Genomic DNA, 121,396 nt, shown 5'->3' on the forward strand with positions numbered 1-121,396 from the left:
GTTCTTTAAGAATTGTAATCCATTTACTGCTTTTCTACAAAGAAAACTCCTTCATGTTCTTTAAGAATTTTAATCCATTTACTGCTTTTCTACAAAGGAACATCATTTGTAAATGCTAGTCTTTTATGTTGAATGTTCTTGGTTGATTTAAACTTGATTATAAGTAACATGCTTATGCCAATTTCAGCTATTTAAAGCTATGTTAAAATTTGTGTAATTATTCCATATTCAGTGTTTTTCATCTGTACAGTCTTCACCATTAATAATGTTATATAAGCACTTAATTAGCTTCTCTTTTCTGAAACAAGAATGTAATTAACTATACAGTTTTGTTTTGTTTTTTGGATTTCTTTCACATGTAGAACTTGTTTTCATTTGGTGATGAAGATGGAAAAGGAATTGAAGCCAAGTTACAGCATCCTTTGGGTGTATCTTGGTGCTCTTTTAAGCAAGTGTTGTATGTTGCTGATAGTTACAACCATAAAGTGAGTTCTTAATTAGATTTTGTTGTGCTACCTTAGAACACATTGCATATAAATATATTTCTTAATTAAACTTTCAAGATGTTACTTACTTGGCCATTGTTTAAGTATTTTTAAAAGTTTTAAATTACGCAAGAACATTTGTGAAACCGTATTTAAAAAATCAGTCTAAAAATTTGTTAGCTAGAGGAATTTTACACAAGAAGAAAACTAAGAAGTTTGGTGTTTCACACCAAATTCTGTCTGTCTAGAGTATGGTCAATACAGTAGTAGATGTACATCAATATTCTGGTAAAAATGTTACTTTTTAAAACATAGTGCTTCATGCTACTAGCCTGCATGCCCAGTGTTGCCCAAAGTCAGGGCACTGCTCCAGTTCAGACATCACCAAAAATTCTGGAATCCAATTCCTCCACTCTTTTATTTTTAGTATGAATGGAAATGTTTTCAGAAAAATAAATTGGAAGCATTTTATTTCAAGGTTGAAGTAATCATATACCAAAATTTAACTATTTTAGCTAAATTTTATCAAGTTATGTTTGTGATATGAGCATTAGTAAAAATGCCTTAAATTTTTAAGTGGAAAAGATATTCATTCAACATAATGAATACATGTTAATATATATTACAAAATATTCACCATAGAAGCAAAAACACTATGTAAGAGTTACCAAATTTTGGTATATGATTACTTCAAACTTGAAATAAAATGCTTCCAGTTTATTTTTCTGAAAACATTTTCATTCATACTAAAAATAAAAGAGTGGAGGAATTGGATTCCAGAATTTTTGGTGATGTCTAAACTGGAGCAGTGCCCTGACTTTGGGCAATACTGGGCATGCAGGCTAGTAGCATGAAGCACTATGTTTTAAAATGTAACATTTTTACCAGAATATTGATGTACATCTGCTACTGTATTGAGCATACTCTAGACAGACAGACAATTTGGTCTAGACCTGAAAGAAAAAAAAATATTTGTTATGTAGTTGTTCAATTAAAAAAATTTAAACAAATGCCAAGTTGTAGTCTAAGATGTTTTAAACATGAAGGAAAGGCAATTCCTGTCTGAAACATAAGTTTTTAAAGTTTGGTGAATAAATTAAATAATGTCTTATCTTTGGTGCATAAAATATAGAATCTGAAAAAATATAGCTTTAACAGAGACATTTATGGCATATAGTAGTTGTAATAAAAGGTTAAGAACCTGAAGCACACAACTTTATGAGAATGGTTATACTTAAATTTTAACAATGTTCTGAAATAGCAGTAGTATAAACTTACCAAAATATCAGCACATGTATCTACTTTAGTAATAGTATGAATTCTGTTGAACTGGCAAATTAATATTTAAACAGTTAGTACATATACCAAACATTGGTATACAAGCATTGTTGATAGTGCATCTGATGTCTATAACCAGTTGGCTATGTAACATTCAGATCTAATTATCTACACAACTTTCTTGTTCCACTACTAGTGTAACACTGCAAAGTACTCATTTACTAATGCTTTAAACTCATTTAATTACTAATATAAGTGACACATTCACTTCTAGGCTAACTAAGATGTCCATTCCCAAATTCAGGTGATACGTACATTCATTGATATAGTATATACATCACTGAAAAACTGTAAATATCCATGTATAGTGTGCACGTTTTTACAAAATTGTTGGGCTAAGTGTGAAGTATTCATTGTATGAGAACAATACTTTTCAGGTGAAATTTTCAGTCCAAATGCTGTCTCAGTATATTTTATATTCTGATGAAATCATCATTTGTCACTGTTTGGTCACTGGAAGTCAAAAAAAGAACAACAATGAGGAAGAATAAACAAAAATCTCCTGACATCTGTTTTATAGACTTCAAGTCATATAAGTATAATAAGTTTTTTTGTAAACCATAAAAACTGCATGGTTTATATGCAGTATTTATTTACAATTAATAATCAGTTAAAGTTTAATTTCACAAGATATTTTGATTTTTTGGAGCTTTTTTTGCACTGGGTTATAAGATGATGTTACTATTTTATGCTACACTACATTCACAATAACAGTATTTGATGTTTTATGCACAGGGCATTGTTTAAAAACATATTTTCACAAATTATTGTAAATTTAGCCTTTACTTGTTCATTATGTAAATTGTTAAATTAGTTGGAAGTGGTATTCAGTTACATGTGCACTTAACATTACTAATCAACACAACAGTATACCACTTGCTACAAAATCCAATCAGCTGTTAAATTTGCTCTGCACATGGTTCATGAGAATATTTATTTTTCCTAATACATGAGACAAGAAAATATTCTAGTCATTATATATGAGGTTACACCCTACATGGATATTTATTATAATAAGTGTTTTTAACAAAGCTGTAAGTATAGTATATATTTAGTAGTATGATGGAGGTACTCATTTTATTTGTTTTTTGCTTCCAGGTGAAAGTCATTACCCCATCAGCTAAAACATGTACTACACTTGTTGGAACAGGCAAAGCAGGCTATAATTCTAAATCTAGGTTTAATGAGGCAGAGCTCAATGAGCCTGGGGGCCTTTGTGTTACAGATAAAGGAGAAACACTTCTAGTGGCTGATACAAACAATCATGTCATAAAGGCCATAAATTTAGTTGATGAAACTGTTTCTGAGGTAAGATATATGTCAGCCAACTTTTGTAACATTTTTTTACCCCCATACCATTGTAAGATTTCTACATGTTTTAATATTCCAATTTTAAGCAAGGAAGTTTATATTTGAAAAATAGTAATCCTTTGCAGTGTAATTAACAAACTTGTTGTTTGTTTTACACTTTTAATTATAGAAAAATTTCATAGTTGATCTTAAAGATTAAAACTGGAGATTTTTCATGGCTAATTTAGCATATGCATTAGTTTTACTTACCATTTAGGCCTTTCACTGCTTAGAAATTATACATTTTACACCAAAATATGTGACAGAATAAAATTTAAACTATTCAGTTGTATTTCATTGGTTAATATAACTTTAAGGGATATAATGAAAAACCTATTTTAGACTTTTGTAGCATTTGAAACTGATTGCATGTCTCTTGTTAATGTTTAAATGTTTTACTTGTTTTACAGTACATAAATACATGTCTATAAATTTTAGATACAAGTATTTTTTTCATATTCCAGAATGAAGGGTTAAAGTTGATAATGTTGATGTCAATATTTTTTTTACAAATTACAAGTGAATTCTGTCCAGAACTTTTTAATCTGTTGGCATTGGAATTTCTATGTGTAATACTAGACATGAAAGCACACTTGTCAAAAGCTTTTGAATTAGATGATGGAAAACATAAAACTCACTGCAGCTTTTAGTTGATAATTTTATTCCATGTTATGAGTTTAAAAATTATTTAAATTTATATTTTGATTTTTTCAAAGGATTGTACCAATCTCATTCATGTGATATTTGTTGTGTTATCTGTGAGATAGTTAGTGTAATGATAGTAGTGTTAATTAATTCCCATGCTTTCAGGACACATTTCAAACTCATTGGCTAAAGAAGCAGTCAAATAATGCAGTATCTGCTTTATCATTCTGATACACCTTTTTTATTAGCAGAAGATGCTGGTGTTAAATGTAATTTTGTTTGTTTTATTGCAAAAACCTTATTGAAGTTTGGGTTCTTTCATAGTTACTGAATCAAGTGTTCTCTTAATGATACAGTTAAATGTTTTAAACATTAGGCTATTTCTTTCAACTAACTTTAGATTTTCTCTAATTATGTCTAATTGATAATACTCCAGGGCTAGTTATATGACAAAACAACTTTAGGTATACCTTTTGTATGTGATTTTAACATTAAAATGATTGAATTAATATTTACAAACATTGTATTTTCTATTTCAGCATCCAGTTTTGGTTGTTTTTGATGAAACAGATAGTTTTAAGCATCTGAAGTTAAAAGATAACTTCACTTGTACTAGTTCTTGTTTGGGAGACACTGCATATATTATACATATTCCAACTGTAGAGATGAGACAAGGTGGTGTTATGATACTCATGTTGGATGTTAATCTAGCTCCTGGAGTTTCTATTAATGATGAAGCTCCAAACAAGTGGCAACTTAATATTTCAGGTATGTTAATTGGCACATCATGTAAGACCATGTAAAATAGTTTTAACCCATATCTCTTGTGATCTTACATAACTTTTCAAAGGTTAACCAATATTATTTTACAGATGAAACTAAGTTATTTCATGGTATCACTTTAAGTATAAAGGTGATAAAAATACTTGCAAATTAAGAATGAATTAAAATAATCTTGTCAGTTTGGTACATAAAATACATACAGTGGACTAGCAATACTAAAATGTAACTTCTAAGGCTAACTTGTTAGTCCATAGTCAGCTGAGTTTTCACTCTAAATGGATGGAAATTATTAATTATACTGGGTTTTTCAAATAATATTTAATAGTATTTTTATTTTAATAAAATACATACAGTGGACTAGCAATACTAAAATGTAACTTCTAAGGTTAACTTGTTAATCCATAGTCAGCTGAGTTTTCACTCTAAATGGATGGAAATTATTAATTATACTGGGTTTTTTAAATAATATTTTGTAAAATTTTTATTTTACATGTAACTTAATTCACCGCATACTTATGTTATAAAGATTGCTCAATGTGCAAAGTTGCCTATCTACTTTTAAACTTTTAATCAGTAATATAATTACAATTAGTATAAATTTTACATCAAGAAGTAATGTAGAGATTATTTAAAACATATAATAATAATTGATTTTATGGATAAAAGTTTCATCATGTACATACACTTTAATTTCTGTGGTGTGTGTAGATTTTTGAACTAAATATTGTGCATTTTCTTGCTTTTTTCTTTTACTGATAGTTATTATAACTTATATTGGTGTCTCACTAAGTTTTGACTAGCAATACAAAAACAAATTTCATATATCTAAAACTTGTGTGTGTGATATAAATTTGTGATTTTACTGTTTAAGCTTGTGTATATATATCTGTACTTTCCTTAGAGGTTCTTGACAAATAGTAATCAAATGTATATCAGCTTTGAAAACAGATAAGCCTTCTAACTGATACTATTGTAAAGGGAAAGATGCTCCTTTTTCATTCTGCATCATTGAACTTCAGGTAATGATGAGTTTGTCTCTCCTTCTGCCTTGTCTGGAAGTAAAATTTCCAGTGCTGCCTGGTTTTGTCCAACCACTTATGATATGATGAGTCCTCACAATACTATATGTAACACATATAGCACTTTCTAAGCCTGTTACAGGGTTTTACCTTGTTTGTATTTTATGCCCATTCCTTACAACACTTTCTTTCTGGGTGAAGAGTGTACCCTGATATAGCCAAAGTGCAGTCTCCTGTGAATGTGCCCCTATACTGTTCCCAGATATAGAGTGGTACACTCCATTGATTCACTTTCAACACTTCCTAAAAGGAGCTCATCTGGGTAAAATTTTGCACCATATTTACCAGTTATTGTTAATAAATTATTTCTGTACGTTTAAGTTAAAAGTGTCATATTACAACTGAATATCAGATACTAGGTAACCTGACATTTGTATTTAACAGAGTATTTTGTAACCTAAAATGTAAAGGTTCAATTGATTCTATAATGCTTAATTAATTTCCTGAATATGTGTTTTATAACTTCATTCCATAAAATACTATGGTGTGTTTCATAAATATGATCTTCAAGAGGGAAGTTTAAGTCATATTTTTACAAACATATCTACAAACATATCTTTTACACATTTTGACATATTTGCATAAAATTTCACATAAATCTTTATAAAAATATCTAGTTTATTGTTTGTAGTTGGGAATGTCATTTTAAATGACTTATTTTCAAGGCAAAGTAAAATTTTGTTTACTGAAAATGTCAGCAACTTTGTTCATTACATCTAAAGTTTTTGTTTTGTTCTAACCCTTCTAAATTTTGTACCATGCATACTGTTATTGCAATTTGAGTTATATTTTTCTCTTGTAATGCATTCATTGGTGTCAAAACCTGTATCATTAGCAGTGTTTCTATATTATGTAATTCCATTATTAAGCCTGTTTAATTAAAGCATATTTTAAATGTTACATCTATGAAAGTGTTATAAAAAATATTTTTCTGAATGCTGTATGACAATAGTAAGTATTAAAAATTAAAATGGTTAGTTGACTGTAGTTGATCTTTGTGTCAGATAATGTGTCAACATTTGTTTTATTAGATATGGTATGATTTACACACAGAACATTTCATCTCATTAATGAAGTTTTTATTTCACATTACTCATCAGCATTTGTAAAAGATCTCAATTTCTTTATGTTTCTCATTTTAGATATTTGTGGTGGAGTAGTTGTTCACTTATCTGTAATGTAGATTTTAAGATGAAATGGTTGTTACTTTTTAAATACTCGAAGGGAACAACTGTGAAAATAATTTCTTATTGTGTCATGCAGATAATGAAATCAAGAGTTCATATACTGCTTACTTTGCTTCTGTGTCTCACTTGATGTTTTTTGTTTTTTGTTAGGCATTTTATGTTAAACTTTTTATTATAGAATAGACTAATTAATTTATTAGTTCTTATAACATCTTATTATTTGTAGTATATTAAATTTCTTCATGGTGAAAAGCTAAAAAATAACGTGATTTAGAATCTGTTTAACCCTTTCGAGATGGGCTTGGTATAATATACAAGTTTGTCTACACATTTGTGCACATTAAATATTTGCACTTTTGATACAACATATGTATCTTCACAAAATTTGGTATACTTTAAGTAAAGATTACAAGTATTTTGTATATAAAAAATCATGCTTTTTAATGAAATATTTTTTCTAAAGATTTGTTTTTGAAAATAGTCTGTGCAAAGTGATTTCATGTTATGATTGACAAACCTATTCTTCCTCCCAAAAATCTCATATAGTATTTGTGTAATCTCTAAAACCTCTAAAATACTTTTCAAACATTTATTTTCAATAATACTTTATATTTTATGTTACACTCTATGTCTGTCATTTGACCAACTTTATAACCATCATAAAAAAAATTAGGAAATACGTTTTTTATGCTAGAATGACTACATATTGTAACATGAAAATACAAGTGTTTAATCTAAGTAGCTTAAGTCTCATAACGCTATATTTATTTTTTATTATAGTGGTCTTCCAATCCTGCCTAGCTAACATTATGTAACTTGCATTGATGTTGTGCACATGCACTCATGTTATGTGTCCAGTAATATAAAATTAACCTTTAGTTTTCTGAGTCTAGGCTGTTTTAGTGGATTAGTATTTTGTTTTATACAGTCATAATTCAATTATATATATATCAGTATACATTGTTACTATTTAGAAATAAATTATTAAACTTATTTTTCTTAAAATATGGAATGATAAATCTAGAAGTAAAGCAAATATCTCTTCTTGCTATGACCTATGATCTCAATTGCTGCTGGACATAGGTTGCTAGGCCTTTTAAAATTTAACACTTGCAGGATATCAAACAAAACAATTTTTTAGGGTTTATATATATATATATATATGTATGTATACAGTTAAATAACCAAAAATAACACAAATAATTATACTAATACCATAAAATTCCACTATAATTTATTATGCTTAGTAACTAAATTGTATTGAGATTTTAAAAACATGGAACTTTGAGCAGACTAAAAACAACTTACCTTCATGCAATTTTAGATTAAAAGAATGTTGTAGCCTTTTCATAGAAATGGCTGAGTAAACCATTTAGAGGACATTCTAAACTGTTTATTGGTTATTCACATGTCATATATTGTAGTTTGAGCATATAAGGGAATGTTTCAAAAAATAGAAAGAGTTGAATGGGCCACCATGTTTGATTCAGTATATAAATCATACCTCAGCAAAATAAAAAGATATGAAGTTCTTATTTTATATTCTAGCTTTTCAATATTAGTAATTTGAGTTCCTAATTTGTACGAAATTATAAACTTACTAATTTGACATCACAGACGTCTAATTTTAAACAGTGCTTCATTCAACATACCACATGACTCTCTAAAATATATATTTAGGTGTGTTCTTTTAATATTTATTTTTAAATTAAGAAATTAACTCACATATAACATAAAGTTTGAATTATAATCTACAACTTGATTTCAAACTTGACATAAATTAATAAAGTAATAGTTCAATAAAATTTTGAATGCAAGTCAACAAATGTGATGTCACAACTTTTGTCCTGTGATCTGTCGTGAAAGGGTTAACTGTGCTGGACACTCAAAACCTGGCAGAGGAACATGACATAACTGTTCCCAAATTTCAGTTGATTCTGTTTGGGCTTACTTTATTTTGAATTAAGTTGATATTTTCTCTCACTTTTTAGTTTCATGTTAAAGTATTGTCCCATTCAGCTTCCATAAAGAGGAAAAGTGATATTTAAAATATACGTTAAAGTAAATACTTCATCTATGGAAATTTAATTTTGCTCAGTGGAATAATTACTATGTTTTCATTGTTACAACCCACAAATTATATGTTAATGCTTATATGAAATATTTTTAGACAAAAGAAACTACAGATATATGTAATAGTTTAAAACTATGTATATCTATTATATGGTGTGACTAGTTTGATATTTTTTAAACAGATTCATCAAAATTGACAGCACTACAAATGAATGCTGACATTAACACTCCTATCCAGTTATCAGTGCCTGCAGAGTCTAGAACTACATATCCTGTTAAAGTTGATGTGGAAGTTCATTTGTTTCTGTGTAAAAAGGAACTTGGTGTATGTTATATGAAAACTATTCTGTTCAAAGTGGTCGTTGTCATCTGTAAAACAGGTCAACTTGAAGCGAGTCTCAATTTGAAGTGTTTCATAGAATGAACTGTTGAATATGGGTAAGAAAATAATTATCACATTTAATTTTAGCTCTAGAGGCAGCCAAATCAAGGTTTGTAAGATCGTAATATCTTTGAAAAAAAAAATCTTGTTATACATGTATTATGAATTCTCAGATTTTGTGTCTAACTCTTAATTTGAAAAGTAAATATTACTTAGTAGACTTCATTTAATCAACTTACAACCAAAAACACATGATAGAACAGTAGTGAGGGTATGGTTGGTATATAATAATAAAGCAATCTGTAATGAAGCATCAGTATGACAGATCTCATTGTTGGTACAATATGATTGTGTATCCAGACATTGTACATAAGTACAAATAGATGCAATTGTTGGTAAAACATAATCATAGAACCAGATACCACGCATCAACATGACAGATGTTATTGGCAATGGATTCATGGTGGGTAAAATGAAGTTTAATAATAAAGATGAAGGCAGTTATTAAACATTTTATTTACAAGGTTTGAATGTCTTAGAATACATTTATTCCATTTTCAGTGAAATCTGAAAATAATGTTACAAGAATATTAACTATAACTATACTATTTTTATCACTAGTTTATTTATTTGTTATGTAAAGCAATAAATAGAAGAATAAACATGATTACAGATGTTACTGCAAACCAGTTGACTTTTAAGTGGGAAAATTTAAAATAATTGTAGAACTAAAGAGGTTTGTAAGTTAAGAGTAGGATTGTCTTTATCCATTAGTAAACCTTCTTCAAGCTATGAAAATTCTGTTGTAATAACAGAGAAACTGTATATTGTGACTGGTGGCTTTCAACATCTAAAAAAATTGATGAATAACTACATTTAAGTACTGAGCATCAGTTTTTTTGGATACTCTTAAAGGTTCACAGACTAGTTTGCAAACACCATTTTGTTTCATCATGTAACAATCATTACATGTATACTTATGCACAAGCAATGAACAGAGTTTTTAGAAGTTTAGGTACTTTATCTTGAAATAAGTGTTTAATATGAAGGTTATATATTTATATTAGCTAAAGTTGAGGACAGACTGGAAGTTATTTTTAATGTTGTAAGGACAGTGAACCTATAAAAGGAAGAGAGATAATGATAGGAAATTTGGAGACTGTGTGTGCACATTGACTGGTGGTTAGAATTTGTTGTTGAGGGATTTACATGTAATGTTTGTTAGATTAGAAAATCTATTGGATAAACATTATTTAACAGGTATTTGTGCATAAGTTTACTTTGTCATAAAATAATTTGAACAAAAATTAAAATTTTTGTTTAACAGTGACATGACTAGATTACATTTTAGGAAGTTGGGGTGAAACTACTAAAATTGGTATAAAGGTCTGTAAAAATAGTTTTATGTTTACCTTTTTTGGTAATACTGGCATTTAAGAATGGGAAAAAATCATTTTCTCTGCATGGATAGCAGCAGAGCAAAGCCACTTTGAAACTAAACAGCTTTTGAAATGTAGTCAGAGCCTGTTGCCCAGGGAACTGTGTTAAAAATCTCATGCATCAATGAAGTTATTCATGAATCAAAATCTAAGGCTTCCAGTATTCTTTATTCTAAATCCAGATTATAAAAAAATTGACAAAATTATTGTAATAATTTTATATTGTCATTCTGTAAGTCATATCAAATCACTTTTATATTTGTGCGTATATTCAGCTGTGAAAAAAGTTGATATTTGACAGGTAAAAATGAGGTGACTGTGGAAACATCATGTAGGCCTCAATTTCACTTTTGCAAAATTTTTCCAGTGTAATTCTAAATATTTTGCAAAAGACTCAAATGCTAATAGGTGCTATTAATATAATGGAGTTATGATTTATATCAAGATACTATTAGATCTAGTCTAGGACTTTTAGGTTATGCCAGCTTATCCCAAACTTTATATCTCAGAACAGCTGGTATGGGTATTAATACTTTTACTGATAAGGAGAGAAAACGTTTCAACCTTCCTAGGTCATCTTCAGGTTAAGAAGGTTGAAACTTTGTTCTCTCCTTATCAGTAAAAGTGTGTTAATACCCATACCAGCCTTTCTGAGATATATTTTTATTTCAAGTGGGTTTCTCATCATCAAGAATTACTTATCCCAAACTTTCTTGGTTCACAGTGCCCTTAGTGTTTCAGCACTGCACCCCTAGGCAAAAGGAAAACCTAACAGTTCCATTTATTAAATAGTTAGGTCGAAACAACATAATAAGTATTTATGTCCTAACAACTTAGTAGCCATTTGAAAGAATAATACATATAAATTGAAAATAAAAACAATATTTTTATTTAATTTTTAAATAACTACAATAACTAATGGGATATGTGCACTTGTTGAGCACTGCACACCTTCTCAAATTTTGGAATCATATTGGACACCCCCACCCTCGTTTCCTTTTCCACATTCATTTTCACACAGTACTTACTTTTTATCACAACAACTGTTGAAAACCCATCTTCACAGAGATATGATTTTGCCAATGGAGTTGGGATTCACTGAGTTTTAGCACTTAGCAGCGTATATTCATTTTTCACTGATATCCAAAACTCAATTAGTTTCATGCTGCCAAATTTTGTTTTTAAAGTCTTGTCACAAGACAGCTCAATAAGATCTGCAGAGGTAAATTCAGATGGGGCCTTAGCCCTGAATGGGTCTTGGATCCATGCAGACTACTCCATATCTTCTGGAAAGTAATTTTTAAACCAGTCACTGAGCTGTGTTAGGTAGGTGCTCCTTAAAAGCAGATTTTAGTTTGTGGGTCAAATCAACTTCATTGGATGTAAAAAAAACTGCTGTAACAGGAATAAACAGTCTTTGCCATCATTTTTATTCATTTTTTCTCTCCATAGTAGTAACTTTTTCTCAAGGCTGAAACATTTTCTGCAAGTTTCACAATATGTGTGTTACTTTCCTGCACAGAGAGATTCAGTGCATTCACATTTTTGAAGAGATCACACAGGTATTCTAATTTTGACAAAAAATCAGTATCCACAAATTTTTTTACCACATTCATGTTCTTTTTCTTCAAGATAAGAGTTCCTGTCATAATTCGAATACACAGGATGCTAAATTCCTATGGGAGAATTATTGCGAGCTACAGCAGTACAACAAAGATGTGTGCTCAGATCCCATATCCTCACACAGTTTTTAAAAGACCTTGCCTTCTGTGGCAGAGTTTTCATAAAGTTCACCACTTTCAACACACTTTCTAGGACTTTGTTTTTTTTGATGCAATGGCTTCCCTGTGGATTATGCATTGGGTTCACAGTGCATCAAGAGCTTTGCTTTGTATGAGTGCTTGCAATCCTCCATAACAGTTGGACATAGAGCAACCAGCATCAGTACAAATGCCAATGCACTTAGTCCAGTCTAAGTTGTTTTCACACACAAAAGTGTCAAGGATCTCAAGTCTTGAGCTTTATACCTACTTCTGCAGTGGTACTTTTACAGAAGAGAAGGTCTTCCACAATTTTGTCACCATCCACGAATCGTGTAGCAAATCAAATGAGTATGCTTGTTACTATTCAACGCCTCATTTAACTAACCAAAATTCCTTCCCTTTCATTTGTTTTAGTTAGCTGATTGTTGAGGTCTTCAGCCATGTGTTGAATTTTACAACTGATAGTATTGGTGGATAAAGGCACCTTTAAAAGCAGTCTTCACACAGATTCACCAACCATAATGCTCACCATATCCACTGCAGCTGGTATAATCAGTTTTTCTGCAATGGTGTGAGGATTTTTTACATTTCTCAACTCTTATGCCACCTTGTAGGATACTAGCAAAACATTGCTTGGTATTGATGCTTGTTCCAAAAATGTACCTTTTTGTTCTTTCAATTCTTTGAACTTTCTGGTAAAGTAATCAGGGGATTTACTAGCCATGTTAGGAAGATTGGTCTCTAAGTGGCATTTTAGTTTAGTTGGTAGCTTGCACTCTGGAGCCAAAACTTTTAGACATAATACACACTTCAGACTCTCTTCATGATTGACATCTACCAAAGTAAAATCGAAATCAAGATAACTATCATCATATTTCCATTTATTCACAACTTCATCACTGGTCTGTGGTTTGCCATCCTTTTCGTCACTCCCATGCTTGTTAATGTTAAAACAATTTCCATTTTTATGCACAAAGGCTAAAAATCTGCAAAATAAGTCACTGAATTTTGCTAGAGCTTGCAGACCTTTGATAACAACACCCTTCAGTAATTTCTATTACTAATGGACCAGGACAGTTGAAAGGTATTTATATACAAAATATAAGAAACAAGAAAGTTTGAGAAGTTACTGACATGGCCAAAAGTACAAATTAATAAAAACATATCTCAAACATTCAAGAACATTTTTGAAAGGGATGTAACGCTATCTAATGTTAAAACTGTGAACCACCTTAAACCAATAGTTTGTGTAGTGTCCAACAGATGTTAATATCATTATGGTTTTCTCAAAATTTTGAAATATTTTGGTGAGCTCCTGTGAGTTTGCCTCACAGCCCTGGAACTCCTCGGAACACAGTTTGGGAAACACTGGGTTAGGCTGCATTACTGGCATTAAGACCTTACAGGCTTACTAAGCATGCAGCTAAGTAAGCCTCTTTAGTACCCAACTTTACCATGCTTATGATTACATTGTTTTTAATGTAAACTTTAAATTGTTTAGTTTTACAACTTACAAATAAGTTACTTGTTATAGGCTAAGTCACTCACAAGTTTAGGCCTTGAAGTGATTATATGTCTAGATTGAGTTTGATTACTTTTGTGATTGTGTTTGAGAATTATTTTTGAATAGATCATCACTAAAGGGGCTCATAAGTTGTGCATAAAACATGAAAATCTTGCCTGTTCAACAACAACACACATGCACCATAGTGTGATGCATACTTTGTTTCAGAAAACCACCAATAAACTATATTATTAATATATGCATTCTAGTTTACAATATTTCCAAGTTTTCCCAGTGTTGCATGTTGGTAAATATTTGTCTGAATGTTTCAAAATAAACGGATTTCTAGTAGCCATTTGTCCAATACTTTTGGGAAATGAAGTTAAGAAGTTAGATTATTTGTTTTACCAATTTAACTTTTTCAACTCTGCCTATGGATTAAGATGTGAACTTGATATTTGAGTGTTAGGAATTAAGGTAAGAATAGAACTTAGAAACATGATTGTCAAAACAGCATTCATTTTAGCATAAAAGCCTATTGGTTAATGTTTGGTGCAGCTGATATTCTATGACAATTTTATCTATCTGGTCATAAATGACATTATTAAAGAGAAAATGTTTTAACTTCATGGAAAGGGCATGAAGTTCCAAGAATTATTTATTGGCTTAAATAAAATACTGCTCAGTATCAGAAGGAAAGAGGGAATATGTGATTCAATCAAAAATTTCATTAAGGGAATATTAATATAGAAAGTTTCAATATTGAAGCTGGTCATAGAATACTGATCAGCAGGGGCAACTGTAGAGATTTCAGAAGCACAGGTAAAAGAATTTGTAATAGTAACTTTATTTAAAGTGAGGAGTTTAAAAATAGGAACAGTAAATTTGGAGAGGAACCTACATCTGAGAGGATAAGACAGAGGCTATCCATATTTGTCACCTTTTGGTAGGCCGTAAAGAATACCATGTTTAGGGCCACATAAAGCAATTGCTTGAAAAGTCATTTCAGAGATCATATTTTGACTTTTAAGGATCTTGAGAAAATGTGAGATCTCATTCCTAAAAGTTTTGGATAAGAAATTGCAGTGTTAAGTATCCCTCATATAATGTCAATTTAATGTCTACTGACTTACTGAAAGAGAACAATTACTGTTTAGTGATGCAAGTGATTAAAATGTGACCCTCTCCTGGCAACTATTGACAGAAATCAGTTTTTTCTTAGTGACAAAGCTTAATGACAGTTTTAAGAGCTTGTGAGCAATGTTTTTAGTTTAGATTTTACAAGATTGTGCATTGTATTGTTGTTTAACTTAGTGAACAAAGGAAAGGAAGGGTTCTGTAAGATTTTTTTTCAAAATTATAAGCTTAATTAGTATAGTTGAGTTTGAAAGGTGGAATGCTAAATGTAAAGCCTTTTATTAGAGTTCATTTATAAACGTTATAAAGTTGAAGATTACTCAAATATTACATTATTAGGATTAAATCCTGGAGAAGAATGTGAATAGTCACAAGTCACAATTTTTGAAGTTTTCTGTCTTGGACTTTGTCCTGTTTGGTTATAAGATTGTATGGGTTTAAGCACATCAAATACACAAAACATACTTTTGGTTATCTTTATTTTGACATTGTAGGTTAGGTGTTGATATATAGGGCTTATGTTTCAGTTTAAGTTCTTGTTGTAGTAGTTGTTTTTTGCAGGTGGCGAATGCATCCGAGTTCTGGAGTTTACATTTACTACTTTGAAATGGAAAAAGATACTGTCAGTTTATTTGATCAACATTCTATATGAAACTTGTATCAAGGGTTGCTTTTTTAGTCTTTAAATCAATCTCTTCATGCCATCTGAAAAGTTATTGGGTGTTTGTCCTCTACCATCTGGTTTAAAACACTGACAGTAGATTCATGATTAGGAAAACAAAGTCTAATAATAATGAAGGTGGTTGGCAAAACACAAAAAAATTTATTTACAAGTTTCTGATGTTTCAAAATACAGTGGAGCGCCATTAAGCCGCGGACCAGTAAACTGCGAAATTGCTTAAGCCGCTGTAGCAAGTCTTGTGAGCGAGGATTATCGCGGCTCACCGCTAATTTAAGAACGTGTAAAAACTAGGCCGGTCAACGAATGTCAGAACGGCACTCGAATATTCGTGGGCGAAAATTCGTGAATATCCGAATATTCGTGCATATACTTGTTAGATAGTTTTAGAATTATTAATTAATAATTAACTTACCTTAAATTGCAATATTTATGCCAGTAAAGAGTAGAAATAACTTGTTTTTCATCATTTACTGAAGTTTACATTCTTTTCTTGAACTTCCTGTCACAGTGCACCATGGGTAATGTATTACTGTAAACCATATTGTTGCTGCTCTGTTCAATGTGAGCCCTCTGTACAAAAGCTGACTTCTGGCACCTGTGACCTGTTTTTTCTTATTTTGATGCTGTAAAATTGTTGTCCATTATTATTTTATTTATGTAATTATATTACTATACTGTGTTGAATAAAATACTTGTCGAAATAATTATTGTTGTTTGTTTTCTTTTATTCTACACACTGGGGAAACAACATTATTAATAAACATGAACTTTATTAATGAACATAAAAAACATCAGAAAACAATTAACACTAATCAAGTTAAAATAGACATAAAATACTGAGTTTATGCTGCAGCCACATAGACCTGTTCCACATCCTGGTCAATTATTAATGCTCTGTCCATTGTTACTTGGAAAATATTAAAAGTTAAACACTAACAATAAAACATTTGTAAAAAAACCTCATAAAACAACTTTCACTGAAAATACTGAGTGTATGCACATTCCTGTTCATGGTGTTTCCTCCTTACATTTGAGGATGGAAGCCCAGGAAGTTGGGGATAAACTGGATTAGAGACCTGTGAGCTAGTACTGGCAGCACTCGAAGGGGTACAGGTAACTGTAACTGCAGGGAGAGCATCAGATGCAGGGAGAAAATCAGAAGGGACTGTCATGTTGGCTTTGACTGCTGACTTCAAGTTCTTGTTCAGGAACACCAATTGATCCACATGTTCAGGGTTAAGGGAAGCCCTTAGCTTGCTGGACGGTCAAACCTGCTGTGCTGAATGTGCGTTCGCTTGGTACTGATGTACCAGGTATAGACAGGTATTTCCTAGCAACTGAAGCAATTGATGGAAACCTTGACCTGTACACAGACCACCACTGAAGAGGGTTTGGTGGCCTTAGAGGCTCTCTGACAAAATCAGCCAACTCTTCCTCAACTGAAGAAACATCACTGCCTTCTGTCAAGTCTACTGTATCACCCATTACATAACTCAAAACTTTTGACATAATGGGTTTTTTTACAGGTGGTTCTGTTACCTCATCTGCCTCAGGTTCCTTCTTGACTTCTGCAGTGTTGCTTGATCTCCTGATTTCTTCTGCTATGTTGGCATGAAGTTCCTTTCTCTGACTTTCGGTCAAAATTTTAGACTTTATATCTAGGATCAAGTGCTGAAGCTTTCAGCAGGGAACTATTCAGACCTTCATTAATGATTCCTCCATCTTCTGACAAGAATTTAAATCTTTTCACCAATCCCATACTGATTGTTTTTTTTCAACTGCTTAGCTAGTGCTTTGTCTTCCTCTGTGGTCTTAAGGTCCTCCATCATATCTGTCAGCAGAGGGTAAATTGAGGACCCTGTGGGAAGATCTTCCTTCCCAAGAATTTCAGTGGCTTCTGCAAAAGGATGAAGTATTGGGATTATTGTATGCATCGTGTCCCAAAAGACATCATCAATGTCAAATCTTTCTCCACTTTTTACAATGGTAGCATCTACCAACACTGCATATATGGGCACTCTGAGCTCTACCAGTCGCTGCACCATCTCCAGCAGAGTTCCATCTTGTAGGGCAATCCTGTATAAGGTTCTTTGCAATGATGGGACCCTTCTTTACTTGTTCCTTCTGGGCTTCAGTAGCCATCTGAACTTGCTTTTGTTTTAGGGCACTTGTGGCCAGAACAGAATGGTTGAAGAATGTAACCAACCTTCTCTCTGCCCCAAGGGCTTTTGCAATGGGTGCAAGCTTAAGCCCATCTTGCAGAGCTAACTGAAGGCTGTGGGCAAAACAGCCAGAGTGAGAAATGCCTAACTTTTCTGCTGCCACAAGCATATTTGCAGCATTATCAGTAGTTAAGTGGACAATATTGTTGGTGTTTAGAAATTCAGAACACAGATTGTGAATTTCAGAAGCAATATTTTGACCTGTGTGTCTATCAGAAAAGAGTCTGGTGCCAAGAACATTTGAGTGCATTTTCCATTGCAAGTCAATGTGTTGTTCTGTGATAGTAATGTAACCTTGCATTGCATTACTAGTCCACAAATCAGTGGTCAGTGAAACATGCTGGTCTCTCAGTTCTCCAATCATCTCTGTCTTGGCATCATTGTACAGTTTTGTAAGGTAGTTACCAACAGTATTTCTACAAGGAACTTTGTATGATGGGTTTAACTGGTTTGCAAAATATCTAAATCCTACACCCTCAACAAAACTGAGTGGTCTAAGATCTACAGCACACATAAGAGCCAGGCTCCTGTTTATTCTCTCAGTGCTGTGTACATTCATTTTGGTAGCACAGGGATTCAGCTACAGGAGTGTTGTTTGTCTCAGTGTAGGTGCAGCAGTAACATTTTTAGAGTCCTGCAAATGCAGGTGAATAATTAATTATATATTTGCTAGCTATACATAAAATAAATATAAAACATATATTTAAAAAAATGGGATAATATAATTTTAAACACAGAATATTCCTGCAGGTTCAGAAATGTCAAACAGCCATGTGCTCACTGCTCACCTGTTTGTTGGAAGTTAAAGAAATTCCACTATGCCTGTTACTCATATGATTTCTTAGGTTTGTTGTACCTCCACAAAATGACAGGTTTGCTTTGCAGAGCTGACACTCTGCCTTCTTTCCATCTAGTTTAAAATACTTCCAAACAGCAGACTTTCTGCCTTGATCCTCCATATTTAAAGTCTTTTGGCGCGCCAAAGTAGCAACTTTAAGAAGGTTTACTGTAATCTTGTACCCACAATGCAATGTTCACAAAAGTTGGATTTCTTTTTCCTCTTTAGCAGACAACTACCAAAAAAAGTTAAATAAAGTGTTATTTATTCAGATTTGACTTCATTTTTCTACAATGGTAAGTTAATATTTATTAATATTAATTAGGCGAATTTCCGAATATTATTGCATTCGAATATTTGCGGAAAAAGATCCATATACGAAGCTTCGATTACTCTTGCCGGCTGTAGTAAAAACGCGGCTTACGAATTTAATCCTGGCTTTATAACATCAAGGGGATATTTAAAAAGGATTTGCTTTAATTTGGGAAATAAATAAAATATATTACAATAGAAATCGACCGTTAATCTACCTTATCCGCCCTCTATGTCAGCTTTATGGAGGCCGCCATTGTTACCGAATCACACCTCTCCATACATTAAAGTTAATCCGCGGTAAATCCGTGAAAAAAGTGATCAATAATTAAAGTATTATTTTTTAATTCGATAATCCAATATTTTTATGGAATTGTATAAATATTGGTCACAAACCCAATAGAAATCACTTTAGTTTCTGAATTAATAAGGAGTATATCATATTGACAAATTCCTACCCCATGAGGATCATGTGTTGTATATTTTATGTATTAAAAAGGGGAAAAGCGAACCATCACAATGCATTGGTCGTTTGTGTTAAAACGGCACTTGTCAATTGTATCTGAACAGTCTATACATTAATATTATAATGATCACGCAATGGCCCAGATGAGGCTCCTCGGCGGAGCTGTTGGCGACTTCAGCTTTTCAGTCACAAAGGTTTAAGCTGCGGTTAACCAGGTTGACCCCCCAAATGCCACGGCTTAACGGTGCTTCACTGTAATTTATTCCATCTTCAGTGAAATCTGAGATATTTTTAGTTTTATTTTTCCATTTACACTTAATAGCTAAGTAAACTATTGATTAATGATACTATAGTTGTAGTTATTAAATATACTTGTAACAATATTTTTAGATTCATAGGAAATATAAGTGCATTTCAAAACATTCATGCCTTGTAAACAAAATGTTTTCTTTAATTGATGTAATTTTTTAGTACACAACAGAACCAGGTGTCACATTTTAACATGAAAGATGCCATGAGTAGTAAAGCATGGTTATAAAACCAGTTATCATACAGAACTATGTGATTAGTGTAATTTTTTGATTGATTAATTTTTGGACTAAATAAAGATTTTATGTAAAACTAGCATATTTTCCTAAGATGGTTGAAAAAAAAATCAACTTTTGCCATGAGGGTTTTCAAAGAAAATTTGAACATCTATTGTTTGGTGAATCCCTGTTGTTGAGAAAAACCATGCAGCTGTAGTGTTTGTTTGTTTTTTAATTATGCAGTAATACTCCCTTTGACTTGTGTAAATCAAATAAATTGTTAATTATATAATAAAAAACATCTTTTACGTCTGCTGTTTGGTGAATCACTGATATTTAGAAAACCATGCAACTGTAGTCTCTTTGTTCTTTTTAATATGCAGTAGCATCTCCCTTGATTTGTGTAAATCAAATAAACTGATTATCTTCTAATGAAAACATATTTTCCTATCAATGATAATGGTACTAATGTTTTTGTTTAAAACATTTTATGATTACTATTGGAAAATGTTTAAGTAGCCAGTTAACAAATCTATGTACATTGTTTGACTATCATAAGCTTGAAAGTAATATTCAATAAATAAGATCTAACTCATCTGAATATTCTGTTGTAATCACAGTGTGATCAACAGGATTATAAACTTTTTCTTTCAAAGCCATAAACTAATGCCCAAAACACTTTTCTATGATGTGAAAAGCCTAATTCTTGTTCTATCCAACTGGATGTAAATTATCTTTATAGCTGTTTTCAAAACTGTTTTATTTATAAATTAACAAAGGACTTATATGACATCATAAAATGATGGCAGCCATAACCTGTAAAAAAACAAGCAAAAAAGAAAACAGTGAAAATGTTCTTAATTAAAATTTATTATATAGAAAAGGAAAAAAATTTGACACTTGATGTCTGTTGGCAACATGCTGGAGAATTTTGCATAAATGAAAATTTTAACATTTAATTTTTGTGTGAATTCCACTAAAGAAATATTAGAATATTACAGAAACTGATTTGAAATATGTTTTAGTTGAAAGTGGTGGAATGGAGTTAATGTATAAATTTGACTTAACTTTGAGACATAGGGATGTGAAAAGCCACAGAAAACCATGTCTTTCAGTACAATAATATAGAATTAAGTTACTGATAATCATAAATTTTTATACATAAAATATACATACAAAATAGGAAAAAACATATAACAAACAGAAAAATGATTAATAGCATTCTGTTGATTTCTTAATTATTTGAATTTTTGATTATGAAAATAAACATATTGCTATGTGATATTTTCAAACAACCTATGAAAAAGATAAATTTTGACCTAAAAAAGGAAACAACAAGAAGATTAAAAAAATGAATAGTTTTAACCACAGATCTATGTCACATGTCAATTATTTGAATACAGAATTGGTTTTCAAAACTATTTTATGAGAACATGAGAATTTTACCAACAGTGCTAATGTGTATATAAAATGAATAATTATCAGAGATTGCAAGATGAAATATTTACTTTAAACATTTTTGAAATGCTAAAGAAAGAACAAAAACATACATTAACCATTTATATTGATTTTACTGATAATGTTTTGACACTTCCATGTTGTCTTGAATGTGTATTGAAAAAATTTATGTTCAACTAACTGCCACCTAATGTGAATCTATGGTCAAAACTATTTGTTATTTAAAATAATGTTTTTAGATTATATGAAGTTAATAAAGTTTAAAAATATATTTCTTGGAAGAGCACTGTGTTGCTTAAATAATGTTGGACTTTGTGGTATTCATTATAAATAAAAATAAATAAATATAAAAGCACCTGATGAGATTACTAGTAGGAAGGGGTTAATAGTTTTTAAAATTGAATTTGTGATTTTATATAGCCTGATTATTAGGGCAATTTTCTTACAATCTTTGAATGTAGGATCAAACATGCTGTTTCAGGTGCTTGTTTGTTTTTATTGTGGCAGTTGTTTTGATTTGAGATATGGATAAAACCTTGGGAGACCACTGGGGATGCTCGAGAAAACACATTTCTCTTTTTCCCTAGTTGTGATAGGAGTGATAAGCTGTACATGGAATGATAAGTTTTGGTCATAGGTGGAATACTTTATTGCTTTGTTTCTAACCAACAACTGTTATCAAACTTATTGTCTATCATGGAGATAGAGATCTAAATATCCTATGTTTAGATACTTTACTATAGAAGAAACTGAAGTACCCCAGGGAACCCTTTTAATTGATCAGGTACAGAAATTCTACCTGACTATCCCAATTAAACCTGAATGATACTGAGGTAACTTGAGAAAGGAAGGAGTGATATTTATTGTGGGTGGGATTTCATTTGGTTGACGAGCATTGCAAGGATTTTTTCTTGACTGAAAGATGACTGAAGGCAGTTGGTTGGAGAAATCTATCCTGGGGCAAATCTTCATCCTCATTTGTGCAAAAGTGATGAAAGAAAGAAGAATTGGCATGGGACTTGTATATATAATTTCTTGGTTTTGCAGCAGAGAATCAATGGTGGTGTTGGTCTTCAGGGAGGTTTATGAGTTGTATGGAAGGTGAAAAAATAGATGGTTCAGAAAGGAAAGGCAGTGAAGTACTTGAGTCACTGCAGAGTATTTTCTGGAAGAATGTTATTGTTGGACTCGAGAAGCAGCTGGGTTTGGATGGTTTTTCTTTTGTTGAGCTTAGTTTTAGTAGTGTGGTTGGTTGATGTGGTAATGTGTGTCATGATTGACACATCTTGGTTTTTTTTGTTTTTGAATTGCTGTTTGGGTGGCTTCATCCATGGTTGAGATCTCTGAGTTTGAACCATCTACATCGTAGGTGAAAGGGCAGTGTAGGGGCTGAAGTGGTTATTTTTGGGTACTGGTGATTTATTCTACACTGCTATGTAACAGTTTTTGAATCTGTAAAAAATTCATAAAGATTTTTGCCAGTACATGTTTTTTTGGCTAGCTTAACTTATTTTTTGTGAGGTCATTTAATAAAAGTTTAATAGTGCTTCAGAATTGTGACATAGCACTGATAACTGTAATGTGCTATACACAATAATCTAATAGCTAATACTGCTGAATCTAAGAGTAAAATTATTGTTATATCACATTTTTTTAAATGATGTGCCCATAGTTATTCTCAACTTCTGAACAAGAAGTTAAAGGTTCAAAACCAGATGTACATGAAGGGCAAAATGGTAATTTATTTACTAAAAACAACTAAATTGAATATTCAAATATTTTTTAATAAACCAAAAACATAAACAATCGTATACAATTTACATATTGATTTCTAGAGTTATGTTATCAGATTAAGAGTCATCACTGCCTGTGTATGTATTTTTATAGTTATCTGGATCACTTCTGCAAAACACATCATTTTCCTTATGTGAATGGTGCTCACTGCACTGGTTCTTCATGCACCCACATCATACCAACTTTAGAACAGAATCAAGAACAAGAGGTACTTTGGTAAGTACTGGCATGAGTTCTTTTGAAATTTCTTGTGACCACCCAAGATCTGATGACAAGATTGTTTCTTGACATGGAGCAAGTGTCTTCAAATGCTACACTGAAAGTGGGTCTTATATGCCTTTGTATGGAAAGCTTCTTGGGTTGGAGACAATTTTTCTGTGCCTTGCTGTGTGTCAAATGTTTGGAAGTAATGCCACTAGAGTGTAGAGACTTAGTGTAGTTTTCAGGCTCAGTAAATTGCAGGCACGCTTTTCAAGACCATTTAAGAAAAGGTTTTTTTACCACACTCAAGTCTGCAAAGGTGGTTGAATACCATTTTCAATGCATTTCAGAAAGGCATTCCATTAAGGAGCTTTGTTTCTTTTTATATGTATCCTTTTGTGTCACAAACACTTATTGCATGAAAATTGACAATAGCCTATGCATATTCTTATCAAGTGCATGATGTAAGAGTTGTAAAGAAACAGGCTAATGATTTACACCAGTTACCATCATGACAATTGTTTAATCAACTAGTGCTGATGGTGCAAGGACCAACACATCTGAGTCTGAGAATAAATGTGAACATTAGAGTTCTTGTGTACTTTCTACACTGATTACGTTGGTTTGTGACTGATTTATCAGCATACCCATGCAAGTAATGGTTGTGGCTGCATATTTTCTCAGTTACCTGTTGGGCAAAGTAACGTATTAATAGGTCTTGTTTTTTAAGTACTGCTCAAAAATTTGTTAAAATACCTGATATGTGTGTTGTGAATTTTATATTCTTGCATATGTGATGTGTGGATGTTCCTATGATACAATGTTGTCTTGTGTGTCCTTTAAATAATTTCATGTTGTAGTTATCAAACATTACACATAAATTTCTGTACTGTTGACTTCTGCTTTGTATGTGATATAATCAAAATGAGAAGCCAGAAAAATTTAATTTATTTATATTGTCATTGAACACAGTCATTTCATGAAGGACAGCTGTTGCATCAAAGGGTATTGGTACATCAACAGTAACTACAATTATTTGATCAGTGGAAACAGTATTGTCTATTTACTGTTCTGATTCTCTCTGTTCTTTCAGTAGAGGAACAAATTGTGTTTTGTCATTATACAGACGTAATCATCAGTCCATTGACATTAACATATTGTTAATGGGGTTAAATTCCTGTTCTTCAACCACTTCTTTTACATTGATGTCTCTGGGTGATCAAATTCTTACAAGTAAATGCACCATTAATGAGTATGATGTGTTGATCACAATTTTTTCTGCTCTAACTTTGGTTTATATGACTTTCAACTTTGTTATTTTGTTTCACATTTTAGGTAAGCTAAAATGTCAAAGCCTCTGTTCTACAAAATTGTTAAAAGCAGATTCATCCTTGTTTGCAGTGTTAAATATATTCCTAATATTTTGTGTATGATAACTTTCCTTGTTAAATGTGCTAACGTCATATATGTGCCATTTTTTACCTATTTGAATGGATTGGATTTGGACAGGATGTCTTTTAGGTTTTGTACTTGTTCCTATTGTATAAAGTTTTCACCGGACTGATCCCAGTACTTATATTTAGGTGAGTGCTCAGTTGCCAAGAATATGTTCTGTCTTGGTTGATAATCGTATTAACTCTAGAGTACTAAGACAATATTTCAGTAAGGCCTCTGGATTTGTAGTTAAACGACAAAAGCTTCCATCGCCATTATGAGCTTCATTATGCTCTTGAGCCTGATTAACATTGATAGCTCTGAATGCTGTGGTATTTGTTTGAACTGTAAACCTTCCACTTTAGAATTAGTAATTCTGAGAAACTTGTACCGGATCTTTTCCAGGCTATTATTACCTTTTCTTCTACGAAAGTCAACGATCTGCATTGGTGGCTGAACAAAACTCATAATTTTGTGGTGTCCTCCTTCCTCATCTCATGGATTTTACATATTTTCTCATGGGGGCATGGGTCGATCAACAGGAGGCCTCATGGTGTAGTTTGTGGCTGAAAAAGTGTTATCCACACACTGAAGCTTATTGCTATTTGTTAAGTCTCAGATCATTTCTCCTATTTGGCCACGTCGTCTGACAATTTCACAGTGGTTGCTTATCTAAATCACCAGGGTGGCATCCATTCTTGATTCCTATGCTTTCACACGTATTATTTTTTTCTGGGTCCATATGTAGGTTATCTGCGTCATTGCTTGTCATGTTTTACATGCTTCCAATCTTGTCATAGATCGTCTTTTCCATCCAAAAAAGAATGTCCGACAGAGTGGTCTTTTGATTCTGTGATTTTCTAATGGCTTCACCTTCTCACACTGATGCATTTGCTATATCCCTTAACCACAAACTCCCTTTGTTTTTGTTTCTTTCCCTGAATATCGATACTTTTAGTCAGGATTAGAACAACAAATACTTGTATATTTATATTCCCATTCGGCATTTTACCAAGTGATTTCAATCGTTGATACCAATCTGTTTCAGGTCTTTCGTGTTGCTCTCCTTACTGGCCAGCTCAGTCACGTTTTCCTTGAATTATCTGGATCCATTCTTTGGTAATTTTCGTCATCAGTGCTTCATCCCGCTCTTCCTGTCTTCTGTCTTCACGCTTGGTTTTTATCTGGACCTTTGTGAGGAAGTTAGGATTATCACAAGGTGTAGCTTCGTTTCTGCCCTTCCTCCATGGAAGTTTACCAACATAAATGAAACGTTTTCTGCTGTTGATACAGTTTTGTAATGGAAACATTAAACTTATATGGAGTTTATTTTCAATACTAGATAATAATGTAATAGATAGCGACAGTTGACTTTAATAAAAGGTTTTGTGCATAATCAAACGAAAATATATTTGATAGATTGTAGACGAAAGTCAGAAGACTTTCGAAACGTTGTCCTCTACACTAGTGTCTCCCCAACAGGCAGTTGTCGTCCATTCTACAAAGTTTCATCATGAAAATATGATCTGTTTTAATTAACACTAAAGGTCAAAAATATTTTTAAACTTGTTGTTATAACCCGTGTATTTTCTAAAACCGAGCTATTCAGTGGCCATGAATATCAAACACGTCAGACTGTGACCAAACTGAACTATTAAATTCTATTAGCACCTTTCTTATTAGTTAACGATTGATTGAAATGTGGACAGTAATACCGGCAGCATTTCTATGGTGGTGAGTACATCTAGTCATTAATGCGGCGTTAAGACAATGAGCTCATCATCATCCATTTATAGAATCACTGTGTGTGTGTGACCTTTGTAATCCCTAACAAAGTGATGTTTGTCTCCAGGTTGTATACCTGTAGTTTTCTAATAGTCTCACAGTTTTATGACATTTTAACCTTCAAGGGAATATTGATATTGCAAATAATAGCTAAATTAAACAGAAAGTCGTTGATTTATCATATTTAGTTGTAGCAAGATACGGGACGATAAATTATCGGTTATAATAAGTATCCCATTCAAATAATACGTATGTTTTAGTTGTGAAACTGAAAAGTAGGTATCCCAACATTTTCTGAGAAAAGTTATGAATAATTTAAAATAATATTCCATACTTTCACAAGATTTCTGTATTTGAAGTTTGGAGGTGTGTGTTGTTGGTGATCAGCGTTAGACAGTTTCAAAGTTTTCTACAATTTTAATCTTTAAGGCGATGCTCAGTAGACATTGTATGGATAAACAGGAAGTAATTCATTTATTATTTTTATTTGTAGCTAGATGAATTAATACAAAGGTTAAAATATGCAAAATAATGGTTTTAACATAATTAAATCTAGACATTGTTGACGTTATCATGTGTAAGTATAGTGCCCGCTTTTGTAAAAAATTGTTAAATAAAATTATAAAAGTGTCGCGTAAAATGAAATATTTTGTTTTATACCCCGAAAATCTTTAATCACTTGATTTATAATTAGAGAGCCAAACAGTACATTTTAATTATTCAATGATATTGTCATCTATGTCAGCTTTATGGAGGCCGCCATTGTTACCGAATCACACCTCTCCATACATTAAAGTAAATCCGTGAAAAAAGTGATCAATAATTAAAGTATTATTTTTAATTCGATATTTTTATGGAATTGTATAAATATTGGCCACAAACCCAATAGAAATCACTTCAGTTTCTGAATTAATAGTGAGTATATCATATTGACAAATGAGTACCAAACGTACTTATTTTTATTGTAATATTTATATTATTAATAAATCTTAATCAAGATTGTGTTGTATATTTTATTTATTAAAAGGGGAAAAGCGAACCATCGCAATGCATTGGTCGTTTGTATTAAAACGGCACTTGTCAATTGTATCTGAATAGTCTATACATTAATATTATAATGATCACGCAATGGCCCGGATGAGGCTCCTCGGCGGAGCTGTTGACGACTTCAGCTTTTCAGTCACAAAGATTTAAGCCGCGGTTAAGCAGGTTGACCCCCCAAATACCGCGGCTTAACGGCGCTCCACTGTATCTTACATTCTGTTTGGTATATCTATATTGGCATTAATACTTGTTATTGTTGCCTTACGTGTTCTTGGAGCCCTAGGGGTATTTATACGCCATTATTCTCTAACATGATTGTTTGAACAGCTCTTGCAATTTGACCAACTCGTTCAAATGTGTGTGTGTGTGTGTGTATTGATAGAACACTCCAACTCTAGCATGGGACATTACGTTAACAATTTCCTTACTTCTCATTGAATGACAACAGTATAGTGACACATCTAAGGTGAAAAGCATTTTTGTCGTACACTGAAATGCACTAGCAAGTGATTTACATTTTGTGTGATTTGCTTCTCTAACTTTTGGGCTGATATTATGATTTGTGCTAGGTTTCTGTATGTACGACGGATATCTATTTCTGACGTCTGTAAAAACAGCAGTATCTTGCTGGCAATGGCAGCACCAGTTTATTTGATATTCCATCGTCTTGGTTTGTCAAAGAACCTTTAAAATTCCGTGTAAATGATTGTTCAATTGATCATCATATGATCTTTACACATTGGAAATGACTGACACCTCTTTTTGACCACTAAATTGCACTGACGCAGAAATTGCAGCTTCACGTGCAGTAGAAAAGTGAATAAGACTAGGTTTTGGTTTTGATCAATAATAACTTTAGAAAATGTTATGGAAAGTTCACCCCAATAAGTGTGGCATAGGATTGCATCTCTGTTGTAATGAAGTTCATACCCTTATAACTTTTTGGTTCATCATCTGTGAGACCTTTTGATGTTCTACTTCTCCAGTTCGTGTTTGTCATTCTGTTGTTATACGTTACCAATTATACAAAATATTTTTACAAGGCATTTTTCTCGTCAAGTAATTCACTGAAGTTTACTTTTCCTACTTCGTTTTCACTCATCTTTATAATGTCTGCAATCTCTTCACTAATATTGAAATTTCTATACGTGAAGCTCTTCAGAGCTGTACTTCTGAGAAAGAGAACATAGTTCCTTCTTACATTTAGGAGGCTGAGACTGTTATATTGCATGCTGATGCATTAACGTGTGGCAAAGTAAGTTCTGTCTTATCATTACACGTTGTCGCTTTTCATTAACTGAGATAAATCGGCTTTTAATATTGCTTTCTGGTAGAATCTTCTTGCTTTGCAAATGTTGGTTTGATATGCATAGCACTTTGAATGTCACACAGCATTGTGCTCTTTTAGATGGTTCAATGTTTTGAAGACGTTCTAATATAAAAACTAATTCTAGTTCACTGAGTGTGACACTTTCAATAAACTGATCTTATATTAACTGTTTGGTATTTGATGCTCAGCTTAAAATATGTTTTCCTCCGGCTTGCTTTAAGATGATTTTGTTTTCATAATCTAGAAAAAAAAATAAAACTTATAAATATTATATGTGTTTCAAAACTAGGATGGAGTTGGGACATTATAAAGCAAAGGCCATTGCATACCTCTGCGTAGCCAAGCAATCACATAATGAACAGAATGCACACAATTATATCTAAAGGAGCAAGTACATGGATACTCCAGATGTGCCTTCACGATACTACCGTCCTACAGTAGTTATGTTAAGTATCTGCGTACTTAAAATCTAGACACCGGGTTTCGATACCCGTTATGGACAGAACACAGATAGCCCATTGTATATCTTTGTGCTTAACTTCAAGCAAATAAACAAACTACATACTACACTTGCTTGATATAACATCTAATTTATTAGATCACACAATCTCTCTTCTTGGACGTTATCAACTGTTATTCATATCTTTAAATACTATCATTCCACCTAGGGTAATCTGTGTGTAAATAAGAGCTGAAATACTTCCATCTAATGATGTATAAAAGAATATATGTGGGTGCCATATATACTTTAGTGTTGAATGATTGTGTTTTGGTATAGGTTTTTTTGTTCATCTCTTCTTAGGCACTCACTGGTTGTTTGACAATATGTGTCTATGTCAGATAGACTCTGTGGGTTATATATTTAACAACCGGCACCGTGTTTTATATTGCAAAATGGGTAATGAGAGAAGGGTAATGTCTTGAAAGAGTAATATAAATGAATGTATGAATTTTCCCCTTTGAACAAATCTTTTGTTTGCAAGAAGACCAAAGAGACACCAAACTAGAAGTGTTGAAAATGACAGTTTGAAGGAGTATGAAAACATAGTTTGTTTGATTGTGTGATCATCAGTGCAGTATCAGGTAGGATTAGCGTGCCTTTAAAAGGGAACACCCATGGTTTCGTAGTTTTAACATCTACAATATATCATTTTGATTGACAGGCTTCAAAGGTCAGCGGCATGTGAAAGCCGACCTGTAAGGACGCAATACTGAGCTCAAAGACCCACTTGGGAGAGAGAAACAGGTGACCACAAGCCGAGTTGACTGATATTCGTGTGAGGATTGTAACACAATTAATGTAATTAATCGTACAGCACCTTCTCAATCAGGGCCCTGCATGGCCAGGTGGTTAGGGTGATCGACTCGTAATCTAAAGGTCGCGGGTTCGAATCCCGTCACACCACACATAATTGTCTTTCCTGTAATGGAGGCGTTATAATTTGACCGTCAATCCCACTATTTGTTGGTAAAAGAGTAGCCCAAGAGTTGGCGTTGGGAGGTGATGACTAGCTGCCTTCCCTCTTGTCTTACAATGCTAAATTAAGGACGGCTAGCGCAGACAGCCCTCATGTAGCTTTGTGAAAAATTCAAAACAAACCTTCTAAGCCTAGATGAAAATATGCGCATGCGCGTGAGTCTTGGGTAAAAGCCCTTTTGGTTTAACTTGCCCAGTCGAGGTGGTGGTGCCAATTTGAGCGAGTCTACATTTTTCTTCCAATGTACTTTGAATTTATTGTGACCTGGGTTGTATATCATAAAAATGAAGCGAATTATAAGATGTTTTTTAACCTTCTATGAATAAGAAAGTTGGAACAATACATGAGGAATTTACCCAAGAACAGGAATTAACGGCACCAGCGACAGTTTTTGTTCCTCATTCATCCGGTATCCACGAGTTATTTGACAATGATTGGTCTATCTGTTGAACTGCCGCAGTCAGAAAAAAAAAAAATCCAGGACGTACGATTGACTGAATATTAGAAATAAGAAACTTGGCTTACACCTTGCCATAAAATTGGAACTTTCAAAGTGGAAATGAAGACAGGAATGAAAGTTTTCTAATGAATGGGCCAATAGTGAAGTAACTTTTTGATGAAAGTCGACAATTTTTTGCACATCATATAAGGTAGTAACGGTTAATCAGTCATTTCATTTTGAGTCTGGAATAGATTTACAAGAACTAAATTAAACTGGCATAGGTCGTATCCTTCTCTCAACGAACATCTTGAATCACATCAGTGATGAAATGACAAAATACTAATTAATATACTTACTAAATCAAAAAGTAGGATTTCATTGATAATCGACGAGTCAGCTTGGAGTACAATCTGTCTTAACCCTAAAACAGCCAAAATATTGTAGGTAGCAACAGAACTTGATTATGACCGCCGCTTAAGGGTTTAACAGCACTGCACAACAATTTTTTTTAAATGTTTTGCTTCCTGAAAAGTTTTTGCTGATTGTGACAGGTACCTGGTGGGTATGCACAAATATAGTTTTGGTTTTGCTTCATCACGTAGGAAATTTGAGAAATAGATAGTTAACTGTTTACCGGCAATAACGTATTTAATTGCGTTTACGTTTCTAATACGCTATTAAGTTCAACATAATTTAAAGTGTTTTGCTCCTGAGTTTCGTTTGTATTCAATGTCCGGTGCATCACGTTGCAGTGTCCAACAGTAGTCAGCAAGCATTGACGGATTCCAGTTGCTCTGATATCGTTTTTCCATTGTAGCAAAACTGAAGATTTCGATGAAACAGTACGTGATGGGCAAATTTGGATGTGATTTTCGTGATCAGCAACCAAAAACCTATAAGGAACAACCAACAGTGTTCAAGAAGCAAAAACTTTGTTGTGCAGTGCAGTGTACGCTCGAATTTATACGGATAATGGAATGAGCTCGCCGATAATTTATTTTCGGCACTGATTGAATTTGAAAATTTTACTGCAAAATATTTTTTTATTCTTTACACTATTGGCTTGAGTCTTATAAAATTAATGAAGACTACCTAAAACTTTACTTACTTTGTGTAGTATGTGATGGTGCAGCTGTGACGTTGTGGAGTAAAAGTGAGACTGAAGACGCACCAGGCCGATAGCTGTAATTGTCCAAATTATGTCGTACATTATTTATTGCTAACATTATGTGAACTTAAGAATAAATCTAATATATCACTGCTATTATACATAAAAGACGTATGTATCGGAGTATCATTGTTCGGTATAACTATATTTCAGTATTAATAAATTTAATTATTATGTAAGCATAATAATAGTTTTCCATTAGTACTTGTTTCTCTTCATCCGAAGTTTTGGTGCTTCCTATTAAAGTCATCTATAAATATAAAATTTTTGTTATTTACAATCATGTGAAAATGTTAGGACACCCTATAAAAAGCCTGTGTATTTTTGTAACATTTTTGGATATATAGATATTTAATCTCAATTTTAACAATTCTGAGAAATTATAGGAATATAACTAAACAATTAAAACTGAAGAAAAGACTTTTCAAGATCTTCTGTAAATGTCATGCTACAAAAATGCATATTCTAACTGAGGAAAAGTTAGGACACATTTATACCCCTTTAAAATGGCTCAACTCACACACAGGTGTATCACACCAGATGCACGTGATTAGAAGATCGTTACTCAGCATTGTGAATGAGGCTTGCCCTATTTAAACCTCAGACATTTAGTTTGGTGTGCTCCTGACTATTGAAGTGAGAATTAGCACCATGGTGAGAGTAAAAGAGCTGTAGAAGGCCTCATAGGCTTATGAGTCTGGTAAGGGATTTAAAAAGATCTCAAAATAGTTTGAAATCAGCCATTCTACTGTTTGGAAAATAGTCAACAAGTGGAGGGCTTTCAAAACAACTGCCAACATGCCTAGGTCTGGTCGTCCAAGCAAGTTCACCCCGAGAGCAGACCGCAAGAAGCTAAACGAGGTCTTCAAAAACCCGAACATGTCATCACGGGACCTACAGCAGGCTTTGGCTACTGTTGATGTGAAAGTGCATGCCTCTACAATCAAAACGAGACTGCACAAGTTTAACTTGCATGGGAGGTGTGCAAGGAGGAACATTTGCTCTCTAAGAGAAACATCAAGGCCAGACTAAAGTTTACCAGAGAGAATGTAGACAAAGACCAGGACTTCTGGAATAATGTCCTTTGGAAAGATGAGTCCAAAATTGAATTATTTGGACACCAGAACAGAGGATATGTTTGGCGTAAACCAAATACAGCATTCCAGGAAAAGAACCTCATACCAACTGTGAAGCATGGAGGTGGAAGTATTATGGTTTGGGGCTGCTTTGCTGCAGCAGGACCTGGACAGCTCACAATCATAGAATCCACCATGAATTCTACTGTGTATCAGAGGGTGCTTGAGGATCATGTGAGACCATCTGTACGAAAATTAAAGCTGAAGCGGAACTAGACCCTGCAACACGACAATGACCCAAATCATGCTAGTAAACCCACCAAGGACTGGCTGGAAACTGAGAAATGAAGTGTCATGGAATGGCCGAGTCAAAGCCCAGATCTTAATCCCATTGAGATGCTGTGGGTGACTTGAAATGGGCTGTACATGCAAGAAACCCCTCAAACATCTCACAGCTGACAGAATTCTGCATTGAGGAGTGGGGCAAACTTCCTTCAGACCGATATCAGAGACTGGTAGATGGCTACAAGAAGTGTCTCACTGCAGTTATTTCAGCCAAAGAGGGTAACACTAGCTTTCTGGGGTAGGGTGACTTAACTTTTTCCTCTGTTCAAATATTCATTTTTGTAGCATGACATTTACAGAAGATCTTGAAAAGTCTTTTATTCAGTTTTAATTGTTTATTTATATTCCCACAATCTTTCAGTACTGTTAAAATTGAGATTAAATATCTATATATCCAAAAATGTTACAAAACGACACAGGCGTTCATAAGGTGTCCTAACTTTTTCACATGACTGTATGTATATGTTATTTAGTAATTCTAGATCTATAGTTATATTGGGTGAGCAGTATATACCTGCTACCATTATATGCTTATTGTTGGTTAAGTATAAATCAATTAATAATTTATTCTTATCCTGTTTATTAGCTGTATCATTTCTAATTGTAGAGTATCCTGGTGTTTTTAATCTTATTTTTATTAAACATAGTTTCAGATAAAATGAATATATTTGGTTTGCTTTGTTGGATGATGTCTTCAGTCTCGTGTATGAGAAGTAGAAATGTACTTCTCATAAATATGTTGGATTATTAATTTAATTGAGAAAGTTTCCCGTGTTATATGAAATTATTTGTAGTAATAATAATGGTACATGTTTTTTACTAGTGATCTGAATATTTTAAAGTAGTCTTGTGTTTGTGCTCTCTCGGTTAGTCTGGCTATGAACTCTATAAAAAATATTCTGGGGTTCTCTGTTGTTTATAACAGTTGCACTTTGACTTTTCTCGTTTCTTTTGTGGTATCTTGAGATTGTTGCTGCTTCTGTGTTTGTCTGTGTTTAGAGTTTTTTTAATTGAGATAAATACATATGTCGTGTTTGTGTGTTGTTGTGCTGGCAGAGTGGTTGTTTTTGTGTTGAGGGTGTTGCTTTTGTTATCTTTTGCTTGTGTTTGATTTTTAGTATTGTGGAGGTGTGTTTCAATGGACTTGGTATTTTTCACGCCCTTTATAGTTGGTTTGGTTGTGGTTTTCACTGCAATTATAGCATTTATGGGTGTTATTATGCAGACATTTTTAAAGCAAATTCTACTGGACGACTAAAGGTAACTAATAACAAATGGCAAGTTACACGTATAAAACCCATTATACGGTATCTAAAGGGTCGTCATTTATCAGAAAATATTTATTTGTATGTTTTTGAATCGAAAGTGTACACAATATTTTTTAAAGGGAAGCAAAGGTGTATACTTGCATTGTGCAAAATAAGTGTTTAGATTTATAAAGATTTGAATTTCACAAATACAAATAAAATTCAATTCTGAACAGATAAGCTACATCTTTCGACATAGATGACAAATAATACAAAAGATATTTTTTGCAGAAATTTAATTGAAAAAGTTTTCTTTAGCAACATTTTTTTCTCGCAAAATGAAAGGTTTGGTATAGTTCTTTATATGGAACAGTGTAACAGGGTTCTTTCTTTACAATAATTCCGCCATAGGTGGTCATGGATCATAATGTGCAGTTCTTCTACTATTAAGGTAAATAGGGTACGTGTGCCTGTTTCTAGACTCTCACGAGTAGCAAGATTATTCAGAGTCCTTCAGAATAGTGGGACACGAAACAGCACACTCGGAATTCATACTGTGAGATGTCGGTGGTACATATGTTTCCACCAATTTGAAAAAGACAGGTCTAGGCACGGAGATCTTCCAGTACCGTGACTACCAACTATAACATAAGATACAAAAAGGTTTCCAGAAGCGAAGTGCTCAATGACTTCATCACAGAACTATGAGATTGAATATCCTTCTTAAAAAAAAAATCTCTATCACATCTCTTATAGAGATGATTATCTTTATTGTAGTTTGTGCCTCAAGGAACATCTTCATTCGTCTTACGATGCCGTCCTGTTCCTCTGAGTCTCTTGATTAAAACTGTTTTGTGCAAAATACGATTTCAGCCCTGATACTTGTTAAACACCATTTTGTTGTGACAAGATAATTGTGAACATAGTTTTTTCACTGTTATCGGTTGCTTTTTAGTAATCTTTTTGTGCTATTCTTTTTTATCACCTGGCAATGAATTCGACTCCATCAAAGTTAGACAAGTAAGAGCAGCTGTTTTACCAGCCTCAACATTGCAGAGAGTTGCCATTAATTTTTTATTGTTTTTTTTTAAGTTTTCGAAAAAATGAAATAAATCGAACATCTCTGCTGGATAATATTTATAGTCGCCAATCTCTCCCAGAATTCAAGAGACTTAACTATTGCCTTCTCATATCGCGTACTGCTCTCAGATGCACAAAGTACAAGTGTATTCTCATGGATGACAAACCCATTCAGACTTATTCGCGAAAATTCATCAAATGTCGTACAAATGAACTTCAAAGTTCTCTGCCCCCCGCTAGTACAGCGGTATGTCTCCGGATTTACAACGCTAAAATCAGGGGTTCGATTCCCCTCGGTGGGCTGAGCAAATAACCCTTTGTGGCTTTACTATACGAAAAACACACAAACACACTCAAAGTGCTCTTGAAAGATGTAGAAATTTGAACCAGATTATTCCACAATCTTCTTTACACTATCAGTCTAAATTGCCAAGGATTTGTATAAAGCCCTGTATATTGCTTCATATTTATTCTTCAATGCTTAATTTCCACCATTGATGCTTTAGGTTAGGCACAGTGTCATCAATAGCTCTATCACTTGAATTTCTTTTCGGCAGAATTAGAGCGTATAAATGTGTGAGACTTTTTTTTATTGGCTAATGGACACGTATACTTGATTCAGTTTATTACTCATAAGAATCTCTACCAGGCTACCGTCAAACTGAAATTCTTTTAGGCACGATTAGAACAAATTAATGAAACGTTGGGCGTGGTCAAATACATGAATCCGAAAGGATCTCACCTCCTGAGTCTAAAATTGTAATTAGATATCAAATTGGTCAAGAGATGACGTAACCATGAACTAAAAGTTTGTACTAGAAAAATTTTATGAACCACGACTAAAAATGCTGGATCAGAGTTATGTGCTACAAACCATAAAAAAAAATGCATCTTTTTCTGGATGTGGTTTTATCTTTGCCCAGAGTCCACTTTTTTACCGATACATGCATTTTTACCACCTCTTGTCATTCAATTCAACTTATCCTTTGAAATTTATTTCGTCGATGCCAAGTTTTTGTGTTTTTTTCAAATTAATTTTAACAGCACCTTCAGCATCATGCATGTCAGAATGCCTTCATGCCCGTTTCATTACTCAATTACCGAGCAGCACTGATTGTGTTGTCGGATTATTTATCAAATGAGCAATCAACCTGTAATAAAAAGCAATTCAGTACCTTTCAGTTCTTGTGCCACAGTTTCGATAACCATCTCAGGCACTTCTATAAATATATTTTAGTCCCGGTAATGTAGAACAGGTGTATTTAAATTGAAGACTACAAAAATTGAGTCCAACCCATGTTCACACTATTTCGAGATTTGGTTACACTGCACAATAAATTTTTTGAAAAGTTTTGCTCCCAGAAAAGTTTTCGTTGATTGTGACGGGTACCTTGTTGGTATGCACAAATGTAGTTTTGGTTTTGCTTCATCACTTAGGAACTCTGAGAACTAGACAGTTAACTGTTTACCAGCAATAACGTATTTAATTGTGTTTCTGTTTCTAATACGCTATTAAGTTCAACATAATTAAAAGTGTTTTGCTCCTGATTTTCGTTTGTATTCAATGTCCGGTGCAACACGTTGCAGTGTTTAACAGTAGTCAGCAAGCATTGACGGATTCCAGTTGCCCTGATATCGTTTTTCCACTGTAGCAATGTCCTGATGAAACTGAAGAGTTAGATGAAATGGTACGTGATGGGCAAATTAGGATGTGATTTTCGTGATCAGCAGCCAAAAATCTACAAGGAACACCCAACAGTGTTCAAGAAGCAAAAACTTTGTTGCGCAGTGTTATCAGCGTGTATTTTTGCAAGAAATTGGGATGGTTAAGAATTTGCAGACAAATTCGTTTGCGTACTGTCGTTATGTGTACCAGTAACCAATTTTATTAATCAGAACACAAGTTTAGCTTAATGAGACTTCAGAATCTTGATCCAGGGTTGTTTATCTGACTGAAACAACCAGAGTTACTGTAACTTGTCTATTTGAACTACTGCACTCTGAACATACATGGTGAAAAAGATGGAGCTAGCTACCCTTCCCTTCAGTATTCACTCTACATTTTCTTTTATCTAAAACGTTTTGATAACTAGCGAATAATGCCTGGCAGTAGTTCCATTTGCTTGTTTCGGTAACGAAGTTCTTTATGCCACATAGTTTCAGTTAGCCTAACTAAATCGTTTGTAGCTTATTGAAATTTCCTGAAACCGGTTTGCTATTTTGATAATTTTGATGTTAGCTTTTGGAATGCTGAAAGTATATTATTAATTGTTTCTAACATTTTGCCTATGCAGTTTGTCAAACTGATTGGGCAGTAGTTTTCTGTTTATTCGTTGGGTTTTCTTTCTTTGGAAACATAAGAACATTTGCTCATTTCCAAGAGGCTGGGATATAACTTAAATTTATAAATAGTTTAAATAGTGCTGTTAAAGAATCAAACAATATCTTGATGTCATTTTTAAAGAGAATGGTTTCATGTTAATTACGTAGTAATTTGTTTTTCGTATTTTTATGGATATAACTTCTGTTTTAGTGATTGTTTTTGTAATTGCATTTGCTAGAGAAGTTATTATTTATTTGTTGTGCATTTTGGTTTTGTTTGGAATTTTTTCCTTAATTCTTCTTCGAAAGCGCATGTTTTTTGTATATTGCTACATACTATTTTATTTTGAAAATTAAGTGTCAAATAGGATTTTATATCTGTTATGATTGTAAATCTGCTTAGCTGTGTCCAGAATTGTTTCGAGTCTGTGTGTTTCTTTAATTTAGAACAGAACGTATCCCAGTTTTCTTGTTTTCGTATTTTATTTTTGAATGTATGTATCTGTGCTTTGATGTGTGGATCTGTTATTCATGCATATTCTTCTTAGGTATCGCCGTTCTTTTATTGTATTAATTATTATATATTACTATTTACTTGTTTCAGTATAATCTTACCTGCAGTTTTAGCAAGACGATCGGATATTTTTTGACAGTATTCATCTATAGAGAGGAAAATAAATAAATTTTTAACGGAGAGTAGGGATCATTGGTTATTCGTTTTGTTTTGAATTTCGCACAAAGCTACTCAAGGGCTATCTGCACTAGCTGTCTTTAATTTAGCAGTGTAAAACGAGAGGGAAGGCAGTTACTCATTACCACCTACCGCCACCTCTTGGGTTACTCTTTTACCAACGAATAGTGGGATTGACCGTAACATTATAACACCCCCACGGCTGAAATGGCGAGCATCTTTGGTGCGACGAGAATTCGAACCTGTTACCTTCAAATTACGAGTCGAACGTCTTAACCCACCTGGCCATGCCGGGCCTGGTTATTCGTAGAATTGTTCCAAAAAGTATCTAAAACAAAATAAAAGCTGCAATAAAAAGTACTCAGGCAAATAAAGCGATACCATTTAAATAGATATTAAAACGATTTTCAATCCCGAGGTTAGTTGGTATTGTGATCTATGTAGTATTATGTTACTTGAAATTTTAATATTAATTTAAAAGTTACCTGATGATGAAGATGTATTAGATTTATGATATCTTCCAATAGCATTGATATACACAGTTTTCTTAACATAATCTTAATATACAAACAATAACATAATTTATAATAATGGTTATTACAAATAATGATTTATATACAAAAGTTTTACAGCATTACAAACTATCGATTCTTTTATCTGGTCTGGAACTATTTTATCGACGGTTCACAATGAGTGAATTAATTCTGAATTGATATAGGTATAATTCACATAACAGGTAGGTATCTGGCTCTTTATTCGTGGCTGGTCTCACGCCGTTTATGAGCTGATTTTTCACCGACGAAGATATCTGATGTCCTTGGAAAATTAAAAAGTCCGAAGTTCATTCTCGGAAAATAAACATTTTATGATGTTCAAAATGTATAAACGTTTCTAGAGAAATATTTGTACTTTTCCGATTGATAAGCGTTTATCACAGCTATAGCTTTCGAGATTTATATCACACTAACTGTAGCAGACCAAACTGTCTCTATTCATTGCATGGTTACTTTTTTAAACTCGAGAGGAGAGTTTCTAAAAATTTCAGCTAATGCAACAATTCTGATATTTACATACATGTGTACACTATTGATTCTCACTCTCGAAAATCTTTTACAAATGTAGTGAATAAGAAAATTTTGCAATACATATTAACAGTATAAATTACATGCATTTCTAAGTATATATTTAACCAAAGCATACTTCAATATTAAAATAGTTGCATTAGTAAATTAGTTACACCTCCCTACTCAGATAATTAAACATTGGCGTTAGACAATTTTAACTAAAATACGAGGTTTATATATAACATTGATAACAGTACAAAAGTACAATCAAAACAATAAACCTGATCATCATAAAAGTACATAGCACATGAAAGTGCATTAACACAGATGTTATAAATTTCTTTAACATGGATTAGTATTCAAATTATATTATTGTAAGGTTAAATTCCAATTTAACAGCCTTCTGTTTTTGCTTTTCATTTAGTTCAAAAACTTAAATGGGTTGTGGTCACTTTAAATGACATAGGTTGTTGAGATGCAGAAGTGTCAAGCTTATAACTAGAGCCAATTTTTTTTCTAGGGTTGAATAATTATTTGGTGACAGTTAAACATTTTAGAGAAATAACAACCCGGGTGTTCAATATTTCTATCGCCTTATAGTAATAGAATGGCACCAGCACTGCCATCGCTGGCATCAACAGCTAATGTGAAAGGCTTATTAAAGTCTTGCACCATCAATACATGGTAACTGCACAATAAAAATTTGACCCTTTCAAATGCAGATTAACATGTTTTAGATCGCGTGGAGTTTTTTATTTTTCTTTAATAATTTTGTTCATAGAACAGTCATTTCGGCAAAAATTTCACAAAACCTCCTGTAATAACCAGCCATTCCCAAAAATCTCATCAAATATGTCTTGTTTGTAGGTGTTGGATAATTCAAATTGCAATCAATTTTGGCTTGAATTGGAGAAACTTGGTCATGGCCTGTTAAATGACCTAAATAAACAACTATGGCTTTGCAAAAGCCACTATTTGCCAAATGTACAGTGAGATTGGCTCTCAAATAACATCATGTAATACGCAAGTTTTGTTACCCGGTATTACAGTATCATCAACATGAATTCTAACATCTGACAGATTGTTGAGACATTGATTTATCATTCGCTGAAAAGTTGGTCGAGAATTTTTCATCCAAAACGATATATCGTATGAGCATAAACTGTCAGGAGTAACAAAAACAGATTTTCTTTTTATCCTGTCAGAGTAACAGTCCAGTAACCATTTGGCAGGTCACATTTTTTTACATATCTCGCTCTTCCAATTTTATCAATACAATCTTCCATTCTTGGAAGGGGATAGGAATCTGTCTTTATCAAAGCATTTACTTTGTAAAAGTTTGTGCAGAACCTAATCAAACCATCAATTTTTAGAACCAGTACACAATGGAGACCAATCACTTTTACTGGATTCCATAATGCCATTTTCTAGCATATAAGATATTTCTTTTTGCATTTTGTCACCTTTGGTTTGAATCACAATATAGAGATGTTGTTTCCCAGAACTATCACCTCTATCAGCATCATAAATATCATTGTTGGTTTCATTAGGAATGTCTTCAAATATATACAATCAAATTCCATCAATAAATTAGCAAGTTCAGTTTTCTCTTCAGGATGCGAGTTGTCGAGTTTTAAATCAAGATTGACCAGAAGGTCAGAATTACTCATCGTGATGTTGCATTCATCACCAGCATTTTCAAAGCTACAGATGTCTGAGTCAAAGAGATTGTCATCAGTATCAGTAAAACACTCAATATCTAAAATCTCGGATGAGATAGTTTCAACATCTTGATATGAAACAGCTGGATAGCCTTTTGATGATCAGGTTTTTTTTACAAAATTGTCTGTATCACCGACTTTCCAAATTATCTCATGAGGACCGAGACACCTAGCTTTATGTAGATGTCTCATAGTAGGTAACAATACTAAAACACGTCACCAAGACGAAACTTACGCTCTTACACCTTATAGTTATAAAAGTTTTTCATGCTAAGTTGGGATGACCTCAAATTTTCTCGAGCCAATTCACAAACATCTAACAGTCTGAATCAAAACTTGTAAATGTAATCCAGATAGAGCATTTCTTTTGGGTCATCTTCCAACCATTGTTCCTTCAGCAACTTCAAAGAACCATGGATTGAATGGCCAAACACCAACTCGAATGGACTAAACCCTAACGATTCCTGAATTGATTCATGAACAGCAAGTAAAAATAAATGCACTCCTTCATCCCAAATGTTCTTATTCTCGAAACAATAAGTCCATATCGTATTTTCAAGGTAAAATAGAATCTCCCAAGAGCTTCTTGAAATCCAGCATGGTAAGCAAAAGATTTAATCTCATTAGTACCGAGCTGCTAAATTATCTGTTGAAACTACCCAGACATTGAATTTGATCCATGATCAGAGTGAATTTCTTTGGGAAGGCCATCAAAATCGAAGCCTTAGAATTTTTTTTGGTTGAAATGTTTCTTATGGGGTAGCTTTAGGAAATCAAATGGATGTGAACATGATAGTCAACAAATACTGGTTTCCTAAGTGAGTTTTTGGTAAAGGCCCAACACGGTCAATAATCACACGACTGAATGGTTCTACGAAAGCTGTATAGGTATCAAAAGAAAAAGGGGAATGATCTTGTTAGATTTTCCGACCTATTAATAGGTATGATAAGTTTCACAAAAGTAAGAAACATCTTGTATAATGTTTGGCCAAGAGAAATGCCTCATAATTTTGTCACGTGTTATGTTGACATCTAAATTACCTCCCATTGGTAGTTTATGAATAATTTTGAATATTTCACAATTATATGCTTTGGGAACAGCTATTTGGTAAACTGTAGCTCAATCTTCTGAAGCTGGCATATCTGGTGGTTTCCATTTCCTCATGAGCACAACATTTTTTAAAAGTTTCCTAGGCTCGAGTCACAGCACACGAGGGAAACACGTCAGGATTCTCCTCAACAAAAACATCATCCTTAGATGAAACAGTGGTCAGCTCATAAACCATTTTGGGTTCAGCAACAACTTTCCCCCAGCCAAATCGTTTCCCAACAATGATACACCCTTAATTGTCGGTGTAGATCTTGCTCCAACCACATCTGATCCAGAGACTAGGTCTGATGCTAAATAAGGGTTATGAAGAGGAATATTAACAAAGTCATCCTCAATACCCTGAGTAATAACAGACTCGCCAGTGATAGAACTCGAATCTATAGGCAATATAACTTCTAACAACAATGATTGAGTCGCCCTAGTATCATGTAGAAAACGTATGGGTGTGGGATTAGTAGTGTCATTTGTCAAAGACAGGACCAATACAAAAAGTCTAAATTATTCTTTAACTACATAAGCCTTTTTTATCAGTTGTAAATCAACAATATCGGGTGATCTAGTGAAACAATGCGCAGATATGGACATGAACACACTGGATGTTGTCTCCTTTTCTTTTTCAAACTCCAACAATTGGACATAACATGACCAGCTTTTTTACAGAAATGGCAGTCTTTGATGATTTGGAGGAAGTTTTATCCTGTCTGTCTGAAGATTTCGAACAAGAAAAGCTAGATTATAAGAATCCTCAACTTCAGTGGATTGAATAGATACAGGTTTTTTTTTTTTTTCCGAGATGACGGAAGTTTCATTTACAAAAAGTTGTTTTATGTGTCAAAATATAATTATTGGAAAGAGCAGGTGTTTCGTCTTTTTTTCCATCCAAGCAAGTTTTAGGTCGTCACTTGTACATAATTTGTATTCTTCAATTAGACATAATTGTCTTAGTTTGTTGAAACTGTTGCCAATATGCATATAATTACACCATCGATCAAAATAAACCTCTTTTTCTTTTCGTGGGTTAATTCAATATACGTTTGGTTATCTTGCTTGCAATAACCTCTAAACTTCAAATGATTTTGGCCATTACCTATTCTTACAAAGTCATCCTGATCGTCGCACAGTACATGATTTTGTGTATATATATATATGTATTAATTACATACATATTGAATTATTAAAGTTTATAAAAACCTTTGGTGACGTAATAATATATTATAAATAAATTATGTAAAAGCTAGAATTTTTGTAAGTTGTCATAGCATCCACCCATACATTTTAAGACGAGTGCGTTAGTTTGTAATAACACAGTTAAGAAATGTACCTCAGAACGGCTGGTATAGGTATTAACACTTTTATTGATACGAGCAGTGTTAATACCCATACTAGCCGTTCTGAGATAATTCCGTAACTGAATTATTACAATCTAAGGAACTCGTCTTAAAATGTATGGGTGGATGCTATGACAACTTAATTTATTTAAAATATATTATTACCTGTTTGTTTGTTTGTTTTGGAATTTCGCACAAAGCTACTCGAGGGCTATCTGTGCTAGCCGTCCCTAATTTAGCAGTGTAAGACTAGAGGGAAGGCAGCTAGTCATCACCACCCACCGCCAACTCTTGGGCTACTCTTTTACCAACGAATAGTGGGATTGACCGTAACATTATAACGCCCCCACGGCTGAAAGGGCGAGCATGTTTGGCGCGATGGGGATGCGAACTCGCTACCCTCAGATTACGACTTGCACGCCTTAACACGCTGGCCATGTCGGGCCTTATTATTACCTACCACAGGTTTTGTATCTGTATTATATTATGGTACTCGTACGTTATATGTAACAAATTTTTACGACATTTTCACCTAGTAGGCGTCTTTAAAGTAGTGGTATAGCTTTATAGTAAATATTCAACATATCTCTAACTTAATTTTTTTAACAAAAATAGTCCCTGCTGATATATTTAATATTTCAAGTTCAAAGCATATATTCAAATTAATATTTGGGTGGAAACTGTAAGAACATTATTGTTTTTTCTTCTTTCTCCTCCTTTTAAGAAGCATGGATAAAAAAAAAAACAATCACTGAATAAGTGAAAAGTTCCTGTTAACCCGCGAGGACTTTTGCCAACTATATTATATATATATATATAATCAAAATAGAGGGAACAGAGAAAAGAGAAACTGACGACCACATTTTGAGAGGTAAAACTGCTCATTGCAGTCAGGTCGTTGTTTGTTAAAAGTTCTCTTCCTGAATCATGAGAACTCTATAAGTGGTATTTAATAAACTTATGTAAATAAGACGTTTGGATTTTTATTTCTTGAAACAATTGATTTGTCTTTAAAACTAGTCTTAGACTGCCATTTTTCCATGCGGATTTCATCAGCATAATATTATTAATGAATATTCCGCAACTGATTAAGCCATAATAAAATTAGTATGAGTATAATTTATCTAATGATTATAGAACTTCCTGATAATCAGTATTTCTTCTTAAAATTAATAAAACACGACCTAAGTCTCTAGGAAACACAATTTTTTATTGGAGCCAATTAAGCATTAGAAACTTAAATTATCATAATTAGTATTTCTTTTTGTGGATAATTTTACTTTTATAAACATATTATTACAAGGAGCAAGTAATGTTTTAATTTAGGTATATGCTATTAACTTTATAACTTAAATCAAAATTTCGTTTTATTCAAACATGGTCAAGTTTCTTCAAATGAACCAGGTGATGATGATTCAAATACGTCCATTTTCAAGGTTAAAAATATTGAAACAGGAGTGTTCACGTTTCATGGTTTGAATTTCAGATTACTTAGTAAGGAATAAAACTAAACATTACCTTCTAATTGCCCATGTTTGAGGGTCGCGGGTTCGAATCCCCGTCTCACCAAACATGATCGCCCTTTCAGCCGTGGAGGCGTTATAATGATACGGTCAGTCCAACTGTTCGTTGATCAAAGAGTAGCCTATGAGTTGGCAATGAGTGGTGATGACTAGCTGCCATCCCTCTAGTTTCACACTGCTAAATTAGGGACTGCTAGCGCAGATAGCCCTCGTGTAGCTTTGCGCGAAATGCAAAACAAATCAAATAAGACCCATGTTTGAAAATAATTAAAAGTATTATGGTCAAGTTGACACTTGTATAAATTTTAGATAACACAGATGTTAACAGAAAATGAAATTTTGATGGTACACGGCATTTAAAAATGAAACTGTTTTAAGTATCGTGTTTGTTTAAACTGCAAATTATAAAGTAAATATTTTATTGTATTTTGAGACTGTGGACAGTTTCACTTTTATATTTTTATTGTGTATCATTAGACGTTAATATTCTTTTAATTTTCGTGTTATATCTAAAAGTTAACTTATCGTATGACAACAACACTGTTGCCCCATCTTACCTATATAGATTTTGTTGCATTTGTCGGTTTTCCAAGTGACATCTTACAATAACAAAATTATTTTGGTAAATGTTTGTCTTTTCTTATAGCAAAACAACATCGGTCTATCTGCTGTGTCCACCGAGAGGAATTGAATACCTAATTTTAGCATTGTAAATTCGAAGACTTACAGCTGTTCCAGCGGGGGACATTGGTAAACGCAGGTAGTGATTTGAGAGAAACAAAATATAGGTATCAAACGCTATCTTTACACACCTCTGATTTTTAATCAAAATGGATAAATTAAGAGAAATATGAAAAACAAAATCGGCAGTTTACGTTATTTTTATTGAAAATTATTTAATTTTTTTATCTCTCAGTGCAAATGTAAGACGTACAACGGGGGTTGGTTTGTTTTGAATTTCACGCAAAGCTGCACGAGGGCTGTCTGCGTTAGTCATCCTTAATTTAGCAATAAAACTTGAAGGAAGGCAGCCAGTCTTCATCACCCACCGCTAACTCATAGGCTACTCTATTTACCAACGAATAGTGGAATTGACTAACACATTGTTACCTGAAACAGCTAAAATAGCGTGCGTGTTTTGTGGGACGAGGTTTTGAACCTATGACTTGAAGATTGCCAGTCAAGCGCCTTAATAAGATGACCATGCAAGAGGTGACCACTGATAAAAATCCACTCTAATATTTGGCATACTCTACATATCAGCTAATGAAATTGCAAGTTGCTCCGTAAAATCAATCACATGGTTTATTTGTTAGAAGTTACATAATCGAATGATATTTAGACACTGTATAATAGTGAAACCAATACTATTTTACAACATTATTGATTGAATTATTTGGTTCTTACTGAAGCAATATTAGCCATGCATCCTGCAAATGCACCAAAGAATACAAAAGTGTTGAATACTAGAGTGAATGTGACATTTTGTCCCCGATATGTTATGGACTTACGACTCTAAAATCCAAGACTGGATTTCCTACGGAAGACAACACAGAGAGCCAGTTGAGTAGCTCTGGGTTTAAAACCAGCAGCAGCGACATGATGTGACGTTTTGATGGGTGTACTAGGGACTTGAGTACAAGAGATTTGTTGGTAATTATTATGCTTTTCACCATTTGAGAGATAAGTTGAACACAATGTATATATAAATAATTTAGAAAATTAGGGAAAACGTCTATCTTACAGATCCTTTTTTAAATGTTACCCGCTAATCAAACATCAATCTTTAATGTATAAATTTCTGAAAAATTTCTGATATTTGCTTGCTTAAAGCAACTATATTATTTTAAATAGTTTAAACTGTAAGAAAACAGCAAAATCTAAGATATATTTAAAAGTTTTCTCTCGAATAATAGTAAAAATTACTTCTACGTCCAGCTAGTTATAAAAATACAAATTATACAGTTTATTCAGTAACATTTCATTACTGTTGGCTGTAACAAATTGTTTGTCGTGTTTGTAATTGCTGCTATTAGTTTTTAGAATGTTTCTGCTGGGTAAGAAAACAATCATTATAAAGTCTAAAATAATTCATGAAAGAAATGCTTCATTATGTTTGTCATGGAATTTCAATTATTTTAACTCAACTTCTGCTATTTTCAACTGAATCAAATCATACAAGAACTCGTTTTTAGAAAGAGAAAAGGTATTTCCATTCCATTTTAAATAAAGTAATACATGTTTAAAATATCTTAGCTCTGAAAGCTTTAGAATATAAAAGCGAAGGAAACGACTTCTTCCACCTTGAGCGAACTATCTTTTCAGGTGCGAGTTTTTCAGTACTAGCAGTAATAAACTGTTCTCCCACAGCTTGATCTTCAAGAGTCAATGATGATGAATATATTGAAGTAGCAGTTTGTTTGTCATCCCAATAATCATTCTTCTTCTTGACTCTGGATTTATTTTTCCTTATTGTAGACCTCCTTCGTAATTTACATTTTGGGATTTTATCTTTTGCCGAAGAGGCTTCTCTCAAACTTTCAACTGTCTTGACCACAGCTTTGGCAATTTCTTCTGGTGTCGCTTGTGGTTGCGAAAGAACACCCCAGACTTCTTCGGAAACATGTGGTGGGGGCACCTGAAAACAAACTAATAATTTAAAATTTATATCTTTATAATAGTCAAATCTATATAGTTCATCGCTCTTCATAATAAGTTAAATACTTGATAATTCAATGCTTATAACACGTTTAAATACCTTGTTGAAGGTCTAAAAAAGTTCTCTCTAACCATACTTGAAAAGCTGACGGGTTATGGACTTTAAAAAGTATGCAGGTAGATACTATGATAAATGACACAAAAATCCTAACTTTCAAACAATTTATTTATAACATATTACAGTATTCACTATTACCTCACCAAAAAGTTTGTTTTATCTTTAATAACTGAATATATATACGGCATACACTGTAGCAGCTGAAGTTGTGGGAGTCATGGTGCTTTCTGTTAGTCTTTCAACACCCACTCTTAATGCCCTTCCACAGTATTTCATGTGATTAATTGATTGATGGTTATTGGCCACAGAAGTCTTACAGACTGAAGTTGAAATGTCATGGGTCAAAGTAGGAAGTAGGTATAGCTCGAGAAACGACCCTTCATATCAACCTTGTAGTGGTTGTTTGAATAACTGTCAACTAAGCTTATTTATTACTTCAATAATGGCGGCTATTTATTCTTGTTGTATCCCTCAGTAGAGAGTGATAGCCCACTCTCTGAGATATATGATATTTGTATGCCATACCCCTTTGTCTGTTGTGTTATCTAAAATTTAATATTTTTTGTTGTTATTGTTGTAAGGATGCGGAATCATCTATGAATGTAATTAACGTTATCTCAGGTCAAAGATAGTGATTCTCAATAACAGCAATAATTGGGAGGGAAGAGTTGTGAACCCCCAAGAAACATGCTCCATGTTCCAAACTATCATCCCACAAAGTTTGGTTCATATTGACCCAGTTGCGTGGGAACAGTTAGATAACAGACAGACACACGTATTTTTGCGTCTTTTATATATGTAACTATAAAAATGCCTACATCCGTTCTTATGTGTGTGTAATACTGTTGTTATTTTGTGCAGAATAGTCTGGTATCATATCTAGGAAAATATCCTGTAAAATTCAACATTACCTCATATGTTTCTAAGGGTACTCCTGATGTAAAATCTTCAGTTAACCATACAGGTATCACAAAGTGGTCATTCCAAACAAACTCGCTTACTTCATGAGCTGAAAGTGCTTCAACTACTGTGGAAAAATGTATCAATTATGATAAATGTTCTTTAACATCATGCATCTTTAAAATTTAACTGTTACAGTTAATAAAAATACAAATGTGTCAAAATGAAATAAACAATATACAAGCAATTGAACTGAAACTCTGATGATATTAACATTTGAATAATTGCTAATATAATTCTATTCAATTGAATACAACTGTAGAAGACTCGTACGAACAGAAAGCAAATTTGTTGAAAAGATGAAAGTTGCGAGAGTTTAGGGTAAATAAGTGTGATTTCCGTACTCTTGTAGACCAGTTTAAACTTCGATTTTCTGTCTCCTTCAACCCGTCTGGTCTCAGCGAACTGGCGTCTAAATGTCGGAATTCCAGCTTCAAACCTAGCATATGGTTAAAATAAGTCACCTTCTTGCGTCTTATGCCTCCTTTCCAAGACGATTTTCGTGTATGATACATATTGAACAAGTTCACAAACAAAGTATGCATGTTTTACAAATATTTATATTGTCATCATATATATAATATCTGGAATTTTATTTTATTTTGTTGGAACGGTAACATTCAGTTGGTAGAGGAGGCCAGAAAGTGACCAAGTTAAAAGGGGTAAAGCCTATCACTCAAAGTTCTGATCGGCTTTACTTATTTATTTAATATAATTAAAAATTAAAATGTATTACATGCTTTGTACAGCTGTATTTTTTCAAATAAGTCTTGTTTATTACTTTGTTATATTCAAACAAAATGTTAAAATTAAAGAGTGCAGTGGTTATATATCACTGTAAAACATTATCCAACAAATACATACAAATCCTCTTTTGAGTTAATAGTGTTATTATTATTATTATCCAAGCAGCAAAGATAATTTATAAACATATTTTCAACTCATCGTGATAAAAGTTTTAATAGTTGTTGCTGCAAATTTTATGTTCAAATATTATATTTCATCACATGATCATAGTGTGCAAAATTCACAAATGCTTTTTGGGGGTTTGATTTAATATATGTTGGCTTTTTTAAATAGTTTACATAGCATAATTCTTATTCAAAATGAAGACTTATACAATAGTTCACAATTTATTTAGCTTTGCTAAATATGACTTCAATCTACTGACCAGTATATAGTTTTGGTCCAGGGATCCTTGACCTTAATATAATTTACAGAGTTTTATCAATTCTATTATATTGATAACTGGCTAATCTTCAGGTTAACAAAGAAAATGTTTGCAACTGATCGTTGCTGGGCACATGTCACAGGGACATGTAGGAAGGTCAAAACGTTCTCTGCTTATAAATAAAAGTGTTAATGCCCATACCAGCCCTTCTAAGACACATTTTTATTTCAAATGGGTTTCTCGTCAACAATAATGGCTTCAAATTTGCATAACCATACAAATGTGATGGAAAAATCCAGATCGGTATTTTGAAAAAACGCCTTAGGTCGATGTGGCCTACCTAACCAGTGAATGTATTTTAATACTTTTATGTGGTTTTCGTATAAAAGCGTTGATCAACAGATTAAGGTCACAGGTTAACATAAACAAGTAAGTTGTAATTCCACTGCTTAAACTATTTCTATTGAAAAAAATTCTCACCTCCAATAACTATGCAGATGTTAAATACTCTGGCTACCACTGTTTCTCTTTCTTTAATAGAATCACCTATGAATACTGTTTTCCCATAAGGAACACGTTCAAAGTTTCCATCAAGATTTTGTCTTGACTTTGAACTGAAATCCTGATGTAAAAAACGTTTATTAATTTATGTGTACAGATATTTCAACACCAAATTTTCACTTTCTAAACAAAACAAAATTTATCTACAATTACAGATTATGATCACTAAAACATAATAGTTTTTCGTTTTTTTAAGAACAAGAACTATTGGCTTTAATTTCACCTGATGGTCTTTCATCGGTAGCACATGAAAAACGCTTGAAGCATCATCAGTTCCAGCAAAGGAATTCTTATAGATTTCTTTTATTTCATTAAAAGCTTCTGCGGTGACATTAGGGGCTCCAAAAAATCCTCCTGTCACCAATGTCAACTTCGGCACCTTGGCTAGTTCTCCACCTATTGCTCTAGTAGTTGAAATAAAAATATTTTAAATCTTAGGTTAATTTCATTGATTACAAACGTTTGGTTTGTTTGAAATTTCACGCAAGGCTACACGACAACTATGTACACTAGCCATCCAAAATTAGCAGTACTAGACTAGAAGGAAATAAGTTAATCAACACCACTCACAGCCAACTAGCTACTCTTTTACCAACTAATAGTGGGATTGAATGCCACATTATACATACAAGTTGTATTTATTTTGTTTAGTCCCTTTACGCTTTCATCGCACTAAGAATTGTTAAATAGCATAAAAATCAGTGAAGTTGGACATATGATATAAAAGTAGTTTTAACTGAAGTGTACCCTATACGATAATAAAAATAACAATGCGGTAAATAGGGAGTTTGATGTCCGATATATAATTGTTTATTATCAACGTCCAATCTAAACATGCTAATACACTGTTGTCAAACTAATAAATATTTGTCACTAACTCCGAGCAAAGTAGGTAATACATCAACGTCCAACAGACAAATATCTATCATTAACTTCTAATAAAAACAATTTAGTAACATGTATCAGAATTAAACCAAGTAATTAACAGTGATATGCAGTTCTAACTAGATGGGTGCAAAGTTATAAAATATTTGTATTATTATGCATTAATTTATCAGGTGTGGTACCTGTTACAGTATGTAACGTTTACCTCTCCAAGAGAATTAGTGCGTGTTTATGACCTTCGTGCAACTTGTTTAGTAGGAAATCGCTAACTATATTAAGAAAACCTGAATGAAAATTTATAAAAACAAGAACAAAGTATCTTAAAAACCATAAAATGCAGGTCTCAGAAGTGTTACACAAAGAATTTGTACAGTAAATGAAAAAAAACCAACAAAAAAACAAGTGAACATGTAAAATGGTGAAGAAAATATTTGTGAACATATAACTAATAGCCAGCTTTTAAAACAGCATATTACTTTTATTGGCAACTGCAGTGAAGAGAGTTTCTACATCAGATTAAGACAGGGACAAAGCCAGATCTGGGGTGAGAGGAAAAGAGAAGATAAAGGAGTCACCCCACTCTTATGTCAGACAGAAATGTTAGTGTGGTGTTCAACAATTCTTAATATTACATATGTCAACACTTATTTCAAATACCATATTAAACACAGGGAACTTCCATGTCATACAAAATTGTGATAAGAATCTGTTCACTCCTGGAAATGGGCTTGAGCCAAACTGGAACAAGATTCCATTGGATAACCATTGTAGTATATAACCTTTAGCTAAGTAAGAGAATTAATGTAGTTTTACGATTTTAATACATGTGATTTATCGTGAAAGCACTAAAAATGTACAGAACACCTACTTTAAAAAAGAAAGGTGGAGGTAATATTAACACAAATGCACTTCATACTAATTACATAAGTATAAAATATAATGATAACTGGAGGTAATATTAACATAAAATGCACCTCATACTAATTACGTAAGTATAAAATATAATGATAACTGAAGGTAATATTAACACAAATGCACCTTATACTAATTACGTAAGTATAAAATATAATGATAACTGAAGGTAATATTAACACAAATGCACCTTATACTAATTACGTAAGTATAAAATATAATGATAACTGAAGGTAATATTAACACAAATGCACCTCATACTAATTACGTAAGTATAAAATATAATGATAACTGGAGGTAATATTAACACAAATGCACCTCATACTAATTACGCAAGTATAAAATATAATGATAACTGAAGGTAACATTAACACAAATGCACCTCATACTAATTACGTAAGTATAAAATATAATGATAACTGGAGGTAATATTAACACAAATGCACCTCATACTAATTACGTAAGTATAAAATATAATGATAACTGGAGGTAATATTAACACAAATGCACCTCATACTAATTACGTAAGTATAAAATATAATGATAACTGAAGGTAATATTAACACAAATGCACCTCATACTAATTACGCAAGTATAAAATATAATGATAACTGAAGGTAACATTAACACAAATGCACCTCATACTAATTACGTAAGTATAAAATATAATGATAACTGGAGGTAATGTTAACATAAAATGCACCTCATACTAATTACGTAAGTATAAAATATAATGATAACTGGAGGTAACATTAACACAAATGCACCTCATACTAATTACATAGTATAAAATATAATGATAACTGGAGGTAATATTAACACAAATGCACCTCATACTAATTACGTAAGTATAAAATATAATGATATAACCAAAGACCCGCAAAACATTTGCGATCAAATTTGTATTATACTACAACATTCTTTCTTTAAACACAGAATTTCTGTAATAATACAAAACTAATTCTAATCGCAGACACCAAAATCTGCAAGTCCACTTGTTTTAACATTAGTTAGACCTTTATGAAGTATGGCCCGTATTTGATAAAGAAAGAAATTAACAAAAAGTTGTGTACGTTTTCTGTTTTAGTTTAGTTAGAACTAGACTTTACCTTACTTAGTGCTATCAGTAAATAAACTAATAATGTTATTCTACAACCTAACGTTAGACCTTTTAAAAACCTTTAATATGTTCTTGTACAAAATGTCTACTAAAGTATATTTGTATTCGCATTTAGATTGCAAGGTGCGCGCGTATTTTCAGGACAGAAAACTGAATATTTTTATAACAGATTCATGTATATGTTTGTGTGTTTGGGTTTTACTAATAGAAAAGCCATGTCGAGCTATATGATGTGTCCACCGAGGGGAATAGAATACCTGATTTTAGCGTTGTAAATTCATAGACTTACCGCTATCCCAGCATGGAACGTAGATTAATGGCATCGTATTAGATACTCAAGCTGAATGCCTGAATTTTAAGGATCTAAATGTATCTTATCTTTTAATATAATAACTTGTTTTGAAGTTAACCTACCGACAGATTTCCTCAGCTCTGGAAGAAAGATTGTCGTTTCCAGCAATATACACACAGTTTTCAAGATCTGGGGAGATTTTCTTTAGAGATTTGACCTAAATGAACAATCAATAAATGATTACTTATGTGTTACATTAACAAACATAAATAACTATATTTAGAAGCTTATGTAAATCACTAGTACGATTTCAAAACTAAACAAAAATAACTGGTTATTGTTTCAGTGATGTCGAGAAAATCCACTCGTAGAGAAAAAATATATATATGTAAAAACGACTCGTTTGGGTTGAGAAAATATTTTACGCAGAGGAGCGAACAACGTTTCGACCTTCTTTGGTCATCGTCAGGTTCACAAAAGGGTTATTGTTTATCTTTAGTTCCCCAGTGAGTCAGTGGGGCATTTACAGACTTACATAACATTAACATCTGGGATTCACATTTTCATTTTGAACATAGCACAGATAGATCATGTAATTCTGCGCTAAAGGAAAACAGAACAGTTTCTATATTATTTCACTGTTAACTCTTTTTCAGTTTTTCTGCTCCAAGTAACTGTTCGTTCTTATGAGATTATAACCAGTACCAATACAGGAACGCTTCATCTACAAATGAATAACTAATACAGAATGTATTTTTTAATTTTTTATAAACATTTGAAATAAAAAGTTTTTCATAATGAGATAATTAATATAATATACACATAAGTACATTTAGAACTGTGGAATTACAAAAATTAAAGCATCTCCTTAATTATCACAATTGGTTCTCGTTTAGATGAAATATTTTTCAAGTATAATATTTCAACTTTTATAAAACACATAGTCAATCTGTGATCTGTATGTGGGGTTTACAAGGATAACCATGAGAGGGTACTAATAGAATAGGTTAAAAATGGGACGATATATAACAAATGATTTTCTTATATGTTATAAAACTTATTGGATTTTCAATTATATAATTATATATGTATTATATTAATGCTTAAATCTTATTCGTGAACACAAATCTATCGCTTGAGGTGAAAAATTAAAAAATATTCCTCTTGCATAGCATTTTATTATCACCTAGTCAGCAAAATATTTTAGAGATTAAAACGATGTGCAAGCCTAATCGTTAAAGACATCCTTACCAAATATTGTATTTTCGCTTCTTCTGCCTCTTCCTTAGGGGTCATTAACGTGTCAGGATTTAACGCCCTCTTTACTTGCATGCTCAAGATAGACAAAAACTCGGAATTGATCATCTTTCGCTAAGATCAAAGATACTAAACTTCAATTACATTTCAGTTTTAAATCTGTAAGTGATAAAGAAACAGTGTGAATTGTTACAATTTAAATGTCATTACAGTACATATTCAGAATAAAAACTATTATAAAACATTGACACCATGACGCTTAGACAACATAGAGATACAATATTTCAAGAGTAAAAGAAAAATCAAAATATCACAGATTAACTCACTGTAAGATTAATATCTCAGGTCCATATTCTACACTACCAACTTTAATTTCAGTTTAAGTGTGTGTTTAGATAGTTAGTAAAAATACAATTACTTACAATATTATTATAACAATTAATCAGGTATTCGAGATATTAATTGTGTTTTAATGGATTTCACCTTGCTTTGTTTAGTTGTGAACAAGTATATCTTGCATCCTGCTAAGTCCTTCTCCAGATCCGAAAAGAAATCTCAAGGCCAAAATAATATATAAAAGTCCATAAAAATACAGTCTACATATCACACTGGTTGGTTATATGTTACTATCCTGAGAGAAACGTTTAATATAAAATAATACATTTTCATCAATGTTACTTTATTTCCTGTTTGCAGTTATGAAAGTATTAAGTGGGAGTAATTTCATACTGCATAATGAAATACAATCACACAAATGAATTGTCACATGATATATCTTTTTCTTCTAATCATGATTAATCAAATGCTTATTAAACAGATTGGAATTTTACTTCCTTAAAGGCAGACATAATATTTAAACCAATAAATAGTCAGTCATAAAGAGTCGAAGGAAAATCTCCTTTCTTTCTGAACATCCTTCGTATGTGTTTGTGTGTTTTTTTTATAGCAAAGATGAGTCCACCGTGGGGAAAACATCCTTCGCAATTACAGAGGTTCTGTAATTCTATATTTAGATTATTTTACTCAAACGCTGGTTTTCAAGTTCTAACACTGTTTACAATGCAGTAATATAAAACAAAACTTACACTAATCATGTCATTTCTTATAAGCATCCTAAACCAAGAAGGAACTGAGCTGTCATCACTCTTTACAAGAACCACTCTCTTCCTCTGTTCTATGTAAAATACCTGCCATGAATCAAGAAAATATCAAGAAACAAAATTTTACCGAAATAATAAAGATAAAGAGACTAGAAAGTTCACGTAATCTCATCAATGACACAATGTTAAAGATAAACTTTAAAGAATATCACAGTGTTAATAATTTTTAAGAAAAATACATGATACAGTAAAAGAAATAAATACATTTTTATTGTTAACCATAGAAAGGAAAACTCAATCACAACATTAAACTGGTTATTGAAGCATTGTTTATAATATTTGGTATATGCATTCAACAGAGCAAAAAGAATGAAAAATAGTGATACTTTTTTTTCATAGCAATTTACCCTCATCAGGCACCTGTGGCAAAAGTTTGCGATAATCAGAAGAGCACCTTAGATTTTTCTAGATTGTAGAGATGATTTTAGTTCATAATAAGACAGAGAAAACAAAAATGGAAACTTCTTTAAAAACAAGGTTACTGTAAAATGCACAGTAAAAATAATATCAACGGTAATCTTACTAGGAAAGAGAACTTTTATTTAAAAAAAAAATATTAATGTAAAATTACTCCCCGTACAGTAAAGCGAGTCAGATCAACTAACATGTCGCCATAAAGAAAACAAAACGTTGATTTATTTTGTTGCTGTTCAGCGTAAAGCTGCAGTGGACTATCCGTGTTGTGCTCACCATGAGTATCAAAACCAGATTTACTGCTCAGTCACTGAGGTGCATGCAACGTTAGGTAAATAAAGATTTTTTCAAGAGCATAAATAATTCTAACTCGTAAAATACATTATTTACTTCAGTGTTCACTGCTATATTACTACGTTATATGATATTAATGCTATGTTAGTAGTCACAAAGAAGTTTAATTTGTTCATACTGACAACTTAAAGTGAATACACTACCGAGTAAACACGTTTAACCAAAATCAAAACATAATAACAATTTACGCAAACTGCTTGTTTGTTTTGTGTGTTTTTTTAATTTCGCACAAAGCTACTCGAGGGATATCTGTGCTAGCCGTCCCTAATTTAGCAGTGTAAGACTAGAGGGAAGGCAGCTAGTCATCACTACCCACCGCCAACTCTTGGGCTACTCTTTTACCAACGAATAGTGGGATTGACCATCACATAATAACGTACCCACGGCTGAAAGGGCGAGCATGTTTAGCGCGACTGGAATGCGAACCCGCGACCCTCAGATTACGAGTCACACGCCTTAACACGTTTGGCCATGCCGGGCCACACAAACTGCACAACACTTTATATAATGAAAATAATACATTACATCACACCCGATCACGGGGCCTGGCATGGCCAAGCGCGTAAGGCGTGCGATTCGTAATCCGAGGGTCGCGGGTTCGCGCCCACGTCGCGCTAAACATGCTCGCCCGCCCAGCCGTGGGGGCGTATAATGTGACGGTCAATCCCACTATTCGTTGGTAAAGAGTAGCCCAAGAGTTGGCGGTGGGTGGTGATGACAGCTGCCTTCTTACACTGCTAAATTAGGGACGGCTAGCACAGATAGCCCTCGAGTAGCTTTGTGCGAAATTCTAAAAACAAACAAATAAACACCCGATCACTAAAAGAATCTCAAGCATCTTACGAAAGTTAAACACCAAGTTCTTTGGAATTACTTAATTCCAAACCTGTTGCTGTGACGTTTTAGATTTGGTGTATTCTCTGGAAACAACCACCACCACTACTCCTGCTTGATGTGCTTGTTGTCGAAATGCTTTTAACCTTTCAATTTTTTCTGGGGTTAAGGCTGAACCTTGGCTGATGTTGCTAATTTGAGAGATCATTCGTACCAGTGGTTTCTTTTCTGAAAAAAAATGTTAGCCTAATCGTTATAAGTGAATGTGTTTAGAGACATGATAATTGAGCACTAGTAAAATGTGATACCTGTTTCTAATGCCATAGTTCTCAATTTTCACTTCTCAAAAAACAACAAAAACTAACTAACTGCATAGAATGATGAGCAAAAACTTAGACATTTTTATAGTTATATCACTGAAATTTCGAAATTCCAACCAAAAATGGCGATAATGATCTCTGTACGTTACGAGCTCAGGAGTATGGTAAAGTTAAGTCCTAAAAACTAGAGATAAAATCTGAATTTGAGGTATTCAAAGACGCGACATCTCAAATGTATAAAGCACTCCATGGTTAGAAAGGTCTCACGTTTCACTTACTCATAAAATACTTGTTTTACAACCTGTGATATTCTAGCGAGGAAATTATGTTACCATTCTAATCTACTTGTACCATTAAAACCGATGTTTAGCACTAGGTCCAATGTGTTGTTTCAGTACGGAATAGAGTTAACTTTATATATACACTACATGGCCAAACATATGTGGACACATGACCATCACACACATATGTTCTTGTTGAACATGAAATTCCAAAACCATGGGCAGTAATATGAAGTTGGTCCCCTTTTTGACGTTATAACAACTTCCACTCTTCTGGGAAGGCATTTCACTAGATTTTGGAACATGGCTGCAGGGATTAGTTCCTATTCGGCCACAAGAGCATTAGTGAGGTCAGGCACTGATGTCGGGCGAGAAGGCCTGGCTCGCAATCGGCGTTCCAATTCATCCTAAAGTTATCTGATGGGGTTGAGGTCAAGGATCTGTGTAGGCCAGTCAAGTTCTTCCACACCAACCTCAGCAAACAATGTCTTTATGGGTCTCGCTTTGTGCACGGGGGAATTGCCATGCTGAAACAAAAAGGGCCTTCCTCAAACTGTTGCCACAAAGTTGGAAGCGCACAATTCTCTATAATGTCATTGTATGCTGTAGCAACAACAGCACTTACAGTTGACCGCGGCAGGTCTATCAGGGCAAAAATTTAACGAACTGAGTTGTTAGAAAGATGGCATCCTATGACAACACCACATTGAAAGTCACTGAGCTCTACTCATTCTACTGCCAATGTTTGTCTAATATATATATATATGAAAGCTGAAATACCCGTCAACTGACAGGTAGTGTTTAAACTTAATTAAAACAATGTAAGTTTAAGAGCAATCATATATTTCAAAGTAATAACTTGAAACATAAAATTATCTCAACCTTTTAAAATCACAACAAGGTTTCTTCATAAACACCCTTTGCAATTTGCTCTCCATCTACCAACAAGTGAAGATTTTGAGATGATTCTACCTTTGAACTCACTGCCTCTCATTCACTATGAGAAAGGCATTGTTGTTCAAGAAACAATCCAATTTAAGTTTAATTCTGACCCTTTTAAGACATGCCACATAATTCATAATGTTTGCATACAAACTTTGATTTAGATTAGCCCAATAGGCACGGAGGAGTTAGTGTGTAAACAAACACACATTTCGTTTTTATAAATATACAAAGATGTACGAGTTATTATCCTATATATTTATATTTTGTATGCGTGGCAAAGTTACTACGGATATTTGGTAATTCTTGAGCAACTCTTTTACCAACGAGTAGTGAGATTGACTGTGACATTTTAACGCCACCACAGCTGAACAGATTAGGATATTTGGTGTGAGGAGGATTCGAACCCATGACCTTTAGGTTACGAGTTAGCACCCTAACCACCTGCCCAGATTGTGTTAAAATTACATACAAAGAACACAGAGTGTCATTTTTTCCATGTTGCATCTGCTGTAATTTTATTTTGTACAAAATAAAGAAACACTAATTAAGATTAATTTTGTTTACAATACGAACTTTAATTTTGAAGTAATCCATTACTCTGAGCTAATAATATTTGATGCAGACTGAATGTATACAAGTTTAAATGTTTTATGATCATCATTTGGATAAATAGAGATAAAGCAAAAGTGAGAATTACCCATCATGAAATGCTATAATTACGATAAATCTGAGTGATTCACATCAAATACCTCTTTAAATAAATAAGTTCATATTATACTGATAACAATCAATGAAAACTTTGATATCCAGTGTTCTTGTTAAATGCATTTAAAATCTTAGTGAGTCAATTCTGGGCAAGGAAGGTAACTGTTTTTGTCTTTGTTTTAAAATAATTATATTTCAAACGTTAGTGAAATTTAGCAAGTGCTCTTGTGTATAGTAAATTTTAAATGACAAAAAGAGAAATTGTAATTATTTAAGTATTGGGTTGAGCCCTTAACTTATTTGTTATTTCTCTGGCTTAATAAGTTAGTTCTGATTTTTACCTACGAAATCAGAATCGTTGCAGCAAATTGAGGCTGTGCCTTTATTTTTCTCGTTAGAAACCACATTCTCCTTCTCTGGGATCGTAGGAAGATCTTGTGGTGTGTTCGAAGTAGATACAGACTTTCTTGCGTCTTTTTTGTCATAATCTGTGGCTTCAAGTACATCTGTTGAACACCAAACTTCTAAACCTTGTGTTTCAAAGAATATCCTCATTTCATGGGCCTTTAAAAATTATACGAATTGCTATAAGAAATATAATTTTACATGGTATTTGTATCTAAACTAAAATTTCTTCACGTATTGATACTTAAAAATTCAAAAGAATCAACAACTTTAATTAAAAGGTAACAGATGATTTCAGATTTCTTTACTGTTAAGATTACACTGTGAAAATATTTAATAGATTAAGAACTGCGTTACCAATGAACATAATGCATTTGTGTTAGAGAGGAATTTAAAAACAGTTAACATCTACTTTCGGGAGTAATTGAGAATAAAGTAAAATTATTAAAATGTTACATTCAGCCTAGTGATTATAACACATATCAAGCTACTTTAAACATAAAAAAAACCATACCAGTAACCTTTGTCTTGGGTGAGCACTGATTACTATGAACTTGGTGCTGTCTCTCTTTTCTTCTTCAATAAAGTCGAGATCTTTGTATGGAAGCTTCTCCACACAAAAAAAAAATAAAAAAAAAAAAACTTGAGATTTTGTATTAGTGCCTAAAAGAAATCCCAGAATTTGATAAAAATGTATATTGAAATATTAAGTTTTCTAGACAGTTGTATTTAAACTAAAGCACAGTTATTCCTTATAATTTTAACAATCATTGTAATCGTTATTGCTGGTTACCAAAGAACTGAAAAGGTAAGGTTATAAAATATTTTAGCCAATCTAAAGATCTCAGGATTCAAACTCTAATGGAAGATAAACTGGAAATTATTATAGTATGTCATGAGTTTGCTTATTGATGGTATTTCTCAGAAACAAGCAAGACAGATTTACAAAAACTCAAAACAATAATGATAAAAGTGGTATTCAATAAGGAAACAAAACGTCATCAGGCCTCATATCATATATGTACTTTCAAAACCATTGTGTAATTTAAAACTTAAGCCTAACTGAAAAGTCATTTATCTAATGAGCTCCAGTTGATGTCAGACATATGGCTTTTCTGCATCAACCTTCCACAATAGGTAATCGAAACGTTGCTATGCACTTTTTTCCACAAGAAACCTATAGTTCACCAGCTTTTGTAAAATGCATCATTCAATTTAATACATAGGATTAACTTTGATTTTTTTTACTCCTTTTGGTTTAATATTATTGTGATACATATCACATACTTATAGTACTGATTAAGTAGCCAAAAGTTTGGAAGTACTGCCTAAATCAGATCATCGTGTAAATCACAAATGATAGCATAAAAATGATAAATACCTACTCTTCTCTAAAAATACAGTTATCTAATGTGCTCTATAGTAATATTAAGGCTAAATTGGAAGATGTGATAATGTTGAGAATATATTACAAAATAAAATCAATTGGTTGAATACGTAGTAAATGATGTTTTAATGTTGTGTCCATAGTTTAGTTCCTTTCTATACAAGTGGAAACGTCTTCTCCTACTCCCTATGATATAAAACTTTAATGGGTTGATGTTACACTACAGAATCTTCATGTGTCATCTCATGAAATCATGAATAACATTGATAATTACACTTTCTTGTTATAACATATAAAAATACGCCAGACTCTTTAACTCTCACGTCTATTGCCTCTGTCTTCTTCCAATACTACACCCAATGTCTGTAATAACATATCTTATAGAGATGAAAACATAGCTTTGAAGTTTGTTATAATATGGCCCTGCATGCGTATAATAGGTCAATAGGTTCACTAGCAGATGCTCATTGAAACAATTCAATAATAAATGTCCTAAAAATAGTGCTAAATAAAATGGTTCAGTTGAACCAATGTCTTGGATTATAGCATATATGCAATATGAATGTCTTATGGGCTATTTACTCCCGTATTACTCCCGTATATAATCTATATGTCTGAAATTATTCAGTATGGAAGTAAAGAAAATTTAGTATGTGAAAATATTTGAATGGGTTAGCTGTGAGGAACCTACACTTGCACTAGACTGGGAGATAAGGTTTGAAATAACCTGAATTAATTAACAGTGGTGACACTGAATTGGATAATATAACAAAAATACTTAACTGGAAAATATAACAGTTTGGTTATGTTTCATGAGATAGCAATGTTGAAACTAAAAAAACATATTGCTAAATAACTGAAAATATTTTGTAAAATAATTTGAACTGGCATGTTTTTAAAAAGTATGAACTCCTTACTTTCATAGACTTTTTGGAGATTTTGTTAAACTTTTCCTTTTCAGAAGCGAACAATTTGCAAAAACCTGCAATCTCTCTGGCAACTTTCTGCAAATACAAACCTTCCAAGATTTCAGGTAAGTTTTCATGTTCACTTTTAACTGTAGAAAATAATAAACAAGTTCAAATACATCAGTATGTATATGATATACACTTATATATGTCTATAGCAAACAAGTTTGCATTACATTACTTTCTAAATTGTTCAATACTGGTAATAAATATGTAGTCATAGTTTTGAATATTCTACAGGTATACAAATACTAACTAGCATTAGAGCATTTCAATCATTCCCACCATGAACACCCTATAACTATAAAATAGGATCCAGTTACAGTAGCAAAATTACTTGCAGAAGACTGGATTTAACTTAAAAAAGCTAAATTTTCAGCCAATTTATTTTATTTACTCAAAAAAACATGTTTTGTAAATCAAGAACATAATTTCAACTATAAGAGATCAAAACGTGTACCATAAAAGTAAAAATTCTAATGCATTAGTATAGTAATCTATCAATTGAAATTACAAACTACAATATTATGTAATATGTTTTGTCTTTCATCACCAGAATCATGATTTTTTTTAATGAAATGAGGAGCTTAGCTATTCTTGTATTAGTTACAAGTAACTGATGTGGATTGGCTGTACATAATTCCACCTTTTACTATTAACAGTGGACAACAACAAAGTAATTAAAAAAACATGCTTCTTCTAATAATGGACTACAGAAGGATGAGTTAGTTAACATTAAAATAATTTTGATAATGTATGTTATCAAGTCACATGACAAACTCATCAAATATAAAGTTTTGATGGAACAAAGGTATCAGAATCACATTTTAACACTGCCCTTTCACCACTTTGGAGAATGGTATGAAACATCCTTTTCTGATGCAAAACAGAATTATAAACACTTATTCACATCATTGATTTAGAATTTTCAAGATAGAAATATCCCCTGTATTTAACTTTATTTGTAAACAAGGGAATAAGGGTTAACTTTGGGCACCATAACCATACAGAAAATGACATTCAAGAATTTGTGCTCCAAACATAAAGTAGCACAATGGACAGTGATAAAACTGGCCACATGCTTTAGGCAACACTAAGCAACAATATCACGAAGGATCTCTGTATGAAATGATGACACATATCATGTATACATAATCTGCTCTACAACATATACTCTTCAAAAAAACAAACGCAAAAGGGATATTTTTGTTATTTTAAAGAAAAATATATGTAATAACGTAACAAGCTCAGAGTATGTGATGTTACACGTGTTAAGGCACTGATTGTCAGACCAAAATGACAATAAAAGTTGTGCACTTTGAAAACGGAGGAAAACATCGGATTTTTTGCCAAAACGCATGCGTGTCCAATAAATTTGTTTGAGAGATCTGCATGTTCTGCAAGTGCAACATGTGCAAAATCCCTATAAAAGTGACGGGTTTTCGGTTTCCATAGCTCAGTGTTAAGCCACCGACACGCAATACAGTTACGCCAAGACTGACTGAAGCACAACGCAACAACGCCATTGGTCGATTGGAAGCAGGCGAATCTCGATCAGATGTTACCAGAGCTGTGAATGTCCACCCAAGCACCATCACAAGGCCTTGGAATCGTCACCAACAACGTGGATCAACTCGTGACCGTCCACGATCTGGCAGACCTCGTGTGACCACGCCCGCACAAGATCGCAACATCTGGTTACGTCACCTTCGGGATAGGACCACCACTGCGACGTCTACTGCCTCAACCATACCAGGGCTGGGTAGGATTTCCGATCAGACCGTACGCAACAGTCTACGAGATTCTTAGGCCCCATGTGCAACCCATCATGGTGAGCGTCAACGACGTTTTTCAACATGACAACGCCCGTCCTCACACGGCCCGACTCACCACTGTCTTCTTGAGACACCACAACATCAACGTTCTTCCCTGGCCCTCCAGATCACCAGATTTAAACCCCATCGAACATCTTTGGGACGAGTTGGACCGACGTCTGCGACGGCGCCAACCTCAACCGCAGACTCTACCTCAGCTTGCAGCAGCTTTGCAGGCTCAGTGGACAGCCATTCCACAGGATGTGATTCGTCATCTCATCGCTTCCATGGGCAGGAGATGCCAAGCAGTTATTGATGCTCACGGGGGGCATACTTGTTATTGACGTTGAGTGACGTTAAACTTCACCTAGTGAGCGTGGACTTCGCCTTTGCAGACTGTGGATGTTCAGCAGTGAATGTGCAAAGTTTCACACATGTCATACAGAACTACCCAGAATAAACTTGTTAACAATGTGTCTCATATTTTGCCTTTTGCGTTTCTTTTTTTGAAGAGTATATTAACTCAAACACTACATACTTCAAAAAGCTAAAGAATCAAATGGGTATTTGTACTATTCCACATGAAGAGGTATCAGTCAGTTCCTCAGATGCAGTCCTTATTGAGTTATGTGCAATGGCAGGGAAGATATGTGTACTTTAGATCTGACAGCCATGCAACTATATAGCACAGTATACATTTATCCCTATATAGGTAATATCTGGGTTGGGCTTTGTAAACTTGTGTAGTACTTTAGAATCACTTCATTGGGTTTAATATCACTTATAAGTGATGTCACATGGAACATCAGCATGAAGTAAAGCAATAAGTATTATGTTTTAAACATCAGTCAAGGTTGCAAAAGAAGTATTTGATTGACAGTTAAGTACAACCAACGGGAAGAATCCAAGACAGTGGTGGTCTTGGTAATGTCTTACTTATACTTGTAAAAAATCCTATTTAAATTTTATTACCTAACAGGACAGCAAAGATAATCTCTAGATATTAGAAATATTGCTATCAATTTTATTTAGCTTAAGGTATACCACAACATTCTCTAATATTGTGTACTGAGTCTAAAGCCAATTTTTACTTTCTCCCCGAAATTGTATAATTTGGCAAAACAACACTCACCATGAGTCGATATATGTCTATGCGTAAGTCGTTAACCGTGACCAAGAGAAGAAAACAAACAAACCAGGCTTCTTGTAATGATGTTTGAATAACCCTTTAGTCGTCTCAAATGTAATTAACATAATGTGTAACACTGATACTGACTATTATTAAATATGTATTCTTGTTTCATGGTAATAATTTGAGGAAGAGGCAAGTCTATAAGAGATATAATGCTCTGGTGTCATCGATTCGGTAGTTTCTGAAAAATTAAATCTTCGTTTTGCTTTTTAATTCTAAATTTTTGATTACTTGTTTCCCAACGTTGAACTTATCATTTGGGAAAAAAAAAGAAATAGATAGCTTACTGTTCAAAAAACGATCTCTTAAAATATAATTAAGTATTAAAACTAAATCACCAAGTGCTCTTTCACTGTATGATCTAACGTATTCAGGTATAACGCTACGAATAACACATATGTAGTTACATCGTGATCATTTTTAAAAATGTCCTCCGCTGGTACAGCGGTAAGTCTATGAATTTGTAACGTTAACATCAGGCGTTCGAAAACCCTCAGTGGACTCAGCATATGAGGCTTTGATATAAGAAAACACAAACCCAACGGTCAGTTGCAAACTCTCTCTTTGTTAACCCAAAGATGAGCTGGGAAGGTCGAAACGTTGTTCTCTGCTTTATTAGTAAAATTGTTAATACCACTACCATCTGTTCTGAGATACACACACACAGTTCTAAAAATACAAAACAATGATTCAAAATACTACAAAATTATAACGTTAGAGATTCGGCCATAGGGCATTCATCAGGAAATTTAGCAATTTCTGGTATATTTAAATAGTGTTAATGGTTTCTTTTTATTTTAACAGATGTTACAAAATATTTTACAATCACTACGAAGAAGTCTTTAGAAAGAGTTAATTAATTTAATTCTAACCATTGTTATAATTAATGACTGCTGGTTAAAATAAAAGTGACTGTTAATGCTGTAAAAACAATTTAAACAATATTTTAGCTGCATACAACACAGGGTATTAGGTATATAAACCAGGATCAATATTGATCAAATATTATATATACTGGAATAAATTCATTAATGAGCCTCTTTTTGTGCTACATTTTTCATGCATAAATAATACGCTTTACAAATAATAAAATTAAAACTTATAGGAACGTAGTACTTTAGAACTCAAAATAGCTATTTTCGATTTGAACAACACCTTACTCGCACGTAGACAAAATGGTCAGGTTTGAGACGTCTACGATTCTGGTATAACCGCTCCAATTTTGAAGTACTGACAAAGAAAGCAGTCAGCCAATAGCCGGTACTACCAGCTGCAATATGAATTGAATCAGAACAAAATAATAGTATTAATTGTCACCTTTATAATATGTCCACAGCTAAAAAAGGGGAGTTTATTCTGCGGTATGACATTTTTTGTAACTCTAAAGGCAAATCAATATTAGTCATTCTCAGGCAGTGGCGGCGCCAGGATATTTTCGTTGTGGGGGGGGGGGCTGAGGTAAACTGTGGAGGGGCTTCCCAAAATGCCACCAATGTGAAGTATAGATGGTAAATTATAATAAACACCAATATACATTTCAGAAAGGTGTGCTACATTGAACTGCGTTTTCAATGCAGTTTTTATTGGAAACTCATACTCTGATTAATAATTCATTAATACAAATTAGAAATAATCTGTTTATGAAAATATGCGTACATGTAAAAGAGGAAGCTCACCTAAATTCCACCGAAGGTAATACATAATAATAAAGAAAATCAAGATTAGCTCAGATTGAACATTTAATATACCGTTTAGAGTAAAGCTACAAATCAAAAGAAATATAGCATAATGACATAGCTTACATAGCAGAAACGAATTATCCCATGTGAAGTTAATACACTCTGAGGAAAAGTAAGGTCACTATCAGGCTAACTGTCTCTCATCATGTTGTGTTTATAGTCAATATTACTTCAAAACAATGCGCCTGTTCTGGTGATTGGCAGCAAATGTGTCTATAACAGTATCAATATCGAGTTGTTTTGCCCTCCTGGTGTTTACTGATATGACAACAAGGTTGCTGGTGCGGTTGTTACCACTGCTGTTGCGCAAGTATGTCCTGAGAAGCTTCAGACATGAAAAACTTCTCTCACAGGCAACTGAAGTGACAGGCAGGGTCACAGCAATGTATACAAGTTTATGGAGATCCATGAAGGCATCCTTGTATGGCTCCAGCATGGTTGCAAGCTCCAATGGTGTGGATACTTTCTGCCCCTTGTTTTTCTTCCTGACAATTAGCCGGTTCAATTGGTGGACCTCCACTGCAAAGTCATCCTCTGCCACACCATAGTTTGCTGCCATTCCTACGAGTGCTTGCTTGTCCAGAAATGTGGAGTGTTTGGAGTTCAATGCAGTTGCACCCATCAGAACACTGCAGGCATCAGAGGATAATCTTCTATTCAGTTCGTTGAGCATCCTGTCTATAATGGCAAAGAAGGTGTGTCTCCTGGCATCTGATGTTGGTTCATCTCTTTGGCTAGTACTAGATGTGATTATGAATTCGTCCAGGTGTCTGGGAGCAGATCGCTGTCCACCTTGACGCACCATCTCAGTGCATATTCCCACTTTCTTGCATATATCCTCAGCAGACTCTTCCAAGTCTTTACATGCTGCTTCAGTTCTCATTTCTGACAGATTGTACTAGGTCTTCTACAGAGGCCAGCTACAGGTCAGGTGACTGCAAGTGGTCTGATAGCTGTTTTGTCATCAGCATTAGTTTTCTATGGCCACTAGACTGGTTACGAACGGCTGATCTAGGAGGATGCACAGGCCCTTTGATTCACTGGCTCTGTAGACATTGTCCCCCTCCACAAGACGCTTTAGGGTTGTCACAATGGCAGGGAGGGTTCTTTTCACAGCCAGACAAGCAGCATGTTGGCAGGCCCATCTTGTGCCTGACAGTCGCTTCAACTCTATGTGCTGGTTCACGGGTTCAAGCTCCTTCTGTACCTTCAGAAATTCTTCATGCACAACTGATGTACTCGTAGAGAAGAATTTGTACAGCTTCTGAATTGTCACAAAGAACTCTGCTGCAGCCTGGACGTTGTGCACACAATCAACTAGCACAAGGTTGAGCCTGTGTGCATAGCAGTGGTCATACACAGCCTGAGACACCTCTCTCCTGATCCTCTCCTGTACGCCACTGATGTGCCCTGACATGACTGCAGCTATTCGTTTTGGATATCATGGTGCATGTACTTGACATTGCCAGAACCACTCAGCTTCTTCTTCACAATTTCATTATACTTGGAAATCATGTCAAGAATTTCCAGGAAATTTCCCCTGTTATCTGACTGACTAACTTTCCTGTGACCTCTATGGGCTACATTGTGGCAGGCTGTGTAGGACAGTGCATCTATCATGGCTCTTATGTAATGTCGGTTTTCCTCCACAGTTTTAGCATGGCTTGCATCGAGAGCATGTTGGATCCTTGCACCCTTTCTTTTCTGCAATTTAAACTCTGCTCAAGCTTGCATGGCAAACTTGTGTCCTGCAGAGTTACCATGGGACTTCAGTGATGTAGTCGCCTTCTTCCAGTTCCGGAAGCCTTCATGGGTGAAGGACTTCTCAGTTTTACTGAAGTGTGTGTGACTGAAAAGACAACATGCGAAGCAGAATGCAGCATCTTGGGTCACAGAGTACTCCAACCACGAGTGCTGATCACGCCAATTCTTGTTTAATGACCTTGACTGGCCGCTGTATTCTGTGGCCAGGTATCTCTTTAAGTCTGGACAGGCAGGACCACTATCCTTGGGTGCTGGTGGTAGTTTTTCACCCTGGGTGTGTGTGGTGCCCTCTTGTGGCTGGGGTCCCGCACTAGTCGTGTCTGCATTCTCACCATCACGATCACCACTGACCTCCTCACTTGCACCATATGTGTTTGTAGGACCATCTACTTGCTGCCTCTTCTTGGGTAGCAGGTAGTGTTGCATAATCAACTCTATGTGTAGTATGACCAGTTTATGTTTTGGTGGGTGATGTCTGGCTCTTGTCTTGTGTGTTGGTGACCTTGTTTGAAAACGAGTCGCTGATTTTGATTTCCTTTTATTAATCCAATCTGAATGTGTGTTCCAGTGTGAGGCGTACCAGAAAGAGCGAGGGCTGCGTAAACAAACGTAACTCCCTTTTATACAGAGTGCACGAATGTCAAAGTGACCCCCAATCCTGCTGACTGCTAGTACCACTTCTTACTTCCAAGCTGTGTTAGTTTATATGAAACGAATGCGAAATTCTCTCCTTATATTGGCATTAGGGTTTACAAAGGATATTCATTTTAAACATCGAAATCTAAGGAAAAAGATATAACATACATACTATTGGGTCATTTCATGAATAAGGAACAAATAACAACTAAACATAGTTAAACATTACAAACAACTGCTCTGTGGCATTAAAATCACCAAATTATATTAATAGCACATGCAAATCCAGAACATATCCGTGAAATATTGTTAGAGAAAGTGTTTATCTTTAACCATATAGCACAAGTACTTAATTAGAGGGTAGTAATAATGTAAAATTACAGGGCTAATTAGGGAACATAAACACAGCATTGATAGGGCATGTTGTAAAACTGTAAGCAGCTAATGGGAGTGAGCGGGGGTGGCGTGCGGCTGGCATTTGGATCTCGATGGGACTGAGCCGATCGTTAGCCGTACACAGAGCGTACACCATGGTCAGAGGCTCAGTGATCATACGCTTAAGGCGTTCGAGGCGGGAATCGCGCGCTCGAACAAAGCACACCCGCGGCCTGGATATTGAATGGTCATAGTAGCACCAAAACAAAATGTCTGAATTGCAGTTGACCTTCACAGAAAGGCTGGTTTCTTCATAAGTTCACATTATTCATACAGGCCAAATTGTGATTGTGATATTGTTCTTATTATCATAAGTGTGACAAGCACCTGTTACAATAATGTAACTGCTACATTACATTAAATTAGATACTTCTAAATAGCCCAATGACAACTTCAAAATTCATTCTAGAATTGTTTAGAAATATTATTTGGTCAGTTAACATTACGGCAATACAGAGCATGAGTTTCAATGCATTCAGTACGTTGCTGTGGGACGCATGACACATACTTCCATACTTCCGTCTTAATAAAGACGTTGAGTTCTACAGATCTATGTCTATTTGATGTTAATTGTTAAGCAACAACGACAATTGTGTTTTCCATATTTTATGAATATATGTAGGTAACAATATTGAGGGGGCTGAGGAGGGTTTGGCTCATTTGGGGGGGTTCAAGCCCTCCAAGCCCCCCTTGGCGCCGCCACTGTTCTCAGGCCTAGAATTTAGGAGAAAAAGAAAGTAATACAAAGGGAATAATGCTAATAAATAATCCATTTTCTTAAGTGTATATGTACAAATTAACCCGTCATGATACAATTTACCACAGCTTTAAAAATAGATGATTCGGTTCAACTTACCATGATCTACATCTACTGATTTCCAGCTTATGTATTGTGTTGTAGCAAACTGGATCGCAAGGCATTCTGGGGGCCAAATATCAAGAAAATTTACTGGAACAATGAACTTTTCTAGAGCGTCAGCCAACTTTACCTGGATAAAAAAGTGAGCGTTTATTCATTTAGTGTTATTTTAATCAGCAATGCAGCAAAATCACATTTTTAAGGCTCATAATAAATGAAGAAATAAGAACTAACAAAGGTTTTCTGTAACGTAACTGTTTAGTCTAATAACTGTTACAGCAGTGTAATTAAACTGCCCTCATGCTTTTATGGCAACACAGCCGAACAATCTGATGACGGTTACTATATTATAACAAGTTAACCCAACGAAGATTGAAAGGCGTAAGTAAACTTCCTGCTGACAATTACAGTATCGTAACCTACACACCCAATGACAGTAACTTAAATGTACATTAAATACGTTAAGCGTGTATAATGACCATGTTAGTTCTACTTTATTAACCGAAACGTTCAAAGTTTTCTGGTTCATTTATAAAAGTGACGTTGTTTTAGTTACAATGTACACTAGCCGTAGACCTCAAACCCTTCATGGTATTATTTATTTCCTAGTGATAGTGTGAATATTATGTTCCAAAATCTATGGATAGTGGAATGGTAACAAAAATATCGCATGTATACTTTCAAACTTCAAAAAGAAGAAAAGAAGAGAGAAAATGAAAATGATAATTGCGAATGTCTTAATGTAAAACTAAGATGTGTATCTAGTAGAAAGCCAAGTGGAAAGTATTGTTGGATATTTAATAAAACGTACCTTCATATTTTGTAGTTAGTGAAGGTAATAAACAAGGTTATAGAGAAGTTTTAAACAAATTAACGTTTTATTTCAAGATTTTTGGTTGAATTAGATGCTTATATTCTAATGGATGTCTTAAATCTGGGTTTTGAGTTCTTTTATCAACATCTTTCAGAGGAGACCCCACATTGCTAAGTTGTCAGGGTGTTCGATAGGTTCGAATCCCCGTCACACCAAACATGCTCGCCCCTTCAACCGTGGGGGCGTTATACTGTTTCGCTCAATCCCACTATTCGTTGGTAAATGAGTAGCCCAAGAGTTGGCGGTGGGTGGTGATGACTAGCTGCCTTTCCTCTAGTTTTACACTGCTAAATTAGATAGCTAGCGCAGATATCCCTGGTGTAGCTTTGCGTGAAATTAAAAAAACACTTTACGTGTTATGAAAAGTCAACTTTCAAACATTTTGATTGATCTATGCCCTATTAAATAAAAGAATTAAAAATGAATAAGATTAAAAATAATGCAGTGAGTTTTGAATGTTTTACGTTTCCCACATCTCTGAAAACGTACAACTTATTTGTATCGTGGGACAGCTTTACAACCATTAATAAAAAAACACTCTTTTAAACCATTTATATACCAAACTACTGTTAAATCCATTGATTTGTTGGCTGCAAGGTGCCTAATACCAGATTAAACAAACCATAAACTTTATACACAAGTACCATCAACATTATAATTAATTCTACCAAGTGCTGCTGGAATGCCGTATGCATTTCTTATAAAAAAGACGTGTTTTTGTCCAATTCTGTTTTTTGTTCTAACAGACAACAAACATAAAACTATTGAATATGATGAGATATATGAGCCCCAAAAATAACGAAGGATTATAAAAGTTGGTAATTTTAGCATTAGAATGCTTCAACTTGAAAGACTGATTCAAATATTTAAATGTTAGTAGGTATTCATGGTTTGGTGAGAGAGGCTTAAGTTCTGTACATTAGTCTTGTTTATGAGAGCCTCAATTATAAGAATCAACTAGTATTAACCTTACAAATCTAGATCCTTATTACTGTTTGGCTGAATATATATAAAATGTTTAAATTACTCTAAAATCACAATAGTCTTACACGTAAACTTTTTTATACACTAATAATTCTATGTTAACTATTATACAGTAATAATTTTATATGTTAACTTTATTCTACACTAATAGTTCTGTTACTAAACTTCATTATACTCGGAAATTTAAGATTATTCTTACCTCTCTATTGGTCCACTGGGTTTTCCCATACATGGGAGTAATGAGAGGCACAAATATAGAGCAGTTGCTAATTGCATAATTCAGTGCATCTTGCCAGTCAGAACCGGTTTTAATTTCATGGACGTCCTAAAAAAGTGTGATCAAATGTTGGCTTTAAAAATGTACGATCACCAAAAATTATTACCGTGACTATTTATTGTGTTTGTTTTTACTTGTTGCGATAGAAACCGAGCTAAAAATCTATATTTTTATCAAAGTCAAATTTACATTAGTTAGTATACGTAATCCACTCAAAACTTTCAAATTAATATATCTACATTAATTTAAACTATTTAAATACGGTGAAGTTTTCATAGAAAATGTGAATTAATATGAAACACATTTAAGCCTATGCATTAACATTGGTCAGAAAGTTCGTGATACAGTAAGAATTAACTTTCCACGTAAGTTCTGAAAATTAATTACTTTGCATATCATCTCGTTTATAAAGTGTACGATAAAATTTACTGTTTATCTAATCTGGTGTCAAACGTGATGTAATCTTCATTAAAACAACGATCAAAAACTGTCACTGGACTCTTACTTCACTATATTGAATTTAAATTTTCTGCTAAAATCCTGATTTTAATTTTCCTCAATCATTTTATATGTTATAACCAAGATCACTTAATCTATTGCTGTAAACTTTGAATTTAATCTCACTTCGCTAGTACCAAAACATGTTTTGCAATTTATCTCACTTTTCATTTTATATTTGTGAGGGTAATTTTATTTCATATACATCATTATTCAAAGCTTTGTAATAGTACTTTACGATTTCCTTTGATTCTTTACCAGAAGCTGTTCTTAAAATCATGTTTATTTATAGAAATCTGTGCCTGTAGTTTTACTTCATTAAATTATTATCAAAAGTTGTACTAGCGATCATAATTCACTTAATCCACTGTAGAGACATCATTTCGGTCACCACTTTGTTGTAGACCTCAGTTACACCAAATTGTTACAGTTTTGCTTTACTTACACTAGGTTTTCTTTTCAACCTTATTAAAGTTGTACCTTTTTCCATCAGGAATGGACTCACATCAATTGTTCTTTATTAAAATAAGATTTAAAACTAAGTTTTCTTTATTACTGGCAGTAAACATTAATTTTTCCTTCGTTTCTCTCTCGGTTTATTCATCGCTCCCACATCTCTTGATCGTTTTCCTTTTATCTTATATATATACTTTTTAAACACACACCAAAAGATGTTTCTTTCTAACTGACTTTGTACACCAGTTCTGATTGTAATGATTCATAATCGTTGTTTCCATACTGCTGAAGACGAAAAGTGGCTACTTCTTTTAATAATATCCTAACGACTCAGAATGCTGTAATCCTTAGAGACTGACTGAAAGCAGGTCGCTTTCTCGCTCCTCTAAACCCAAATCGATGTTCCTTACAGCTAACTTCGTAGCATTTACCCCTCTTTCTGAATAAATTCAACTATGTTGATTGTACTCAACTCTAGCTGTGTTTCTTTCTAACCTCGATGTTATCCCAGATTCTGAATTTCCAGAGTATGCTGCTATTCTTGTTTAACCACTGATAATTTACCGTCTTTACTAATATCACATATAGTTCTGAATCTGTCTATATAGCTAATAAACTTTACAGTCTTATATATCACTGAAACATTAGAAAGTTCATATTCATTTACACACACACCAATATATATATATATATATATATCATTTATATATGACCCACAGGAGCGCAGCGGTATGTCTGCAGACTTACAACTCTAGAAATTGGGTTTCAATACCCATGGTGGTTAGAGCACAGATCGCCTATTCTGTAACTTTGTGCTTAACTTCAAACAAACACACAAAATAAGTTCAGAATATCCTCTGTTCCACCTTTATTATTCAGGGTTTCAAAATTTCCATTTATTTACTCCTGGTGGTTGAGCGGCCCAACGCTAACACACCATTTTGACCTTGAATTCCTTGGTGTAGCTCCCAGGGTCAACTGACTGGTTCATTTGGGCTAGGGTTAACCGAGTACCAGTGTTGGACTCCATTCACTCTTGGAGGCCATAGCCATCCGTGTTTTCTTGGGTTATCGATCACTATTTGTTCTCTCTACCCGTCTCCTGCAGAGATCTATGATCAATCCGGCCTTGAGTTCTTAATGAACAGTTGCTGCTTCCCTTTTAATCCTGGGGGACTTTAATGGACATAACCCTTCTGTGGAGGATGTGATATTGATGAGAGGGGTCACTCTGTAGAGTGTATGCTCTCAGATCACAACGTTTCCCTCTTCAATACTGGTGTTTATACTTATTTTCATGCATCTTGTCAGTCTTTTGCTGCTATTGATCTCTATGTCTGCTCCCCTTCACTTTTCCTTACTTTTCTTGGAGGGTTGACAGTGATCATTTTCCTATAATTTTGAAAGAGATTGGTCGTTGTAGATGCCACCCGACCCACTTCCCTAAGTGAAAGCTGGACCAGACCAACTGGACCTCTTTCACTGCTCTCACGTAATTTGATCCTGCTGTCGTCTGTAAGCTAGCGATAGACAATATGAGGGAGCAGTAACTAACTGTATTGTCCAAGTAGCTGTTCAATCTATTCCTGAAACCACAACTTGTTTTCCATGGTATCCTCATCTGTGGTGGAATCATACCTGCAACATGGCATAGAAGGCTCAAATAAGGGCCTGGGATAGCTTTCGTAGGTATCCTACACTGTTTTCCAGCAGGCCCATGCACATGCTCGGCAGGTAAGATTCCAAAGCTAGAAGAAATCTTGGATTAAGTTCACAACTATCATATCTTCTACCACCAGTTCCAAACTAATATGAGACAAGATTCAGAAGAACAGTGGGCAGTATATATCTGCCCCCCTTTCGATCTTGCTCTCCAATGGGTAGGAAGTTACTGATGCTCAAAGCATCGCCAATATTCTCGGCGAAAGCTTTTCTCGTGCATCTAGCACTTCTGCTTTGTCCCCCACTTTATCAGTCATCAAGAATCGGGCAGAGCAATTGCCTCTTTCCTTTCAAGCAGATCGTTGTATAAACGAGTATGAGTATAAACACCACTTTACACTGGTGGAACTCAAGATTGGTCTTCATCAGTCTGGCAATGTATCAGTTGGGCCTGATGATATTCATTATGATATGTTCCACCAACACTCTCCTGCCTATCTTTCTATTCTTCTGGTTGTAATTAACTCTTTTCCTGATGCTTGGCGCCATGCTATTGTCCTCCATTTCTCTAAGCCTGAAAAGGATCCCAAGATTCCTTCAAACTATCTTCCAATTGCTTTGATTAGCTGTCTCTGAAGGATCTTACAGATGATTGTTAATACTCGTCTTGTTTGGTTCCACGAATCAAACAACCTCCTGATGTAGGTTCTGAAAACAGCACTTCATCATAGACCACCTAATTAAACTTGAAGCATTAATCAGGGAAGCCTTTCTAAAGCGACAACATCTTGTTTCTGTATTTTTCGACCTTGAGAAAGCTTGTGATAATACGTGGATGTATGGCATCCTGCAAGATCTCCTTTCATATTGCTTACGTGGCCATTTACCCATTTTTATTAAATATTTTTAATGGCCAGGTGATTCCAGGTCTGTGTGTATTCGACACATTCCAGTTCTTTCCCATGGGAACTTGGAGTCCCTCAGGGCTGTGTTTTGAGTATCACACTTTTAATTATAAAGATTAATGTCATCAGTGGACAACTTCCTTACAGTTGCAAATGGTCTCTGTGTCAACGACTTTTACATTTCGTGTCAGTCGTTGAGCATGAGGTTTATTGAGCAGTAGCTACAGACTGCCCTCAATCGTTTAATGAAGTGGCTAACAGCAAACAGTTTTACCTTTTCTCACTTTTGCATGCACTTATGCCACCAACAGGGCATTCACCTCGATTCTGAGCTCTGTCTTGAAGAATTTGTGCTTTCTGTGGTCCCCGAGGCAAATTTCTTAGGGCTTATATTTGTCTGTAAGCTTACTTTCATTCCACACATCAAGCAGCTATGCATCAAGTGTACAAGGGCATTGAACATCATCCATGTCCTCCCACCTCTTAGGAACAGATCGACGTTTTATGCTAAAGATCTGTCATGTCCTCATTCGATCAAAACTGGACTATGGGTCTCTAGACCATGGCTCTGCTAGAACCTTGGCCTTGAAAATGTTAGAACCCGTGCACCATCAGGGGCTTCGGCTCTACAAAGGGGTTTTGCACTTCTCCAGTCCAGAGTTTGTACACTGAGTCTCATGAACATCCTCTACACTTTTCCAATTGCAATTGTCTTTATTGTAGGCTTCAAAACTTTGATCCTTACTACAGCATCCCACCTAGGGTTGTGTTTTCCTTCTTCAGTGGACCATACCTTTTTAAAACAGACGGTCTGCCATTTTCCCTTTTCGTATCCAGACGCAGTTGGATGGATTTGGTTTGTCCTTGGATGACACTGCTGTATCCAATGGTCAGCGAATCCCACCATGTATTATTATCATAGCCAAATGTGACCTTTCTTTGAGTCATCTGAAGAATGAGGATTCACTAGATTAGAAGTACCAGCTTCTAGTTACCGAACATCTTTCAAACCATCAGTTATAAGGATGGTTCGAAATCAGGTGACTCTGTGGGATCTGTTATGATTTGTTGTGATTCGATGATTGCACACAGGAGCTCCTCTGCAATTTCTGTGTTCACTGCCAAATTTAACGTCATTTCTCTTGCCTTGGATCAAGTAGAAGCTATGCAGTACATGAATTGTACTATTCATACTGACTCACTTAGCTCTCTACTGGCCCTGGATTTGCTTCACGTTAGTTCTCATCATGTTCTCGTCGATATTAAAAAAACGATTAACCCATTTTTATTTATCATCTACTTCTGTCCAATTTTTCAAGATACCGGACCACGTTGGTATTCGGTGGAAAGAGCTCACTGACACTACAGATAAGTCTGTCTGCTCTGGCGTTATTACTGCCATGCCTGTTCTATGAAAGAGCTATGGTTCTGTATTTAAGACTGGGCTCTATGCTATTTGGAAGTGAGCAACGTGATAACAAGCTTTTGCAGACCAAGCCTTCTGTTGCTCTTTGCCGTCTTGCTTCCATAAGGATCGGAAGGAGGAAGTTTTCCTGACTAGGCTACGCATTGGTCACAGTTTTTTAACTCATTGCTTTCTTTTATTTGGTACTGATGCACCAATATGTGGTCTGTGTGGCACACGGGTCACAGTAGCCCACATTTTATTGTCATGCTATCATTACAATAGTGAGCAACGGCAGTATTTTAGATTTTTCTAACATAGGTTTACCCCAGACGTTGAACAGTGTCACTGGCGATGGTGACACTGTCCACCTTACTAATGTTTTTAAATTTATAAAAGCCATTGGCCTTTTTAACTCTATTTAAATTTTACCAGTTGTTTGAAGTTTACTTAGTTTTACATTGATTCATTTTTACGTTTTATAGCAATTTTATTTTATTTTTTACCTAGTAGTTTTGCGCCAATAAACGCTGACCAATCAACCATTTATTCACATAACCACACATTCACACACAACATCAGATTTAACAATAAATATATGGATCTGAAGTTCTGTACTCACATACAATAAAATTAGTTTTAATTAGAGAGGTTCAGGAAGGTCTCAATAACTGAAGCCTCTCTGCATTTCGATGGCCACTCGTTGTTCCATAACTTTCAATAAAATTATACTCCTGTAATAACATATTTCATCTTGGCAGTTTTTCTGTGCAACAAGATTAAATGTTTATAACTGTACTAATCGAACTGAATTTTATTTTACTTTCATACCCCTTTCACGAGCTAGCTGACACTTTGGACGGTTCTTTATAAAAAGCTCTATATCTCCAAACATACCCAACGAGGAGTAGCTATTACTGATCTTATCTTTCATTTTAGCTGCGCCTAAATGTCCAACCAACATTGCATCATTCCTTAGCTCTAATTACTTGCGTCTACATTCCGTCTGGAATGTAATTTGATACTTACTATGTGTTGTATCATTCCCATCACATTAGTTCCTCGATGCTCCTTCAGCCCAGTATTACTAATTTCGCCTGAACTTTGTTACTTCCTGTTCCTCTATCGTGGCTTCACTGCAGCATTTATCCAAACTCTGATCTTTAATTTGCCAGTCAATTATTTTTCTCGATCCATACTCCCTATTCTAGTAGCATTTAAATTTTCTTCACTATTTGTATTGTTCACGTGATTATTGACTTCTTCACTAACTCCTATCTCTGATTCAGAGTGCCCTGTAATCTCATTTGTTATTTGGCTATGTGTTACCATTGTTATTAGTATTTACATCTATTTTGAAACCCGACAGCTGCTACCTCAATATCAAGCAAAACTCGATGTTTCATACTTTCCACCACCCCTGCGATGATTTAACATTCAAAAGTTCGACTTTGACTGTAGCTAGTAGTACTATATACAGAATTTCTCCGGCTATAGCACTAATCCCTATTAAATCAAATATGACACCTATGAGTTAATTATCATTTACTAACGATTTTCTCATCAGTTTTTCAAGTATCACTATCCCTTAACGTCTTTACAGCTTGCTCATTTATTATCACATCACCTTAATATTTATTACAAAAATTATGTTTGTCTTAACTACAACATATTAGATTCTCTCTTTTTCCGTAGTTTTCTTATTATGCCTATTTTTATGAACTCGGTCACATCTAATACATTTTGGCAGTGGTTTATAATTTCTCTCCACATTTACAAACCCAACCTGCGTAAAGGCTTTCTTTGCATCTCTGGAGAAGAAATTATCCAGTTTTATTTGTTTGTTGCAATTAGTTCTGTAAGATTGATATTCACTCACTTTCAAAGAAACGTGAAAGGAGGAATGAAGGCAAACTCAGCTGATTATGCAGAAACGTCTAAATGCGTGTTTACAAAATTATTAGCACATCGTCTTGAACGAACTTAAACTTAAAAATATGCGTGCGTATTTTGTTAACGCCTTTCCAGTTAATGCAGGAAGTAATTTTCTCATCATATACGGAAGGTTCTATTCGTCTACTCTCGTTATTGTTTTAAAAGCACAGAAAAACACAGTTATATTTCTTTTATAAAATTTAGGTAACTACGTAGGGTGCTTCTTTCCCACACTCCAGCCTTCCAAAATTGCCTTGCCTTTCACTCACCGTCATTTCGAATTCTCTCTGTTTTTGCCTGTCTTCTAACTGTAGCTGTGAAGAGTTTTCTTAGCTTCAAAACGTTTCGTTTCTAGCTTATCTGAGTAAATTCCAACTCATTACCACTAGCAGTTTTTAAATTTTCAATGAGCTCAAGGTTAGAAAAATTATCTACTGTGACTCTTGCCTCAATTATATATCTTATTTCTTTCACTTGTTACTACATTATATAATTTATTTCAAAACTAAACTTTTGTCAGTTATTTCCATTTTTCCTCCATACTGGAGTTAATTCTTTAATTTTAAACAATGAATAACAAAATTTATAACTAGCAATAATTCAATGAACCACTATAAAAACAAGAACAAGCAAGAAAAGAACAAAAAGGAAACTTTCTTTACTAATTCAACTGCTTCATCAGTTGGCTTTCTTTTAATGTTGATGTGGTCCCAACTTCAAATTATTTTGTTATTGGGTATCAAATTCTAACAAATTTACGAATCACAATTCTGATATCCTTTTCATACAATGGTGCTATACTTTCACTTTACTTTCCCTTCAGCTTCACTAAGACTAAGTTAATTTATATCAAGAATTGACTCATACGAACTTAAACATGATAAACTGGTGTTTATACCACATAGTTTTAAAAATTACGTTAGCTTCTTATTGGCAGCATATTACTTTCTTTCTTCGTATCCCCCCTCCGTTTCTTCGTTCACCCTCTAGTCGTTTTTGATGTTTTCTTCTTTTCTCTTAAACTGAGGTATTTTATATATATTTCTTAAACTATTTGTAAAAAGTTTCTTTCATACATTGCACGCATGTTTTGATTATAACATTTCATAATCACAGGGATCCTGTTGTCGTCATAATGTTGAAAAAGAAAAGTGACCACTTCCCCAAGTCACTTATAGTGCTGTAACCACTCACAAACTTACCAAAAGTTGGCCACTTTCGCACTTCTTTCAATCACAACTAATACTTCTTGCATTTAACTTCACAACATTCACTACTAAAACCTGCATATGTAATTTCAGTATGCTTTATTTATTAAGCTGATTTTGTATTTTTAGTCCTGCCCCAAATAAGACGTGTTTAATATCATTTCAGTTAAGCCTTTTATTCCAGCCTGCGTTTCTAATAATTACTTTATTTTATATTTTTTATTTGTTACACTGCTTCATTTAAACCTATTTAAGTCATGTGTTTTAAATTTTACTTCCTTTTAAGCTTCAATCTTGCTTCTTTAATTTCGCACATTTACTTTAAAATCTAAGTTTGACCCAATATCTGAGTGTTTCTTTACTACAACTTCACTTAAGTCATAAATAGGAAACATCATATTAAAAAATCATTTCTTTAAAAACAAGAAATTAATCTCAAGAAGTCTCTTAAACTCCACATTAAAATGTTTGTGACACTGGTAAAAAGAACAAAGTAAAATTCAATACGATTGATAATAACAAAATATATCGTACCAAAAAAACGCTAAATCCAAGATCGACCAGCTCTTGCTTCAAGTTAAGAGCATATCTCACTGCTTCTGCTCGGACATAGCTAATAAGGATGGGTTTTGCCACAAAGACTTTTCTAAAATCTTTCTTCTGTTTGAGAGAAATTCTGTAAAAACGGGCAAATTAAAGCAATAAATCTTAATTGTCTAATCTTTTTGAGTAATTTGTAAAATTCGAATAGAGAATTAATAGTTTCAAACGTGTGGATAGCTGTTTACATAATGCACTACATATTTTGAATCTTTCATTTCCTTTCTATAGCTGTATGTTCATTTAATGATATTTGCTGTTACGCACACCCAAGTCGTAGTTACTTATCCTATTAAAACATTTTTTTCACTTACTAAATTGTTTAGATTAGTATAATATACATATCCTTAAAACAAAAAAATCTTGTTAACTGATGAGCCATGACTTCCTTTTCTATTTCTCAATGAACAAATTTGATATCTTAATTTTTTTTAGAACAAGGAATACTTATTGGAACTTCTTTGTTGTATTTTCATTAAATTTATCTATTTTTAAAAAGTAAAATTTCCTTTACTAATTTTTGTATGGATTGGAGTTTTTTACGTTAAAACTACAGACTTATGCGTTTATATTTTCGATACCTATTGGTGATGCAATATTTGGTTGCCTTAAGATTATATTACTGTACTATATCATGTTTGTTAAATACTGTTATGTCAGAAATGTGTGCAAATTGTATCAAATGAGTTTTTAAGGTTTGAAGTATTACATCAAAATAACTTAATTAAACCACAATATGATCATCATCACGAAAATTGTTCCACTGTTATATAAATAACTAATAATCTTAAAATATTAACCATCATCTTTTCATGCTTCGAGTACAACAAGCATAATGCTTTCACGTTGGTTATATTTTTGCTTGTCTCTGAGATGATCTCTTATAATCAAAATTAAAACAACCTACTTTATGAAGGTTGGACAAACAATAATAATTTAATTTAAGATATTAAACATGTTTGTATATTAATTTCCATGGTGTAAGGTTTAGCTAAAATTAGACTTTGTACTTAGTATAATTTCATTGTAATTATTATTATCTCCTTTCATCTTTATTGGCTTCCATTGTACACAACTACTGATACTTTGTAATAATTTCAATCTGTTCAGAAAAAATACAAAATCATACTGAACAAACAGATTGAAATTATTACAAAGTAAAAAAAGAAAATAAATCACATTTGCAGGTTTGAACTGATGTGTTAGAAAGTTTTTAGTTTTGGATGGTTATGTAAAGTTAATTTTTAACTTTTTTAATTTTACTAATTATTACTAATTTTATTAAATTCACATTTGAATTGTGATATTGCTATATGGTTACCTTCCTAGCTTGAAGGTCTTTTTCCTTTGAACTCCAGACTCAAGTGTGAGACAGTTTTGAATATTACATCCACTTTTCTGAGAGGAAATTCTTTCTGATTTTTGGCTTGTTGAAATCAGTGCTGAATATTGTCGAGTTGGTTGTGGTAGAGAAGTACCGGGCTGATTTGCTCTGATAAACGTTATTGAAATATGTTGTTCCACAAGTATGTCAACCATAGTCATCATCAATTCTTGTTTGGAGCTCAATGGACAGCCATGCTGGTCTAAAAACCTGTATTCCAGTCTTTCATTGTAATTGATATCACGAATCTAAATATATGTTATAAAAGTGGAATTTCAAACGTTTTATTATAAGGACATTTTCGAGACACAATAACAAATAATAAAAATAATTTTATCAACACTAATTCAGCTTGTTAAATTGCAGCTTTTTTATTAAGATGAAGTTTCACAAACCTAATTTTGAAGTGCAATACAAATTATTAACGGTTTTCTATAAGTTGTGTGTTTGTGTGAGTTAAACTAGAAAGTAAACAAGAATTATAAAGTTAAAAAAGATTCACAACTCGTCCAGATGCATCTTAACGAAAAGGAAGAGCAATAAATTGAAAGAAAGAACAATCCTCTTTGATCTACCAAATATTCCGATATAGCTCCAATAAACGTCTATGTCTATGGTTGGTAAATGTGTTTTGTATGTTTTACGTATAGCAAAGCTACAAAGGGCTATCTGCTCAGCCCACCGAGAGAAATAGAACCCCTGATTTTAGCGTTGTAAATCTAGAGACATACCGCTGTACTAGCGGGGGACAGGTTGGTAAATATATGTGATCTAAGGCGAACTTGTCATTGTTTGAAGGGGCTTTTTTTAAATAAAAATTGCGGTGTGGGGTGATGGTATGAGGAAAGTCGACAATAGAGAAAGTAATGACATGACCAACAAGGAAACGGGACATTGTTTTGATAAAATGGAATTAACTCTTTGTAATAAATAACCTTTATTCTTATGGTCCACAATCCTCGAAATACGTTTTTTTATGGTACAAATGCCTTCTCCCTACTGGCGAAGCATTATTATAATCATTATACTTGCTATAAGGCATTAGTATTAGACCTAATAAATTGTTAACACCACAATTTTATTATAATTGCATTATTATAATCATTATACTTGCTATAAGGCATTAGTATTAGACCTAATAAATTGTTAACACCACAATTTTATTATAATTGCATTATTATAATCATTATACTTGCTATAAGGCATTAGTATTAGACGTAATAAATTGTTAACACCACATTCTTTATCTAACAAGGCTGCAAAAACCGTTTGCACCATAACAACAGTTGTTGCAACAAACGCTATAAGTAGCGTTCCGACCACTATTGTGTTTATCGTGATCCCAACAGACTGATAAGCTCTAGATTGAATAAAACACGTCGTAAGCAAAGAATAGGGCAAACGTTTCATGGTTGAAATGCTATTACTATACACTTTTAATTATTCAAAGTCCTCAAGGGTCTAGATAAAGAAATATAACAGGCCTAACACTATTATCCTACAATAATTTGACGCCATTACAATTTTAATCGCGTCTGTAAGAAGATGACGTCTGTATCTCTTGTACCTACAAACATTAGAGATACGGGTACACTTCAACATTACTATGACTGGTGGTTTTGATTGTTTGGAATTAAGCACAAAGCTATACAATGTGCTATCTGTACAATGCCCACCACTATCAAAAATTATAAAGCAAACAAACTAACAGTGATTTAAAATTTTTGATATCTCTTTAACAAAACATAAATGCTTTAAAACTGTATTTCTAGTAATACACAAACTAATGCTTTCTGATATAAGTAAAATGTTTTATAGCAATGCAATCAGTTGAAAGATTTCTTCGAAATGTATACAATTTGCTCTTCTTTATTTTCTTCTTTTTTGTCTGGTGAATTATAATATAATTTTACTGACCAACACTGTTTTGCACTGTTAACTTACTAAACGTATTTAGGACTAGCCTGGCCGAACCGAGTGAGTTATAATTGGGTTTAAAGCTGAATATAATGTAGACAGCAAAGGTTCTAACTGGTGAAACAATGCATTGTAACTTTTATAAAGAAACGCAAGAAAATTATATATTACTTTAACAGTTAATATTAATTCTATCAACATCAATGTCATACAAGAATGTCCTTAAACTACCAGACAATGTGTTGTATTATAGAGGCCCAATTAAAAATTCGAACAGCTAAATCAAACAATAAACAAGATATCCCATACGTGTTGCCAATTTTTACATCTTTTAGTTCAACTACGAAAAATACATTTTTTTTCTATTGTGTGAAGACTCAGGTTAAGAGTGATATAGTTAATAAAGAACCCTTTCTTCGACTCAACCTGCATAATTTTTTTTCAAAAGGCTACCTGCATAATACTCTTTACGTTGAATATATTTTGCATGTTAACAAACGTTTACAGTTTGTCCGTTTCTGTGTCCACGATTCATCTAATGTAATAAAATACTATCATAGGAATGTACACCAAATAAGTATGTTTTAGAGAGTAAGATTTATCTCAGTTAATGCAGATAGCCCACATCAAGTATCAATGAAGTTAAAATATAAAGAACTAAAGGCATTTATGCCAATGAAAAGTTTTATACACACAAGAAACTATAAACTGTTTTATTCAATAAATAAGAAGCCACAAAGTACAGGGATAATGTTTATCGGGCAAAATGAATAAAAATGAAGTAATGTTAATAAATTAAACTTCATTAAACCACTTTGGAAATTTTAGCGTTTATGGAGAGGAAAATTATGTTAAAAACAAGTACACACCTAGCATGAGAACAAATATTAATATAATATATTAAGATCACCGTTAAAAGTGACCTTCACGATCTATATACTTACTCAGCAAAATTTAAAACAATAGAGATAAATTAATACCATCTCTAATAAAGAAACAATTCTGTCGAAGAAGCCGGAATTTAAGATTCCATAGTTAACAGTTATTACTTGTGATGTTCAAGTCACCATAACGAATTCCATCACACAAAAAATTTTAAGAAGTCTCCTAACAATTTTCAGAAGCCAACATCAAATCACTTATACATATTGTACGCTCCAATAAGACAAATCAACTGTTACACCTTTTCTAGTAATTTAAAAGTTTAAATTAACTATCAATCTTACAGCCCTTATCTGCAACAGTTTCATGAGATTGATATCCTTCCTACAGGTTACTAAACCAAAATTTTCCAAATGAGGTCTAACTAGAGTCTTATACAAACTAACAAAATAAATTCAATTAATTTTGTGGAACGTAACTGATATGGATAATTTAAACAAGTTAGTCTTAGTTACTACCGACAGACCAACTGAAGAGGATTCCGGGTACAAACACTCCTAGATCCTCATCCTTCTCTGTGTTGTAACCAGTGGTAAACATAAAAGCTTTTCTCATATACTGGATTCTATACTAACAAATAACAAATCTAACGAATTTCTAACAAGGGATCCATTAAACCGATTCACCACTCTTCATTATTCTTTGACTTAAGCACTTCAACTTAAAAAAAATTACCAATTTCACTACGTACTTTCTTAAATCCTTTGCACAAATAGAGAAGTAAATTGAACATAATATGTACCTATACTAACTTGTATTACTTTTAAATATAAATAATCCAATAATTATCAAAATCAAAAGGAAAAAGTAAACTTACAAGATCGTTCACACTTTCTCGTGTTCTTTTGACATTCCAGTTCAAATCAGCAAAGATGAAACCTAAGTACTCTTTGCTAGGCACTAAGGCTATGCCAACACGGAGTTTTTCTGCGGAATTAAAGTAAAGTTATAAATCAAATAACTTCTAAATATAATGTAAAAAAAATGTTGCAACAAATGAAATTACAAGAAAGATTGAAGAATGGACAGACTTAATTTGTGTGTATTAAGAAAACTGTATTTTCAAATATTTTCTCATCTGGCATATTTAACCACATACAGAGATACATAATGTTAAAACAAAGGTTTTGAATGTGTATATCAACAAGTTACGTAATATTTGTAGTCGATATAAAATGGAGATAGAGCGGCATATACCAGACCTACATTCTGGTACTGTTTGTCGTTTATAAGTAGTGTGATACTATCGAAACTGATCGTTTTGGTAGAAAGTACGTAATATATGTTTCCGAATTAAAGTATTCATACACTGAGATCATATGTGTTAAGATCCGGATTTTAAAATGTTTAGGATCGGGGTATCCCTTTTACCTAATGTTATTAGCAAACAATTATGGATCAACTTGATGCTCCAGGAATTTCTACAATGAGACCAACCACAAGTCGTACTCCAGCCTTAGTAAGCAAAGTGCGGCGTCCTGTAACAGATGAAAATTCACAAAAGGCGTATATACAAGAATAATTACAGACTAGAAATGAGGCCTTAAAGTTCAACAAAATAAAGCTTCCAATCATATCTCTCATTCAATCATTATATACCTCATGTAGCTAATGAGTAGAATAAATAATAATACTATTCTATGTGAAAATACCCTGTTTAAGTCGTTTAAAAACTTTCGTTCTCATACACTAGATGGATTATGGAAAGAAATCAGGGAAAAGTAGTGTGCTTTCGACATCACAGTTTTCCGACGAAGAATTTTTGCAATGAATAATTACGTCTTAGGACTATTGCTACGTTTCAAGATCGTCAGATAATGTATGATAGTACATGGCAAAATGGGTTTTTCCAAAATTATTTTAATATAAAGTACCTGTGTATTTGCAAGATTTCTAGAATATTTTTTCTGTCTCAGGACATTTTGTAAGAAAACTATGTTTTCTACAAGCAAGTATGACAATGATAATGATACATAACAGTTTTTTCGAGAATCAAATTATAGGACAATTGTTGACCTAGTTTCTAACGTACTTCCTGCCTTTGGTTTTTTTAGACGTGGTTTCAAACTCCATCCTAAGTCGTTCTTTTTCCAAAGTTGAGCAGGAAAACAAAACATTAGCTTGAAACCAAAAAATGTATGCAAGAGTCGGCCACAACGGACAACTTCAAAATTTCGGATCCTCTATCTAAAATAAGACCGAGTTACTGATCACTGCTAGGTGGTCATAAATGAATGAGTACATATACAATTGTAATATACTGGCTATGGAAATTTTTCCATTAAATAATAGTTCTTCTCAGCACATATTCTATCGTAGGTTTAATCTACGGTTGTTGTTTTTTTTTGTTGTTTATTTCTTTATGTGTTTTTTTCTTATAGCAAAACCACATCGGGCTATCTGCTGAGTTTACCAATATTTTGATTTTTTTATTTTACAAATGAAACTATTATAAATGTATATACAAGGATAAACTCTTACCAGAATATCTGTGTAAAAATATTGAGTTTTTCTCCGTAATCAGGAGATCTGCTGTCAAGGATTGTTCTTGTTCTTTCAAAATTTGATACCTGAAGAAATACATCAAAACGTTTATAATAAATGTTCTAGAAACTTCTCACTTACATACATTTATTACTTTGATAATTTTGGTATCTAAACTGGAGTTTATCAAGGTACATAAAAAGGTACATTTTACACTCAACTATACAAAATATCTTATCTTTTCGTACGTCAACCTCAATGGATCAACACCAAATATTTCTTGAACATTTTTGTGTGTGTGGAAAAATAAAGGAGAAAATACTCACGAGTAAAAATGTTAAGTTTTTGAGTCAACTCACAAAGAATTACTGATGTTTTATATGTTATATTCGTTTGTTTTTTTATGGACAGGTGGTCAGGAAAAGAGCAAATAATAAACGTTCTTCTTCCTCGTTGACTCCCGTCACTATGATTGGTCGTGAAATATTGTCCTACTCACTCCTACAAGTTTTAACTTCAACATTTTAATTAAATTGCGATATATTAAAATTTTTTCCCACAAGATTGCGCGTGCTATATCTCCCTATTGTTTAAACCTGGTAATAATGATTTTCAAATACTATTATCCTAGGAAAGGTCCCCTTTATTTCCATAAAAGACTTTTTAAAATACTTCCTGTTAAACAATATGTAGCAACAACAACTGAATAATGCCGCGCTTAGTCATGTTAGGATGTTTTGAGTAGTTTGTTTTCCTACAAATTTCCCACAAAGCTACACAAAACCTTCCATAATATAGAACTCATAATTAAAGGAAATGCAACTAATCAACAGTATCCTGCGTAAATGCTTGAGCTACTAGTCTCTGACCGAATAATGAATTTGATTGCCACTGTTATAGCACACCCATAAGAGGCAATTTGAGTTCTACAGTAACGGACACGAATCATGAACAAACAAATTCGTATCTAGGGCAGGGTAACCCCTAGGACACGTCCGACAAATGTTAGGCAAAATAAATAGTTAAATCTTCTACGGATTGCTCCCTACCAGTACAGCGGTAAGTCTACGGATTTACAACGCTAACATCAGGGGTTCGATTCCCCTCGGTGGGCTCAGTAGATGGCACGATATGGCTTTGCTATAAGAAAAAAACACAAACACACTCTACGGAGTGTATTTTTTTGGAACCTAGATTTATGCGATGGTTTGATTTCTGTGCTGAAACCTTCATCAGTTCAGTGTGATTCCTGTATCGTATAATATAGTCTATCTGAGGGATATAATGTGATATTTAAGATATACGCATTCAACATATGACTCAGAAACCACACTGGTCCTCCTTACGGTTCAATATGTACAGAATTCGAAATATTATCACCCATCTTAAGACTTTAGCATGTGAAGTATACCAAACCTTTAACGCCAAAATACACAGCTGTAAACATTACGAGATTAATTATGTCAATTTTTTTTACAAAAGTTTTGAACTGTAAGATCTTTGTTTCGTCTGTAAATTCAGTGAAATTGTACACTGTTAAGGTTAAATGAAGAATGTACACGTCAATTTATTCTAAATCTCACCATATACAAAAGTGCCCTACATTTTGTTTCAGTGACGTATTGGTTGCAATAAAACACATCAATGTTTCGCCAATTTTCAGCGCAGTGCTACCTTACATGGAAGGAAAGATAAAAATAATCTATCCCTTCTCCATGTAATCTTTCTAACTGTGGCGTCCTTTTCGATGATGTTCAAATACATTGCTGGCCAAAATCTTAAGGCCAATGAACATAAAGAAAAAATATGCATTTTGCATTGTTAGACGGCATCTACGAGAGAAATGTTTTAAAAACCGTAAACGTCTTCAAAGGCCACGCATCCTTCCACACCACGAAACAGCTCGGTTAAACTTTGCTGAGAAGCACCAAACATGGAATGTAGAAAAGTGGAAGAAGGTTTGTTCTCTGATGAGGGCCCGGCATGGCCAGGTGGGTTAAGACGTTCGACTCGTAAACTGAGGGTCGCGGGTTCGGATCCTGGTAACACCAAACATGCCCGCCCTTTCAGCTGTGGGGGTATTATAATGTGACGGTCAATCCCACTTTTCGTTGGTAAAAGAGCAGCCTAAGAGTTGGCGGTGGATGGTGATGACTAGCTGCCTTCCCTCTAGTCTTACACTGCTAAATTAGGAACGGCTAGCGCAGATAGCCCTCGAGTAGCTTTGCGTGAAATTCAAAAAACAAACAAACAAACATCTCTGATGAGAAACAATTTAACCTGGATAGTCCAGATGGCTTCAAACGTTACTGGCACGATAAGGATATCTCACCGGAAAGTGACACACGACACAGTGGAGGAGGTTCCATCATGATTTGGGGTGCTTTCTCCTCCCATGGAGTAATGGAGCTTAAGGTTATACATGGGCGTCAAACAGCAGCTGACTACAATGGCATGTTGGAGAGAGCATCCTTATTGACTGAAGACCCTTGCTTGTGTGGAAATGACTGAATCTTTTAGCAGGACAATGCTGCAATCCACAATGCCCGCAGGAAAAAGGATTTTTTCATAGCGAATAACGTGATCCTTTTGGACCAATGTTTAGGGGTGGATGGCAAGGAAAGTCTATAGAAATGGACGAAAATTTCAAACAGTGTATGATCTTCGTGAAGTCATCTTCACCACTTGCAATAACATTCCAGCCACCCTTCTGCAAACGCTTATATCGACTATGCCAAAGCAAATTTTTGTAGTTATTCGCAATGACGGCCGAGCAGCTCACTACTGAGACCTCTTGTTGGGTATTTTCTACCCTGTTTAGGACTTCTTTTTGGTGTGGTCTTAAACGTTTGACCAGTTAGTATTTTGGCTCATTTCATAGTGTTCACATTTTCCCCATTAAATGCTAAAAAAGGTTTTTTTTATTTTTCTTTTCTTATTTTCATCTTTCGAAGCTCTACTCAAATAAGTGGTTTAGTCTAATAACGCAAAATGCATATTTTTTCTTTATGTTCATTGGCCTTAAGATATTGGCAAGTAGTGTATCAGGTCTAGGTTCTCCCTAAAGCGACATCGGCTGCACTAAAAAAATATATCTTAATATCCTTCATGTACTTTGTGCAACATGATAAACAATATTACAGGAAAATCTTAATGGCCACTAAAAGTCCATAAAACCAGTTTTGTTTTATGCAAGTGTATGTCTGGCCTTCAAAATGCATCCGGCTACTCACACGGAAAACCGAAGGAAACGGGGATTTCAATGGGACACTACTTTTCTGTAATTTAGGAAATTCCGTTAACTTGTGAATATGGACACTTATTATATAAAATATTAAAACAAGTAACAGAGATAAACCAAACCAGTTTCCTAAAGAATACTTTTCAAATGATTTAAGTCAGAAAATAAGACAATAATAATAACTTCCAGTTACATTTGGAACAAGTCGTGTATGTGTACATAATTTCGAACCAACTATAATTCATTTACTGTCTTAAGAAAGAAAATTTTTTTTTATAAAAAGGGAAAAAACGACATTCAAAAAGTTAATTCGAAATAACATAATGTTCTAACATACAGGGAAATGCAACACACATACATCTCTATGTTTAGGTGTATATATAGGGTGGCATTGTGATTTTGTTATACAAATACCTATGTACACTGAATGTATCACAAACTTTGTTTGTTGGTAGTTTCCAACAGATGAGTATGAGAACGATGATAACACTATACAGATTTATTTCGCTTGTTTGTTTTTTTTTTAATTTCGCGCAATGCTACTCGAGGGCTATCTACGCTAGCCGTCCATAATTTAGCCAACTCTTAGGCTACTCTTTCACCAACGAATAAACACTATACAGGGGTGGACAAAAAGTGGCCTCCCTTGAAATTATTAATTTGCTATATCTTTCATTAAATAACAGAAAATATGTAAGACTCTATGTTTTTTGAAAGCATTCGACGAGATCTGTTCAAATATGATCTCATATCCTAATTTTTAACACTGGCTTTTGTAAGTACCTTAATTTTTCATGATTCTAGTTACATTTTCTTATAAAAAGTGTTGTGCACTTGCTGTAGTTTATTAGATATTCTTATTTCAGTTGGCATATAAAATGATCAAAAAGTAAATCTGGTGAAAAAACTAGACTACAGCAAAATATTTTATATCTATATAATATAAACGCCTTGTATCTGTCAGTGCAGATTTTTTCCAACTTTTTAAAGTCTTACCATTATAACATGTTTCAGAAATGTTTTGGTAGGCCTAACTTCAACTAATTAATTTTCTTACTTTTGAGAGCTTGACGGCCACTTCAATTTCCCCCCACCCTGTCCTGCTGAATGCACGCAAATGTAGTATTTATTTTGCCGTGAAGCCAATGAAATAAATCCAACACCCAGCGTAGGTGTCTTTGTTAGTCTTTTTTGTTGTTGAAAAATGTGTCTTCTCTTGTGTTTATTACAAATAATGGCTAACATAAAAATGGAATCTTTCAAACCAAAGGAAAGAAACTAATAAAAGAAGTGAGCGTCTCAGGCAACAAATTAAGGTACAATGAAAAACTAAATCCTTACACAGAAGTAAGATTTCGTGATGACGAGAAACCCACTTGAAGTAAAAATTATCTCAAGATCACAAGAACTGACACATAATTTAAGACAGAAATCCACAGAAAAATCACCCATACTGGACTATACATTCCCTGGGACTCAGCACATGAAACAAAACAAAAACCCAATATATTAAGAAACCAAATAAACACAGTCACAAAACTATGTTCACCAATAGAATTAATGATGAAATCAAAAAAATAAAACAACACTTCATCAACATCAACAAATTTCCTCCAAAAACCATGAAAAAAATATACACACACGTCTAGATCAACAATACAATCAAACTTTATCGAGTTTACTAGGACGTCTACTAAACACAGATGAAAATTCAGAAGAATTCATTTGAATGCACCCGAATGAACATATGTATTGTTATTATTCTTAATAACAGAAGCATAAAATATGTTGATTTTCAATTGCCACATTCCAGTTAAAGTTACAATAAAGTAACCGTAACTTTAGCATTGATATATGAACGTAGATAATATTCAATTAAGTAATACAAATACCGTGGTAGAGAAAGGTTTCAAGACAACAAATTCAGTAAAACCTCTGTGCTATAAGTGCTATGAAGAAAAAAAAAAGCAGGTTTGTTCATATAACAGTATTACCGATGTCCTTTCTACACGGACATGATCTTAGCAACAACTTAATTAATTTACTTAACCTAAAATTAATTCAGTAATCGGCTATTGTGAACGTTATTAACTCTGGACTTTAAGTTTATAAACATAAATCACGGAGAAGATTTATGATAGTTAGATGCTTAGTTTAAGATTATTTAACTACAGCGAGACAAAATATCGATAAGGACTCTCATTGCTAAAAAGGTTCATACAATTTAAACTATATGAGAAATTAACTTTATTTAGATGTATATTTTAGTGAGTTACAAAATAATATTAAATACAGTTACAGCGGCCTAGAGGAGATTATGATTACTGTGGTTAAAGCTTAATGTTTCCATTTAAACTTTTTAAAATAACCATTATGTTTAATTTCTAAACAAAGTGTATGTCATCTATCAATCGGAAGCTCATTACTTGATTGTATTAATATTTTTAAGGTATGTCTGTAGGTGCAATTTGCCATAAAATGATTGCTATAAATGATTCAACTATACTGAATGACAAGATTACTCGCCAACTAATGTTAGTTCCACACTTGCAATCAAAATATTGTAATATGAATTCTCAGCCTAATGTATTTATAATAGTAATGACGCTGAGTGCTTTCGTGGTCAGCAGTCAGTACCTGCTTTAAGTCGGAATAGTGAAATTAACATGTATTTCCCAAATTAATAATGTCCTTCAATTTCTTGTTTGATTGAATAATATAATGTTTTAAATAAAAGTTATTTTGTTTTTTATATATGTTGACAACCTCAAGGAAATTTCAAAAGTATTTTAAATATCAGAGTAGTCTTGAAAAACCATTGTATGAGATGTATTACATTATATATCATCATTCAAATAATAACAATTAACAGTTACAGAATGAGAATTTAAAGTTTTTCAACTACAAGTTAAAAATAAGCTAAGAAAAAAAAAGATTGCATAACGCAAATTACACCTTGTTGGAGGTTCTGAAACCCGGAAGTTTCGTACTTGCATTCACTGAACCCTTCGTAATTGGAAAAATAAAATATTATTTTTTCAAATTCAAAACATAAGTAGATATTTTATTAGTGCACAAAATGAACCATGCATCAGTTGCACACAATATCACTGAAAGAACAAAACCAACAAAACATGAATTTCACACAAAAACAAAAACATAACTCAATGAATATTTAATGCAAATCAAAGTGACTTTTGCTGTTGCCTTTCAGAGACAAGTTCAGAAATGCGCGGCTTCACCTTGACAAGTGCCACTCTCATATCGTTTTCGCAACAAAGTGTGTTCCTTTTCTTCGTTTTTATGTCTACCATCCTCGAAAAAGATTGCTCGCAAAGATACGTTGTAATAAACGGTATGAGTATCTCAAGGGCTTTCTTAGCAATAAGAGGGTTCGCAACGATTTGGTGACACCAAAACGTTGAGAGCGTTGTTGTTCTGAAAAGTTGCTGTTGAACCTGGCTCTGCTGAAATTCAATGATTTCGTCGAGGTATTCACCATTGACATCTGCTGTCACAACACTAAACGTGAACGGCTGTCTCACCCATGCTGGATATGACTATCTGGTGGTGAAGTATCCGGCGAGAGACTTTGTAAGCTCATCTAAGTGCATGGCAATTGCTTGCTTCAGTTCCCCGTGTACAGAAATGTCTCCGATTTCAGACACATCTTCGACCTTACTTACACAGTCGTCCAGCAGAGGAAAGTTTGCGAAGTTATCATTCTCTGTTCGTCGTTTCCATAATGGTAGCTTTTTTGGAAAAGCCTTCAGGTTTTCTTCTGCTTCGATGACGTTGACTCCACCGCCCTGCATCTGTTGATTCAGATGATTGAGAGCATTGAAGATATCGGCCATGTACGCCAAAATAAGAATGAACTCAGATTTTTCGAAGCAATCTGCATGACAATGTTGGTGCTCTCGCAAAAACAGGGCTAATTCCACACGCATGGCAAAAACATCAATTCAGCACCTTTCTCCGGGATAACCACCGAACGTGAGAATGGTACAGAAGTACCTCGAATTCAGAGCCCATTTCACTCCACAGCTCTTTGAACATGCGATGCTTCAGGGCACTATTTCGCACAAAGTTCACACATTCCACTACAAATTTTAATACTTTTGCCAGTTTTGAAGGAAAGGTTTTTTGTTGGCAACGGATGCCTGTGCAGAACACAGTGCATTATAATGATGTGTGGTGCATCGGCTTTCACCAGCGCACCAAAACCAGTTTTGTCCCAGCATGACTGGAGATCCGTCCGAACAGACTGCAGAAACCATATCATACGAAAGATCGTTGTCTCTGAAGAAGTCATCCACAAGTTTCTTCACGACGACTGCCTTAGTTGTTGTTGTAAGAGGCTTACAAAATAAAAAAAAAATTCTTTTATCTCGTCGTTCTTCACAAAATGCACGAATACAACAAGCTGGCTTAGATTGGAAACGTCGGTGGTCTCGTCGAGTTGAAGGCTGAACTTTGCTTGAAATCAGATCTGCAACTACTTCTGCCAAGATGTCATCTATTCTGCTGCTAATGGTGTCATTTGAAAGAGAAATTTGGGATAACTTATTTTCAGCAGCTTTTCCCAGCATGATATTCGCCATCTTCAATGCAGTTGGATTTACGAGTGCTTCACCAATGGTGTGTGGTTTGCCCTGCTTTGCGATCAAGTACGCAACTTCGTACGATGCTGTGAGGATCTGTTTGTCGATGGGTACAAAGCCGAGAACAGGCAAAGTAGCCTTTTCATCGAACCTGGCTCTCTTTACCTTGAATTCAGCAAGCGTTGTGTTCTTGTATTTCCCATCTCCATGCAGCTTTAGTGAGTGTTCTCTTAGTTTTGCTGGTGATGGACTAGAATTACTCAACTTAGCATTGCAAATCATGCATTGAGGACGCTGACTCCCATCATGTTCCGTTACACACGTGAATTCCTATTGTACGTATTCGTCCGACCACTTTCCGTTTTTGCTCGACAAAGTTAGTATGAAAAGATTGAAAGATTAGGAAAAAAATCACAAATGACGCACGATTACTACAGTCACAAGTCGACTGCTAAGCGCACGAAGTTCCCTGCAGCACAGATATTAAGGCCAAGTGATGTGACGTGATCAGCCGCAGCCAATGATGGCCAAGTGGAGAATGACGTCACAAATTATACGAGTGGGGTGAACGGAACGGACACACACAAGTGTGTGTGTCTTGACCTCTGCCGAACCCCTGAGACTAACTCACCGAACCCCTGGGGTTCGATTGAACCTAGGTTAAGAACCACTGCCCTTATGGGAAAGGTATTTTCATCATTGAACACAAACTGTGATGAATACCCCACATCTATTAAATTTTACCTCTTTGTATATAAATACTTTTTGTAGTTGTTAAGCACAAAGCTACAAACTGGAATTTCTATAACGTGGCTCCCACAAAGATCGAATCAACATTTAGAATTATAAGCCTTCAAATTCAACACTAAAATATACACAATATATACATTCCGTATGTGCATAAATGCTAATATAATCTTATATTAGGAGCACATGCAGGTTACATCCTACAACTCTCCATATCTAAACAGTCAGTAACTGTCTACAATTTATCTTAGAAAATTATATCCAAACTGAAAAAATTAAAGAGTAAATAAAAACAAACGAGCAAGGGAAAAATACTTATTCTAAATTTTAAGAGCTATAGAATGTTTATTTCAAGTTGAAAAATGAGAATAAATAATTTTGGATAGGACGTTAATCCTACCTTATTTTCATTGTTTCATTAAACTATGTAGACACCTGTTTTATGTTTAATTGCACTGTTTAGACTATAATGTACAATTCCTCAACAGCAACAGCTACAACAAACTTGTAGCACTGCGTTTTGACACCCATAGTAGGCAGAGCACAGATTGTCCATTGTGTGTATCTTTGTGCTTAACTTCAAACAACCAAAATGTTAATATCAATCCAACTACACACGTACTTCCTACTATAGTAAGGGCTTTCGACCTGATGGCCCCCATAACATAATACAGAACTTGTAATACTGGCTGTTAAATTACAAAATTCAAGTTTCCCTTTTCATAATCGGATTTCCCCTTATAATGTAAGCGCAAAAGCTCTTTTAGTGGTGCTTAAATATTTGGTTTTTACACATCGTAAACTGGTTGCTCTGCAGTTCGAAATCAAGTTTATGAAACTAACGACTACGTTAAAACATTGAGTTAAATATATAACTTAACCCACTTTCATAAGGTTTTGTCCATTTAACAGGAAGACCTTGACAAATTAATACTAAATTCTTCCCTCTGCCACCATCTATCATACGTTTATCCACCTACTTCCGCTTGTCTCTCTGTCCACCTGCCATCTTATATTTCCGTAAGCTCTTGAAATGAAGCAAAATATCAAATTTCAATCGACAATCTCAAGAGGGAAACCTGTAAGAAATGTTGTCCTTCAGTCTTAATTAAAGGATACCTGTAAATAAGGCTTCCCTGTTTTAGTCATCGTAAGAGATTTATGAGAAGTGTGGGTAACCTAAAATATTCAACTCATAATGTTCAAGGCGATCTTTTGTTTTGTTCAGAGAAAATTAACAACGAATTACTTTAATTATAAAAAACATTATCCATTGTTATATATTTACCTTAATTAGCTGGTCTCTTTAAATACTTATTTATTTTAAAAATAATTTTAACTTTCACATTCAGAAAATGGTTGAGTTTTACAGAATTATATGCATATAAAACAAATATCAGTGTAATAGAGACACTTTAAGTTCTAAGATAATCAAAAACCTTGATGACAAACGTCTTAAAGATTCATTAAACACATGCTGACTATAAACCTCTCAATGAAGACGTCAAAAAGTTACCACCCATACTGTTCCCAATAATTATCAATTTTTATAGTAGCCATGATCCTTTTGCAGTTTACTAGATTATTACTTTTACAATGAGTCTCAGCAATGTTACCACTAGAACTGTTAGAAAAACAACAACTCGAATAAATGCACACTATAAAAGCGCAGGAAGGCTATTACACAATGTCTTCATATTTGGGCATGTAACTTAAAGATAACACTTTGCAGGAACACACTGCGTATGAAGTGATGTGACAAGTGCTCCTAAAAGGCTGCAATGTTTAGTGAGACATTTGTTACACCTCATTGTACAAACATGACAGTCTTCTCATTCTTCAAACTTTGTAGGTCTTTTTATGGGTATCCAGTGGATAAAACAACTGATAGGCATTACTCAGTACTTTTACGTCTATATTAATTGTCGACTTAGCCTATTCTCCTTCATACGATATTTAGACTGTACGTGAAAATGATTTTATGTAACTTAAGTTTATAGTACAGTTACTTGTTTCATATAATAATAATATATTAAGCTAATTTTTAAGTCTTATTTTAATATTAACCTTTTCATGGCATTAGTTTTCAAAAATAAAATATTTCTATCGTGTTTAACTTTTTTTAACTATGTAAAGGAAATACATGCATTCATGTTTCGTAAAAATAGTACGAAAATGTTTATTGTTAAACAAAACTAAAATTTACACTTTTGGATAACTCTGACATAGTCTTCGATACTAATTTCTACACATTCACATAGGCCCGGCTTGGCGAGGTGGTTAAGGTGCTAAATTAGGGGCGGCTGGCGCAGATAGCCCTCGTGTAGCTTTGCGCGAAGTCCAAAAATAAACTGAACATTCACATGCAGTTTGACGGACAGCGTCTTCCAGCAAAATTAGTTCCAGTGCTTAGGTGATTGTGGCGAAATTTGATCCTATATTTATTCTAGGATGCACGACTTGAGAAAAAAGTTTAGTTTGAAATTATCCTGTGAAATTTTGGTCAAATTTCTCTCTTATAAAGTGGGAAAATGGCATTATTTCTATTTTATTAGGTAAAATTTCCTTCATGATCTGCGATTTTTGTGTTTATCTTTCTTCCAGTTCCACCAACATATGCTTCATTATATGGCTGACATGGAATTACACAGAAGTCAAGTTTTCTAGCTTCTTGTAGGGATTATTTTGATGTTACATTCTTTCTAACATACAGTTTTTCTTTATTTGCTGTAAATTAAAGAAAGTGATTTCTTCTTTTTTTTTCGGTTGTTCTATTTCTGTCATTTGTTACATATTATAATTTATCTCGAGCAAGTTTCCGATTAATTATGTTACGTATTACCATTTCAAGTAGCCGGAAATTTGAATTTGAATTCAAAAGTTAATTGAATATCAATATGTATGAAATTTATGATCTCGACCAATAAGATTGATAAACACAGTTTTCTTTCTTGGTACAAATATATTTTAATATACAAATAACAATACAATTTATAATAACGGTTATTATAAATAATTCATATACAAAAATTTTACAAACATACAAATAACACTATGTCTTTTATCTGATCTGCAACTAAATATTTTATCAGCAATTCACGATGAGTGAATTAATTCTATGTTGATACACAAGTACACTTTACTTGACGAGTAGTTACGTAGCTAGCTTCTCCTCATGTGAGTTTTTCTCGACGAAAATATCTAATGTCCTCGTAGAAGTACTAACGTCCGAAGTTAATTCACTGAAGTCAAAAGGTTTGTAACTTTCGAAATCAATAAACATTCCTGGTCAAGTATCTGTAGTCTTCCGATTAATAAGCGTTTATCACAATTATAGCTTCTGAGGTTTATAGTATACCAACTGTAGCAATAAAACAATATTAAACTGTTTCTTAGCGCTTCGATTTATACACTTTAGGCGAAGCTCTCGAAAGTTAATTTGGAAACAATATTTTACCTACACACATAGTAAATTGTTGATACTCACACTCGAGAAATTTCTACAAATTTAGAGAATAGGAAACACATATTTAACATTATGTTATATGCATTTCTAAATATATATTTAATTAAAACAAACATCGATATTAAAATAAATACATAATATTAAATCTGTTACTCATTATACTTAAAAAGTGTTTCGGACATTTACACGTGCATTTTAATGAATTTATAGAGTATCATATTCTTTTCTGAATAAACCATACGTTTTGAATTTGTGTTCTGTTTGGGATAAAATATTTTGCAAGCTCTTCAAAACCCAGATGTAATTATAGAGGTTTTATTTAACCTTTCACGGTGGCAAGAGAAATAAGAGGGTATCCTTAATCGCTGCGGCGCTTGAAATTATTTTAGACAGAATTAGAAAAAAATAATTCATGAGACCTGTTATTTTTATTTCGCGCAAAGCTACACGAAAGTTATCTGCGCTAGCCGTCCCTAATTTTGCAGTGTAAGACTAGAGGAAAGGCATTGGGCGTGGTCAAATACATCAATCAAGACTGTTTGAACCCCTTAGACCAAAACTGTAATTAGATCTTAAGTCGATCAAGAGATGACAGAGCCTGTACTTAAAAAATAAAACTCGTAGTCATTTTATGAGCTGCAATATCACGGCTAAGAAATAAAAATATTTTTCTAACTAAGAATACACCAATAATCGGATCTATATTTATTTTACAACGTTGAACACCTTCTAAATTATCAATATAATAATCTTTTTTTTTAATCCCTCTATCAAGTTTAGTTTTAAAATTGGTTTCAGTGGCGGTGAAAGTAACGATACGAAACGATGAAATTTTTCCCAGTGCCAATGATAAATGTTTTAACCATTTCAATAATTAATGTATTGTGGCATCTACGTTTGCTATTATGGTAAAAGATCGTGGATAAATCATAATTGTATGGTAACAAAAGGTAACATACTTAAATTTCATTACAAAATCTGGATCATGAAAAATAAAGTTTTGTAAAGATTTATTAAATTCTACAACTTTGATAGAGAGTGGATTGAATTTAGGTTTTCCAATATATCAGGTCATTCCATAATTAATGTCGTTTTTTGGGATAGGATCAGTTTCAATGCAATTTTCTTGGTTAAATGAAGTTATTTTCAAGTCATACAAGTTATATGGGATGGTTTGATAGCATTGAGTGTAAGGCAGTTCGTTTTTTTACTAGTTTTGTTTCATTTCTTTTAGAAGCCCCAGTTGTTAGGGAGATATCAGAGGAGTACATAAGGCATATAATTTTTTATGAGTTCAGTAAAAGGAAAAGTAATACCGAAACTATGTGAAGCATTCAAAAGGTGTACGGCCATGACATTCTTAACGTGGGAAAGTGTCAAAGATGTTTCAGTAAATTTAGAACTGCTGACTTCAGTTTGACAGATGCTGCTAGCACCGGGCACCCTGATGAGTTTCATAATGGCCTGCTTCTAACAACACTTGAGGAGGATTGTGCTTTAACTGTTGAAAAATTAGCCTAGAAACTCAATTCATCTCCTTCCACAGTTCATCAACATTTGCAACAACTTGGTAGAGTTTCAAAGTTTGGAAAATGGGTACTACATGAGTTGTCAGCTGATAGTCTGACATTAAGAGTAGACTCCTGGACATCTCTTCACTCTTGTGAACTTCAAGATTCGTTTTGAACCGCCTAGTGACTGGAGATGAGAAATGGGTACTCTGTCAAAATCTTAAGCGCCGCCAACAGTGGGTTAGTACAGCAGAACCAGCTAAACCGCAGCCAAAAGCGAACCTGCACCCTAGAAAGGTTTTGCTTAGTATTTGGTGTAATACACTTTGAGTTGTTATAACCAAACCAGACAATCACTGCTGAGAGATACTGTCAGTAATTAGATCGACTGAACACTGCACTAATAAAAAAGGAGCTGTTTTCCACTATGACAATGCACATCCTCACACCACTAGGATCACTTCCAAAAAACTGAAGAGCTTGGCTGGAAGAAACTTCCCCTTCCCCCTTATTCTCCTCATTTTACTCCTTCAGATCATCATCTTTTCAGAAGCTTGCAACATCATCTGAATGAAAAACAGTTTACTTCTATGGATGAGTTAAAAATTGTCTTTGTACCTTTTTTGTCTCAAAACCACCTGATTTTATAAATTTGGTTTTAAAAATCTATTCAGACGTTGGCAGGCTGTTATTGAAAGTGATGGAAAATACATAGTTAATTAAAGTTGTTATTTGAATTTTTTTCTCATTTTAAACCTTAGTATTACAAACGACATTGCTCATTTAGTGGCCTCATATTTTGGTTTGTCAGTGGATCATTCAGTTTTCATTTAACTTTTTCATCTAAAATAGCACTTTCATGTCTTTTGTGTTTTTTAATTTTGTAAAAAACAGTATTTCGGTTCCTTGAAGTTTCATAGAACATATAAAACACTGTTAGCATCACTTTCAGTATTAAATAATGCTCTAGCTATTGTAATAGATTTACTGCCATTATTACGCTTATTAATTGGAAAACTACAGAGTTTGACCAGATATATTTACAGATTTCGAAAATTACGAACCGTTAAACTTCAGAGAATTAACCTCGGAAGTTAGTATTTCCATGAAGCCACCACATAACAACAGCTGAAAGAACCCACGTGTGAAGAAGTGAGTTAACTAGCATTCCGGTCAAGTAAAGTGCTTCTGTGTATCAACATAAAAAGTAATTTTCGCCTCGTGGACCTGGATCGTCGATAAAATATTCAGTTCCAAACCAGATAGAAAACTTAACATTGTCTGTGAACTTGTAAAATTTGTGTATATACATATATATATATAATTATTTGTAATAACCGTTATTGTAAAATGTATTGTTCATTTTCTATATTGGAATATATTTGTGTTAAGAAACAAAATTGTGCGTATCAATCTTGTTGGCAAATAACATAAACGTTAATACATATTATTATTTATTTAACTTCTAAATTAAAATTTGCGGTAATTTGAAATTGTAATAAGTAACATAATGAATCGGAGACTCGTCCGAGATATATTACACGACATAACACAATACACCCTGATATTAAAATTTAAAGTATCACTGTTACTTTTGACTGAATTAGCAGTGCTTGATAATATATATCAGCATTTTTAATAAAGAGGTGAGGTGATAGGTTAGAGTTGTTTTCTTTTCTAGTAAAATTAGCAGAAAACAGATTCATAATATGTATGTCATGTTGAGAGGCTCTATATCATAAACCGGTTTGGAATAACTAATTCTTAAGCTTTATCACTTCATGCTTCTGTTTCTTTGCGCTATAGGTTCTTGTACCTCGAATTTGCGCGCAGTTTCCCGGCAAAAAATATAACACTTCATTGATTTGCGATTTCAGTTTAGCTATTCGTTGCTCAATAATACATTATTCCACTTTTTCGATTGGTAGCTTTTGTTCTATGGCACGATAGTGCAGGGTACGAAAGTATACCAAAATTAGCTTCACAATCTCTGTGCCAAAGTTCCAAAATTGTTTGTGTGAATTTCAGTTCATAATTTAATACTCGCATAACGTACTTAATATGTTTATGCATACGTTTGAGAAACAAAAGAATTATACAAAGACATCAATGTAAGTAGGTGCCAAGATTGAAATAACACGTTTTTCTGATCTCATTCTGAAGAAGTTAAGATTACAGTTATTGAGATATTTGAATTATATATTTAACAGTTAAATAAACTTCTACTTTGACCTTAACATGTCAAACTGTTTCCGTAACTGTTTCCTCAAAAACGGTTTCACTACAAGGAAGAGTTACTCACAAAACCTCGACCCGCGCTTTTTTAAGCAGCATATATAAAAATTCAAGTGAAACATATATAATAGTAACACTTCTGAAATACAGGAAACAAAAACAAGCCTTCACTATTAACAACAACATCAAAATGATACACGAAGGCCATAGGAATTGTCAGTTTTTTTTATTCATGTCCTAGATAAGGGAAGAAAAACATTTTAGTTGTGCATGTAATATTTCATTTTGTTTTCTCCTGAACATACAAAACTGTGTGTAAATAAAACAAGATATGCTGCTGATCAAAATTAACAGCTTGTGGTTAAGCAGGAAAGTTTTACTTCATGAAAAATCTGTTAAATGTTAAACTGATATAATACAAAGGAAAACGTAATATATTTTAAACTACATGACAACTGTAAAAACTGTTATTTCCTCTTTTACTACCCTAAAAAACTAAATTTATGTGTTATATTTTAACATACTAAAAAAAAAGGGAGTTCTGTGTTTGTGAAGCGCATAGGAATTGGTGCGTGATAAAAATTTGTTAGAATTACAAATTGTCCAAAGAAATAACTGGTAACGCGTTCTTAGTTTCTTATAATAAGACGTTAGCGGCTGTGGTACTGATATTGTTTCTAATGTAACTATTGAACAAATTTTGAAATGATGTAAGATATAGTCTGTTTTAATTTCTGACTTTCAGTTAACTGCCATGAGATTTACTGGAAATTATATCACTTACACTACGATTGTCTGTCACTTTTCCCAACTGTTTTAGCCAATTTTCAGAGATAAAAGATGAAGAAAGGTCTAGTAACTGAACTTGAAACAGGGCCTCCCAATAGCCAAGTGGTTAAGGTACTTGACTCGTAATCTGAGGATTGCGGGTTCGAATTCCTATCACACCAAACATGCTCACTCTTTCAGCCGTTGGGAAGATATAATGTTACAGTCAATCCCACTATTCGTTGGTAAAAGAATAATTCAAGAGTTGGTGGTGGGTAATGATGATGCAATATAAGACTAGAGGGAAGGCTAGCGCAGATAGCCATCGTGTAGCTCTGCGGGAAATTAAAAACAACAACAACAACAACACTTGAAACAGTGTGAGTATTCTTCCCGCAATTTATGGTAACGTACATAACATAATACATTGGAGACTCGGCCGAAATAAATGATAATACGTAACAATTGTTTTTTAATAAATATGGCAGTGTGCCAGCTCAGAACAATATTAATATACATTGAAAATTTTAAAGTATTAATATAATTTTGTCTTTCTTTTATATTACAAATAATTAGGCCTTCAGACTTGGAACACAAGTTTTTCATTAGCTGTAATAATTGTTTGTGTTTGTGTTTTCTTATGGCAAAGCCACATCAGACTATCTACTGAGTCCTCTGAGGTGAATCGAACCCTTGATTTTAGCATTGTAAATCAGTAGAATTACTGCTGTACCAGCGGTGCACCGTAATAATTATTTTCGAATTTAGGAGTTTACTTATCATATTTCTCGTGAAATGTTTAGCTAAGCAATGGTCACAGTGAGTTTGCATGCATTCTTCTTGTCGCTATCTCTGGTCAACCATTTTTTCAAATTATTCACAAACTTGCAACGAACAGTTACATTTGATGGAATAAGAGGCTGTGTATTTATTTCCGTGTATTTGTGTACGAACAAGCGGGAGGGGTTGGAAGCTAGGACATTTAAATAAGATCTTTAGGCATAACTTTGTAATTCATTAAACTTTAGTCTCATTAATTGGTGGGTGTTTTCCTCACTTTATGTTCACAGACTGAGAAGGTTGTATTATTTTTATACTAGACGTATTTTCAAGGTTACGAGAGGTACAAAAGTGACGATTCAATCAATGTTGAACATGATAAAAATGTTTTACTGATGTTGTGACATCACTGATTCCACATACGCTTATTTTCAGTCTTACTAATTCAAATGAAAATTTATTCGTCTCAAAGTATGCGACTGATTTCACTTGTTTCTGTAATTGCAAACAGGTGGTTAAGTTGCATCATATTTCGTCAGATACAACGGAACCGTGTTTTCTATATAATCACTCGTGTCTGAAAAGCAAACAAAAAGAAAGCGTTATGTTAACGAGGACAAATGAACGAGTTCACGAATTGTATTGGTCTCAAATTTAGACCGTTACCTACGTCTACCTCGTTGCGGGTTTTTCCCCATACAAACATCCATTGTATAGGTGTAAGATAAAATTTATATTAACCAACGGACTAACATACTCTTACATGTAAATAGACAAGTATTTTGTTCATAGAAAAAGAACATTGTTGCAACTTTTAGTAAATTATTTACTGCAGTATACAGAATGCGGATAATTCGATTTAAATTATTTTATATATGAATGTACTTTGGATACTTTGTGCATGTAATTTTCAGTAGGAACTTTATCAGATATTTATTTATGAAACAATGGATATACAAATACACAACTTCCGAGTTCTAACATTTAAGTCACAACATGGACATCTGTAATGCCTTAGTTAAGATTATTTTTACCTTTTCTTTTCAAAGTACTCATACACACATGCATATACAGAATGAGAGGGAGGTGACAGTTTATCATAAATAACTTAATTTACTTACAGTAAAATAAAGCCCATGGTGTAATTTTCGAACTTTAGTATACTTAAAATTTTAGCTGGTTTATGAATTATTTTTAACAGCACATAAATATCCTAGTGTAATACAACAGTAAGTTTTGTTTTTCGTGATGACGAGAAACCCATTTGAAGTAAAAATGTATTCTCAATACGGCTGGTATGTATTGGTATTATTTTAATTAATACCCACACCAGCCATCTTGAGTTTCGTTTTACTAAATTTCCAGCACTTTTCAATCATTTTAATTGTTTGTTTTAACGTAACTTTGTGCAACAGACTATCTGCACTATAGGTTCAGGCATATTCGTCTTTCATTCTGAACTGCTTGCCAAGGTAGAGCATTAAAAGCATCCATCGGCTACAAGGGCAATTTTAACATAGAGGTATTGACTGTCACTGTTATATCGCTTCTTCAGCTGAAAGCACTGAGCGTGTTCAGAAGCCTTTACTGGGTCTAACTTTGGGTCTTTTGATGGGCAGCCCGTCGTTGTGAGGGTCAGTATTTGATTAATGTGGCTTCATTGGCAAACTACTTTTTTTAAAATTACATCATGACGGTGAATTTTATTTCCGGAATACCTGGTACATTCCCAGGTCTCTTTCTAGCTATATCAATACATTTAATGATACTAGTATTCAATATGTTTTTATCTTTTCTTTATTTAGTTTGTGCGACAGTCTCACATATCACCATAGGAGTTCATATATTTCTTCCTGGTTTAGATAAACACCCTTTTAATATACCTACAATTCTTCAATCTAGTGATATGTTTAAGTTCTAACTGTAGGTTTCTTTAATTAGATATATAATTATAATAGATGCTAATTGGCAAGAATCACTTTTGAATACTTTCATCATGCACGGAGTAGTTGCCTCGCTCGTGAGATAACTCTTTTTGTTGTTTTTTACGATATTTTTCAAAGTAACTTGGTGAGCTACGTAGGAGTCGAATAGGTAGTGGTTGTAAATTTGCATATTTATATCGAAAGGTTGATGATGAGAATATGGGTAATTTGTATGCTGTTGTGAATAGAGAATTTTGTATGTATGTTTCATGTTACGTATTATAATTTATTTCGGATGAGTCTCCGATTTATTATGTTATGTATTACTATTTCAAATAACCGGAAATTTGAATTTGAAAGGTAATTAACCGTCAATATGTATCATATTTATGATATTTGTCAACAAGATTGCGACATACAAGTTCATTTTTTAACACAAGTATATTCTAATTTACCAACATAAAAATGGGACAACTTATAATAAGTTATTACAAATGATGGTTTATATACAAGTTTTTCAAACTTACAAACTATACTGAGACTTTTATCTAGTCCAGAAGTAAATATTTTATCGATGGTCCAGGTCCACGACGAGCAAATTAATTTTGAGTTGATATTGTTGCACCTTGATTAAGCTAACAATGTCACTTTTGGCTAGCCTCACACCGGTTAGAAGCTCACGTCTTACCGAAGAAGATATTTAATTTCCTCATAGAAATCCTAAAGTTTGAAGTAATTCAATGAAACTGAATGATTTGTAATGATCGAAATCAATAAACGTTTCTGGTCAAATTCTGTAGTTTTTCCGATTAATAGGCGTTAATCACAATTATAGCTTCCTTGGCCTTTTGCACACTGACTTTAGCTGACCAATAATAATACTATTTCTCTCTCGCTGTGTCGGTTTTCATATACCAATCACGCGGTTTCTAGAATTTTCAACAATGGTCTAGGGCGTTTTCGTAAACAAATAGTTTTGATTCTCACTTACAAGAATTATCTGTTGGTGACTAGACAGTATTGTCGCGAGCTTTAGTGAAAGTCTTAGAGTTTCGTGCGATTTGTATATAAAGCAGCCAGCCAAGGGAAAGAAGGAATATATTATTGGACAGCTAAAATCAGTACGTTACAGGTCTCGGAAGCTATAATTGTGATTAACGTCTAAAAACTACAGAATTTGACAGGGATCTATGTAGATTTCGAACATTACAAGTCGTTCAACTTCAGTGAATTACTTGTAAGTTAAAATTTCTACGATATTATCGCTTGTGAAACTTACCAGTACTTCAAGCTTAGCCAACCGTCAAAAGAAGTGTACAGGCGTATCAACAAACAATTAATTTGTTAGTCGTGGACTTTGATAGTTGATAAAATATTCAGTTCTAGACCGGATATAAGACTCGTTGTTTGTAACTTTGTAAACCTATTGTATATAAACCATCATTTGTAACAGCTATTAGTAATAACCGTTATTATAACTTATATTTTTGTTTGTTTGAATATTAAAATATATTTATGTTAAAGAAAAGAAATTTTGTATACCAGTTTTGTTGGCAAATAACAAATTTAACACATATTAACAGTTAATTGACTACTAGATTCAAATTCAAATTTCCAGTTATTTGAAATAGAAACACATAAAGTGCGTAGTATAATAAATTGGAGACTTGTCTGAAATAAATAATAATACGTTAACAACATAATATATATATATATATATATATTGCACTTTTGTTCGAAATGTAAACGTCGATGGCTACCAAATTATTTATATTCTTTCTGAATGTATTCCAAAAATAGGAAGAAAGTCATGATCACAATATAATAGCAGGTTAAGATGCACGGCAAAAGATAATACTATACAAAGTATTTTTATACAATTTGATATTTTGATGTAGAATTTTATTATCATTGAAATTATACTGAGTGAAGTTTTAATTAACATCAACGGAAATAAAAAAAACAACCACAAATAAACAAAAACTCTTATGTTGTTACAAAAGTAAAGTTAATCAGTGAATACGAAAATTGCGTATGACAATTACAATTATTTCTTTTCTGAGTCGGCTTTAGAGTTTTATTAAAATATGTGAGTTCTACTGTTACTTCCATAAATAATTGCCACCTAGTGTTTATCCATTGCAATGAAGATGAGCAGAATTTGTTACACTCTCAGGTCAGCGAACCTGTCAAATTATTCTTCATAGAAAGATACATGTGTTATTGGAATATACTTCTAGCGTATAACACTTCTAGACTGTATAATACTTGTAGAGTATAACACTTCTAGACTATAACACTTTTTAGCATTATATTTGGCCCGGCATGGCCGAGCGCGTTAAGGCATGCGCTCGTAATCTGAGGGTTCGCATCCGAGTCGCGCTAAACATGCTCGCCCTCCCAGCCGTGGGGGCGTTATAATGTGACGGTCAATCCCACTTTTCGTTGGTAAAATAGTAGCCCAAGAGTTGGCGGTGGGGAGTGATGACTAGCTGCCTAGTCTTACACTGCAAAATTAGGGACGGCTAGCACAGATAGCCCTCGAGTAGCTTTGTGCGAAAATTCAAAAATAAAAGCATTATATTTAACGCAGCTAAAAGCCATGTGTACAGATTAAGTTAAAATGTAAGTACAGTTCCTTGTGCTGACATAATCAAAACTAAAAAAAATTGCTACATTCAGTTCTATACCATAAGGTTGTAGTACAGAATTACTAAGCCTGTTGGTTTGTGGTCTTTGTTCTCGAAGACTGTCCAGTTCGATATTTCTGTTTAATGTTTTTACGATGATTGTCCGGTATTAGAAACCTAACAGACTATTCTAAAAGATTCTTCAGTACAGTGTTTGACACAGTAATAGTGCAATATTATTTTAAGAAAGCATATATCGCTTTCATTCGTTAAAATGACAAGGTATCAAGCAGTGTTGCATTATAGGCCCCTGTTTAATCAACTAAACCTTATACTATAGATAAAAACTTCACGTAGAATAGTTGAGATAGTTGACGTAGCACTAAGCAAATTTACTACTTACCCATTCTTCGTCAAAAATGCGAAAGGAACCGGCACTGTTGGCAACTGAAAACAGATTTGTTTTCTTAGTTCTTCAACTGTGATATGCTGTTTATCTATCAAAATTACTCCTAAAGGTAAAATATGACAGTAATCATCGAAAGATGTGATTGGCCTCGAGTCATTGATTATATTGACACCGAAACACAACTGGTAACTGCTCATAACCTCAGGAATATTCTTTTTTAGTGGAAGATGAAAGAGACGTTGAGGCTTGAACGTTTTTTCGCAGCCTTCACAAACTGGTTTCAAATGTTCTGGCAAAGAAAAGCTGTTTCTAACGCTAATCATTGGAGTTGTGAACTCGTTAGGCATTTCACGAGTCGTATGTAAACATTTAACTTATATCTGTTATTATTAGAGTACAACACTTCAGAACATAAAAGCGCCTGGTGTCACTTATCTAACTTAATTTGCAACTGTTATATGCTGTTACATAGAGAATAAAATAAACGATACCCTACGTAATCTATCGGTTATCAGACTCGCCACTGAATTTTTATCACACGATGTCAAGACTTCAGCTGCTGCGTTCGTTTATCATGAACAGCAATGTTAGGCCAGCCCATTATAAACAAGGGGGGTGTATGGATATCCGACTACGTTTTAGACTTGTAGATATGAAGGACACAATTTTGAATTTTTCTATTTCATTCAAATTTTGAAATCGAAAAAATAATCACGTTTTTCTCAATTTTTCTAAATTAAATATTTACTTCCTTCAGTCTCCTTACATCATTTCTAGTCCTGGAAATATAAAAAACTTTTGAATAATAAACTCATTCAAATACAGCATATAATGTACTCGGATTAAGAATCCTTAAGCTATGAAACAGGAACAATTAAAGAAATATTCATATTTAGTGAAGATAACCAAAACATAGTGCCACCATCCTCTTACCTCACTAACGGTTATAGCTAGATGTAAGAATTATCAACTTCAATATTATTACCTGGATAACTGGCTGCAAGTATTCTTAAATATTTGAACATTACTTCATTAGATAATGAAAATACGGAGTTGGTAATTCCGCTTGAATAATTTTAAATTACTGACTTTTATAAATGTTCTTGTGAGTTTTGTGGTTTCATATGTTAACATAACAGTTGTGTATGATATACAGGTTGAATACGTTAACATAATCAACCATATAGAACGCGTTGACCCAAGAGGTCAACATGACTTATACTTCAAGCACGTTATCCCAATATTTCAATATAATTTAAACACTTTATTGTGTTAACACAACATAATTCCAAGAATTTAAAAGTGGTAATACAATATTTCAACATGATATATCAGGTTTAAAGTTTTCCCATAACAGTCAATTTGGTAAACAGGTTAGAAACAAAATTACCTTTATATTCCAAATAGTTATAAATTAACTTTTTTATTTAACCAATATTTCTCATTTGCAACTTTATCAGGGCTAGTACATTCAACTGTTTTGTTTTCATAACATTTTTATCAAAATGTGTACATTAAATCCTTCAAGTTTACGCATAAATTTTGAAAGGAAATAAAAAATGTTGAAATTAGTTTAACTTATCAACAAAAACAGTGCATCATGATCTATAACTTAAATTTTAAGAAAACAGTTCAAAATTATGTTTGAGGTTTAATTTGCGTATAAAACAGTTGAACACTGTCCATGATATTTACTATATTGACACATTAGTGTACATTCATATATGAATACAGAAGTTAAGTATGTTCTATTAAAACGATCTGAAAGCCTCACCACTTCATTTCAATAGTTGTTGCCACGTTCGGTCGTGTTCTGTATGACAACCGTCGTAAGAATTGCTATGTAAAAGACGTATCTCTCTCTTTACTTTCCGTAAGACATCTAATATACGAGGACGACGGTTTAATAGTGCCTATTGCACCAATTCAATCATACAAATTCACAGGTGCTGGGTTCTGTGACCTCACCGGTGTGTCGTCATATGTAATAACATGAATACCCATTTAATTCTCCAGATGTTTGAGGTTAGAGATGGTTTAATGAATATGCTATAGAAATAACTTGTGCCGTTTTTCTGGATGGAGATCCTTGTTGATTACGTTACATACTGTTGTCTGAGGCATGTGGGTGATTTTTACCCATAAAATTTGTGTTTGTGGATTCCTACTCGTTACTATACACCAGTTTTATTTATTACCCTGGGTGTGACCTGTTGCAGATTTACTTTTGTATGATGCTGGTGCTACAACTTGATCTGTATTCATTAAGTTTAAACGATATCCATGTCTTGGAAATTCTAAACCCATATGACTACATCTCTATGAATTTGACTAAACGAAGAATATGAACATAAAAAAAGTAACCAGTCTTATGTGATATCATACTACCTACGAAACAATATCAAGATTTTGTTTTGATACATTCCTTACACCACGACTTCATATTGGTAGTGGTTGCCTTGTTACTGGATGTTTTAAATATGAAAAATAATTTAAGCATAACGTACTGCAATCTTTGTTATATTATAGAAATATTATTTTACCATTATGTATCAGGTTTAAAATTCGAGTAAGATACTAAAATCAAAAAACACAGAGTAGTATTTTAACACAATAGTTCGAAAATTGTTTGGACAACTGACCTTGTTAACAAATAATTAAACATAATATATGAGTTTTAATGTTTTAACTCAATTACTGAATATGATCCATGAGGATAATATTGGTAAATTGTGCAATGGTATTGCCATATCAGCGCAAAACTTCTCCACAACCTATTCTGGTTTTCATAGTTTGGCATGATATATATGGATATACTTCAACATATTATACACGAATATGTGTTAGTTTTATTCAACATAAATATTTAGTGACGTCACAATATGACTATGAAGACGGAAGCTTCAGAAGAAGAGAGGAAGTTACATCATCAAAGACAATGAGATAATCATTCCACAAGCTGTCACCAAAGGGCGAACCATTAGGGACGTGTTGGTAGGCCATTATGACAGGAGGCCATAATAGATGATTACATCACTTAGTAGAGAACGTATTTCTATACATTACAGTTCAAAACTTGTCACCAAGTGTGTACTGATGTCGCCATATTGAATTATTACGTAACAGCACCATGAGTTCAAAACTAGTCTCAAAAATAATGTATTAATTCAGTAATATTATTACAATAAAAAAATCTGGAGACAACTATTCTTTTTGAATAATCTATTTTCTCACAATAAATATTTTGCAATCTGATCTACACACAAAGAAATATCTGTTAAAGATGTATTTGCATGAAAACATTTTACAAGAAACTTATGAACAAACATATCATCACTATTTTCAAGAGATCCATGAATTTTCTTGTATTGAGATTATGTGTAGGTAGTACTAATGAATCAAAATATCCTCCTTTTTCTTTTCAGTTAAAATAAATGCGGACTCAGTGACTACCAGATTTATGACTAGAATCCTGTTTTTCTTCATGGTCAAGTAGTTGATCACTGGCAAACACGCCTCCAAACATTTTTTTTTTTTTTGTATACAAATCCTGTGAGAATATTTAATAACATTTCTAATTAATTCATATTTTCTTAGATATCTGTTATGATGTTTCTAAACTGATCAGTTTCTAGAAGTGACTGAAATTCTGCACAGTGGCGTATTTAGGTGGGAGCTAGATGGGGTTCATCCCCAGGGCCCATGTTCTTAATGGGAGTTCACTGATAATTACATGTAAAATTACATGGGGCGTAGGGCCCACAATAATTATTAGCCCCTTGGCTCACAAAACCTTAAATCCACCACTTATTCTGCATATACTAAAACATTTATAGTAGTAGGTAATGCACTACCAAAACATATTTCAATGCGTAAATTTCCATGTTTCACCAAGTTAAAGTGAGAATCTTGAGCACATAAGCCTGGTATAATATCAAAGACAAATATTGTACATATCTCGAATATTTATCATATCCTATATCAATTCCTTGATCTTGAAATTGTCTTATACGTTTTATACTGAGTCTTTTATCTGGTCTGAAACTGAATAAATTATCGACGGTTCACGAAGAGCAAATTAATCCTAATCTATATGCAAAAGTTGTACAAGCTTACAAACAATATTAAGTCTTCTATTCCGTCTAGAAATGAATACCTTGTTGACGGTTCATGAGTTGCAAATTACTTTTATGTTGACACAAAGAAACACTTCACATGACGAGAATGCTAACTTGCTCTATTCTTCACGCATGAATTTTTTTTACCGACAAAACATCTAATGTCCTCTTAGAAATACTAACGTCCGAAGTTAATTCACTGAAATTTATAATGCTTGAAATCCATAAACGTTCCTGGTCAAATATCTGTATTTTGTCGATTAATACGTGTTTATTACAATTATACCTTCCGAGAATTATAGTATACTAACTGAAACAGACCAACAACAATATTAAATTGTCTCTTCTCATGTTGATATATGAACTTTAAGGCGACATTCTTGGATTTTCTCTTGGTAACAATACTGGCAATCACTAGCATTACATACACACCTAGCACATTGTTGATTTTTACGCTCGAGAATCTTCTACACATCTGGAAAACAGTCGAGACTTTCGCAATACGAATTTAAAGATATACGTCACATACATTTCTAAATATATATATTAACACTTTAACAGCAGCCATCATCAATTGACCCTGCTACCTACAACATTCCCGCTGTTTAAGGGTTTAACTGAAACAGAGATACTCAAATAAATGTATAAGAGTAAATCTGTTACAATTTAATCATACAGTCGTGTATTGTATGTGTCACATTGAGTAATATACAGTACTTTTCAAACAGCAAAAGTAATAATTTAGTACTGAAATTATTTGAACAATAAGTTTTAATTATTGTAATGTAATGCCATTTTTAAGATTCTGCCTTTCTAAATGTATAAATTATTTTGTCACAAAGTAGTGAAAGCTTTATTGTATAACAAACTTTTTATTGACGATGTAAAATGTTGTATAATATATAAATTCTAATTATTTTACGATATCATCCATTTTTAGGGTCATCTAAGCATTTAATCATCTATTTTACGTGCCAGATTATGTTTGTTTGTTTTTGAATTTCGTGCAAAGCTATTCGCGGGCTATCTGCGCTAGCCGTCCCTAATTTAGCAGTGTAAGACTAGAGGGAAAGCAGCTAGTCACCATACCTAACGCCAACTCTTGGGCTACTCTTTTACCAACAAATAGTGGGATTGACCGTCGCATTATAACGTCCCCACGGCTAAAAGGGGCGAGCATGTCTGGAGCGACGGGGATACGAGCCCGCGACCCTCAGATTACGAGTCGAACGTCTTGACCCACCTGGCCATGCCGGGCCATATTAAATAATGCTTTGCTGGTTTTATAGCGAATACGAAATCCTTAAAGCACTATTTAAATCGTAAATGGAGCTCCAAACTAAATAACTAATAGAAACGTTGGAAATGTGCGCTACACTTAATAATGAGTTAACATATCAAAAGTTTTTATTTTTATCTTTAAATATACTTGTTTTGTTTTTAACTGTTTACAATTCTTAATTTACTAGGGAATGCGTGGCCTAATGATCTATATTTCAGGCTTTAGATTCAAGATTCGAGTAGTAATGCCACTGAACAAACCATGCACTTTCTCGTGTGGACCCGTTTATAAAACTGCCAATTCCTTTATTCGATTCAAAGAGTCAAACAGAACTGATGTGGCAGTAGGTGTCGCTGACTGGCCACACCCGTATCCTAAGTATCTCTAATCTGCCATTTAGCTCACTTGAAAAAATAGGCCCAGCGTAGACAGGTGGTTAATGCACCTCGTGTAATTCGAGGGTCATGGATTCTATTCTACGTTCCACCAAACATGCTCTCCCTTTCAGCTGTGGGAGCGTTATATTGTTACAGTCAATCCCATTATTCGTTGGTAAAAGAGTACCCCAAGAGTTGGCAGTGGGTTGTGATGACTAGCTGCCTTCTTACTAGTCTTACAACTGCTAAATTAGGGACGGCTTGCGCAAATAGTTCTCGTGTAGCTTTGCGCGAAATTCAAAACAAACAAATACTTAAAAATAATGAAAAATTTATTTCGTTATGTGTACTGGCACTTAGAAACATTCCCATGTTCATTGTTTTCAGTTGTATTGTATTTTTTTTATTTCCGATTAACTTAAGAATGATTTATTTTGACTCAGATGGAATTCCCATTTGTATTTTATTATAATGTAGTTTACTTTGTTTGATAGGTAGAAAACAGATAAACAACAAACAATAGCAGATAAGCTAAAATAATGTTATAAACCAGCAAATTATCTTTAAAGGCAAATTAAACATCCCTTTACCGGGTTGTAATTTTATTGATAAAATTTCTCATAAAATTCCTTTGCTTGATCAAAGATACAAAAAAGAATTAATTTATGCTTCAAAAATTAATACATATGAAATAAGGTGTACTCAAACTGTCGAAGTTTAATTTTTGTGTTTGTCTTGAAACTTTCATTTAGTAATTCTTTTATGTTAAACTATTATAGGAGAAGTTTTAAACTTTTTTCAGAATTCTAAAAATATGAAACTAATGTTTTGAAGAAAACGATGAATAATTATAGAACTAAAGATATTTTAAAAATCTAATAACTAAAGATGTTTTTTTTATGCTTACTATCATTAGGTTCTTTATTTACTTGTAAGTATCAAAACAGGAGAAACGGCTGTATAAATTAAACTTCAAAACAGTGTTTAACACCTGATCACAGAAAGACTCCCAGCAAGAAACATCTTTCTCATCGCAGGTTTGGTCAAATTTACAGACCATGTGACCACTTTTTTACTTGTTATAGTTTCGATACTACTAACTTTTAATATAGAAAGTATATCTTCACAAAATTTGGTAGACTTTTGGTAATGTACAAGTCACTGATATACAAAAGCATGAGGTTTTTGTTGCATTTCCTCTAATGATTTGTCTGCAAATATTTACCTCTTTTTTTTTTTTTTTACCAATCTGAGTGCAAAATGATTCTTATGTTGAGATCGAAATTGCTTTTCTTCATCTCAAAATTATCAAATGTCATTTGCACAATATATAAAACCTCAAAAACACATTTCAAACGTGTTTTTAGTAAAGCTAAATTTTAGCTGTTATTTTCTCCACCGTAATTCCACACAAGATTTATCAAATTGGGCGTCCTCGCAACTACCACAAAAAAAAAAAAGAGAAAAAATCGAAATAAATATAAATCATCTTTTTCCTTTCTACCATAGCTCTAAATTATAAACAAACTACATATATTTATTATAAGTAGCTTTAAACTCATAATAATATACATCTAGTTATACTTACATTTTATTATTTTATTGTCCTTTAAACAATGTTTATTATTCGCGCATACGAATACTGACTCGTATAAGTCAGTCGGGGAAGGTGCCGCTAACGTCGCGCTATCGAATTACATTACCCAGAGAGCTACATGTGGTTGTTGTACTTCATGAATTATTTTTTATTATACCATTGCTACTGTTCATACTACCTAATGTATCATAAGAGTTTCGTATTTTATTTTTACATTTTAGTTCTATTTAGACAATATATCTTAACAATACTTTTTCTGAAAGTTCTTAGCATGTAGTACAATCTGATATATTACAATTTAATTTGTATCACAAAATAAGTACAAACATTAAATGAAATATTCCACCTACCGTAATGTACTTTCGATGACGTAAACAAATACCTACCTAATCGATCATCTTTTTATCAGTTTGTAATAGAAAACAAAGTATATTTTTTCTAGGCCTAATATTAATTCTTTCAGAATGAGGGGAAAAAAATTTGGTTCCAAGAAGTTTTGTAATTCCAAATATTTATGATTTATGAAAAGTTCACAAAATAGGAGATCCCTATAGATAATAAATCCATAGTATGAAACATATGTTCATCTTTTTACAACATAGCTAAATATTTAGCATGCAAATATTTTTTCCTGGGCAATAAGAACATTTATGTTGTTAATCTTTAATAAAATTTGTACAAAAAATAGGTGAATTTATAAAATGATAGAATTATAAAATGTGATATAAAATTTTTTCTTTTATTATTTAAAACTGAAATATTTATCAAGATTTTTTTATCGTTGTCACAGTTATTTTGTAGATTTTCTTTGTTCTCAAAAATCTTCAAAGGCAAGACACATGCATGATATATTTTATAAATCTCTGATAAAGTAATATTTCTCTACATTGATAGGATCTTAAATATAAAGTCAACCATTTTACTCTGTAATTAAACATAAATTGAACAATAAATTTACTCACTCTTGTTATTGCAGATCTCAGATATAACCATACACGTTCATCATGATTTAACATGTTACAAGAATGGTGAATTTCACTAAGATCGTCGATTTCACATGCTTCATATTGCTCTTCCTTCAATACTTGTAAGGCTCAGTATAGCGAGGTGGTTAGGGCGCTTGACTACAATCCTCGTCCCACCAACATGCTCCCTTTCAACCGTGAAGGCGTTATAATGTGACGTTCGATCACACTTCGTTGATGAAAGAGTAACCCAATAATTGGCAGTGGGTGATTATGACTAACTGCCTTGCAGGCTTTCACTACTAAATTAGGGATGGATAGATGAGATAGCCCTCAAGTAGCTTTGTATGAAATTCAAAATAAACCAAAAAAATCAAACTAATACTTGTGAAATATAGTACACTTGTTCAGCTTATATGTTTATAAGATTTGATTTAATCTGATTATTCAATTACTTTTCATTATGAATTATATCATTAAAGCGTTTCATCACGGGCAGATTTGATTACCATATACTCGACTAGAGAAAAAAACGTATGGAACAAGGATATGCTAACTCTGTGTGTTCCTGACAAAAATTACTAAGATTATGTTCGCGTTTATAAGTATTCTGTACACAAAAATGACATTATTTAAATAATAACTTTCTAATAAATATGTTATTTACCTATAGTAGTTATTAGCACTCAAACCGTGAACAGTATAAGTGCAAAGTGATTTTTATTTTAAGTATAAAAATACTTTTCTTCACGTATAATTTTTCTATTTAATTTGCATAACTTCTAGAAGGTTCTTGATGAATATCAATAGTTTTTAAGGTAAGTGTTTTGATATATATAAATATTTCCTCCCACATCATTAACTCTAGCTATTATCATAACATAAAGTTCAGGGACAGCAAGAGACCTATTGATCTACTTTGGCTGTTTCATCCTCTAAACAAATTTAAAATTAGTATAAAAATCGTAAAACCGGACATTAACATTCACACAGTATCTAAGCTTTCTCTTAAACTTACTGCTTCCACACATTCGAAAGCAACACATTCCAGAAGCCAATCATCCTGTTAAAAAAGGTAAACTGTCATAGCTGAAGATGACACCTACCTTGCCAAAATTTATATTTGTGTTCCCTAGTTTTACTATTCTTATCTTTAATTGTGAAAAAAGATGATGCATCAACACTATCAATTCCCTTTACAGTTTTAAAG

At 33.4% G+C, this 121,396-nt stretch overlaps 2 protein-coding genes across 6 annotated transcripts in view; one reads left to right on the forward strand and one right to left on the reverse strand.

The window, feature by feature from the left end:
- LOC143241084 (NHL repeat-containing protein 2-like) overlaps positions 1-16,584 on the forward strand; it is a 43,892-nt gene extending 27,308 nt beyond the window's left edge. The window contains exons 7-10 of the mRNA XM_076484606.1: positions 363-485; positions 2,922-3,131; positions 4,358-4,586; positions 9,123-16,584. Of these exons, the coding sequence (XP_076340721.1) occupies positions 363-485; positions 2,922-3,131; positions 4,358-4,586; positions 9,123-9,364 (804 nt within the window). The 3' untranslated portion in view covers positions 9,365-16,584. The remainder of the gene's footprint in view (positions 1-362; positions 486-2,921; positions 3,132-4,357; positions 4,587-9,122) is intronic.
- Positions 16,585-47,146: 30,562 nt separating this feature from the next.
- On the reverse strand, positions 47,147-112,441 carry LOC143236824 (uncharacterized). Of its 5 annotated transcripts, none has more exons than XM_076475423.1 (18): positions 111,842-112,441; positions 89,529-89,617; positions 87,865-87,974; positions 84,126-84,436; positions 82,739-82,880; positions 74,058-74,183; positions 71,998-72,130; positions 63,511-63,650; positions 61,721-61,813; positions 61,143-61,365; positions 58,603-58,778; positions 56,874-56,975; positions 55,783-55,902; positions 54,654-54,748; positions 51,546-51,726; positions 51,242-51,383; positions 49,542-49,654; positions 47,147-48,492 (listed from the first exon to the last, which is right to left on the reverse strand). In XM_076475423.1, exons 1-18 carry the CDS (start codon positions 112,192-112,194, stop codon positions 48,097-48,099), a joined length of 3,045 nt encoding a protein of 1,014 aa, XP_076331538.1. In that variant the 5' UTR covers positions 112,195-112,441; the 3' UTR covers positions 47,147-48,096. The 5 variants fall into 5 exon arrangements, with proteins under 5 accessions (XP_076331538.1, XP_076331536.1, XP_076331537.1 ...); XM_076475421.1 differs by having other exon boundaries at positions 49,542-49,657; XM_076475422.1 differs by having other exon boundaries at positions 61,721-61,816.
- Between the last annotated feature and the right edge of the window lie 8,955 nt (positions 112,442-121,396).

This window comes from Tachypleus tridentatus, chromosome 13, assembly GCF_004210375.1.
Source record: "Tachypleus tridentatus isolate NWPU-2018 chromosome 13, ASM421037v1, whole genome shotgun sequence".
Lineage (NCBI taxonomy): Eukaryota > Metazoa > Arthropoda > Merostomata > Xiphosura > Limulidae > Tachypleus > Tachypleus tridentatus.

Bases quoted from the DNA above. Each gene is read 5' to 3' on its own strand.
- LOC143236824 (XM_076475420.1), bottom strand. From the start codon at position 112,194: ATGCCTAACGAGTTCACAACTCCAATGATTAGCGTTAGAAACAGCTTT. The intron at 89,618-111,841 runs GTAAGTAGTAAA...GTATTTCTTCAG, and splicing joins GCATTTTTGACGAAGAATGG to GTATCAAATTTTGAAAGAAC. The intron at 54,749-55,782 runs GTAAGGATGTCT...TTGTTCATTTAG, and splicing joins AAGCGAAAATACAATATTTG to GTCAAATCTCTAAAGAAAAT.